The 144179-nt window shown below is 49.2% G+C and overlaps 1 protein-coding gene across 4 annotated transcripts; it reads right to left on the bottom strand.

The window, feature by feature from the left end:
* Positions 1–57673: 57673 nt before the first annotated feature.
* Positions 57674–124096, bottom strand: LOC140132343 (ubiquitin carboxyl-terminal hydrolase CYLD-like). 4 transcript variants are annotated; one of them, XM_072150996.1, is made up of 15 exons: positions 124004–124096; positions 114131–114630; positions 113070–113354; positions 108873–108945; positions 108502–108689; positions 108269–108431; positions 108045–108198; positions 107167–107277; positions 106734–106825; positions 65621–65687; positions 65180–65312; positions 61645–61753; positions 61220–61338; positions 60933–61140; positions 57674–60288 (listed from the first exon to the last, which is right to left on the bottom strand). In XM_072150996.1, exons 2-15 carry the CDS (start codon positions 114593–114595, stop codon positions 60104–60106), a joined length of 2352 nt encoding a protein of 783 aa, XP_072007097.1. In that variant the 5' UTR covers positions 114596–114630; positions 124004–124096; the 3' UTR covers positions 57674–60103. The 4 variants fall into 4 exon arrangements, with proteins under 4 accessions (XP_072007097.1, XP_072007098.1, XP_072007099.1 ...); XM_072150997.1 differs by having other exon boundaries at positions 108045–108180; XM_072150998.1 differs by having other exon boundaries at positions 113088–113354.
* Between the last annotated feature and the right edge of the window lie 20083 nt (positions 124097–144179).

Raw genomic sequence — 144179 nt, 5'->3', positions numbered from 1 at the left:
AGGTGTCAGGACACACAGGACATGGCAGCTCGCTGTGTATGGGGGGTGTAGTCACAGAGGGGTCAGAGCTCCCATGCTGACCCCTGACCACTGCTGGCTATGATAGAAAGGTGTCAGGACACAGGACATGGCAGCTCGCTGTGTATGGGGGATGTAGTCACAGAGGGGTCAGAGCGCCCATGCTGACCCCTGACCACTGCTGGCTATGATAGAAAGGTGTCAGGACACAGGACATGGCAGCTCGCTGTGTATGGGCGTTGTAGTCACAGAGGGGTCAGAGCGCCCATGCTGACCCCTGACCACTGCTGGCTATGATAGAAAGGTGTCAGGACACACAGGACATGGCAGCTCACTGTGTATGGGGGGTGTAGTCACAGAGGGGTCAGAGCGCCCATGCTGACCCCTGACCACTGCTGGCTATGATAGAAAGGTGTCAGGACACACAGGACATGGCAGCTCGCTGTGTATGGGGGGTGTAGTCACAGAGGGGTCAGAGCGCCCATGCTGACCCCTGACCACTGCTGGCTATGATAGAAAGGTGTCAGGACACACAGGACATGGCAGCTCGCTGTGTATGGGCGGTGTAGTCACAGAGGGGTCAGAGCACCCATGCTGACCCCTGACCACTGCTGGCTATGATAGAAAGGTGTCAGGACACACAGGACATGGCAGCTCGCTGTGTATGGGGGTTGTAGTCACAGAGGGGTCAGAGCACCCATGCTGACCCCTGACCACTGCTGGCTATGATAGAAAGGTGTCAGGACACAGGACATGGCAGCTCGCTGTGTATGGGCGTTGTAGTCACAGAGGGGTCAGAGCGCCCATGCTGACCCCTGACCACTGCTGGCTATGATAGAAAGGTGTCAGGACACACAGGACATGGCAGCTCGCTGTGTATGGGGGGTGTAGTCACTGAGGGGTCAGAGCGCCCATGCTGACCCCTGACCACTGCTGGCTATGATAGAAAGGAGTCAGGACACAGGACATGGCAGCTCGCTGTGTATGGGGGGTGTAGTCACAGAGAGGTCAGAGCGCCCATGCTGACCCCTGACCACTGCTGGCCATAATAGAAAGGTGTCAGGACACACAGAACATGGCAGCTCGCTGTGTATGGGGGGTGTAGTCACAGAGGGGTCAGAGCGCCCATGCTGACCACTGCTGGCTATGATAGAAAGGTGTCAGGACACACAGGACATGGCAGCTCACTGTGTATGGGGGTGTAGTCACAGAGAGGTCAGAGCTCCCATGCTGACCCCTGACCACTGCTGGCTATGATAGAAAGGTGTCAGGACACACAGGACATGGCAGCTCACTGTGTATGGGGGGTGTAGTCACAGAGAGGTCAGAGCTCCCATGCTGACCCCTGACCACTGCTGGCTATGATAGAAAGGTGTCAGGACACACAGGACATGGCAGCTCGCTGTGTATGGGGGTGTAGTCACAGAGGGGTCAGAGCGCCCATGCTGACCCCTGACCACTGCTGGCTATGATAGAAAGGTGTCAGGACACACAGGACATGGCAGCTCGCTGTGTATGGGGGGTGTAGTCACAGAGAGGTCAGAGCACCCATGCTGACCCCTGACCACTGCTGGCTATGATAGAAAGGTGTCAGGACACAGGACATGGCAGCTCGCTGTGTATAGTGGGTTTAGTCACAGAGGGGTCAGAGCGCCCATGCTGACCCCTGACCACTGCTGGCTATGATAGAAAGGTGTCAGGACACACAGGACATGGCAGCTCCCTGTGTATGGGGGTTGTAGTCACAGAGAGATCAGAGCGCCCATGCTGACCCCTGACCACTGCTGGCTATGATAGAAAGGTGTCAGGACACACAGGACATGGCAGCTCCCTGTGTATGGGGGGTGTAGTCACAGAGGGGTCAGAGCGCCCATGCTGACCCCTGACCACTGCTGGCTATGATAGAAAGGTGTCAGGACACACAGGACATGGCAGCTCGCTGTGTATGGGGGGTGTAGTCACAGAGGGGTCAGAGCGCCCATGCTGACCCCTGACGACTGCTTGCTATGATAGAAAGGTGTCAGGACACAAAGGACATGGCAGCTCTCTGTGTATGGGGGTGTAGTCACAGAGGGGTCAGAGCGCCCATGCTGACCCCTGACCACTGCTGGCTATGATAGAAAGGTGTCAGGACACACAGGACATGCCAGCTCGCTGTGTATGGGGGTGTAGTCATAGAGGGGTCAGAGCGCCCATGCTGACCCCTGACCACTGCTGGCTATGATAGAAAGGTGTCAGGACACACAGGACATGGCAGCTCTCTGTGTATGGGGGGTGTAGTCACAGAGGGGTCAGAGCACCCATGCTGACCCCTGACCACTGCTGGCTATGATAGAAAGGTGTCAGGACACACAGGACATGGCAGCCCGCTGTGTATGGGGGGTGTAGTCACAGAGGGGTCAGAGCACCCATGCTGACCCCTGACCACTGCTGGCTATGATAGATAGGTGTCAGGACACAGGACATAGCAGCTCGCTGTGTATGGGGGGTGTAGTCACAGAGGGGTCAGAGCGCCCATGCTGACCCCTGACCACTGCTGGCTATGATAGAAAGGTGTCAGGATACACAGGACATGGCAGCTCGCTGTGTATGGGGGTGTAGTCACAGAGAGGTCAGAGCACCCATGCTGACCCCTGACCACTGCTGGCTATGATAGAAAGGTGTCAGGACACACAGGACATGGCAGCTCGCTGTGTATGGGGGTGTAGTCACAGAGGGGTCAGAGCCCCCATGCTGACCCCTGACCACTGCTGGCTATGATAGAAAGGTGTCAGGACACACAGGACATGGCAGCTCGCTGTGTATGGGGGGTGTAGTCACAGAGGGGTCAGAGCGCCCATGCTGACCCCTGACCACTGCTGGCTATGATAGAAAGGTGTCAGGACACAGGACATGGCAGCTCGCTGTGTATGGGGGTGTAGTCACAGAGGGGTCAGAGCGCCCATGCTGACCACTGCTGGCTATGATAGAAAGGTGTCAGGACACTCAGGACATGGCAGCTCGCTGTGTATGGGGATGTAGTCACAGAGAGGTCAGAGCACCCATGCTGACCCCTGACCACTGCTGGCTATAATAGAAAGGTGTCAGGACACACAGGACATGGCAGCTCGCTGTGTATGGGGGGTGTAGTCACAGAGGGGTCAGAGCGCCCATGCTGACCCCTGACCACTGTTGGCTATGATAGAAAGGTGTCAGGACACACAGGACATGGCAGCTCGCTGTGTATGGGGGGTGTAGTCACAGAGGGGTCAGAGCGCCCATGCTGACCCCTGACGACTGCTTGCTATGATAGAAAGGTGTCAGGACACACAGGACATGGCAGCTCTCTGTGTATGGGGGGTGTAGTCACAGAGGGGTCAGAGCGCCCATGCTGACCCCTGACCACTGCTGGCTATGATAGAAAGGTGTCAGGACACAGGACATGGCAGCTCGCTGTGTATGGGGGGTGTAGTCACAGAGGGGTCAGAGCGCCCATGCTGACCCTTGACCACTGCTGGCTATGATAGAAAGGTGTCAGGACACACAGGACATGCCAGCTCGCTGTGTATGGAGGATGTAGTCATAGAGGGGTCAGAGCGCCCATGCTGACCCCTGACCACTGCTGGCTACGATAGATAGGTGTCAGGACACATAGGACATGGCAGCTCCCTGTGTATGGGGGGTGTAGTCACAGAGGGGTCAGAGCGCCCATGCTGACCCCTGACCACTGCTGGCTATGATAGAAAGGTGTCAGGACACACAGGACATGGCAGCCCGCTGTGTATGGGGGGTGTAGTCACAGAGGGGTCAGAGCACCCATGCTGACCCCTGACCACTGCTGGCTATGATAGATAGGTGTCAGGACACAGGACATAGCAGCTCGCTGTGTATGGGGGGTGTAGTCACAGAGGGGTCAGAGCGCCCATGCTGACCCCTGACCACTGCTGGCTATGATAGAAAGGTGTCAGGATACACAGGACATGGCAGCTCGCTGTGTATGGGGGTGTAGTCACAGAGAAGTCAGAGCACCCATGCTGATCCCTGACCACTGCTGGCTATGATAGAAAGGTGTCAGGACACACAGGACATGGCAGCTCGCTGTGTATGGGGGGTGTAGTCACAGAGGGTTCAGAGCGCCCATGCTGACCCCTGACCACTGCTGGCTATGATAGAAAGGTGTCAGGACACAGGACATGGCAGCACGCTGTGTATGGGGGGTGTAGTCACAGAGAGGTCAGAGCACCCATGCTGACCCCTGACCACTGCTGGCTATGATAGATAGGAGTCAGGACACACAGGACATGGCAGCTCACTGTGTATGGGGGGTGTAGTCACAGAGGGGTCAGAGCACCCATGCTGACCCCTGACCACTGCTGGCTATGATAGAAAGGTGTCAGGACACACAGGACATGGCAGCTCGCTGTGTATGGGGGGTGTAGTCACAGAGGGGTCAGAGCACCCATGCTGACCCCTGACCACTGCTGGCTATGATAGAAAGGTGTCAGGACACACAGGACATGGCAGCTCGCTGTGTATGGGGGGTGTAGTCATAGAGGGGTCAGAGCGCCCATGCTGACCCCTGACCACTGCTGGCTATGATAGAAAGGTGTCAGGACACACAGGACATGGCAGCTCTCTGTGTATGGGGGGTGTAGTCACAGAGGGGTCCGAGCGCCCATGCTGACCCCTGACCACTGCTGGCTATGATAGAAAGGTGTCAGGACACACAGGACATGGCAGCTCGCTGTGTATGGGGGTGTAGTCACAGAGAGGTCAGAGCACCCATGCTGACCCCTGACCACTGCTGGCTATAATAGATAGGAGTCAGGACACACAGGACATGGCAGCTCCCTGTGTATGGGGGGTGTAGTCACAGAGGGGTCAGAGCACCCATGCTGACCCCTGACCACTGCTGGCTATGATAGAAAGGTCGAAAAAGTTTTTTGTGTATGTGGGCACGCTCAAAAACGGTTTCGGAAGTGAATCACAATATTTAATACCACATTCAAAGTATAAATAGAATAGATAAAAACATTCACAATGGTCTTGATATAATAACAGATGGTTTAAATTTCTACATGTACTGGAATTTGATTATTACTCGATAGCTCTGACAAATATGAAGTGTGTATACACTTATGTGTTTACTGTAAACTTATGTGTTTACTGTGGACTAATGTGTTCACTGTAAACTTTTGTGTTCACTGTAAACTTTTATGTCCACTGTAAACTTCTGTGTCCACTGTAAACTTCTGTGTCCACTGTAAACTTATGTGTTTTACTGTAAACTTATATGTTTACTGTAAACTTGTGTGTCTACTGTAAACTTATGTGTTTACTGCAAACTTATGTGCCCACTGTAAACTTATGTGTTTACTGTAAACTTATGTGTTTACTGTAAATATCAGATAAAACAACGTTACACAAAAATCAATTGAACTTGCATGCATAAAAAAATATTAAAATGTCCAAAAAAATTTTTGTCAATCCTAGGAAAAACAGAAGGCAAAAGACAAAAAACAATAATCAATAAACAATAAATGTCCAAAGTTGTGAGTCCTAAAAAGTAAAAAGTAAAAAGTAAAAAGTAAAAGTCCAGAATCAAAAACGGAATTCAGCTTTGTATAGTAGATTGATATCCAGGAGGTTTTGCTATTTAAACAGGATGCAGGGCCCTACACCTGTAAAGACTCATATATATTTTCGCCTTTTTACGAGATTTAAAATAGAAGTATAGACACTCACGGTTAGACGTAGAATACAAATGCTAGAGGGATTGGAAACAATGATATTAGAGAAAAAGAGGCAAATAGAATCCTTTGAGGAAAATGAAGCATCTATAAATAGACAAAAATACATTTGTAACAAATTGGAAAGAGTAGAAAAGGAAATCATAGAGAAGAAAATCAAAAAATTCAAATGGAATCAAAATAAGATACAGAATTTTCCGAGATCAAGTTCTACCCAACATCAAGAAAAAACGATCAGACCAAGACGGCAGGAAGGGTACAATCCGAACACACAATCTATTGATTTACAAAATAGATACTTACCATTACAAAACTTGAGTTCCCCTTTTCAAAAACAAAGGGAGGAACTCTCCCCATGGAAACCCCATCACACCACGGATTACAGCAAGAAGAAATATCATACACACACACACCAACGATCATATTACAACCCCAACCACCAACAGTCGAACTACAGACAATCTCCAAATTACCAACAACCAAATCACGAACAATTGCACCAACACTCACAAAGGTATACACCCAAAACATGGACAGAGCACAACGAAATGAGGAACCACCGACAAACCAGGGATCACACACACAGCAGACCACAGACATATGCACAAGCAACACAAAGTTCACCCGTTTCAGCACAGAAAATACATCTAGGACATCACACAAGAAAAAGAGGATTAGAAGAGGACACGGAAATAGACACCACTCCGAAGACAAAAGTAGGGAAGTTATAACAAATGGTGAACTGGACACATTAGGAATTTTTAATTTAAGTAAAATATCACTCACCAAAAATCACGTCAGTCTGTTAAACAAAGGATTAAAATTTGCACCTAGTCACCCTTTGGATAAATTTGAAATATATGTAGGCATAGAGAAATATATGAGGAATTTATGCTTAAAGAAATATTTTTTAAAAAATCCATTAGAGAAGACCACTACAAGTTTAGGGCTACACCAATACACTAATCTAAAACCGAAATCAAAATTTTTCCCACGGCAAGAAATGAGCAAAGAAATGACATCCTTTAAAATATCCTGCAAGAAAGATGTCAACAAGCTGAAACAAACAAATAAATATTCAAACTTAACTAAATCAGAACAACATTCATTAAAAATGTTACAGAAAAATAATGATTTAACCATACGTCCAGCAGATAAAGGGGGGGGGATTGTGTTGCAAGACACCTCTGACTACAACATTGAATGTCTACGACAATTGAGAGACACGGACACATATCATAAACTTTTATGCGACCCCACTGACTCCTATACAGAACAATTAAACATTCTTGTCGACAAAGCTCTATCAGCACAAGTAATAACAGAAAAAGAACATAATTATATTTTACACAAACACTACAGAATACCCATTTTTTATTGTTTGCCTAAAATTCATAAAGACACGTCCAAACCCCCTGGAAGACCTATAGTTTCAGGCATAGGATCCCTAACAGCAAATCTCTCTCAATATATAGATCATTTCCTCCAAGCATATGTGAAAAAAACAAGAAGCTACCTGAAAGACACCACTCAAATCATAAGGATATTAGAAAATTTAGAGTGGAAACAAAATTGGACCATCGCAACATTAGATGTAAGTTCTTTATACACATGCATCAAACATGACTTAGGTGTTGAAGCGGTGGAACACCATTTGAGAAAAACAGTTTCCCTAAAAGACGAACAAATCAATTTTCTATTGGATTGTATCCGATTTATTTTAGAACATAATTATTTTTACTTTGAAGGGGATTTTTATTTACAGGTATCCGGTACGGCCATGGGCACCAGGTTCGCGCCAAGCTTTGCTAATCTGTTCATGGCTTATTGGGAGGAGCAAGTTATAGATTGCAGGCTTGGCGACGGCCTGGTGCTCTGGCATCGGTATATAGATGACATCATCCTGATTTGGGACAGAAGTGAGACAGAGTTATATGATTTCATTTCAACATTGAACACAAACACATATAATTTGAAATTTTCACCTAATATAAGCAAAACAAAGGTAGAGTTTCTAGATTTGCAAATTGATATAGTGGATAACAAGTTAGAATGCAGCACATACATAAAACCAACATCCAAAAACAGTTATATATCTAAACATAGTTGCCATCTTCCTAGATGGCTTGAAAATGTACCTTTTGGTCAATATCGACGCTTAAGGAGAAATTGTACGACCACTGAAAAATTTGAGGAAGAAGCTAACCAATTAACAGTACAGTTTCAAGAAAAGAATTACACCACTACAACACTATCCTCTGCTTTAACAAAAGCGAGACAATTAAAAAGAGAGGATTTGATCAAAGAAAAAATTCCACTTTCACAAGAAACTTCACTAGATACCGCACGAGAGAATCAAAGTAAAATTATTTTTCCATATAACACACAATACAAAAAACTACAGAAAATCATTACCCAACATTGGGACATTTTGAAGAATGATAGAACACTCCACACACTTTTACCGGAGAAACCACCCATTATTTACACTAAAGCTCCCAACTTAGGCTCTCAAATAGCTCCCTCTATCAAGACCAAATCAAAAACCTTAAATAAAACCTGGCTAAATTTAAAAGGCTTTTTTAGATGCGGAGATTGTGTTTGTTGTAAGAAAACCACTTTTACGAAACGCACTCAAAAGGTCACTTCATCTAGCAATGAATCAACACATAACATTAATGAACTCCTCACTTGCAACAGTAGTGGAGTAATTTACATGATAATGTGCCCCTGTCAAAAACAGTATATTGGAAGGACGATCAGACCCCTAAAAGAGAGAATCGCTGAACATTTAAGGAATATTAAGAAAGGTTTAGAAACCCATACTCTGTCAAAACACTTCAAAACAGCCCACAACATGGATACAACACAATTAAAATTCTGTGCGATACAATCAGTAAAAAAAGACTGGAGGGGTGGAGATTACATCGCTAAAATGTCCAGAATGGAATCAAGATTCATTTTCACCTTCGACACGATGGCACCAAAGGGTCTCAATGCAGAACTCGAAATATTTGGTTTTTTATAAATTGGATGGAGGCAGCCGTAACGCAGGCAACATTAGTCGGGCTGTATACCAGCACATGTGGCCCCTTCCAGCTTCCCCCACCCATTATGAAACCCATGAAAATCCCCCAACCGTTTTTCATATATATACATATATTGGTCATTATCTATAAGTATCTTTTGTACTGAACCATGTGCACAAAAAACATATATATACAAAAATACCCTACAGAGAATGGTGTCTTCCATATATTTTGAAACTATGGACACAAGATTATGTCGATTAGTCGACAAAATAGAAACTTGGGTAATATCGTTACAAAATCCTCTTCCCCAAAAAAACTCCCATTTTACACTATTACATTAGTGTCTGTATATTATTCTGTGTATATTTTTTGTTACATTTTCATTTAATATGTCTGTCCAACATGAATATTTACAATTTTAGTCTATGATTTATGGTTTTTTCAATTAATGTATTGAAACAATGCAGCATTATCCGAAAAAGAATTGAAACACATCAAAGTAGATTGATCCAGGTCAGGTCTTTGTAATTTAACCCAATCCGGAAAAATCCAAACCGGATAATTCTTGAGCCCGGAAGGGGTATTTAAGGAAGTGTTCCAACATGGAGGTTTTAAATATAGAGCTACTGAGGAAGAAGCATCACGCTTCGAAACGCGTCTAGCTACTGATTTTATGACTCATTTGCAATAACAATATCACCTACAAAAGAAAAGAAAAGACACTCACTTGAGAAAGTTTACAAACTAAAGTGCACCACTTGGAGCCTCAACTTGAAAGACTACATCCATTGACGAGCACGACCGCACCCAGTGAGTAGCACGGCACCATCTGCGACACATTACAGTCGCACTATTTGCGACACAGTTCAGTCGCTCGATCTGGATTAGGAGGAGGAGGATCCATTCAGTCTAGCGGATGCGTGTGGACTGACATCCCGCAACGCCTTGAGACCACGCTTCCAAACGGCGTCCACAGACTCCACTACATGTGGAAGGCCGCTAACCACAACATATGTGGATATCTGGATTGTTTTTTCTCCACCCCGGCACATCGAGAGCAGCAACATAATTCTAAGGACAATCAGAACCATTGTTGCCAACCAACCGTGAGTGTCTATACTTCTATTTTAAATCTCGTAAAAAGGCGAAAATATATATGAGTCTTTACAGGTGTAGGGCCCTGCATCCTGTTTAAATAGCAAAACCTCCTGGATATCAATCTACTATACAAAGCTGAATTCCGTTTTTGATTCTGGACTTTTACTTTTTACTTTTTACTTTTTACTTTTTAGGACTCACAACTTTGGACATTTATTGTTTATTGATTATTGTTTTTTGTCTTTTGCCTTCTGTTTTTCCTAGGATTGACAAAAATTTTTTTGGACATTTTAATATTTTTTTATGCATGCAAGTTCAATTGATTTTTGTGTAACGTTGTTTTATCTGATATTTACAGTAAACACATAAGTTTACAGTAAACACATAAGTTTACAGTGGGCACATAAGTTTGCAGTAAACACATAAGTTTACAGTAGACACACAAGTTTACAGTAAACATATAAGTTTACAGTGAACACATAAGTTTACAGTGGACACAGAAGTTTACAGTGGACATAAAAGTTTACAGTGGACATAAAAGTTTACAGTGAACACAAAAGTTTACAGTGAACACATTAGTCCACAGTAAACACATAAGTTTACAGTAAACACATAAGTGTATACACACTTCATATTTGTCAGAGCTATCGAGTAATAATCAAATTCCAGTACATGTAGAAATTTAAACCATCTGTTATTATATCAAGACCATTGTGAATGTTTTTATCTATTCTATTTATACTTTGAATGTGGTATTAAATATTGTGATTCACTTCCGAAACCGTTTTTGAGCGTGCCCACATACACAAAAAACTTTTTCGAATTTTCTTATTGGGGCTCTTTTTGGTGTTAAGACCCTTTGTGGTTGCACCCAAGTCGGTGTGACAGAGATCAATAAGTGCCACTAAACCCACTATGATAGAAAGGTGTCAGGACACACAGGACATGGCAGCTCGCTGTGTATGGGGGGTGTAGTCACAGAGGGGTCAGAGCGCCCATGCTGACCCCTGACCACTGCTGGCTATGATAGAACGGTGTCAGGACACACAGGACATGGCAGCTCGCTGTGTATGGGGGGTGTAGTCACAGAGGGGTCAGAGCACCCATGCTGACCCCTGACCACTGCTGGCTATGATAGAAAGGTGTCAGGACACACAGGACATGGCAGCTCGCTGTGTATGGGGGGTGTAGTCACAGAGGGGTCAGAGCGCCCATGCTGACCACTGCTGGCTATGATAGAAAGGTGTCAGGACACACAGGACATGGCAGCTCGCTGTGTATGGGGGGTGTAGTCACAGAGGGGTCAGAGCGTCCATGCTGACCCCTGACCACTGCTGGCTATGATAGAAAGGTGTCAGGACACAGGACATGGCAGCTCGCTGTGTATGGGGGGTGTAGTCACAGAGGGGTCAGAGCGTCCATGCTGACCCCTGACCACTGCTGGCTATGATAGAAAGGTGTCAGGACACACAGGACATGGCAGCTCACTGTGTATGGGGGTGTAGTCACAGAGAGGTCAGAGCACCCATGCTGACCCCTGACCACTGCTGGCTATGATAGAAAGGTGTCAGGACACACAGGACATGGCAGCTCGCTGTGTATGGGGGTGTAGTCACAGAGGGGTCAGAGCGTCCATGCTGACCCCTGACCACTGCTGGCTATGATAGAAAGGTGTCAGGACACACAGGACATGGCAGCTCACTGTGTATGGGGGTGTAGTCACAGAGAGGTCAGAGCACCCATGCTGACCCCTGACCACTGCTGGCTATGATAGAAAGGTGTCAGGACACACAGGACATGGCAGCTCGCTGTGTATGGGAGGTGTAGTCACAGAGGGGTCAGAGCGCGCATGCTGACCCCTGACCACTGCTGGCTATGATAGAAAGGTGTCAGGACACACAGGACATGGCAGCTCGCTGTGTATGGGGGGTGTAGTCACAGAGGGGTCAGAGCGCCCATGCTGACCCCTGACCACTGCTGGCTATGATAGAAAGGTGTCAGGACACAGGACATGGCAGCTCGCTGTGTATGGGGGGTGTAGTCACAGAGGGGTCAGAGCGCCCATGCTGACCCCTGACCACTGCTGGCTATGATAGGTGTCAGGACACACAGGACATGGCAGCTCGCTGTGTATGGGGGAGTGTAGTCACAGAGGGATCAGAGCACCCATGCTGACCCCTGACCACTGCTGGCTATGATAGAAAGGTGTCAGGACACACAGGACATGGCAGCTCGCTGTGTATGGGGGGTGTAGTCACAGAGGGGTCAGAGCGCCCATGCTGACCCCTGACCACTGCTGGCTATGATAGAAAGGTGTCAGGACACAGGACATGGCAGCTCGCTGTGTACAGGAGGGGGGGGGGGGGGTATAGTCACAGAGGGGTCAGAGCACCCATGCTGCGGTGGTGGGGGAAGGGCACCAGAGGCGCATTCTGTGACTGGTGTCTGGTGTTGTTGTTACACAGAAGCCATTATGGTCTTTGAAAGAGACTTAATCTCTCCTTCCTCCGGGACGCAGCGGCCGCTTGTTCCTTCAAACAATGTAATAGTCCCACAACGTATTTTCCTTTTTTTTCCGGATCATTCTGTGTGGGTCGCCGTCTCATTTTTCCGCTGACTCAGAACTTTCCCATCTGTGTTTTACAGACCAGGATGATTAATTTCTAAGGTAAGAGGTGGAAGCGGCCGCTTGTCCCGCGCTCGGTGTCAGCCTTGAGAAAGTGAAGCCGCTCTGCAAGGTCACAAATCATCTGCGGCTTCACATTAATACACTACAAGAGGGAAGCGACCGCAACTTCATCTCACGGCAAATCCGACCGTACGGACCGCCAATTTATGACCCTATAAACCCCCAATCCATGGGCCCATCCCGACAAGTACTTAATGGGGCGCCCCGGCCTCATGTCACCAATCAGCAAAGAAGGAAAAGTTCTGAAAGTTCCTAATAGACTTTGGGGCACATTTATTATAGCGCCTGCGCCAGTTTTCTGGTGACCTTGTGCTGATAGATCATTGGATCCTGTATTTATAATGTGTCTGGGCCAGTTTTGTGTAACGGCTGCTCCGTGTCAAAGCTTGTGCCACATTGATACTGTGGAATGTGCCACAATTCTGCAAAAATGGCTGAACGTGGGATTTACCAGCCAGAAAATATGTTCCATTGCCAGGGTCTGGCTCCTTATCAGGAATCTCTTCAGCTTAGTATTGGTGCTGGGATTTCCTGCTGGGAGAGAGGCAGAGAGAGCTGCAGCGGTAACATAACTGTAACATAGAATAAGCCCCTGTGTTCACTGGTAAATTACATTACAGAAAAAGTTTAGGTTTTGTTACTGATAGTTGGTCTCATCCCTGGCAACTAATCACCGACCTGGAGAGAACGGCATTCGAGTCCCTGTATAAAGGTGTAAAGAAAATGGGACGTCCGCTAAATACCAGAATACAGGTGAAAGCAGCGCAGCCCCTGTGTGGGTGACTGCAAGGTAATAAGGCGCAGCAATCCCCTGATACACAAGCTCCACGATGTTCCTACTGCAATGGTCTGTGTGAAGTAGCGGCAGATTGTTGCTTGAGATTTTGCTGGGATTTCCTGCTGGGAGAGAGTCAGATAGAGCCGCAGTGATGGAGAGAAGATGACGTAGTCAGTACAAGATGGAAAGACACTAAGATGAAGAGGCTGCTACTATCTCTCCTGTATGTTATATCACGGCACGCCTGGTTGGCCATGTGAAGTGGTGGTATATGGTTTCTTTAGATTTTGCTGGGATTTCTTGCTGGGAGAGAGGCATAAAGAGCTGTAATGTGTCATGTTTATCATGGTGCTCTGGATCCTCTGTGGCGCTGTGGGTACCAGTGCCCCCTATGGTTCTCCTGTGGTGAGAGCAGTGTATACTCGATCCATTGGGTGGAGGCTCAGGGGATTGGGCTGATCTACAGTTGCTCCTCCTGATCTTCTGGCCCCTCAGACGTCTCCCACTCCCTCCATCCTCCTCACGGCCGGAACATTAATGCTGGTTTTTAATTTCCTCTCTTTGCTGTGGATCATGGAGGTCAGCCCCAGGTTTACTCATCAATTGCGGAGTGGACTTACCGGCGGAGCACAAAGCAGTGTGAGCCCCCCAGGGAGCCCGCCGAGGGTTATGACCCCCAACACTTCTGCTTCCAGCTTCAAGTGTAATCAAAATCAATTATCTAATTAATTTCCAAATGTGGAAGGAATCTCCAGAGCATTATCGGCCGCTCGCCCGGGTCAGGATCGATACCTTCTGCATGCCGAGCCGTTTTTACGAGATTCATAGAGTTTATGATGAAATTTCCCAGCGCTATGGAATATCATTAACCCCTCATATCCTGCAGACTCCAGAGAGGTGCAGGCGGGCGCCAGGAGGACAGGGCTCCAGCACCCGAGTCCCACATCACATCCTGGTCCTAGCGAGGTCCATATCTTCTCCATCAAATAAAAAGAAATAAAAAGTCATCAAACTTGAACTCTGTTCACACTGTGCAGAAAGATCTCTGAAAATAATCACAGCAAACAAAACATCCCATCCAGACCGGGAGCTGGAGATCAGATATAGAGTTTCACATAATAGATGTATAGATGTGTTACATCATGTACTAGATCTGTGACATCATATAATAAATCTGTGACATCATGTAATAAATATGTGACATCATATAATAGAGCTGTGACATCATTTAATATACCTGAGACATCATGTAATAGAGCTGTGACATCCTATAATAGAGCTGTGACATCATGTAATACATCTGAGACATCATGTAATAGAGCTGTGACATCATGTAATAGAGCTGTGACATCATGTAATATACCTGTGACATTATGTAATATACCTGTGACATCATGTAATAGAGCTGTGACATCATGTAATAGATCTGTGACATCATGTAATAGAGCTGTGACACCATGTAATATACCTGTGACATTATGTAATATACCTGTGACATCATGTAATAGAGCTGTGACATCATGTAATATACATGTGACATCATGTAATAGAGCTGTGACATCATGTAATAGAGCTGTGACATCATGTAATAGATCTGTGACATCATGTAATAGAGCTGTGACACCATGTAATAGAGCTGTGACATCATATAGTAGATCTGTAACATCATATAATTGAGCTGTGACATCATATAATAGATCTGTGACATCATATAATAGAGCTGTGACATCATGTAATAGAGCTGTGACATCATGTAATACATCTGTGACATCACATAATAGAGCTGTGACATCATGTAATTGCTTTTATATATCGGGACCCTTGTGTCTCACTAGTGCTCGCAGTTATCAGGTCTCTGATGTTTCTCTTCCCCTTTAATGTGACTGGGGCCATATGTGTCCAGGTGCGGTGTCCTCACATAGACATCTGGTGTCTGTATATGGGACAATCAGCAGATACCAAGGAAAGCTCAAGGACGGGGGCAGCAAGGAGTCAGCAGATATTCTGTGTCCTGGACAATCCACACTTACCCACTGTAACGTAATGCCAGCAGTGAGCAGGCCGAGAGCTCAGGCTGCACAGCACAAGAGATTTTAATTTAAGGACAAATAAAAATCTGCTGTAGAAAAGGATCACATGACAGGGGCCCCTGGTAAGATAGGGCCCAACACTAAGCTCATCATCATCAACTACTGCAGCAACCATGAGGGGAGGTCACATGCTACGGGGGGAGGTCACATGCTACGGGGGGAGGTCACATGCTAGGAATTACCCTAGGGGTGACTATAATCTGTATGTAGTGAGCTCCCCCTATTGGTCATGTATAATCTGTATGTAGTGATCTCCTCCTAGTGGTGGTGTATAATGTGTATGTAGTGATCTCCCCCTAGTGGTGGTGTATAACCTGTATGTAGTGATCTCCCCCTAGTGGTGGTGTATAATGTGTATGTAGTGATCTCCCCCTAGTGGTGGTGTATAATCTGTATGTAGTGATCTCCCCCTAGTGGTGGTGTATAATGTGTATGTAGTGATCTCCCCCTAGTGATGGTGTATAATGTGTATGTAATGATCTCCCCCTAGTGGTGGTGTATAATGTGTATGTAGTGATCTCCTCCTAGTGGTGGTGTATAATCTGTATGTAGTGCTCTCCCCCTAGTGGTGGTGTATAATGTGTATGTAGTAATCTCCCCCTAGTGGTGGTGTATAATGTGTATGTAGTGATCTCCTCCTAGTGGTGATGTATAATCTGTATGTAGTGATCTCCCCCTAGTGGTGGTGTATAATCTGTATGTAGTGATCTCCTCCTAGTGGTGGTGTATAATGTGTATGTAGTGATCTCCTCCTAGTGGTGGTGTATAACCTGTATGTAGTGATCTCCCCCTAGTGGTGGTGTATAATGTGTATGTAGTGATCTCCCCCTAGTGGTGGTGTATAATCTGTATGTAGTGATCTCCCCCTAGTGGTGGTGTATAATGTGTATGTAGTGATCTCCCCCTAGTGATGGTGTATAATGTGTATGTAATGATCTCCCCCTAGTGGTGGTGTATAATGTGTATGTAGTGATCTCCTCCTAGTGGTGGTGTATAATCTGTATGTAGTGATCTCCCCCTAGTGGTGCTTTATAATCTGTATGTAGTGAGCTCCCCCTAGTGGTGGTGTATAATCTGTATGTAGTGATCTCCCCCTAGTGGTGCTTTATAATCTGTATGTAGTGATCTCCTCCTAGTGGTGGTGTATAATCTGTATGTAGTGATCTCCTCCTAGTGGTGGTGTATAATCTGTATGTAGTGATCTCCTCCTAGTGGTGGTGTATAATCTGTATGTAGTGCTCTCCCCCTAGTGGTGGTGTATAATGTGTATGTAGTAATCTCCCCCTAGTGGTGGTGTATAATGTGTATGTAGTGATCTCCCCCTAGTGGTGGTGTATAATGTGTATATAATGATCTCCCCCTAGTGGTGGTGTATAATGTGTATATAATGATCTCCTCCTAGTGGTGGTGTATAATGTGTATGTAGTGATCTCCTCCTAGTGGTGGTGTATAATCTGTATGTAGTGATCTCCCCCTAGTGGTGGTGTATAATCTATATGTAGTGCTCTCCCCCTAGTGGTGGTGTATAATGTGTATGTAGTGATCTCCTCCTAGTGGTGATGTATAATCTGTATGTAGTGATCTCCCCCTAGTGGTGGTGTATAATCTGTATGTAGTGCTCTCCCCCTAGTGGTGGTGTATAATGTGTATGTAGTGATCTCCTCCTAGTGGTGGTGTATAATCTGTATGTAGTGATCTCCTCCTAGTGGTGGTGTATAATGTGTATGTAGTGAGCTCCTCCTAGTGGTGGTGTATAATCTGTATGTAGTGATCTCCCCCTAGTGGTGGTGTATAATGTGTATGTAGTGATCTCCTCCTAGTGGTGGTGTATAATCTGTATGTAGTGAGCTCCTCCTAGTGGTGGTGTATAATCTGTATGTAGTGATCTCCCCCTAGTGGTGGTGTATAATGTGTATGTAGTGATCTCCTCCTAGTGGTGGTGTATAATCTGTATGTAGTGATCTCCTCCTAGTGGTGGTGTATAATGTGTATGTAGTGATCTCCCCCTAGTGATGGTGTATAATGTGTATGTAATGATCTCCCCCTAGTGGTGGTGTATAATGTGTATGTAGTAATCTCCTCCTAGTGGTGGTGTATAATCTGTATGTAGTGAGCTCCCCCTAGTGGTGGTGTATAATCTGTATGTAGTGATCTCCCCCTAGTGGTGGTGTATAATGTGTATGTAGTGATCTCCTCCTAGTGGTGGTGTATAATCTGTATGTAGTGATCTCCCCCTAGTGGTGGTGTATATTGTGTATGTAGTGATCTCCCCCTAGTGGTGGTGTATATTGTGTATGTAGTGATCTCCCCCTAGTGGTGGTGTATAATGTGTATGTAGTGATCTCCTCCTAGTGGTGGTGTATAATCTGTATGTAGTGATCTCCCCCTAGTGGTGGTGTATAATCTGTATGTAGTGATCTCCCCCTAGTGGTGGTGTATAATGTGTATGTAGTGATCTCCCCCTAGTGGTGGTGTATAATGTGTATGTAGTGATCTCCTCCTAGTGGTGGTGTATAATCTGTATGTAGTGAGCTCCCCCTAGTGGTGGTGTATAATCTGTATGTAGTGATCTCCCCCTATTGGTGGTGTATAATCTGTGTGTAGTGATCTCCTCCTAGTGGTGGTGTATAATGTGTATGTAGTAATCTCCCCCTAGTGGTGGTGTATAATGTGTATGTAGTGATCTCCTCCTAGTGGTGGTGTATAATCTGTATGTAGTGATCTCCCCCTAGTGGTGGTGTATAATGTGTATGTAGTGAGCTCCCCCTAGTGGTGGTGTATAATGTGTATGTAGTGATCTCCCCCTAGTGGTGGTGTATAATGTGTATGTAGTGATCTCCTCCTAGTGGTGGTGTATAATCTGTATGTAGTGATCTCCCCCTAGTGGTGGTGTATAATGTGTATGTAGTGATCTCCCCCTAGTGGTGGTGTATAATCTGTATGTAGTGATCTGCTCCTAGTGGTGGTGTATAATCTGTATGTAGTGATCTCCCCCTAGTGGTGGTGTATAATCTGTATGTAGTGATCTCCTCCTAGTGGTGGTGTATAATCTGTATGTAGTGAGCTCCCCCTAGTGGTGGTGTATAATCTGTATGTAGTGAGCTCCGCCTAGTGGTGGTGTATAATCTGTATGTAGTGAGCTCCTCCTAGTGGTGGTGTATAATCTGTATGTAGTGATCCCCCCCTAGTGGTGGTGTATAATGTGTATGTAGTGAGCTCCCCCTAGTGGTGATGTATAATGTGTATGTAGTGATCTCACCCTAGTGGTGGTGTATAATGTGTATGTAGTGATCTCCCCCTAGTGGTGGTGTATAATGTGTATGTAGTAATCTCCCCCTAGTGGTGGTGTATAATCTGTATGTAGTGATCTCCTTCTAGTGGTGGTGTATAATGTGTATGTAGTGATCTCCCCCTAGTGGTGGTGTATAATCTGTATGTAGTGATCTCCTCCTAGTGGTGGTGTATAATGTGTATGTAGTGATCTCCCCCTAGTGGTGGTGTATAATCTGTATGTAGTGAGCTCCCCTTAGTGGTGGTGTATAATCTGTATGTAGTGATCTCCTCCTAGTGGTGGTGTATAATCTGTATGTAGTGAGCTCCCCCTAGTGGTGGTGTATAATCTGTATGTAGTGATCTCCCCCTAGTGGTGGTGTATAATGTGTATGTAGTGATCTCCCCCTAGTGGTGGTATATAATCTGTATGTAGTGAGCTCCCCCTAGTGGTGGTGTATAATCTGTATGTAGTGAGCTCCCCCTAGTGGTGGTGTATAATCTGTATGTAGTGAGCTCCCCCTAGTGGTGGTGTATAATCTGTATGTAGTGAGCTCCCCCTAGTGGTGGTGTATAATCTGTATGTAGTGAGCTCCCCCTAGTGGTGGTGTATAATGTGTATGTAGTGAGCTCCCCCTAGTGGTGGTGTATAATCTGTATGTAGTGATCTCCCCCTAGTGGTGGTGTATAATGTGTATGTAGTGATCTCCTCCTAGTGGTGGTGTATAATGTGTATGTAGTGATCTCCTCCTAGTGGTGGTGTATAATGTGTATGTAGTGATCTCCTCCTAGTGGTGGTGTATAATGTGTATGTAGTGATCTCCTCCTAGTGGTGGTGTATAATGTGTATGTAGTGATCTCCCCCTAGTGGTGGTGTATAATGTGTATGTAGTGATCTCCCCCTAGTGGTGGTGTATAATGTGTATGTAGTGATCTCCCCCTAGTGGTGGTGTATAATCTGTATGTAGTGAGCTCCCCCTAGTGGTGGTGTATAATCTGTATGTAGTGATCTCCCCCTAGTGGTGGTGTATAATGTGTATGTAGTGATCTCCTCCTAGTGGTGGTGTATAATGTGTATGTAGTGGTCTCCTCCTAGTGGTGGTGTATAATGTGTATGTAGTGAGCTCCCCCTAGTGGTGGTGTATAATATGTATGTAGTGAGCTCCCCCTAGTGGTGGTGTATAATCTGTATGTAGTGATCTCCTCCTAGTGGTGGTGTATAATCTGTGTGTAGTGATCTCCTCCTAGTGGTGGTGTATAATCTGTATGTAGTGATCTCCCCCTAGTGGTGGTGTATAATCTGTATGTAGTGATCTCCTCCTAGTGGTGGTGTATAATCTGTATGTAGTGAGCTCCTCCTAGTGGTGGTGTATAATCTGTATGTAGTGATCTTCTCCTAGTGGTGGTGTGTAATCTGTATGTAGTGATCTCCTCCTAGTGGTGGTGTATAATGTGTATGTAGTGATCTCCTCCTAGTGGTGGTGTATAATGTGTATGTAGTGAGCTCCCCCTAGTGGTGGTGTATAATCTGTATGTAGTGATCTTCTCCTAGTGGTGGTGTATAATCTGTATGTAGTGATCTCCTCCTAGTGGTGGTGTATAATGTGTATGTAGTGATCTCCTCCTAGTGGTGGTGTATAATCTGTATGTAGTGATCTCCCCCTAGTGGTGGTGTATAATCTGTATGTAGTGATCTCCCCCTAGTGGTGGTGTATAATCTGTATATAGTGATCTCCTCCTAGTGGTGGTGTATAATGTGTATGTAGTGATCTCCCCCTAGTGGTGGTGTATAATCTGTATGTAGTGATCTCCTCCTAGTGGTGGTGTATAATCTGTATGTAGTGAGCTCCCCCTAGTGGTGGTGTATAATCTGTATGTAGTGATCTCCTCCTAGTGGTGGTGTATAATCTGTATGTAGTGATCTCCTCCTAGTGGTGGTGTATAATGTTTATGTAGTGATCTCCCCCTAGTGGTGGTGTATAATCTGTATGTAGTGATCTCCTCCTAGTGGTGGTGTATAATGTGTATGTAGTGATCTCCCCCTAGTGGTGGTGTATAATCTGTATGTAGTGATCTCCTCCTAGTAGATGTGTATAATGTGTATGTAGTGATCTCCTCCTAGTGGTGGTGTATAATCTGTATGTAGTGACCTTCTCCTAGTGGTGGTGTATAATCTGTATGTAGTGATCTCCCCCTAGTGGTGGTGTATAATGTGTATGTAGTGATCTCCCCCTAGTGGTGGTGTATAATGTGTATGTAGTGATCTCCTCCTAGTGGTGGTGTATAATCTGTATGTAGTGATCTCCCCCTAGTGGTGATGTATAATCTGTATGTAGTGATCTCCCCCTAGTGGTGGTGTATAATCTGTATGTAGTGATCTCCCCCTAGTGGTGGTGTATAATGTGTATGTAGTGATCTCTCCCTAGTGGTGGTGTATAATGTGTATGTAGTGATCTCCTCCTAGTGGTGGTGTATAATCTGTATGTAGTGATCTCCTCCTAGTGGTGGTGTACAATGTGTATGTAGTGAGCTCCCCCTAGTGGTGGTGTATAATGTGTATGTAGTGATCTCCTCCTAGTGGTGGTGTATAATCTGTATGTAGTGATCTCCTCCTAGTGGTGGTGTATAATCTGTATGTAGTGATCTCCCCCTAGTGGTGGTGTATAATCTGTATGTAGTGATCTCCTCCTAGTGGTGGTGTATAATCTGTATGTAGTGATCTCCTCCTAGTGGTGGTGTATAATCTGTATGTAGTGATCTCCTCCTAGTGGTGGTGTATAATCTGTATGTAGTGATCTCCTCCTAGTGGTGGTGTATAATCTGTATGTAGTGATCTCCTCCTAGTGGTGGTGTATAATCTGTATGTAGTGATCTCCTCCTAGTGGTGGTGTATAATCTGTATGTAGTGAGCTCCTCCTAGTGGTGGTGTATAATCTGTATGTAGTGATCTCCTCCTAGTGGTGGTGTATAATGTGTATGCAGTGATCTCCTCCTAGTGGTGGTGTATAATCTGTATGTAGTGATCTCCCCCTAGTGGTGGTGTATAATCTGTATGTAGTGATCTCCCCCTAGTGGTGGTGTATAATCTGTATGTAGTGATCTCCCCCTAGTGGTGGTGTATAATGTGTATGTAGTGATCTCCTCCTAGTGGTGGTGTATAATCTGTATGTAGTGATCTCCCCCTAGTGGTGGTGTACAATGTGTATGTAGTGATCTCCTCCTAGTGGTGGTGTATAATCAGTGCACTGCCTCTACATACTACACAGCCCTGTATTATCTGCTGTACAGTACACTGCTTCTATACACTCAGCGGCCACTTTATTAGGTCCACCATGCTAGTAACGGGTTGGACCCCCTTTTGCCTTCAGAACTGCCCCAATTCTTCGTGGCATAGATACAACAAGGTGCTGGAAGCTCCTCAGAGATTTTGCTCCATAGTGACATGATGGCATCACACAGTTGCCGCAGATTTGTCGGCTGCACATCCATGATGCGAATCTCCCATTCCACCACATCCCAAAGATGCTCTATTGGATTGAGATCTGGTGACTGTGGAGCCATTTGTGTCCAGTGACCTCATTGTCATGTTCAAGAAACCAGTCTGAGATGATTCCAGCTTTATGACCTGGCGCATTATCCTGCTGAAAGTAGCCATCAGATGTTACAGGGTACATTGTGCTCATAAAGGGATGGACATGGTCAGCAACAATACTCAGGTAGGCTGTGGCGTTGTACCAAGGGGCCCAAAGACACCATGACACCACCACCACCAGCCTGACCCGCTGATACAAGGCAGGAGGGATCCATGACACCACCACCACCAGCCTGAGCCGCTGATACAAGGCAGGATGGATCCATGACACCACCACCACCAGCCTGAGCCGCTGATACAAGGCAGGATGGATCCATGACACCACCACCACCAGCCTGACCCGCTGATACAAGGCAGGAGGGATCCATGACACCACCACCACCAGCCTGAGCCGCTGATACAAGGCAGGATGGATCCATGACACCACCACCACCAGCCTGAGCCGCTGATACAAGGCAGGATGGATCCATGACACCACCACCACCAGCCTGAGCCGCTGATACAAGGCAGGATGGATCCATGACACCACCACCACCAGCCTGAGCCGCTGATACAAGGCAGGATGGATCCATGACACCACCACCACCACCAGCCTGACCCGCTGATACAAGGCAGGATGGATCCATGACACCACCACCACCAGCCTGAGCCGCTGATACAAGGCAGGATGGATCCGTGACACCACCACCACCAGCCTGAGCCGCTGATACAAGGCAGGATGGATCCATGACACCACCACCACCAGCCTGACCCGCTGATACAAGGCAAGATGGATCCATGACACCAGCACCACCAGCCTGAGCCGCTGATACAAGGCAGGATGGATCCATGACACCAGCACCACCAGCCTGACCCGCTGATACAAGGCAGGATAGATCCATGACACCACCACCACCAGCCTGAGCCGCTGATACAAGGCAGGATGGATCCATGACACCAGCACCACCAGCCTGAGCCGCTGATACAAGGCAGGATGGATCCATGACACCAGCACCACCAGCCTGACCCGCTGATACAAGGCAGGATGGATCCATGACACCACCACCACCAGCCTGAGCCGCTGATACAAGGCAGGATGGATCCATGACACCAGCACCACCAGCCTGAGCCGCTGATACAAGGCAGGATGGATCCATGACACCAGCACCAGCAGCCTGAGCCGCTGATACAAGGCAGGATGGATCCATGACACCACCACCACCAGCCTGACCCGCTGATACAAGGCAGGATGGATCCATGACACCACCACCACCAGCCTGAGCCGCTGATACAAGGCAGGATGGATCCATGACACCACCACCACCAGCCTGAGCCGCTGATACAAGGCAGGATGGATCCATGACACCAGCACCACCAGCCTGAGCCGCTGATACAAGGCAGGATGGATCCATGACACCACCACCACCAGCCTGACCCGCTGATACAAGGCAGGATGGATCCATGACACCACCACCACCAGCCTGACCCCCTGATACAAGGCAGGATGGATCCATGACACCACCACCACCAGCCTGAGCCGCTGATACAAGGCAGGATGGATCCATGACACCACCACCACCAGCCTGAGCCGCTGATACAAGGCAGGATGGATCCATGACACCACCACCACCAGCCTGAGCCGCTGATACAAGGCAGGATGGATCCATGACACCACCACCACCAGCCTGACCCGCTGATACAAGGCAGGATGGATCCATGACACCAGCACCACAGGCCTGAGCCGCTGATACAAGGCAGGATGGATCCATGACACCAGCACCACAGGCCTGAGCCGCTGATACAAGGCAGGATGGATCCATGACACCAGCACCACCAGCCTGAGCCGCTGATACAAGGCAGGATGGATCCATGACACCAGCACCACCAGCCTGAGCCGCTGATACAAGGCAGGATGGATCCATGACACCACCAGCACCAGCCTGAGCCGCTGATACAAGGCAGGATGGATCCATGACACCACCAGCACCAGCCTGAGCCGCTGATACAAGGCAGGATGGATCCATGACACCAGCACCACCAGCCTGAGCCGCTGATACAAGGCAGGATGGATCCATGACACCAGCACCACCAGCCTGACCCGCTGATACAAGGCAGGATGGATCCATGACACCACCACCACCAGCCTGAGCCGCTGATACAAGGCAGGATGGATCCATGACACCAGCACCACCAGCCTGAGCCGCTGATACAAGGCAGGATGGATCCATGACACCAGCACCACCAGCCTGACCCCCTGATACAAGGCAGGATGGATCCATAACACCAGCACCACCAGCCTGAGCCGCTGATACAAGGCAGGATGGATCCATGACACCAGCACCACCAGCCTGAGCCGCTGATACAAGGCAGGATGGATCCATGACACCACCACCACCAGCCTGACCCGCTGATACAAGGCAGGATGGATCCATGACACCAGCACCACAGGCCTGAGCCGCTGATACAAGGCAGGATGGATCCATGACACCAGCACCACCAGCCTGAGCCGCTGATACAAGGCAGGATGGATCCATGACACCAGCACCACCAGCCTGAGCCGCTGATACAAGGCAGGATGGATCCATGACACCAGCACCACCAGCCTGAGCCGCTGATACAAGGCAGGATGGATCCATGACACCAGCACCACCAGCCTGAGCCGCTGATACAAGGCAGGATGGATCCATGACACCACCAGCACCAGCCTGACCCGCTGATACAAGGCAGGATGGATCCATGACACCACCACCACCAGCCTGAGCCGCTGATACAAGGCAGGATGGATCCATGACACCACCACCACCAGCCTGAGCCGCTGATACAAGGCAGGATGGATCCATGACACCACCAGCACCAGCCTGACCCGCTGATACAAGGCAGGATGGATCCATGACACCACCACCACCAGCCTGAGCCGCTGATACAAGGCAGGATGGATCCATGACACCAGCACCAGCCTGAGCCGCTGATACAAGGCAGGATGGATCCATGACACCAGCACCACCAGCCTGAGCCGCTGATACAAGGCAGGATGGATCCATGACACCAGCACCACCAGCCTGACCCGCTGATACAAGGCAGGATGGATCCATGACACCACCACCACCAGCCTGAGCCGCTGATACAAGGCAGGATGGATCCATGACACCACCACCACCAGCCTGAGCCGCTGATACAAGGTAGGATGGATCCATGACACCAGCACCACCAGCCTGAGCCGCTGATACAAGGCAGGATGGATCCATGACACCACCACCACCAGCCTGAGCCGCTGATACAAGGCAGGATGGATCCATGACACCACCACCACCAGCCTGAGCCGCTGATACCAGGCAGGATGGATCCATGACACCACCAGCACCAGCCTGAGCCGCTGATACAAGGCAGGATGGATCCATGACACCACCACCACCAGCCTGAGCCGCTGATACAAGGCAGGATGGATCCATGACACCAGCACCACCAGCCTGAGCCGCTGATACAAGGCAGGATGGATCCATGACACCAGCACCACCAGCCTGAGCCGCTGATACAAGGCAGGATGGATCCATGACACCGCCACCAGCCTGAGCCGCTGATACAAGGCAGGATGGATCCATGACACCACCACCACCAGCCTGAGCCGCTGATACAAGGCAGGATGGATCCATGACACCGCCACCAGCCTGAGCCGCTGATACAAGGCAGGATGGATCCATGACACCACCACCACCAGCCTGAGCCGCTGATACAAGGCAGGATGGATCCATGACACCACCACCACCAGCCTGAGCCGCTGATACAAGGCAGGATGGATCCATGACACCACCAGCACCAGCCTGACCCGCTGATACAAGGCAGGATGGATCCATGACACCAGCACCACCAGCCTGACCCGCTGATACAAGGCAGGATGGATCCATGACACCAGCACCACCAGCCTGAGCCGCTGATACAAGGCAGGATGGATCCATGACACCACCACCACCAGCCTGAGCTGCTGATACAAGGCAGGATGGATCCATGACACCACCAGCACCAGCCTGAGCCGCTGATACAAGGCAGGATGGATCCATGACACCACCACCACCAGCCTGAGCCGCTGATACAAGGCAGGATGGATCCATGACACCAGCACCAGCCTGAGCCGCTGATACAAGGCAGGATGGATCCATGACACCAGCACCACCAGCCTGAGCCGCTGATACAAGGCAGGATGGATCCATGACACCAGCACCACCAGCCTGAGCCGCTAATACAAGGCAGGATGGATCCATGACACCACCACCACCAGCCTGAGCCGCTGATACAAGGCAGGATGGATCCATGACACCACCACCACCAGCCTGAGCCGCTGATACAAGGCAGGATGGATCCATGACACCACCACCACCAGCCTGAGCCGCTGATACAAGGCAGGATGGATCCATGACACCAGCACCACCAGCCTGAGCCGCTGATACAAGGCAGGATGGATCCATGACACCAGCACCACCAGCCTGAGCCGCTAATACAAGGCAGGATGGATCCATGACACCACCACCACCAGCCTGAGCCGCTGATACAAGGCAGGATGGATCCATGACACCACCACCACCAGCCTGAGCCGCTGATACAAGGCAGGATGGATCCATGACACCACCACCACCAGCCTGAGCCGCTGATACAAGGCAGGATGGATCCATGACACCACCACCACCAGCCTGAGCCGCTGATACAAGGCAGGATGGATCCATGACACCACCACCACCAGCCTGAGCCGCTGATACAAGGCAGGACGGATCCATGACACCACCACCACCAGCCTGAGCCGCTGATACAAGGCAGGATGGATCCATGACCCCAGCACCACCAGCCTGAGCCGCTGATACAAGGCAGGATGGATCCATGACCCCAGCACCACCAGCCTGACCCGCTGATACAAGGCAGGATGGATCCATGACACCACCACCACCAGCCTGACCCGCTGATACAAGGCAGGATGGATCCATGACACCACCACCACCAGCCTGAGCCGCTGATACAAGGCAGGATGGATCCATGACACCACCACCACCAGCCTGAGCCGCTGATACAAGGCAGGATGGATCCATGACACCACCACCACCAGCCTGACCCGCTGATACAAGGCAGGATGGATCCATGACACCACCAGCACCAGCCTGACCCGCTGATACAAGGCAGGATGGATCCATGACACCACCACCACCAGCCTGAGCCGCTGATACAAGGCAGGATGAATCCATGACACCACCACCACCAGCCTGAGCCGCTGATACAAGGCAGGACGGATCCATGACACCACCAGCACCAGCCTGACCCGCTGATACAAGGCAGGACGGATCCATGACACCACCACCACCAGCCTGACCCGCTGATACAAGGCAGGATGGATCCATGACACCACCACCACCAGCCTGAGCCGCTGATACAAGGCAGGACGGATCCATGACACCACCACCACCAGCCTGAGCCGCTGATACAAGGCAGGATGGATCCATGACACCACCACCACCAGCCTGAGCCGCTGATACAAGGCAGGATGGATCCATGACACCACCACCACCAGCCTGAGCCGCTGATACAAGGCAGGATGGATCCATGACACCACCACCACCAGCCTGACCCGCTGATACAAGGCAGGATGGATCCATGACACCACCACCACCAGCCTGACCCGCTGATACAAGGCAGGATGGATCCATGACACCACCACCACCAGCCTGAGCCGCTGATACAAGGCAGGATGGATCCATGACACCACCACCACCAGCCTGAGCCGCTGATACAAGGCAGGATGGATCCATGACACCACCACCACCAGCCTGAGCCGCTGATACAAGGCAGGATGGATCCATGACACCACCACCACCAGCCTGAGCCGCTGATACAAGGCAGGATGGATCCATGACACCACCACCACCAGCCTGACCCGCTGATACAAGGCAGGATGGATCCATGACACCAGCACCACCAGCCTGACCCGCTGATACAAGGCAGGATGGATCCATGACACCAGCACCACCAGCCTGACCCGCTGATACAAGGCAGGATGGATCCATGACACCACCACCACCAGCCTGAGCCGCTGATACAAGGCAGGATGGATCCATGACACCACCACCACCAGCCTGAGCCGCTGATACAAGGCAGGATGGATCCATGACACCACCACCACCAGCCTGACCCGCTGATACAAGGCAGGATGGATCCATGACACCACCACCACCAGCCTGACCCGCTGATACAAGGCAGGATGGATCCATGACACCACCACCACCAGCCTGAGCCGCTGATACAAGGCAGGATGGATCCATGACACCACCACCACCAGCCTGAGCCGCTGATACAAGGCAGGATGGATCCATGACACCACCACCACCAGCCTGAGCCGCTGATACAAGGCAGGATGGATCCATGACACCACCACCACCAGCCTGAACCGTTGATACAAGGCAGGATGGATCCATGACACCACCACCACCAGCCTGAGCCGCTGATACAAGGCAGGATGGATCCATGACACCACCACCACCAGCCTGAGCCGCTGATACAAGGCAGGATGGATCCATGACACCACCACCACCAGCCTGAACCGTTGATACAAGGCAGGATGGATCCATGACACCACCACCACCAGCCTGAGCCGCTGATACAAGGCAGGATGGATCCATGACACCACCACCACCAGCCTGACCCGCTGATACAAGGCAGGATGGATCCATGCTTTCATGTTGTTGTACCAAATTCTGACCCTACCATCCGAATGTCGCAGCAGAAATCGAGACTCATCAGACCAGGCAACGTTTTTCCAATCTTCTACTGTCCAATTTCGATGAGCTTGTGCAAATTGTAGCCTCAGTTTCCTGTTCTTAGCTGAAAGGAGTGGCACCCGGTGTGGTCTTCTGCTGCTGTAGCCCATCTGCCTCACAGTTGGACGTACTGTGCGTTCAGAGATGCTCTTCTGCCTACCTTGGTTGTAACGGGTGGCGATTTGAGTCACTGTTGCCTTTCTATCAGCTCGAACCAGTCTGCCCATTCTCCTCTGACCTCTGGCAACAACAAGGCATTTCCGCCCACAGAACTGCCGCTCACTGGATGTTTTTTCTTTTTCGGACCATTCTCTGTAAACCCTAGAGATGGTTGTGCGTGAAAATCCCAGTAGATCAGCAGTTTCTGAAATACTCAGACCAGCCCTTCTGGCACCAACAGCCATGCCACGTTCACAGGCCACAAATCACCTTTCTTCCCCATACTGATGCTCGGGAGAACTGCAGGAGATTGGCTTGGCCATGTCTACATGCCGAAATGCACTGCCGCCATGTGATTGGCTGATTAGAAATTAAGTGTTAACGAGCAGTTGGACAGGTGGACCTAATAAAGTGGCCAGTGAGTGTATACTACACACCCTGTATTATCTGCTGTACAGTGCACTGCCTCTATATACTACACACCCTGTATTACCTGCTGTACAGTGCACTGCCTCTATATACTACACAGCCTGTATTATCTGCTGTACAGTACACTGCCTCTATATACTACACACCCTGTATTATCTGCTGTACAGTGCACTGCCTCTATATACTACACAGCCCTGTATTATCTGCTGTACAGTGCACTGCCTCTATATACTACACACCCTGTATTATCTGCTGTACAGTGCACTGCCTCTATATACTACACACCCTGTATTATCTGCTGTACAGTGCACTGCCTCTATATACTACACACCCTGTATTATCTGCTGTACAGTGCACTGCCTCTATATACTACACAGCCCTGTATTATCTGCTGTACAGTGCACTGCCTCTATATACTACACAGCCCTGTATTATCTGCTGTACAGCGCACTGCCTCTATATACTACACACCCTGTATTATCTGCTGTACAGTGCACTGCCTCTATATACTACACAGCCCTGTATTATCTGCTGTACAGTGCACTGCCTCTATATACTACACAGCCCTGTATTATCTGCTGTACAGTGCACTGCCTCTATATACTACACACCCTGTATTATCTGCTGTACAGTGCACTGCCTCTATATACTACACACCCTGTATTATCTGCTGTACAGTGCACTGCCTCTATATACTACACACCCTGTATTATCTGCTATACAGTGCACTGCCTCTATATACTACACACCCTGTATTATCTGCTGTACAGTGCACTGCCTCTATATATTACACAGCCTGTATTATCTGCTGTACAGTGCACTGCCTCTATATACTACACATCCCTGTATTATCTGCTGTACAGTGCACTGCCTCTATATACTACACACCCTGTATTATCTGCTGTACAGTGCACTGCCTCTATATACTACACACCCTGTATTATCTGCTATACAGTGCACTGCCTCTATATACTACACAGTCCTGTATTATCTGCTGTACAGTGCACTGCCTCTATATACTACACAGCCCTGTATTATCTGCTGTACAGCGCACTGCCTCTATATACTACACACCCTGTATTATCTGCTGTACAGTACACTGCCTCTATATACTACACACCCTGTATTATCTGCTGTACAGTGCACTGCCTCTATATACTACACACCCTGTATTATCTGCTGTACAGTGCACTGCCTCTATATACTACACAGCCCTGTATTATCTGCTGTACAGTGCACTGCCTCTATATACTACACAACCTGTATTATCTGCTGTACAGTGCACTGCCTCTATATACTACACAGCCCTGTATTATCTGCTGTACAGTGCACTGCCTCTATATACTACACAGCCCTGTATTATCTGCTATACAGTGCACTGCCTCTATATACTACACAGCCTGTATTATCTGCTGTACAGTGCACTGCCTCTATATACTACACAGCCCTGTATTATCTGCTGTACAGTGCACTGCCTCTATATACTACACACCCTGTATTATCTGCTGTACAGTGCACTGCCTCTATATATTACACAGCCTGTATTATCTGCTGTACAGTGCACTGCCTCTATATACTACACATCCCTGTATTATCTGCTGTACAGTGCACTGCCCCTATATACTACACAGCCCTGTATTATCTGCTGTACAGTGCACTGCCTCTATATACTACACAGCCCTGTATTATCTGCTGTACAGTGCACTGCCTCTATATACTACACAGCCCTGTATTATCTGCTGTACAGCGCACTGCCTCTATATACTACACAGCCCTGTATTATCTGCTGTACAGTGCACTGCCTCTATATACTACACACCCTGTATTATCTGCTGTACAGCGCACTGCCTCTATATACTACACACCCTGTATTATCTGCTGTACAGCGCACTGCCTCTATATACTACACACCCTGTATTATCTGCTGTACAGTGCACTGCCTCTATATACTACACACCCTGTATTATCTGCTGTACAGTGCACTGCCTCTATATACTACACACCCTGTATTATCTGCTGTACAGTGCACTGCCTCTATATACTACACACCCTGTATTATCTGCTGTACAGCGCACTGCCTCTATATACTACACATCCCTGTATTATCTGCTGTACAGCGCACTGCCTCTATATACTACACAGCCCTGTATTATCTGCTGTACAGTGCACTGCCTCTATATACTACACAGCCTGTATTATCTGCTGTACAGTGCACTGCCTCTATATACTACACACCCTGTATTATCTGCTGTACAGTGCACTGCCTCTATATACTACACACCCTGTATTATCTGCTGTACAGTGCACTGCCTCTATATACTACACACCCTGTATTATCTGCTGTACAGTGCGCTGCCTCTATATACTACACAGCCTGTATTATCTGCTGTACAGTGCACTGCCTCTATATACTACACACCCTGTATTATCTGCTGTACAGTGCACTGCCTCTATATACTACACACCCTGTATTATCTGCTGTACAGTGCACTGCCTCTATATACTACACACCCTGTATTATCTGCTGTACAGTGCACTGCCTCTATATACTACACACCCTGTATTATCTGCTGTACAGTGCACTGCCTCTGTATACTACACACCCTGTATTATCTGCTGTACAGTACACTGCCTCTATATACTACACACCCTGTATTATCTGCTGTACAGTACACTGCCTCTATATACTACACACCCTGTATTATCTGCTGTACAGTGCACTGCCTCTATATACTACACAGCCCTGTATTATCTGCTGTACAGTGCACTGCCTCTATATACTACACAGCCCTGTATTATCTGCTGTACAGCGCACTGCCTCTATATACTACACAGCCCTGTATTATCTGCTGTACAGTGCACTGCCTCTATATACTACACAGCCCTGTATTATCTGCTGTACAGTGCACTGCCTCTATATACTACACAGCCCTGTATTATCTGCTGTACAGCGCACTGCCTCTATATACTACACAGCCCTGTATTATCTGCTGTACAGTGCACTGCCTCTATATACTACACAGCCCTGTATTATCTGCTGTACAGTGCACTGCCTCTATATACTACACACCCTGTATTATCTGCTGTACAGTGCACTGCCTCTGTATACTACACAGAGTATTTGTGTTATGTTATAAAGGACCAGACAGACAAGGGATGCAGTGATGTATCTCAGCTCCTTCTTGGGCTTTGGCTCGGATCCTCTCATCCCTCTAATACATATGGCCGGAGCCTCCGCATAGAGAATACATTATGTAGATGGGTTTGGGCGCTCGGTGCCAGATTGTAGATTGTATTACACGGCGCTGAGTAGCTCCTCAGGCTCTGAGTTATTTAACCAGTGATCTGCTCGGGGCGCGACGACCACTTTAATCAGCCGCCCGCTGCCAAATATCTGCAAACAGCCGGACATTTTACCTGTCAGTGTCGGGATTAACACGCGGATGAATGGAGCATTAACGCCGGAGCCTAAATAATGCAGGAGGCTTAATGTGCTCCACACAGCGGATGGATCCTGCCGATTAGAGTGCAAGCCTCTAAGACAAGAGCAAAAGTGTGGTAATGACTAGATATGGCCACCGGGGGGAGAGGGAGACACGGGGGCACATTTACTTACCTGTCTGCGAGTAACTAAGATTCTGCCCCGATATCCTGCATGTGTTACTTCCCCGCTCAGGTCCCTGGAGTTCACCTTCTTCTTCCTGGTGCATGTAAGTGCATTGTCCGTGTATAATGTGCTGTGCGGGGAGTCACTAAGATCGTGTATCTGATATCCTGCATGTGTCACTTCCCCGCTCAGGTCCCTGGAGTTCACCTTCTTCTTCCTGGTGCATGTAAGTGCATTGTCCGTGTATAATGCGCTGTGCGGGGAGTCACTAAGATCCTGCGCCCGATATCCTGCATGTGTCGCTTCCCCCGCTCAGGTCCCCGGAGTTCACCTTCTTCTTCCTGGTGCATGTAAGTGCATTGTCCGTGTCTAATGCGCTGTGCGGGGAGTCACTAAGATCCTGCACCCAATATCCTGCATGTGTTGCTTCCCCGCTCAGGTCCCTGGAGTTCACCTTCTTCTTCCTGGTGCATGTAAGTGCATTGTCCATGTATAATGCGCTGTGTGGGGAGTCACTAAGACCCTGCACCTGATATCCTGCATGTGTCGCTTCCCCGCTCAGGTCCCCGGAGTTCACCTTCTTCTTCCTGGTGCATGTAAGTGCATTGTCTGTGTATAATGCGCTGTGCGGGGAGTCACTAAGTTCCTGCCCCGATATCCTGCATGTGTCGCTTCCCCGCTCAGGTCCCAGGAGTTCACCTTCTTCTTCATGGTGCATGTAAGTGCATTGTCAGTGTATATTGCGCTGTGCGGGGAGTCACTAAGATCCTGCACCCGATATCCTGCATGTGTCGCTTCCCCGCTCAGGTCCCAGGAGTTCACCTTCTTCTTCCTGGTGCATGTAAGTGCATTGTCCGTGTATAATGCGCTGTGCGGGGAGTCACTAAGATCCTGCACCCGATATCCTGCATGTGTCGCTTCCCCGCTCAGGTCCCCGGAGTTCACCTTCTTCTTCCTGGTGCATGTAAGTGCATTGTCCGTGTATAATGCGCTGTGCGGGGAGTCACTAAGATCCTGCACCCGATATCCTGCATGTGTCGCTTCCCCGCTCAGGTCCCCAGAGTTCACTTTCTTCTTCCTGGTCCATGTAAGTGCTAGAGCTTGCGACAAAATTTGAATATTAAATCCTGCGCTCAGTCCGAATCATTTGTGTCGCCTGGCGGACGCCCCCCGGTCTCTGTCGCATGGAAGCAGCGCAGCTGCGACATAATCTGCTCGGGTGCGACACAATCCCAGGGCAGACACTTCTTATACTTGTCCAAGCCGTGTAATTCCCGAAAACTGTGCAAAGTCTGGCGAAAGTGCAATCCGCGACCCTTAGTAAATGAGCCCCATGACATCTGGCGCTTCTGCCTTCCTGCACTTTCCTCCCTCATGTGTAGTTTGCGCCGGATATTTCCGCAGCATCTCGGGCTCTTAGTGAATCCGCTCTCTGGATGTGGCGCGGTTGCTCCGGTTTTTTCTTGGTACTTTACTTTGTGCTGTTATGACTTGTGGTGAATCGCAGCAATAAATATGCCGCAGACTATTAGCGCGCACCAAGCGCCACATAAATTCTTCTTTATCGTGTGATACATTGTTGATACTTCCTCCACCTGTGATGATTGGTCTCCTGCGGTTGGTTGGTGGACAGGGAGTTGGGGTATGGGATGACTGCGACCACCACTCGCCCCTTGGGGTCCTCTCTCCATGCACAGCGCTAAGGACATCTCCATCACCGGATCCTCCATGTAGAGGAGCCGAATCCTGAGACTCAGGAATAATCTGCAGATTATATTATATTCTATGGGCAAATGTTACCGGGCCGGGGGCCAACGCAGGAGACCCCCACCTGTCACCTGTCACTTATAACACTAACGTGGTAGGGGGTCAATACAGCAGCAATAACCGGACCCCTCAGAGACACAACATCTCAATGGCAAATAATACCGTCATATAGTGCAATAATACAATATCAATACAGTACAGAAGGTGACACCACCATAACCTACTGTATAATACCGCCATATAGTGCTGAAATAATACAGTATACACTGTCCATAGAAACACTATATATACCTACAGACTAGAGATGAGCGAGCACTAAAATGCTCGGGGGCTCGTTATTCGAGACGAACTTTTCCTGATGCTCGAGTGCTCGTCTCGAATAACGAGCCCCATTGAAGTCAATGGGAGACTCCAGCATTTTTCAAAGGGACCATAGTTCGGGAATAAAATGTGTTATTTAATTGAAAAAGAATGTCTTCTGATAAGTTATCAGATGTATGCAAACATCTGCGATCTATTCTTCACTGTTCCGCGCGTATATTATCTCCCGACAAGTTATCAGATGTGAAGAACAGTGAAGAATAGAATAAAAACAGTGACCACAGGATCATTTAAGTGAAAAACAGTGAAGAATAGATTACAGATGTTCGGCACATCCGCTTACTTGTCGGGAGATACGCTGTCCCGGGATCCGCTGCTCTTCTTCCACTGAAGTCTCCCCGATGTCTCTGCCCTTCCCGATGTCTCGGTGCCTGCCGCTGGCCGTTCAGCTCCCCGTGCCTGCCGCTGCCCGTGCCTGCCGCTGCCCGTGCCGCTCCCCGGTGTCTTTGTGCTGCTCCCCGGTGTCTCTGTGCTGCTCCCCGGTGTCTTTGTGCTGCTCCCCGGTGTCTCTGTGCTGCTCCCTGGTGTCTCTGTGCTGCTCCCCGGTGTCTTTGTGCTGCTCCCTGGTGTCTCTGTGCTGCTCCCCGGTGTCTTTGTGCTGCTCCCCGGTGTCTTTGTGCTGCTCCCTGGTGTCTCTGTGCTGCTCCCTGGTGTCTCTGTGCTGCTCCCCGGTGTCTTTGTGCTGCTCCCCGGTGTCTCTGTGCTGCTCCCCGGTGTCTTTGTGCTGCTCCCTGGTGTCTCTGTGCTGCTCCCCGGTGTCTTTGTGCTGCTCCCTGGTGTCTTTGTGCCGCTCCCCGGTGTCTCTGTGCTGCTCCCCGGTGTCTTTGTGCTGCTCCCTGGTGTCTTTGTGCCGCTCCCCGGTGTCTCTGTGCTGCTCCCCGGTGTCTTTGTGCTGCTCCCCGGTGTCTCTGTGCTGCTCCCCGGTGTCTTTGTGCTGCTCCCTGGTGTCTCTGTGCCGCTCCCCGGTGTCTCTGTGCTGCTCCCCGGTGTCTTTGTGCTGCTCCCCGGTGTCTCTGTGCTGCTCCCCGGTGTCTTTGTGCTGCTCCCTGGTGTCTCTGTGCTGCTCCCCGGTGTCTTTGTGCTGCTCCCCGGTGTCTCTGTGCTGCTCCCCGGTGTCTTTGTGCTGCTCCCTGGTGTCTTTGTGCTGCTCCCCGGTGTCTTTGTGCCGCTCCCCGGTGTCTCTGTGCTGCTCCCTGGTGTCTCTGTGCTGCTCCCCGGTGTCTCTGTGCTGCTCCCCGGTGTCTTTGTGCTGCTCCCTGGTGTCTCTGTGCTGCTCCCCGGTGTCTCTGTGCTGCTCCCCGGTGTCTTTGTGCTGCTCCCCGGTGTCTCTGTGCTGCTCCCCGGTGTCTCTGTCCTGCTCCCCGGTGTCTCTGTGCTGCTCCCCGGTGTCTCTGTGCTGCTCCCCGGTGTCTCTGTGCTGCTCCCCGGTGTCTTTGTGCTGCTCCCTGGTGTCTCTGTGCTGCTCCCCGGTGTCTTTGTGCTGCTCCCCGGTGTCTCTGTGCTGCTCCCCGGTGTCTCTGTGCTGCTCCCCGGTGTCTTTGTGCTGCTCCCCGGTGTCTCTGTGCTGCTCCCCGGTGTCTTTGTGCTGCTCCCCGGTGTCTCTGTGCTGCTCCCCGGTGTCTCTGTGCTGCTCCCAGGTGTCTCTGTGCTGCTCCCCGGTGTCTTTGTGCTGCTCCCCGGTGTCTCTGTGCTGCTCCCCGGTGTCTCTGTGCTGCTCCCCGGTGTCTTTGTGCTGCTCCCCGGTGTCTCTGTGCTGCTCCCCGGTGTCTCTGTGCTGCTCCCCGTGTTCTTCACACATATATATTGTTCTTCACATGCTATTTTGTTCGCACCGTTCCGCGCGTATCTCCCGACAAGTAAGCAGATGTGCCGAACATCTGCAATCTATTCTTCACTGAGTTCTTTACTGTGTTTTTCACTTAAATGATCCTGTGGTCACTGTTTTTATTCTATTCTTCACTGTTCTTCACTGTGTTTTTTTAATTAAATGCTCGATCTCGAGCACGGGAAATACTCGTCCGAGCAACGAGCCGTTTCGAGTACCTTAATACTCGAACGAGCATCAAGCTCGGACGAGTATACTCGCTCATCTCTACTACAGACCTAACATAAGGGACCACAGACTCCTCCGTCATCTCACAGAGAACATATCATGATATATCACCTCGTAGATGTTTATCCATGTAACACAGCACAGAGTATGAATCACACGGAAACTATGGCAATAAGAATATTATCTGGGGGGCAATGTAACATAATACACAATATATACAGCAATCTAATACCGCCATATAACCAGCACTGCCCTACAGCCTAGCCACGTGTAACAGGAAGAACATATGTGCTGATATATAACCGCACAGGATACTTAACCCCTGACCTTTACATCTACCTGCAATATACACAGGCAGTACATAGATATAATAACACTGCCCCCTATGTACAGAATTATAACTACCGGTACTATAATACTGCCCCCTATATACAGGAATATAACTACTATAATACTGCCCCCTATATACAGGAATATAACTACTATAATACTGCCCCCTATGTACAAGAATATAACTACTATAATACTGCCCCCTATGTACAGGAATATAACTACTATAATACTGCCCCTATGTACAGGAATATAACTACTATAATACTGCCCCCTATATACAGGAATATAACTACTATAATACTGCCCCCTATGTACAAGAATATAACTACTATAATACTGCCCCCTATGTACAGGAATATAACTACTATAATACTGCCCCCTATGTACAAGAATATAACTACTATAATACTGCCCCCTATGTACAAGAATATAACTACTATAATACTGCCCCCTATGTACAGGAATATAACTACTATAATACTGCCCCCTATGTACAGGAATATAACTACTATAATACTGCCCCCTATGTACAGGAATATAACTACTATAATACTGCTCCCTATGTACAGGAATATAACTACTATAATACTGCCCCCTATGTACAAGAATATAACTACTATAATACTGCCCCCTATGTACAGGAATATAACTACTATAATACTGCTCCCTATGTACAGGAATATAACTACTATAATACTGCCCCCTATGTACAAGAATATAACTACTATAATACTGCCCCCTATGTACAGGAATATAACTACTATAATACTGCCCACTATGTACAGGAATACTACTACTATAATACTGCCCCCTATGTACAGGAATAACACTACTATAATACTGCCCCCTATGTACAGGAATATAACTACTATAATACTGCCCCCTATGTACAGGAATATAACTACTATAATACTGCCCCCTATGTACAAGAATATAACTACTATAATACTGCCCCCTATGTACAAGAATATAACTACTATAATACTGCCCCCTATGTACAAGAATATAACTACTATAATACTGCCCCCTATGTACAGGAATATAACTACTATAATACTGCTCCCTATGTACAGGAATATAACTACTATAATACTGCCCCCTATGTACAAGAATATAACTACTATAATACTGCCCCCTATGTACAAGAATATAACTACTATAATACTGCCCCCTATGTACAAGAATATAACTACTATAATACTGCCCCCTATGTACAAGAATATAACTACTATAATACTGCCCCCTATGTACAGGAATATAACTACTATAATACTGCCCCCTATGTACAAGAATATAACTACTATAATACTGCCCCCTATGTACAAGAATATAACTACTATAATACTGCCCCCTATGTACAAGAATATAACTACTATAATACTGCCCCCTATGTACAAGAATATAACTACTATAATACTGCCCCCTATGTACAGGAATATAACTACTATAATACTGCCCTCTATGTACAAGAATATAACTACTATAATACTGCCCCCTATGTACAGGAATATAACTACTATAATACTGCCCTCTATGTACAAGAATATAACTACTATAATACTGCCCCCTATGTACAGGGATATAACTACTATAATACTGCCCCCTATGTACAGGAATATAACTACTATAATACTGCTCCCTATGTACAGGAATATAACTACTATAATACTGCCCCCTATGTACAGGAATATAACTACTATAATACTGCCCTCTATGTACAAGAATATAACTACTATAATACTGCCCCCTATGTACAGGGATATAACTACTATAATACTGCCCCCTATGTACAGGAATATAACTACTATAATACTGCTCCCTATGTACAAGAATATAACTACTATAATACTGCCCCCTATGTACAGGAATATAACTACTATAATACTGCCCCCTATGTACAGGAATATAACTACTATAATACTGCCCCCTATGTACAGGAATATAACTACTATAATACTGCTCCCTATGTACAGGAATATAACTACTATAATACTGCCCCCTATGTACAGGAATATAACTACTATAATACTGCCCCCTATGTACAAGAATATAACTACTATAATACTGCCCCCTATATACAGGAATATAACTACTATAATACTGCCCCCTATGTACAGGAATATAACTACTATAATACTGCCCCCTATGTACAGGAATATAACTACTATAATACTGCCCCCTATGTACAGGAATATAACTACTATAATACTGCCCCCTATGTACAGGAATATAACTACTATAATACTGCCCCTATGTACAAGAATATAACTACTATAATACTGCCCCCTATGTACAAGAATATAACTACTATAATACTGCCCCCTATGTACAGGAATATAGCTACTATAATACTGCCCCCTATGTACAAGAATATAACTACTATAATACTGCCCCCTATGTACAAGAATATAACTACTATAATACTGCCCCCTATGTACAGGAATATAACTACTATAATACTGCTCCCTATGTACAGGAATATAACTACTATAATACTGCCCCCTATGTACAAGAATATAACTACTATAATACTGCCTCCTATGTACAAGAATATAACTACTATAATACTGCCCCCTATGTACAAGAATATAACAACTATAATACTGCCCCCTATGTACAAGAATATAACTACTATAATACTGCCCCCTATGTACAAGAATATAACTACTATAATACTGCCTCCTATGTACAAGAATATAACTACTATAATACTGCCCCTATGTACAGGAATATAACTACTATAATACTGTCCCTATGTACAGGAATATAACTACTATAATACTGCTCCCCTATGTACAAGAATATAACTACTATAACACTGCCCCCTATGTACAGGAATATAACTACTATAATACTGCCCCCTATGTACAGGAATATAACTACTATAATACTGCCCCCTATGTACAGGAATATAACTACTATAATACTGCCCCCTATGTACAAGAATATAACTACTATAATACTGCCCCCTATGTACAGGAATATAACTACTATAATACTGCCGCCTATGTACAAGAATATAACTACTATAATACTGCCCCCTATGTACAGGAATATAACTACTATAATACTGCCCCTATGTACAGGAATATAACTACTATAATACTGCCTCCTATGTACAGGAATATAACTACTATCATACTGCCCCCTTGCTGAGAGGTTGTGTGCAGTGTGAGCTCCTGAGGTCTCCTCATGTCTGGAGCTAGCCCAGGGCGGGGCCACCCTGGGTGGGGAACTTCCCCATGCAAGGCCCAGGCTCCAAGGCCTTCTCTGGGAAATAACTCCCAGACACCCAAACCAATGGATGAAAATCCTATAGTCTCCGGTTCAGTAAGTCATGTCAGCGGCTCCAGTTCAGCCAGAAGCAGTGAAGTAAAGAATGAAGAGTTTGTGAAGAAAGAAGCAGCAGCAGTAAGTTCCAGTTTGGTGAAGTCACCTACCAGTGTGAATGTGCAGCAGAAGCCAGTGAGTGGGAACACAATGTCGGGTCATCCAGGACAGAGGAGCGAGCAGGTTGTGCAGGAGCAGAGGAAGCCTCCAGCCCCGGCCTCACCTGTGCCGTGTACACCTCCATCATCCAGGCAGAGGAATCCTCCAGCCCCGGCCTCACCTGTGCCGTGTACACCTCCATCATCCAGGCAGAGGAATCCTCCAGCCCCGGCCTCACCTGTGCCGTGTACACCTCCATCATCCAGGCAGAGGAGGCCTCCAACCCCGGCCTCACCTGTGCCGTGTACACCTCCATCATCCAGGCAGAGGAGGACATCTCTGGAGAAACAGACCTTGCTGGAGAACCTGCAGCAGCCTGTGCTCATCCGCTCTGAGCGCACAAGGTATGGAAGTGGAGGCAGCAAGGCTGAGACCAAACTAGCAGGGAGGCCTCAGGCTGCCACAAGTGCTGCTACTGGACAGTGTCATCCCCCAGCAGTAAGAGCTGCAGCGCGTCAGAACCCAACAGTGGCGCAGAGGCCCGGACCCAGCAGAGTGCCATCACCTACCACCTGTAAGAAACCTGCAGCACCTCCATGTACAGCGGCTGAGTGTGCACCTGCAGCAACTCCCTGTGCAGCGGCTGAGCGTGCACCTGCAGCAACTCCCTATGCAGCGGCTGAGTGTGCACCTGCAGCAACTCCCTATGCAGCGGCTGAGTGTGCACCTGCAGCAACTCCCTATGCAGCGGCTGAGTGTGCACCTGAGCTCCTCCTGGCTGATCAGATCCCAGCACTGGTAAAGAGACTGGGAAACCTGCAGGAACAAAAACTGCTGCTACAAAAAAACATAGACTGTGCCTACAAGCTGAAGGCAGCAAACCCGGAGAGACATGAGCTGTTAGACAAGAAGCTGACCACCCTGGCCAAGCAGCTCGCTGACAATGTCGCCCAGACTGAGGCTGTCCTGGAGCAGATGGGTCCCCTGGCAGAGACCTACAGGAACCAGGAGCGCTTCCAGGCCCAGAGACATCATGGAGGGGCATCTAATCCGGCAACTGAGACCAAGGGGAAACCTATACTCCAGCCTGCGACTTTCCCATACCAGCAAGGGGATCTCTACAAGAAAGATAAAGCCATGAAAAAGCAGCCACCCACAGCAGAGGCACCACAAGTCCCAGTAACCTGCAATCAGCAGAAGGATCACAGCCGTCCCTCTGATGTTACCAGAGCAGAGCAAACACCACATGTCCCAGCATTCAGCGTGCAACGTGGACATCTGCCTGATGGTAGCGGAGAACAAGCACCATAAGTCCCAGCATTCAGCGTGCAACGTGGACATCTGCCTGATGGTAGCGGTGGAGAACAAGCACCACAAGTCCCAGATGACGGCTCACTGCAGCAGGACTGTGCACCTGATCCTGAAGGTAACACTGTGGCATCTGAGCAGGATCATCAGGACTCTGCTGGGACTGATGGTACTGACATTGATGGGATTTCAGTGGGTGATACTGCTCATACATCAGTGCCTAATGCCTTTGCCCCTATTGTCTGTGATACTGCTGCCCCTATTGTCTGTGATGCTGCTGCCCCCAATGTTGGTGATAATGCTGATGCATCTGTATCTCCTCCTGATAATACCATTGTGTGTGATAATGTTCCAGCAGGGGAAGCGCAGTCTGTGTGGGATGTTGCCATAGAGCAGGCAGAGCAGTGTATGGAGGCTGGTGGTGGGGAGGGGGCAGTACAGTCTGATGCTCAGGACTTCCCCCCTCTAGTTGCTGAGGTAGCAGACCCTCAGAGTGCAGGAGCCCAGTAGCCCCCGCAGCGCCCCCAGACACAGCAGGGTACTGGCCCCCACCAGTCTTCTTCTGGCAACGCCTGGAGCCGGGGTGCACCATCTTTTTCATCCGGCTCTCATTACACCGGTCAGGCATTTAAGAGGAGGAATGTGGTGAGATTTAGGCACAAAGGGGCCAAGGAGGACCTACCTGACAGGCGGTTTGTGGTCCGGTCGCTATTGTGTGAACAAATGGGTTTCTCGCCAAGTGACATTTTGGCAGTAATTAACCTCCCCGATCGCCAGGGATATGATGTGAGCTTTAAGCTGATGGGCAACCTGGACCGGTTTTGGGCCATCTTCCCCAGGTTTAGAGATGCAGAGGGGTGGAATAATTTCAGCTTCATCCCCATCTCTAAACTTGGTACAGTCACTGTCACAGTCATCTTCTGGAATGAGTCTGTTCCCCAGCAGGATATTGTCATCTGGCTCAAGAGGCACTGTGACCTCATGTCAGAGCTCACCAAGACCCGGGATGAGGACGGGATCTGGACAGGAGGGTGGAAGGTCCTGGTGAAGTTAAGACAATATAACAACATAACCCAGCATCTGCCCAACTCCTTCTTCATTGGCCGGGAGAAGGGGGTATGTTTCTATCCAGGTCAGCCCCGTAGATGCTTCAAATGCGGTAGAGTCGGTCACATCGCCAGTAATTGCTCTGTGGTCAAGTGCAGCCTGTGTGGGGATATCGGCCATGTGAGTGCGGACTGCCAAAACATCAGGTGTAACCTGTGCGGTGAGATCGGGCATGCCCACAGGGATTGTCCCAATGCCTGGCACAACATATGTAAGACCTTCCCTGATGAAGACCTATTGGCAGGGGCAGATGACCTGGGGGAGGAGGAGGCTTTGTTATTAGGGTCAGATCAGGCTACGCCAGAACCTCAGCAGGTCCTAGAATCAAGTGATGCTGTACCAACACCAGACCAGCCTCAGACCCAAACCACAGAGGGAGATATGGAAGTTGTCCAGCAGGTTGCACCACCCTCAGTGCTCATTCCCTCTTCAGCCACAACATCTGCTAATAAGAGGAGGAAGAAAGATAGGTCCACCCGGAAGCCTGAGGGTGAGTGGACCACAGTTCACAAGTCATCTAAGATCAGAGTGGACAGTGGAACAGACATGACCATGACAGTCAATAGATTCAGTGTCCTCTCAGAGTCAGACGCAGAGGAGGAGCTAGAGAAGGAACTGCAGAGGATGGTGGCAGAGTATGATGAGGATCCCGATGGTGACCCCCCCTCAAAACGGAGACCCCATAGGGTGGGGCCAGAGTCTGAATCAGACATGGAGACGGGTGGTGAAGAGGAGGGATCTGATCCAGATTTATGATGAAGGGGACACTCTCTCTGCTTCTTGTTATGGCTCTAATGGCGAACTTTAATCTGAAAATAATATCTAGCAATGTCAACAGCATTAGGGCAAGAAGGACAAGACATGCGGTGTATGAACATCTACATTATCTCGATGCCGATGTCTTTTTCCTACAGGAGACTCATCTTAATAGTCTTAGTTTGTTAAAAGAAGCAGAGAGAGAATGGCGCTCCGGGCCGTCCATCTGGTCACTGTCTGTGGAGCCGTGTGCCGGTGTCTCCATACTGTTTAATACCCACGATGTCACCATTCACAGACTAACCGAGGTGTCGATGGGAAGATGTTTGGTGCTGGAGGTTACTATCCGAGGTAGAAGGCTCCGGCTTATCAATATCTATGGTCCACAGACAGTGACTGACAGAGTCAATCTATTTAATGACGTGAAGCCATATTTATTTACATCTCTCCCAGTCATCATGGCGGGTGATTTCAACGCCACTAGGACAGTGAGTGACAGACCCACTGGTAGGCCTCTTGCTAGGGACTCTAAGGTCTTAAATGATATTATAGCACAGTCAGGTTTGTCTGATGTCTTTGTGCAGGGTGGTAGGAAACCCAAATTTACCTACTCCTGTGCTGGGAGGCATAGCAGAATAGACCTAGCGCTGGTGACTCCCTCGGAGGTCATTGGGGATAGAAGTGAGAAGTCTGTCCCATACTCGGATCACCTGGCCCTTTACTTCTACTTGGGTAATACAGAACGGCCAGATATAGGAAGAGGCTTGTGGAGACTAAATTCTACCCTATTAGAAGATGTGTTTGTCCAGGAGCAAGTCCACTCTCTTATACAGGGTGAATCGGAGAGAGTGTATTTCTATAATCATGTATCTGACTGGTGGGAGGATGTCAAGGAGGAGATCCGGTCCCTCTTAAAGAGACTGTCAGTAAAGAAGGGTAAGAGTAAGTACAGCCAGTATCTCAAGCTGCGGAGAGAATTGGAGTCACTCTATTCGGCGGGAGGGGGGGACAAACAAAATATTGACCGACTGAAATCTGAAATAAAGCAGTATCAGTACAGCCGCTACACGTCCCTGGTTATCGAGCGGGACTGCGGAAAACTGGGCGTTCCTGATCCGTCTCACTGACTCCCAGGGAGTTTTGCAGGAATCTCGGGAGGGTATCCTGGGGGTGGTGAGATCCTACTATGCTGAATTATTTCAGAAGAAGGTTTTGGATAAAGACAAAATGGCTCAATTCTTGGAGGCAACTCCAGGCCCTGACACTAGAGATTTGGACTTTTCTCCTTTGACAGCAGAAATAACAGAGGAGGAGGTTAAAGAGGCCATTGATAAGTTACATCTGAAGAAGGCACCAGGTCCTGATGGTATTACAGCAGAATTCTATAAGAAGTTCAGAGACCTCTTAGCCCCGATCCTTGTGGATGTGTTTACCAATTGTCTAAAAAATCACCTGATGCCTCCATCCATGAGAGTGTCCTCCCTTATTCTGCTGTCTAAAGGTAAGGAGCCTAGTGACATCAAGAACTGGAGGCCGATCGCCCTCTTGAATGTTGATAGGAAAATTCTGGCAAAAATCCTCTTCTCTAGATTAGTCTGTTTGTCCCCGGCACTGTTGGCAGGCTCTCAGTACGGCACGGTAAGAGGGCGGAACATCTCTGGAGCAGTCATCTCGATTAGAGAGATGTTTGAGAGATGTAAAGCTCTGAGGTGTGGGAGATATGTTGTAGGTCTGGACCAGGCTAAAGCCTTTGACAGGGTTGATCACGATTATCTATGGGCCACTTTATCAAAGTACGGTATTCCGGGACAATTTATAGATTGGCTGAGAACTTTGTACAGAGAGGCGAAGAGCTTTCCTCTGATCAATGGTTGGCAGGGGGACACTTTCGGGGTAGAGGCTGGGGTGCGACAAGGTTGTCCTCTGAGTCCACTGCTGTATGTGTTTGCTATCGACCCGTTCCTGAGATCACTGCAGCGGTGCGATTTTCAGGGGGTGCCTGTCCCCCATTGCTTGCCTTTGAAGGTAGTCGCCTACGCGGATGATGTGACTGTGGTGATATCTGAACCTCGTGAGGTGGAGATGTTATCTGCAGCCATCAGAAGTTACTCAGAGGCCTCCGGGTCTCTGGTTAACCTTGAGAAGAGTCAGGCTTTCTGGACATTGGATACTGCTCCTGGCTTTGATCTGCCACAGTTCGCCAAGGCCTCCACCAATATTAAGATCCTTGGGGTTAAATTCGGGAGGGAAGACAATTCCACACTAAATTGGGAAGAGAAGTTGGAAACCGGAAATGTAAAGGTTCAGCGATGGAAGAACTGGAGGCTGACCTATAGAGAAAGGGTTACTCTGATGAAGACTTACCTGGTCCCTGTCTTCCTCTACGTCTCTGTCGTCTTTCCTTTGCCAGAATCTTTCTCCGCTAGGCTCTTTAGCCTGTTCTTCCAGCTTTTATGGGGGAACAGGTTGAACCCAGTAAAAAGAGGGATCACCTACCTGCAGAGGAGAGAGGGTGGGCTGGATATGTTAAATCCAAGGGTTTTCTTTGACTCCATGTTTCTGAAAGTTAATTTCGGTTGCCTGGACTCAAACAATGGTCTCCTGTGGGTAAGTAGTGTCAGGGACTGGATATTGCCTTTTGCAGAGTCTTGGGTGCGAGGCGGCAGTCTCAAGAGGGACCGATGGACTCCTGGCTTCCTCCCCCAGTATCTGGTATATGGTCTGAAGTGCGTCAGGATGTGGAAGCTGGAGAAGTCCTACATTGTCAGTAACACCAGGAGGGACCTCTATACTAGGATATGTCGGGCTTTCTACCACTCCCCACTCGCTCTCAGAGACTGTGTGACCACCACCTTACAGAAGAGTCTCAGGTTCCTCAATGGGAAGCGACTTCCCCCCAAGTTGTTTGATATCTCTTGGTTGTCACTACATGGGAAGTTATTTGTGAGAGGGAACCTAAAGTTTGTGAGTGTGGCAGATAGGAAGTGTCCCCTGGGGTGTCAGCAGGAGGAGACGATGGAGCATTTCATCTCTGAGTGCTGGGGAGGGAGGAAGATCTGGAAGGAAGTATCTGACCTGCTGAACATCCCGAGGCTGCAATTCCTCCAGTACCCGGACATCATCTATGGCGTCCCATCTCCAGATGGTATAATAGATCCAGGAACCATGTATCTCATAATAACAGTGATAAAGTATTACCAATGGCATGCTAGAACCCGGGTGTCCCTACACAGAGAGGACTATAACTACACGGCTGTGGTATCCCAGATATTGTCTGAGCTAAGGTGGATAAAATCACTGGAAATCAGGAAAGACCAGAGAAATAGGAAATTATGGAGGAATATATCTGGTGTTTAATTTCTATATTTATTGATTTAGTTTTCTTCTTTTTCCTTTCCAGCAGCAGCAGCAGCTATGGACTCTAAGTTACATTTACTCTGAGTTTATATTTGTTTGATTCCTAATTGTGTATACAGAAGAATGTATTTATGATTTTGTTTAATTGTATTTTGTTGGTTTTTACAATAAAAATTGCCCCCTATGTACAGGAATATAACTACTATAATACTGCCCCCTATGTACAAGAATATAACTACTATAATACTGCCCCCTATGTACAGGAATATAACTACTATAATACTGCCCCCTATGTACAAGAATATAACTACTATAATACTGCCCCCTATGTACAGGAATATAACTACTATAATACTGCCTCCTATGTACAGGAATATAACTACTATAATACTGCCTCCTATGTACAGGAATATAACTACTATAATACTGCCCCCTATGTACAGGAATATAACTACTATAATACTGCCCCCTATGTACAAGAATATAACTACTATAATACTGCCCCCTATGTACAGGAATATAACTACTATAATACTGCCTCCTATGTACAGGAATATAACTACTATAATACTGCCCCCTATGTACAAGAATATAACTACTATAATACTGCTCCCTATGTACAAGAATATAACTACTATAATACTGCCCCCTATGTACAAGAATATAACTACTATAATACTGCCCCCTATGTACAGGAATATAACTACTATAATACTGTCCCCTATGTACAAGAATATAACTACTATAATACTGCTCCCTATGTACAAGAATATAACTACTATAATACTGACCCCTATGTACAGGAATATAACTACTATAATACTGCCCCTATGTACAGGAATATAACTACTATAATACTGCCCCCTATGTACAAGAATATAACTACTATAATACTGCCCCCTATGTACAAGAATATAACTACTATAATACTGCCCCCTATGTACAAGAATATAACTACTATAATACTGCCTCCTATGTACAAGAATATAACTACTATAATACTGCCCCCTATGTACAAGGATATAACTACTATAATACTGCCCCCAATGTACAAGAATATAACTACTATAATACTGCCCCCTATGTACAAGAATATAACTACTATAATACTGCCCCCTATGTACAAGAATATAACTACTATAATACTGCCCCCAATGTACAAGAATATAACTACTATAATACTGCCCCCAATGTACAAGAATATAACTACTATAATACTGCCCCCAATGTACAAGAATATAACTACTATAATACTGCCCCCTATGTACAAGAATATAACTACTATAATACTGCCCCCTATGTACAAGAATATAACTACTATAATACTGCCCCCTATGTACAAGAATATAACTACTATAATACTGCCCCCTATGTACAAGAATATAACTACTATAATACTGCCCCCTATGTACAAGAATATAACTACTATAATACTGCCCCCTATGTACAAGAATATAACTACTATAATACTGCCCCCTATGTACAAGAATATAACTACTATAATACTGCCCCCTATGTACAAGAATATAACTACTATAATACTGCCCCCTATGTACAAGAATATAACTACTATAATACTGCCCCCTATGTACAGGAATATAACTACTATAATACTGCTAATGCTACTATGCTACTAATAAAAGCCGTTCCCCGAGCTCCGGGCGGTTTTCCTCGTTTTCCTGGCTTGTTGTCTCGTCTCTGGATGGAGCTGGAGGGGGTCTGAGCGCTGAGTGCACTTTATATTCCCTATAATTTTGGGATCATCGGTTATGAGTGGATTTGCTCGTTGTTGTCACGCACCAGGTTTGCGTTGTATCTGCGGTATTATTTATGCTGTCAGGTTGTTGTATCGGAGGGATCGGACGCCATTAATTACACAAGCAGATTGGAGCGGTAATTAATATCCTGGTTTTCCGGGTGTCGGGGTCTCGGGGGACGGCGGTTTTCCACTTGGGGTCTTCGGAGCGTGATGGATCAGGTGATCTGCGCTCGGACGTCCTCCGTTTATCTCTGCCTGGTGATTAGAGGAGCGCGGGGAGGAAGCGCTCTCCTTGGAGGGACAGTCCCTGACATCCTTGTCACTCCCAATTACTCCCTAATTACCCCCATGACGTGCACTTTATTAATCAAATTAATAAAAACCCATCGGCCTGACCTCGGCAATGTGCTGACACCAGGCCGATCCTGGCAGGCCGGAGCGTGGGGGAGGGGCCACATGTAATGGGGGGGGGGGGGGACGTGCTGCGTGTTTGTCTTTATTCTAATTAAAGTTGCGCTTGTTTGCTGGCGCCGCGGCTCTGGGGAGAGTCGGGGTTATTGCTCACATTATGTAAAACGTCTCTCCTCTTAACCCTTACAGTCCTGTGTCTATTTATTTATAGGGAACAAAGCGGGAAATATTTAGCTGTAACATCACATCCGACGCTCCAGTCACATCCAAAGCTGCAAATCTAAACTCTAAAAGAGATGCAGAAAGTGCGGAACATGGGGGACAGTGTGTGGCGGGGAAAATACGGAGAATCTCATCTTCAATGTCCTGGAATATTGTGGAGGAAGAAACAAAGTATCAAGCGGCAGTAAGTCCTAGTGTTACCCGGCGCCGCTCAGATCCCAGAATATAATAATAATAGTGATAATAATATGATATAATAGTAATGAGGGAGCAGATCCCTGATATTGGAGTACAGATAATACCGCCATGCAGTGCACACATCGCAGCGTACACCATACAGCGCCAGACTCACTATATAACAGGCTGGGGGCATCTCTGTGCGGCCCGGGTGACTCCTCCCCTCTATTCTTTGGGTCGGTACCATCACCGAGATGACAGCGCATTTATACGTTTTTAAAAAGTTAAAAAAAAATCCCCATATTCTAATATTTATAACAAAAAAGTTCTCCCCGGTGCGGGGGGGCAGTGGAGGGTGCGTTGCTTTTTGCAGGATGAGGTGACGATTTTTGGGGACTATTTGTCCTACGTAATAACCCGGATTTATTACAGCTCTGCGCCACATTGCTGTCGGACTTTGCATGTTCTTTCTAGTGATAACGGCTGGTACATGTAGTCACTAAGTGTCCGCACTGCAGGGGGCGCCCCGCTGCTCAGATGGATCGTGCGCCACATTTATCATATAAAGTCCTACAGAATTGTGTCACACGCCCCATGTTATAGGGGCTCCAAAAAGAGTGCAGGGGGCGCAAGATTCATAGAGAATGTGCAGCAGAAATTCTGAAACCAGCGCCCCCTGCACATAGTACACACCCCCCTGCACATAGTACACCCCCCTGCACATAGTACACACCCCCCTGCACATAGTACACCCCCTGCACATAGTACACACCCCCCTGCACATAGTACACCCCCCTGCACATAGTACACCCCCTGCACATAGTACACACCCCCCTGCACATAGTACACCCCCTGCACATAGTACACACCCCCCTGCACATAGTACACCCCCTGCACATAGTACACACCCCCCTGCACATAGTACACCCCCTGCACATAGTACACACCCCCCTGCACATAGTACACCCCCTGCACATAGTACACACCCCCCTGCACATAGTACACCCCCCTGCACATAGTACACACCCCCTGCACATAGTACACACCCCCCTGCACATAGTACACACCCTGCACATAGTACACACCCTGCACATAGTACACACCCCTGCCCATAGTACACACCCCTGCCCATAGTACACCGCCCTGCACACAGTACACACCCCTGCACACAGTACACACCCCCCTGCACACAGTACACACCCCCCTGCACATAGTACACACCCTGCACATAGAACACACCCTGCACATAGTACACACCCTGCTCATAGTACACACCCTGCACATAGTACACACCCTGCACATAGTACACCCCCTGCACATAGTACACACCCTGCACATAGAACACACCCCTGCCCATAGTACACACCCCTGCCCATAGTACACCGCCCTGCACATAGTACACACCCCTGCCCATAGTACACCGCCCTGCACATAGTACACCCCATGCACATAGTACACACCCCCCTGCACATAGTACACACCCCCCTGCACATAGTACACCCCCCCTGCACATAATACACCCCCCCCTGCACATAGTACACACCCCCCTGCACATAATACACCCCCCCTGCACATAGTACACACCCCCCTGCACATAGTACACACCCCCCTGCACATAGTACACACCCCCTGCACATAGTACACACCCCCTGCCCATAGTACACCGCCCTGCACATAGTACACCCCATGCACATAGTACACACCCCCTGCACATAGTACACACCCCCTGCACATAGTACACACCCCCTGCACATAGTACACACCCCCCTGCACATAGTACACACGCCCTGCACATAGTACACCGCCCTGCACATAGTACACACGCCCTGCACATAGTACACACGCCCTGCACATAGTACACCCCCTGCACATAGTACACACCCTGCACATAGTACACACACCCTGCACATAGTACACCCCCTGCACATAGTACACCCCCTGCACATAGTACACCCCCTGCACATAGTACACACCCCCTGCACATAGTACACACCCCCTGCACATAGTACACACCCCCTGCACATAGTACACCCCCCTGCACATAGTACACCCCCCTGCACATAGTACACCCCCCTGCACATAGTACACCCCCCTGCACATAGTACACCCCCCTGCACATAGTACACCACCCCCCTGCACATAGTACACACCCCCTGCACATAGTAGTCACATAATAGTCACAGCCCCGCCCCCTGCCTGTATATCCTGTGTGAGAGGTAGTCACAGCTCCGCCTCCTGCCTGTATATCCTGTGTGAGAGGTAGTCACAGCCCCGCCCCCTGCCTGTATATCCCGTGTGAGAGGTAGTCACAGCCCCGCCCCCTGCCTGTATATCCTGTGTGAGGTAATCACAGCCCCGCCCCCTGCCTGTATATCCTGTGTGAGGGGTAGTCACAGCCCCGCCCCCTGCCTGTATATCCTGTGTGAGAGGTCGTCACAGCCCCGCCCCCTGCCTGTATATCCTGTGTGAGAGGTCGTCACAGCCCCGCCCCCTGCCTGTATATCCTGTGTGAGAGGTCGTCACAGCCCCGCCCCCTGCCTGTATATCCTGTGTGAGAGGTCGTCACAGCCCCGCCCCCTGCCTGTATATCCTGTGTGAGAGGTAGTCACAGCCCCGCCCCCTGCCTGTATATCCTGTGTGAGAGGTGGTCACAGCCCCGCCCCCTGCCTGTATATCCTGTGTGAGAGCTGGTCACAGCCCCGCCCCCTGCCTGTATATCCTGTGTGAGAGGTAGTCACAGCCCCGCCCCCTGCCTGTATATCCTGTGTGAGGTAATCACAGCCCCGCCCCCTGCCTGTATATCCTGTGTGAGGGGTAGTCACAGCCCCGCCCCCTGCCTGTATATCCTGTGTGAGAGGTAGTCACAGCCCCGCCCCCTGCCTGTATATCCTGTGTGAGGTAATCACAGCCCCGCCCCCTGATGATATCACTGGTATAATGCCCCTGTGATCACGCAGACTCTTGTCCCATTTCTGGGGGATGTGATTATGAGGACGGAGCGGGGGAGTGGGGGATCGGGGCTCGGAGACTTTTCAGCGTCTGGTGTAAAACTGCTGAGCAAGCACAAGCTGCCGGTGACACAATGTAACAAACTATGGGGGGGGGCATGAGCCGCGTAACAACACTGCCATCTGCAGGAGCTCAGCGGAAGTGCAGGAGCTATAACCCCATTACCTGGATCCGCCTGGAGTCCGCGCTCCGCACTTCTGGGATTTATTATTATTATTATTTATTTATTGCAGATTTTTCAGAAGTTTTTTTTTCTATTTTTGTGTTTAAAATAAGCCAAGAAGCAACTTCAAAAAACGGCAGAAGAAAAAGAAAACTAGGAGGTTCCCAGGATCAGGGGCAGTAGGAGGGAGTACGGGACCCGAGGCAGGGGTGGATTATAATACAGGAGGTCTGGGCGGTGGCCCGGGGCCCAAAGCTTCTAGGGGGCCCCTGGTCACCCACTATATTATATACTGAGAAGGACCTTCCCCCCTGAATCCTTGTACATCTGTCCCTGCTCTCATATCAGGATTACTATAGGACCTGCAAAGGTCCTGGAACTGCAGCCTGAGGGGCACATTTACTGAGAGTGGTGCAAACTGCACTAAATGCCTCTGCCTGTGTATAATGCAGGGGGCGCCAGAGACACCCCTGACCTGCCCCCACAGAGGGCAACAACTGTTTTTGCTGCACCTTTACAGGAGAAATCTGGTGCACGGTCAGAATGAGCACAGGGCGCCCCCTTGTGTTGTATGAAGATCAGTGCAGCCGCGCCACAGGGTCACGTGCCACGTCTGCCCAGGGACCTGTGGCGTCCACAAGATGCACAATCCAGTCAGTGAGTGGTGATAGTCACAGGGGGAGGGGGGCGCAGGGGGTGCAGGTGTCCCCATGTAAGATGCAGGACTGTGAATGTGGGAGGAGTCTGGACGATCAGCAATGACATTCAGATAGAAAATCATCCACAACCGACACTCGTCTTACATGTAACAACACTGCCCCCTGCTGCTGCACAACAGAATGACACCCCAGACAGAAAGCTCCGCTACAGGATAGGAGCCCCAATAACCTCAATATACCTCAATGCGCCCCAGTACCTAATTGTGCCCCAATGTGTGAAATCCTACCTCTAGTGGCCGCAGTGAGCACAGCAGTGTTAGGACGCTACGCCACTGCACAAATCAATATTTCACAGTCCTGCTGCTACTAACAACTTATACAAATCAGTGTATTTCCTATCTCTCCAGGGACAATGCATAACACTGGCTGCAGAGAGCACAGAGCACAGCAGTGTGAGGTCTGATTATACATCTCTACAGGGACAGTACATAGCACTGGCTGCAGAGAGCACAGAGCACAGCAGTGTGAGGTCTGATTACACATCTCTCCAGGGACAATACATAACACTGGCTGCAGAGAGCACAGAGCACAGCAGTGTCAGGTCTCATTACACATCTCTCTAGGGACAGTACATAACACTGGCTACAGAGAGCACAGAGAACAGCAGTGTGAGGTCTGATTACACATCTCTCCAGGGACAATACATAACACTGGCTGCACAGAGCACAGCAGTGTGAGGTCTGATTACACATCTCTCCAGGGACAATACATAGCACTGGCTGCAGAGAGTACAGAGCACAGCAGTGTGAGGTCTGATTACACATCTCTCCAGGGACAATACATAGCACTGGCTGCAGAGAGCACAGAGCACAGCAGTGTGAGGTCTGATTACACATCTCTTAAAGGACAATACATAACACTGGATGCAGAGAGCACAGAGCACAGCAGTGTGAGGTCTGATTACACATCTCTCCAGGGACAATACATAACACTGGATGCAGAGAGCACAGAGCACAGCAGTGTGAGGTCTGATTACACATCTCTCCAGGGACAATACATAACACTGGCTGCAGAGAGCACAGAGCACAGCAGTGTGAGGTCTCATTACACATCTCTCCAGGGACAATACATAACACTGGCTGCAGAGAGCACAGAGCACAGCAGTGTGAGGTCTGATCACACATCTCTCCAGGGACAATACATAACACTGGCTGCAGAGAGCACAGCAGTGTGAGGTCTGATTACACATCTCTCCAGGGACAATACATAACACTGGCTGCACAGAGCACAGAGCACAGCAGTGAGAGGTCTCATTACACATCTCTCCAGGGACAATAAATAGCACTGGCTGCAGAGAGCACAGAAAACAGCAGTGTGAGGTCTGATTACACATCTCTCCAGGGACATAACATAACACTGGCTACAGAGAGCACAGAGCACAGCAGTGTGAGGGCTGATTACACATCTCTCCAGGGACAATACATAACACTGGCTGCAGAGAGCACAGAAAACAGCAGTGTGAGGTCTGATTACACATCTCTCCAGCGACAATACATAACACTGGCTGCAGGGAGCACAGAGCACAGCAGTGTGAGGTCTGATTACACATCTCTCCAGGGAATATACTTAACACTGGCTGCAGAGAGCACAGAGCACAGCAGTGTGAGGTCTGATTACACATCTCTCCAGGGACAATACATAACACTGGCTGCAGAGAGCACAGAGCACAGCAGTGTGAGGTCTGATTACACATCTCTCCAGGGAAAGTACATAACACTGGCTGCAGAGAGCACAGAGCACAGCAGTGTGAGGGATGATTACACATCTGTCCAGGGATAATACATAACACTGACTGCAGAGAGCACAGAGCACAGCAGTGTGAGGTCTGATTACACATCTCTCCAGGGACAATAACTAACACTGGCTGCAGAGAGCACAGATACCAGCAGTGTGAGGCCTGATTACACATCTCTCCAGGGACAATACATAACACTGGCTGCAGAGAGCACAGAGCACAGCAGTGTGAGGTCTGATTACACATCTCTCCAGGGATAATACATAACACTGGCTGCAGAGAGCACAGAGCACAGCAGTGTGAGGTCTGATTACACATCTCTCCAGGGATAATACATAACACTGGCTGCAGAGAGAACAGAGCACAGCAGTGTGAGGTCTGATTACACATCTCTCCAGGGATAATACATAACACTGGCTGCAGAGAGCACAGAACACAGCAGTGTGAGGTCTGATTACACATCTCTCCAGGGACAATACATAACACTGGCTGCAGAGAGCACAGAGCGCAGCAGTGTGAGGTCTGATTACACATCTCTCCAGGGACAATACATAACACTGGCTTCAGAGAGCACAGAGCACAGCAGTGTGAGGTCTGATTACACATCTGTCCAGGGATAATACATAACACTGACTGCAGAGCGCACAGAGCACAGCAGTGTGAGGTCTGATTACACATCTCTCCAGGGACAATACATAACACTGGCTGCAGAGAGCACAGATACCAGCAGTGTGAGGTCTGATTACACATCTCTCCAGGGACAGTACATAACACTGGCTGCACAGAGCACAGAGCACAGGAGTGTCAGGTCTGATTACACATCTCTCCAGGGACAATACATAACACTGGCTGCAGAGAGCACAGAGCACAGCAGTGTGAGGTCTGATTACACATCTCTCCAGGGACAATACATAACACTGGCTGCACAGAGCACAGAGCACAGCAGTGTGAGGTCTGATTACACATCTCTCCTGGGACAATACATAGCACTGGCTGCAGAGAGCACAGAGCACAGCAGTGTGAGGTCTGATTACACATCTCTCCAGGGATAATACATAACACTGACTGCAGAGAGCACAGAGCACAGCAGTGTGAGGTCTGATTACACATCTCTCCAGGGACAATACCAGCAGTGTGAGGTCTGATTACACATCTCTCCAGGGACAATACATAACACTGGCTGCAGAGAGCACAGAGCACAGCAGTGTGAGGTCTGATTACACATCTGTCCAGGGATAATACATAACACTGGCTGCAGAGAGCACAGAGCACAGCAGTGTGAGGTCTGATTACACATCTGTCCAGGGATAATACATAACACTGGCTGCAGAGAGCACAGAGCACAGCAGTGTGAGGTCTGATTACACATCTCTCCAGGGACAATACATAACACTGGCTGCAGAGAGCACAGAGCACAGCAGTGTGAGGTGTGATTACACATCTCTCCAGGGACAATACATAACACTGGCTGCAGAGAGCACAGAGCACAGCAGTGTGAGGTCTGATTACACATCTCTCCAGGGACAATAAATAGCACTAGCTGCAGACTGCACTGTCATTACTTCTGTTCTGATCCCCTTATATGTGAATGGACATGAGCTGCATTACCAGACATTACCTGCATATGTGAGGTGGCGCTGATAATCTTGTGTGATCCCTTTACCAATGGTCTGTTACCTGTGACCCCAGTGACACTACAAGTCCCAGCACGTTGTGAAGATGCAGATTGTCACACATTATAATTGTATTTGTCCAACAACTGGGAAGACAATAAAACTCCGAGACATTGACTGTAATAAGATTAAAGGAAACTTCAGACAATCTGGATCCACTTCTGCAGGAGCATCGGATCTTCAGAACTTCATGACCGGGTCATTATATACATTGAGAATATTGTCTGTGGAGGAAGAGGCGGCACTTCCCTGAGATTATCTTCTTCCATCATCAGACCCAGAACCTGCCGGATGAAGGGAGACCCCATAACCCTGTGACTACCAGGGGGTCTGACTATCATCCTATGAGATGGGGGGTGGGCGACGCCACTGGGCCAGGACCAGGGTGACCCTATAACCCTGTGACTACCAGGGGGTCTGACTATCATCCTATGAGATGGGGGGTGGGCGACGCCACTGGGCCAGGACCAGGGTGACCCCATAACCCTGTGACTACTAGGGGGTCTGACTATCATCCTATGAGATGGGGGGTGGGCGACGCCACTGGGCCAGGACCAGGGTGACCCTATAACCCTGTGACTACCAGGGGGTCTGACTATCATCCTATGAGATGGGGGAGGGCGAGGCCACTGGGCCAGGACCAGGGTGACCCCATAACCCTATGACTACCAGGGGGTCTGACTATCATCCTATGAGATGGGGGAGGGCGAGGCCACTGGGCCAGGACCAGGGTGACCCCATAACCCTGTGACTACTAGGGGGTCTGACTATCATCCTATGAGATGGGGGGAGGGCGAGGCCACTGGGCCAGGACCAGGGTGACCCTATAACCCTATGACTACTAGGGGGTCTGACTATCATCCTATGAGATGGGGGGAGGGCGAGGCCACTGGGCCAGGACCAGGGTGACCCTATAACCCTATGACTACTAGGGGGTCTGACTATCATCCTATGAGATGGGGGGAGGGCGAGGCCACTGGGCCAGGACCAGGGTGACCCTATAACCCTATGACTACTAGGGGGTCTGACTATCATCCTATGAGATGGGGGGAGGGCGAGGCCACTGGGCCAGGACCAGGGTGACCTATAACCCTATGACTACCAGGGGGTCTGACTATCATCCTATGAGATGGGGGGAGGGCGATGCCACTGGGCCAGGACTAGGGGGACCTATAACCCTATGACTACTAGGGGGTCTGACTATCATCCTATGAGATGGGGGGAGGGCGATGCCACTGGGCCAGGACTAGGGGGACCCCATAACCCTATGACTACTAGGGGGTCTGACTATCATCCTATGAGATGGGGGAGGGCGATGCCACTGGGCCAGGACTAGGGTGACCCCATAACCCTGTGACTACTAGGGGGTCTGACTATCATCCTATGAGATGGGGGGAGGGCGACGCCACTGGGCCAGGACCAGGGTGACCTATAACCCTATGACTACTAGGGGGTCTGACTATCATCCTATGAGATGGGGGGTGGGCGACGCCACTGGGCCAGGACTAAGGAGACCCTATAGCCCTATGACTACTAGGGGGTCTGACTATCATCCTATGAGATGGGGGGAGGGCGAGGCCACTGGGCCAGGACTAGGGTGACCCCATAACCCTGTGACTACTAGGGGGTCTGACTATCATCCTATGAGATGGGGGGAGGGCGACGCCACTGGGCCAGGACCAGGGTGACCTATAACCCTATGACTACTAGGGGGTCTGACTATCATCCTATGAGATGGGGGGAGGGCGAGGCCACTGGGCCAGGACTAGGGTGACCTATAACCCTATGACTACTAGGGGGTCTGACTATCATCCTATGAGATGGGGGAGGGCGATGCCACTGGGCCAGGACCAGGGTGACCTATAACCCTGTGACTACTAGGGGGTCTGACTATCATCCTATGAGATGGGGGGAGGGCGACGCCACTGGGCCAGGACCAGGGTGACCTATAACCCTATGACTACTAGGGGGTCTGACAATCATCCTATGAGATGGGGAGAGGGCGACGCCACTGGGCCAGGACCAGGAGGACCCCATAACCCTGTGACTACTAGGGGGTCTGACTATCATCCTATGAGATGGGGGGAGGGCGATGCCACTGGGCCAGGACCAGGGTGACCTATAACCCTATGACTACCAGGGGGTCTGACTATCATCCTACAGGTGAGGATTGTTACTGGACCCTTCTCTTTTGCTATTATGGGGGGGGGGGGCAGGACTTGGGTTTCGTGGATGGTGGGGATCTTCCTGAGAGCCTATAAATTCACAGCAATATCCAGAGATTGAGGGTCCCATAGATCCCCCCATAGAGCGGGGGGAGATGGCAGCACTGGAGGCTGACCGGAGCAGGTAGGTGCCTCAGGTAGGTGAACCTCCATCACCATTCTCATATATATATATCCCATATATGACTCCTTGTTCCTGGAGGGTCCACATCCCAGACCTGGGGCAGCATGTAGGGAGCGCGGACCCCCGATGTGTCCTCACTTGTAGAGCGCCATCCGCTTGCTCTGGTACATGTACATGTAGGCGTCGCAGAAGAGCCGCTTGGCCACGCCCTTCATGTCCCGCGGGTTGTGGTTGGTGAGGTCGCTGAGGGGGGCCGCCAGGTAGGTGGCCACTTCCGGACAGAGGGTCACTCGCGGGATGTTGTAGCCCTTTTCACTCCCTGTGGAAACAATGAGATAACTAAACACTTAAAGGGGGATTCCACCTACAACCAGGGAGGCAGTTCTCATAGTCCAGGATACAGGACGGGGCCGAGGACCTCTCCGCGCTGGAGCCAGACATAGGATGATGGAGCTCCCAGTGACTGGGGTGACAGAGCCCCCCATTATTACCTCCACACCCTGTAACAGCTGGGGGTCGCATCCTCCAGGACCATACTGTGAGCCGGAACCTTCTCCCCCCCACCACATCCGTTACTACTCCGCGCTCCGCTGATTCTGGCGCTGGTGGAACGTTTTCTGCATCCTGCGCCGATCCCGAGGGATCAGATAGTTTCACCGCTCAATACGCCATTAGCCTCTTTACTGTCAAGTGGGCGGTCCTTAGCTGGAGCACATCCCACCTGCCGGTAGAGGGACTTATTAGCATATTGGGCGCTAATTGCTCGGGAATTCCAACTGCGCCAGAATCTATGGAGCGAAACCTATTGACGGATGTGAAGAGCTGAAGCTCCGCCTACCTCCACTGCTCCAACCAATCATGTGTCCAGGATCCTGGGACCGCAGTGACGCTTCATGGCCTACGGTAGTGATGGACCCCATGACCTCCCCTTTACAGATTAGATCATGACCCTCAGTCACTCACCGAACCGGTCGGCCATGCTGTCGAAGAACATCCAGCTGCCCTTCTCGGCTCCGTACTTCACAAAGGACACGTAGTGACTCGTCTCAATGGAGAGAACGGCAAACAGCTCCAGGGTCTCCCGCGGGATCTTACCGGACGTCGCGTGGAAGCCCTCGGGGACCTTCAGGGGGGCGGGGCGGTGGTCCTTCCTCTTGTGATGTGAATGGACCTTGGGGGGACAGGAGACCGCTGTGATGTGTAACACCGGGCTGTGACATCACAGGGTAATTAAAGGGATTGTACGTTACCCGCTCATTGCAGGGTCGGCAGTACTGCTTCAGGCCGCTGTCCGAGAGGAGAACACCCAGGAAGCACTCGGCACATTCATGGGTGGCCAGGGTCCCGCACACCACACACTCCCGGGGACCTGGTAACACAGGAGGACCCCACATAGTCAGTCTGTAATAATCCATCCCCATCCCAGGGACACTCAGCCCAAATCCTTCCCCCGCCGGTGATCCCGGCACAACAGGTATCCAGCACATTGGAGCTGCTGGGATCGTTACAATGTATCAGCACAATACGGGATTTGTAACATTGTACCACCGCAGTGTGGGGTTTGTTACAATGTATCAGTGCAGATATTATCTCAGTGTGAACAGGGGAGTCATGTAAAGGTGCAAAAGTGAAGACAGCGAGAGGAAGGAGGAACCAGAGCATCCCCCAAACTCACTATCAGACAGAAGATCCGTGACGTCCAGCTCTAGAGACGGGACAATCTTACTGAACATCTTATATTCCTTCCCAAACCGCGGCATCTGGATGATAAAGCAGGAGGGGACCTAGAAGAGACATCAAGCATGGCTGATAACAGAGAGTAATAGATTGTATCCCCCCCTGTACAGTCTCCTCTCTCCGGGGTGTAATGGCTGATAACAGAGAGTAATAGATTGTATCCCCCCCTGTACAGTCTCCTCTCCCCGGGATGTAATGGCTGATAACAGAGAGTAATAGATTGTATCCCCCCCCCTGTACAGTCTCCTCTCCCTGGGGTGTAATGGCTGATAACAGAGAGTAATAGATTGTATCCCCCCTGTACAGTCTCCTCTCCCCGGGGTGTAATGGCTGATAACAGAGAGTAATAGATTGTATCCCCCCCTGTACAGTCTCCTCTCCCAGGGATGTAATGGCTGATAACAGAGAGTAATAGATTGTATCCCCCCCTGTACAGTCTCCTCTCCCCGGGGTGTAATGGCTGATAACAGAGAATAATAGATTGTATCCCCCTGTACAGTCTCCTCTCCCCAGGATGTAATTGCTGATAACAGAGAGTAATAGATTGTATCCTCCCCTGTACAGTCTCCTCTCCCCGGGATGTAATGGCTGATAACAGAGAGTAATAGATTGTATCCCCCTGTACAGTCTCCTCTCCCCGGGATGTAATGGCTGATAACAGAGAATAATAGATTGTATCCCCCTGTACAGTCTCCTCTCCCCGGGATGTAATGGCTGATAACAGAGAGTAATAGATTGTATCCCCCTGTACAGTCTCCTCTCCCCGGGATGTAATGGCTGATAACAGAGAGTAATAGATTGTATCCCCCCCTGTACAGTCTCCTCTCCCCTGGGTGTAATGGCTGATAACAGAGAGTAATAGATTGTATCCCCCTGTACAGTCTCCTCTCCCCGGGATGTAATGGCTGATAACAGAGAGTAATAGATTGTATCCCCCTGTACAGTCTCCTCTCCCCGGGGTGTAATGGCTGATAACAGAGAGTAATAGATTGTATCCCCCCCTGTACAGTCTCCTCTCCCCGGGGTGTAATGGCTGATAACAGAGAGTAATAGATTGTATCCCCCTGTACAGTCTCCTCTCCCTGGGGTGTAATGGCTGATAACAGAGAGTAATAGATTGTATCCCCCCTGTACAGTCTCCTCTCCCCGGGATGTAATGGCTGATAACAGAGAGTAATAGCTTGTATCCCCCCCTGTACAGTCTCCTCTCCCCGGGATGTAATGGCTGATAACAGAGAGTAATAGATTGTATCCCCCCTGTACAGTCTCCTCTCCCCGGGGTGTAATGGCTGATAACAGAGAGTAATAGATTGTATCCCCCCCCCCCCTGTACAGTCTCCTCTCCCCGGGATGTAATGGCTGATAACAGAGAGTAATAGATTGTATCCCCCCCTGTACAGTCTCCTCTCCCCGGGATGTAATGGCTGATAACAGAGAGTAATAGATTGTACCCCCCCCCTGTACAGTCTCCTCTCCCCAGGATGTAATGGCTGATAACAGAGAGTAATAGATTGTATCCCCCTGTACAGACTCCTCTCCCCGGGATGTAATGGCTGATAACAAAGAGTAATAGATTGTATCCCCCTGTACAGTCTCCTCTCCCCGGGGTGTAATGGCTGATAACAGAGAGTAATAGATTGTATCCCCCCTGTACAGTCTCCTCTCCCCAGGGTGTAATGGCTGATAACAGAGAGTAATAGATTGTATCCCCCTGTACAGTCTCCTCTCCCCGGGATGTAATGGCTGATAACAGAGAGTAATAGATTGTATCCCCCCTGTACAGTCTCCTCTCCCCAGGGTGTAATGGCTGATAACAGAGAGTAATAGATTGTATCCCCCCCAGTACAGTCCTCTCCCCGGGGTGTAATGGCTGATAACAGAGAGTAATAGATTGTATCCCCCCCTGTACAGTCTCCTCTCCCCGGAGTGTAATGGCTGATAACAGAGAGTAATAGATTGTATCCCCCCTGTACAGTCTCCTCTCCCCGGGGTGTAATGGCTGATAACAGAGAGTAATAGATTGTATCCCCCCCCTGTACAGTCTCCTCTCCCCGGGGTGTAATGGCTGATAACAGAGAGTAATAGATTGTATCCCCCCTGTACAGTGTCCTCTCCCCGGGGTGTAATGGCTGATAACAGAGAGTAATAGATTGTATCCCCCCCTGTACAGTCTCCTCTCCCCGGGATGTAATGGCTGATAACAGAGAGTAATAGATTGTATCCCCCCTGTACAGTCTCCTCTCCCCAGGATGTAATGGCTGATAACAGAGAGTAATAGATTGTATCCCCCCTGTACAGTCTCCCCTCCCCGGGGTGTAATGGCTGATAACAGAGAGTAATAGATTGTATCCCCCCTGTACAGTCTCCTCTCCCCGGGGTGTAATGGCTGATAACAGAGAGTAATAGATTGTATCCCCCCTGTACAGTCTCCTCTCCCCGGGGTGTAATGGCTGATAACAGAGAGTAATAGATTGTATCCCCCCCTGTACAGTCTCCTCTCCCCGGAGTGTAATGGCTGATAACAGAGAGTAATAGATTGTATCCCCCCTGTACAGTCTCCTCTCCCCGGGGTGTAATGGCTGATAACAGAGAGTAATAGATTGTATCCCCCCCTGTACAGTCTCCTCTCCCCGGGATGTAATGGCTGATAACAGAGAGTAATAGATTGTATCCCCCTGTACAGTCTCCTCTCCCCGGGGTGTAATGGCTGATAACAGAGAGTAATAGATTGTATCCCCCCTGTACAGTCTCCTCTCCCCGGGATGTAATGGCTGATAACAGAGAGTAATAGATTGTATCCCCCTGTACAGTCTCCTCTCCCCGGGGTGTAATGGCTGATAACAGAGAGTAATAGATTGTATCCCCCCTGTACAGTCTCCTCTCCCCGGGATGTAATGGTTGATAACAGAGAGTAATAGATTGTATCCCCCTGTACAGTCTCCTCTCCCCGGGGTGTAATGGCTGATAACAGAGAGTAATAGATTGTATCCCCCTGTACAGTCTCCTCTCCCCGGGATGTAATGGCTGATAACAGAGAGTAATAGATTGTATCCCCCCTGTACAGTCTCCTCTCCCTGGGGTGTAATGGCTGATAACAGAGAGTAATAGATTGTATCCCCCCTGTACAGTCTCCTCTCCCCGGGGTGTAATGGCTGATAACAGAGAGTAATAGATTGTATCCCCCCCTGTACAGTCTCCTCTCCCCGGAGTGTAATGGCTGATAACAGAGAGTAATAGATTGTATCCCCCCTGTACAGTCTCCTCTCCCCGGGATGTAATGGCTGATAACAGAGAGTAATAGATTGTATCCCCCCTGTACAGTCTCCTCTCCCCGGGGTGTAATGGCTGATAACAGAGAGTAATAGATTGTATCCCCCCCTGTATTGTCTCCTGTCCCTGGGATGTAATGGCTGATAACAGAGAGAAATAGATTGGGATGGCTGCTAGCAGGGAGCAGTAGCGGCGCTCCTCACCTCGGCCAGCTTGAGTCGGGAGTGATGGAACGATTGCTCGAGGAGCTGCTGCACGTTGGGCACGTTCATCCCCTGCTGTTTCTCTATGAAGATCTGGTAGCAGTAACTTTCCTGCACCCTCTGACCCTCAGATCTGCCGGGAGGAATCACCAGAGTCATCCTTAAAGGGATTGTCCATACAGCCACCAAATAAAGATTTCTGACATAATTCATGGACTGCATGTAACATCACAGAGATCAGAGACATTGTACAATCCATGTGAGGTCCTGTGTGTTACAATGTATCAGGTCATTCCAGGCTCTTCAGCTTACAGAGGGCTGTATATAATACATGCAACTGCTACAAACCCTCAGCTCTCAAACCCCCAATAGATTTCAATAATTGAATATATGGCAAACAGTGATAAAGCAAATCTCCAAGCTCCTCCCACAGTCACTTACTGAAGCTTTAAGAGAGGGTCCGCCCCCAGGATTCGGTGCATGATGAGGTTAAGGAACTCCTCCGGATCTAAGGAGAAAGCAAGGAATAAAACCTATTATCTGACTCCAGCAGCAGAATAGTGAGTGCAGCTCTGGAGCATAATACAGGATGTAACTCAGGATCAGTACAGGATAAGTAATGTCATGTATGTACACAGTGACTGCACCAGCAGCAGAATAGTGAGTGCAGCTCTGGAGCATAATACAGGATGTAACTCAGGATCAGTACAGGATAAGTAATGTCATGTATGTACACAGTGACTGCACCAGCAGCAGAATAGTGAGTGCAGCTCTGGAGCATAATACAGGATGTAACTCAGGATCAGTACAGGATAAGTAATGTCATGTATGTAAACAGTGACTGCACCAGCAGCAGAATAGTGAGTGCAGCTCTGGAATATAATACAGGATGTAACTCAGGTTCAGTACAGGATAAGTAATGTCATGTATGTACACAGTGACTGCACCAGCAGCAGAATAGTGAGTGCAGCTCTGGGGTATAATACAGGATGTAACTCAGGATCAGTACAGGATAAGTAATGTCATGTATGTACACAGTGACTGCACCAGCAGCAGAATAGTGAGTGCAGCTCTGGGGTATAATACAGGATGTAACTCAGGATCAGTACAGGATAAGTAATGTCATGTATGTACACAGTGACTGCACCAGCAGCAGAATAGTGAGTGCAGCTCTGGGGTATAATACAGGATGTAACTCAGGATCAGTACAGGATAAGTAATGTCATGTATGTACACAGTGACTGCACCAGCAGCAGAATAGTGAGTGCAGCTCTGGAGTATAATACAGGATATAACTCAGGATCAGTACAGGATAAGTAATGTCATGTATGTACACAGTGACTGCACCAGCAGCAGAATAGTGAGTGCAGCTCTGGGGTATAATACAGGATGTAACTCAGGATCAGTACAGGATAAGTAATGTCATGTATGTACACAGTGACTGCACCAGCAGCAGAATAGTGAGTGCAGCTCTGGGGTATAATACAGGATGTAACTCAGGATCAGTACAGGATAAGTAATGTCATGTATGTACACAGTGACTGCACCAGCAGCAGAATAGTGAGTGCAGCTCTGGAGTATAATACAGGATATAACTCAGGATCAGTACAGGATAAGTAATGTCATGTATGTACACAGTGACTGCACCAGCAGCAGAATAGTGAGTGCAGCTCTGGGGTATAATACAGGATGTAACTCAGGATCAGTACAGGATAAGTAATGTCATGTATGTACACAGTGACTGCACCAGCAGCAGAATAGTGAGTGCAGCTCTGGAGTATAATACAGGATGTAACTCAGGATCAGTACAGGATAAGTAATGTCATGTATGTACACAGTGACTGCACCAGCAGCAGAATAGTGAGTGCAGCTCTGGGGTATAATACAGGATGTAACTCAGGATCAGTACAGGATAAGTAATGTCATGTATGTACACAGTGACTGCACCAGCAGCAGAATAGTGAGTGCAGCTCTGGATTATAATACAGGATGTAACTCAGGATCAGTACAGGATAAGTAATGTCATGTATGTACACAGTGACTGCACCAGCAGCAGAATAGTGAGTGCAGCTCTGGAGTATAATACAGGATGTAACTCAGGATCAGTACAGGATAAGTAATGTCATGTATGTACACAGTGACTGCACCAGCAGCAGAATAGTGAGTGCAGCTCTGGGGTATAATACAGGATGTAACTCAGGATCAGTACAGGATAAGTAATGTCATGTATGTACACAGTGACTGCACCAGCAGAATAGTGAGTGCAGCACTGGGGTATAATACAGGATGTAACTCAGGATCAGTACAGGATAAGTAATGTCATGTATGTACACAGTGACTGCACCAGCAGCAGAATAGTGAGTGCAGCTCTGGGGTATAATACAGGATGTAACTCAGGATCAGTACAGGATAAGTAATGTCATGTATGTACACAGTGACTGCACCAGCAGCAGAATAGTGAGTGCAGCTCTGGGGTATAATACAGGATGTAACTCAGGATCAGTACAGGATAAGTAATGTCATGTATGTACACAGTGACTGCACCAGCAGCAGAATAGTGCGTGCAATCTCATTCTGCTGTGAGCTACTGAAGGGTGTGGTTGTGTGCTGCTGAGCTCCTGCACCACCTGGTGGAAGATCAATCCACCCAGGCCTGCTCTCTCCTCCCCAGGGAGGGAGTGGGTTTTCTGGGATGAGTGAACCAGGCAAATCCCGGGCTTCTGCCTCTCGGACCAGGCCGGCGGGGGGCAGGAAAAGCCAGATACCGGCCAACATGGAGGGGGTGAGAAGATCTGCCCGGAGCCAAGGACGCAGCGATGTGACCTCGGCTGCCACCCCCAAGACCCAGGGAAGCCGCAAGGTCTCCGGTTCACAGAAGATCAAGGCAAGTAACATCAGCCTGAGTGCTCCTCCTGGAAAGCTGAGTGACTGTGCGGGAAAGTTGGGTGGTTCAGCTGGAAAGCTGGGTGCTCACGGAGGTGTGCAAAAAGCATGGGGACACCTAAAGGCCCGGGAGTCTGCTACCATCTATGGCTCCCGGATTGCTGAGCACCTCCGTGAGTACGAGGAAGCTGGCAAGGCGATGAATAGGCTCCAGGAGGAGATACGCGAGACCTTGGCCCTAGCGGGGGTGGCTACACAGAAGAAAAAGTCTGATCATCTTAACACCATAGACAGACTTAAAGCCGAGGTCACCGCTCTGCAGGAAAAACGACGGTTGATCCGGGAGCACAGTGGTCCGTTCAGGGAAAAGTTGGACAATGACGCCAGATTTGAGGAGATGCGCCAGGAGAAGCTGAGAAAGCTGAAGGGGCTTCAGATCCAGGCGGATGAAGGCGATGGCGATGATGAGGAGGATGAGGAAGACCTGCTGTGTCCGTCTGGTGGCCTGCACCAACACCAGCAGGCCTCGCACGACAGGCTGCCTGCGGAGCAAGCGCCATTACCATCAGGCTGCGGCTCTGCCAACCTGGAGGAGGAAAGTGATGACAGCGGCCAGGGAGGGGCGCTAATGGCTCAGATCCGTCAGCTTGAGTCCCCAGTTCACCTCCAAAACTTCTCCTTCGGCGATGAGATCCCGGATGACGACCTAAAGAGAAAGAAGAGACCCAAGAAGACCAAGGCGTCTCAGGAGGTGAATCTGGTGTTTCGTCCCCTCCCTGTTTCCTCCGGGCGGGCAGCAGTGCCAGCCTGTCGTGTAGGCCCCGTTGCCCAGCCCAGCACGAATCCTGCAGTGGACTCGGTGCCAGGGTGCGGGGAGAGTGCAAAGCCACGTTCCATCATGGCGCAGAGCACCAGCCTTGTTTGTAGTAGCAAGGATGGTGCAGGGAAGGCATCGGCTGAATGGCCGGACAGTGAGGGCGATCCAGCAGGTCCTGGTACTGTGCGCTGCCCCCCAGTGGGAGGGGGGGGTGGCCCCTGTGCCAGGGGCAGTGGCGGTGGCTCCTGTGGCCCCTAGCGTTGTGGCTGTTGCTTGCTCCGGTAAGCAGCGGCAGTGTGATGGGGCTGCTGGGGCTTGTAGTGCGGCGCCTCCCAAGCGTCCTGTGCAGCCTGCAGGAAAGGGTGCAGGAAAAATATTATTTTGCATTGGATCATCTGACCCAGGAGATGGTAACAAGAGACTGTCCGGACTTCATAAAGAAAAGAGACCTCATGCATCTAGCGAGCAGCGGTGCTCAAACATTAAAACTGCTGGACAACAAGGGGTTAATGCCAATGAGGCAGAGGGCACAAGTAAGATCGGGGTTGGAGCTGCCTCTTCTCAGGCTGTATCAGCTATGGAGGTGGCTCTACCCCCAGTGTCCAGTGACGCCGAGGCAACCCCAGGTCCTCCTGGCCCAGCTGGTGTGAGTGATGCAAGGAAGCGAGGCAGTAATGTACATAGTGTGGTGAATGTTGGGGTGGTGAATGGTGCTGAGGGGGGTGATCCTGGTGTGCGTGCTGGACCATCTGCACCCCCAGTGGTGGCCGCTCCCATAAGGAGCTATGCGAGTGTCACCGCTGGGGCAAGTGGGGTTAACTCCTTGTCTCCTGGCTCTGGGAACAGCGTTTTGCAAAGGCGTCTTCTGGAGGCTCTCAGGAGAGGGGAAAAGTCAATCAATGTAGAGGGGAGAGAGGTTGATCTGTCCTTCTGGACAGACAGGCATGGCCTGGCAGCCTTCCAAGAGAAAAGGGGGGGAGAGACTGTATGGTCTTTACCCACAACCGGGCCCGGAGCTGCCCGTAGGAATGTGGTTCGTCTTCGCTGGAGGGGCAGTGACGCATGCCCACCCAGGTCAAGGGTGGTGGAGCTCCTCCTGAAGATGAACTTCAGGGCTAGTGACATCTTTGCCCTGATACATCCTTATGGTACTCCGGAGTTCGATGTCAGCTTTGTCCGGCCGGAGGGCTTAGAGCTCTTCTGGTCGAATTATGAGCTGGCAAAGAACGAGCCCGCATGGCGAGACTTTGCTGTGCAAGCAGTGTCTCGCCAAAACACAGTCAAGAAGGTGACCGTTTTGACCCGTAACGAGTCACTTTCTTGCATGGACATCATGACGTGGCTCAGCCGTTATGGTGAGGTTGTACAGGTACCTCAGAAAAACCGCGATGAATTTGGCATTTGGTCTGGGGCCTGGACCTTCATGATGAAGTTGAAGTGTTCAAGCGGCACGGTCGCCCACATTCCTTCTTCAGCCTTTCTTGGGCGGGACAGAATCCTGATTTTCTACCAGGGGCAGCCGAAGGTCTGTCACAGGTGCGGTGACCCCACCCACTTTAGCGCCAGCTGCCAAGTGCAGAAGTGCGCTTTGTGTGGTGGGCTAGGTCATCTCGCTGCATCCTGTAAGGACATTAGGTGTAACCTGTGTGGTGAGCTCGGTCACCCTTTCAGCCGTTGTCCTCGCTCCTTTGCCAATGCGGTTGTGACCCCAGTGGAGGAGAGCCATGAGGTTGCTTCTGCTGGGGAAGGTACCAGCAGAGGTGGAGGAGCTGAGGGGCCTGTGAAGAAAAGTAAGAATAAGTCACCTTCTCAGTTGAGGCGGCTTGAAGCCAGACAAAAAGGGAGAGAACTGGGGAAACCTCAGGTTGCTGGGGTGACCCTTGGTCCTTCCTCAGAGGCTGGTCATGCTACTGAGGCCCTGAGGGATGATGAGTTGGATGAGGAGGTCAGGAGGATGGAGCGCGAGAAAGGTGCCATGTCCTCCACGTCCTCCCATTATGAGAGTATGGATGAGGATAACAGGATTTGGCTAGAAAATAAGCGCAAGCAGAAAAAGAAAAAACGCGGTGTATCTAAGGTACCTAAGGAAGGGAAAATTTCCTCCCCTCTGGTTGAGCTTTCCAACCGGTTCCTCACCCTCGATGAGATCGCCTCCTCGGAAGGAGAGGCTGAGGGTGGGGTTCTGGAGGTGGCGGCGGAGCAGCCTGCAGGGGGCGCCGAGTCTCTATCCTCTGGGGATGCTGGGTCCTCAGAGTGGGAGACTGACTCAGAGTCAGGAGACAAGGACGAAGGAGAGGGTGGTCCGGGTGGGTCCTTGGGGGCCAGTAATAACATGGACACCTCAATTTCGTTAAAAAGAAGTTGCCTCAATTCTGAAGGGAAAAGGCAAAAGGGTTCATCTTCAGAGGACAGTAGAGGGAAGGGAGGTAGTAAGAAAAAAGCCGTCTAACTCAATCACTCATGATGGCGGCACCCACTCCGTTGACGCTGGCGTCCATTAATGTCGCCAGCATTAAGTCTGATGCGGCTAGATTTGCGGCCTTTGATTTTCTCGGCCGCGTTGAAGCCGACATTTTATTTTTGCAGGAGACCAGGCTGCCAGATTTAGCGGCCGTGTTTAAAGCTAAGAGGGAATGGAGACATGGGCCTTCCTATTGGTCTCTTGCGGCCGAGCCGTATAGCGGAGTGGCGGTCCTTTTTACCGCGCCGGTAGAATGCCGACGAGTTATTGAGTTAGAAATGGGGAGGTGCCTGATCCTGGATGTCCTCATGAAGGGACAAGAACTTCGCCAAATTAACATCTATGGTCCCCAGTCCAAGTGGGACAGGAAGTGTCTCTTTATGAGGATCAAGCCCTACCTTTTTACAAGTCGGCAGGTGGTCTTTGGAGGGGACTTCAATGCTGTCACGAGGTCCCAGGATAGGGGAGGTTCCAGAGACAAGCTGACTTATGATTGCGTCGCTCTTAATAGCATAGCTAGTGAGGCTCGCCTGGTGGATGTCCACATCCGGCACACCCCAGGCCACGCAGGGTTCACCTATTATAGGGGTAGCTGCAGGTCTAGAATAGACAGGTTTTATTTAAAGGAGGAAGCCATCTCTTCAGCAGTGTCCGTTGTTGAGGTGGAGTTCTCCGATCACTGTTTAATTTTGTTTTCTCTGAATGTTACAGAGACCCCCCGGATGGGAAGAGGCTACTGGAAGCTCAATTCGTCTCTCCTGGAAGAAGCGGAGATAAGACACTCTTTTGAGGACTTTCTTCAGAGCCAGGTACCATTGCTGGGCCTTTGTAGCAGTAAGTCAGAGTGGTGGGAGATGCTCAAGAAAAGGGTGGCGAGATTCTTCCGCCAGCTCTCGAGCCTCAGGAGCCTGGACAGGTACCGCCTGTATCAGGGCCTGAGGAGGAAACTAGAGCATCTCGTCTCGACTGGAGGTAGTCATGAGGACATCTCCAGAGTGAAATCCTTGCTGAGGAGGTGTCAGTACGATAGACACGCATCTTTGGTTTTTGAGAGGGATTACGGGAAATACCGCTCGCCCGACCCTTACAGAAACTGCAAGATGTCAGTGAATGGTAAAGTTGTCACGGGACTGGTTGACAGTACGGGATCCCTGAAAAGGTCCAGATCAGGGATTCTGGAGGTCGTCAGATCCTTCTACTCGCACCTCTTGGGCAGGAAGGATCTAGATCGGGATGTGATGTCGGCTTTCCTGGCAGAAACTGTCCCTGAGCCAGGAGTAGACCCTTCTCTTGATGTTTTGACAGAGATGATCAGGGAAGAGGAAGTCAGCCTGGCGATTGAAGGGCTCGCCCTCAAGAAATCGCCAGGTCCGGATGGCTTAACATCTGAGTTCTATAAGACCTTTAAGGACGCCTTGGTTCCCCTCTTGACTGAGGTATTCAATGAGTGTCTTTCCTCGGGCGCTCTGCCGAAGTCAATGAGGAGGTCAGCCCTGATCATTCTGTCAAAGGGTAAGGACCGATCTCGTATTGAGAACTGGCGTCCCATAGCGCTTCTCAATACGGACAGAAAGGTTTTGGCAAAGGTGCTGTTTAATCGGCTGGTGCAGTTTGCGCCCCGGCTCCTTTCGGGGACCCAGCACTGCTCTGTTCCAGGCCGCAGTACATTTAGTGCTGTGCTTTGTGTTCGGGAGGCAGTGGAGCAGGGCAGGGCTGGTAACTGGAAGGGGTACTTGCTGTCCTTGGATCAGGCAAAAGCGTTTGATCGGGTTGACCACGAGTACCTCTGGTCTGTCCTTCTGAGGTATGGCCTGCAGGGGGAGTTTGTCAATTGGCTGAAAGTTTTGTACGCAGGGGCAGAGAGTTTCCCGCTTGTGAACGGTTGGATTGGCCGCTCTTTTGAGGTCGGGTCTGGTGTTCGCCAGGGTTGTCCTCTGAGCCCACTTTTATACGTGTTCGCGATTGACCCATTCCTTAGGAGGGTTGATCGTGGGCCGTTGGTGGGAGTCGGGATGGACCAGGCGGCACCGGAAGCCACTCTAAGGGTGGTAGCGTACGCTGATGATGTCACCGTTTTTGTGTCCTCGAGAGGGGAGGCGCAATGGGTGATGTCAGAGGTTGACCGCTACTCAGAGGCTTCTGGGTCCAAGATCAACTGGGATAAGTGTGAGAGTCTCTGGCTGGGAGAGGGAGGTCCAGGCTTTGATCTCCCGGACACTCTTCCAGGGCCCCAAGACTCTGCCAAAGTTCTCGGCATCGAATTTGGCCAGGGGGATTACCCCATGCAAAACTGGGATGGCAGGCTTAAGATCGCCGCTCAGAAGGTGGACCAGTGGAAGGGTTGGTCTTTGACCCTCAGGGAAAGGGTGAACTTGATTAAAACTTACCTGCTCCCATTGCTGATATATCTGGGCAGTGTGTGCATGTTGCCAGAACCCCTCTGGACTCGGGTGTACAGTCTGTTCTTCCAGCTGTTATGGGGGAATAGGCTGAACCTTATCAAGAGGGAGGTTACTTACCGCACGAGGAGACAAGGAGGGTTGTGTATGGTCAACCCTGTGGTGTTCCTAGTGAATACCTTTCTTAAGATCAATGTAGCAAACCTCTGGAAAGAGAGGGCTCCTCCGTGGGTATACTCCTGCAGGGGATGGGCTCCTCCGTGGGTATACTCCTGCAGGGGATGGTTTCGGCCTTTCTTCCAGGAATGGGAGACAGGAGGGCGAGTGAAGGATCTCCGTACACCGCATGGGCATCTTCCGGCTTACGCTACCCCGGTTCTGAAGGTGATTCGCCGGTGGGGTCTGGGAATGTGGGAGATCAGGACCATGTCGAGGAAAGTCCTTGACAAGAGGGTTCTGTTGACCCATTTCCAGAAGCCTCTGGCCCTCAGGGATTGCCCAAGTCGGGATCTGAGGGTGGGTTTGAGTTTATTGAATTCCATCAGGATCCCCTTGAAGTTTTGGGACTTGACTTGGCGCTGCTTCCATGGAAAGCTGTGTGTGAGGGACAATCTGAAGTGTAGGAGCTCTGAGGAAAGGGGTTGTCCCCGGGAGGAGTGCGGTGGTCTGCTGGAGAGCATGGACCACTTCCTGCTTCAGTGCCCCTTTAACACAGAGGTGTACAACCGGGTGGGCGCTTCCATCCATTGGCCCGGGTTGGCCGGTCTCTCCTATGCGGAGTGGGCCTATGGAGCATTCAGAGGCCTGGGTGGCCGGGACCGCTGCACGTTATTCCTAGTTAGTCTAATGGTCAGGTACCACACGTGGAACGCACGGTGTTTAGTATCGACGCAGCGTAAAATCCTCCCGGTGGATGAGGTGGTTAGGAACATTCTGGGTGACCTGGTGAAGGTGCGCTCTCTGGAGTATGAGAGGCGGGGCACGGGGAGGGCCTCTCTCCTTTGGAGGGGGTTCTCCTTTAGTGTCCCTTAGTCTGTCATCTCCTCTCCTGGTGTTGGGCTGAAGCTGACACTGTAGATTTTTGTTTTGTATCTGAGGTTATAGTGATGTAGGGGCTTGCAGGTGCCGAACCTGGGCTTTATGTGGTTGGTTTGTTATGTTGATATGTTTAATGTGTTTGTATTTTGTGTACAGTGTGTATTTATGTAGTTATAGTTAATGTGTATATAGGTTGGTTGGTTTTGGGGTGTTGGTGTTAGGGTGTTAGGTTGGGAGGGGGGTGGACGGGACTTGGACTGTACGATCCTGGGCACTGGTCTGGACTATATAGCGCGAACTTTGGACGTTAGACCAGTGTCTGGGTGGGAGGGTGATGGGCGTGGGATTTAGTTTAGTTATATTTAATGTTTTTATTTCCTGTTTGTCTTTTTTTTTTGCTGTGTATTCTTTAGTTATTTATGGGAAAAAAAAAAAAAAATTGTATTAAAAAAAAAAAAAAATTAGGTGGTGGGATTGGGTGAAGGTTTTGTTTTATAATGCTGATTGTGTGGTGTGTGTGTGGCTGGGCCAGGAGATTTTCGTAAGTCTCTTTTAGTTTGTATTATTGTTTTGTTTTGCCAGAAGTTATGGCTTTATTTATGTTTATTGTTGTAATGTTTTTCATTTTTATATATAAAATAAAAGATTTACAGGATGTAACTCAGGATCAGTACAGGATAAGTAATGTCATGTATGTACACAGTGACTGCACCAGCAGCCGAATAGTGAGTGCAGCTCTGGAGTATAATACAGGATGTAACTCAGGATCAGTACAGGATAAGTAATGTCATGTATGTACACAGTGACTGCACCAGCAGCAGAATAGGGAGTGCAGCTCTGGAGTATAATACAGGATGTAACTCAGGATCAGTACAGGATAAGTAATGTCATGTATGTACACAGTGACTGCGCCAGCAGCAGAATAGTGAGTGCAGCTCTGGAGTATAATACAGGATGTAACTCAGGATCAGTACAGGATAAGTAATGTCATGTATGTACACAGTGACTGCACCAGCAGCAGAATAGTGAGTGCAGCTCTGGGGTATAATACAGGATGTAACTCGGGATCAGTACAGGATAAGTAATGTCATGTATGTACAGTGACTGCACCAGCAGCAGAATAGTGAGTGCAGCTCTGGGGTATAATACAGGATGTAACTCGGGATCAGTACAGGATAAGTAATGTCATGTATGTACACAGTGACTGCACCAGCAGCAGATAGTGAGTGCATCTCTGGAGTATAATACAGGATGTAACTCAGGATCAGTACAGGATAAGTAATGTCATGTATGTACACAGTGACTGCACCAGCAGCAGAATAGTGAGTGCAGCTCTGGGGTATAATACAGGATGTAACTCGGGATCAGTACAGGATAAGTAATGTCATGTATGTACAGTGACTGCACCAGCAGCAGAATAGTGAGTGCAGCTCTGGGGTATAATACAGGATGTAACTCGGGATCAGTACAGGATAAGTAATGTCATGTATGTACACAGTGACTGCACCAGCAGAAGAATAGTGAGTGCAGCTCTGGGGTATAATACAGGATGTAACTCAGGAGCAGTACAGGATAAGTAATGTCATGTATGTACACAGTGACTGCACCAGCAGCAGATAGTGGGTGCAACTCTGGTGTTGCTCGTTACCTCGTTAACTCTCTGTTGCTGTGAGAGGCTGTGTGCTGCTGCTGCTCCTGAGCTCCAGGGAAAACCACCTCCACCTGGGGCCTGCTCTCTCCTCTCCCAGGGAGGGAGTGGGTTTTCAGGCATGAGCCAGGGCAGCAAGTCCCAGGCTCCTGCTTCCCGGTCTAGGCCGGCGGGAGGCAGGGGTAGCCAGGAACCGGCCAGCGCTGCGGAAGCCTTGGGGGTGAGAAGATCTGCAAGGAACAGCAGCAATGCTGCTCCAAGTACCCCCAGGCCAGCTAAGGCTTCAAAAAGCAGCAAGACCTCAGAAAAGATGAATACCTCAGGAAAGCTGGATACCTCGGGAAAGCTGGATACCTCGGGAAAGCTGGATACCTCGGAAAAGCTGGATACCGCAGGAAAGCTGAGTGCTCAGAGAGGTGAGGCTGACCTCAGTGAAGAGGGCTGGGGAATGCTGAGGACCCGGGAGTCTATTTCCAGCTATGCCTCCCGGGCTCTGGGCCACCTCTCTGAGTACGAAGAAGCCAGCAAGACGGTGAGGAGACTGCGGGAGGAGCTCAGGTGCGCCCATGCCAGGGCAAGCTCTGCCCCAAAGAGGAAGAAGGAGCAGATTCTGGCAGAGATTTCCAGGCTCCAGACTAACATCCAGGCCTTGGAGGAGAGGAAAGCTTACCTGCTGGAGAGGAGCGGACCGTTTAAAGAAAAGATCCTTAATGATGAGAGATTCCGGGAGATGGAGGAGGAAAAGCAGAGGCGGCTGATGGGGCTTCAGCCAGAGAGTCAGATGGAGGAGGAAAGTTCGGTACCGTGCAGTGGGCCCCCTGCAGGACAAGCGGCTATGTCAACTGGCTGCGGTTCTGCCGGCCCGGGTGAGGATAGTGACAGCCACCAGGGAGAGGCGCTGATGGAGGAGATCCGACGGCTCGGGTCCCCTGTGCACCTCCAGGACTTTACTTTTGGAGACGATCTGCCGGAGGATGCACCGGGGGGCAGCAAACCACGAAAGAAGAAGACCAAATCCGTGGAAGTGGTGAGTCTAGTCTATAGCCCCCTCCCCGTAAAACCCGAGTCGGCCGCAGGGTCAGCTCACTGTGCGAGCCCCGTTACCCAGCCCAGCGCGGGTCCTGCAGTGGACTCAGTGCCAGGGAGCGGGGAGATTACAGGTGTGACATCTGATGTGGCGATGGGCTCCGTCTCTGTTTGTGGTAACAGTGGGGGAGCAGGGGAGGCATCGGCCGCGAGGCCGGACAGTAAGGGCAGCTCGGCAGTGGCGATACCATCCAAATCCAGTGCTGTGGTGCGTCCCCCAGTGGGAGGGGGGGATAGCCCGGCACTGGTGGCAGCTTCCGGTGCCTCGGCGCCTCTTCATGCTGTTGCCGCTAATCACTCGGTTATGGAGCGGCGGCAGTGTGGAGGGGTCGCTGAGGCTGAGGGCTCCGGACCTCCCAAACCTAAAGTCCTATTTTGTGTTGGTGTTGGAGACAGTCTGCAGAGGAGTGCTGAGGAAGGTGGGGATCAGCGGTGCCACATACCAGCCAAAGATCAGCGGCGACTCCTACCTTCCTCTAAGAAAAGTAAAATAACATCTGCTACCGATGATGCGGAGGGCACAAGTGTGACACAAGTTGGGGTTCCCTCTGGGCGATGCGCTGCGGGGGGACCCCCGTCCCTTGTGCCTGAAGATGCGGAGGTGGTCTTGTCTGCTAATGTTGTTGCTGGTCCAGCCAGTGTGAGTGGAGTCAGTAATGTTGTGGTGGATAATGTGAATGGTGTGAGTGGTGGAGAATCTTTTCCAGCTTTGGGGGTGGGTGATGGAGTGACTGGTGGTGTGAGTGGCGCGGCTGAGTGTAACATGCAGGTGGGTAGTGTTAATGTGGTGGGTGCAGGGGTTGGTCCGGTTGCTCCCCCAGTGGCGGCCCCTATTAAGAGCTATGCCAGTGTCGCTGCTGGGGGAAGTAGGGGTCCATCATCCTCGTCTCTGGGCTCTGGGGACGGCTTTTTGCAACGGCGCCTCCTGCAGGCCTTACAGAAGGGAGAAAGGACGATCAATGTAGCGGGGCAGGAGGTTGATATGTCGTTTTGGATAGAGAGGCACGGCCTGTCTGCCTTCCGAGAGCAAAGAGGCAGGGAGACATCATGGTCGCTCCCGACAACCGGGCCGGGTGCTAACCGTAGGAATGTGGTCCGTCTTCGGTGGCGTGGCAGTGATGTGTGTCCCCCTCGGGCACGGGTAGTTGAGCTGCTGCTGAAGATGGACTTCAAGGCGGCTGACATCTTTGCCTTGATCCATCCCTATGGTACATCTGAGTTTGATATCAGCTTTGTTCGGCCGGAGGGGCTTGAGCTCTTCTGGTCCAACTATGAGCTGAGATACAACGAGCCCGAGTGGCGGGACTTTGCTGTGCAAGCAGTGTCCCGCCAGAGCGAACTCAAGAAAGTGACCGTTCTTACCCGTAACGAATCACTATCTTGCTTTGACATCATGACCTGGATGAATCGTTATGGAGAGGTACTGGGAGTACCCGAGAAAAATCGTGATGAGTATGGTATCTGGTCAGGGGCCTGGACCTTCATGGTGTAGTTGAGGCGTTCAGGTAACTCAGTCGCCCACATCCCTTCATCAGCCTTCCTGGGGAGGGATCGGATCCTGATCTTCTACCGGGGGCAGCCTAAGCTGTGTCACAGGTGCGGTGACCCCACACATTTCAGCGCAAACTGCACCGTGCAGAAGTGTGCGTTGTGTGGGGGTGTCGGCCATCTCGCTGCATCCTGTACAGGGCAGATTAGGTGTAACCTGTGTGGTGATCTCGGTCACCCGTACAGTCGTTGTCCTCTTTCCTTCGCTAATGCGGGCTCAGCCTCAGCGGATGAAAGCCATGAGGCTGAATCTGCTGGGGAGGGGACTAGCAGAGGCAGAGGAATGGAGGGGCCAGGGAAGAAAGACAGGAAAAAGACGCCTGCCCAGCTAAGGCGTCTAGAGAAGCGTCAACAGGAGAGAGAGCGGGGGGAGTCTCGGGCTGCTGGGACAACCTCTGGCGCTCTCCTAGAGACCACACCTGTCGCTGAGGCCCCAGGGGAGGATGTACTGGATGAGGAGGTCAGGAGGATCGAGAGAGAGGAAGGTGCCACGTCCTCAGACTCCTCCCATTATGAGAGTATGGACGAGGATAATAGGGCGTGGCTAGAGGAAAAGCGTAAGCGTGGCGCCAAAAAGAAGAAAAAGGGTAAAATGAAGGGAGGTGTAAGATCTTCTCCCTCCCTGACTAAGGTACCCAAGGAAGGTGCAACCGACCCCCCGCTGGTCGAACTTTCAAATCGATTCCTGGCCCTGGATGGAGCGCCTCCTGCCGATGGAGGGGCTGAGGGTGAAGGGCCAGAGGTGGCGGAGCCTGCAGGAGGTGCCGAGTCTCCCCCTGGGGAGTCAGGGTCCTCAGGAGGGGAGACTGGCCCAGAGTCTGGAGACGAGGATGAGGGGGCAGGTCCTGGATCTGCCCCTGAAGCATCAGAGGTGCGGGAGATGGACACCACAATATGTCTAAAAAGGGGGTGTTCATTTCCCGAGGGTGGTGGTAAGATGGGTAAAAAGAAAGCCGTCTAACTCAATCACTCATGATGGCGGCACCCACTCCGTTGACGCTGGCGTCCATTAATGTCGCCAGCATTAAGTCTGATGCGGCTAGATTTGCGGCCTTTGATTTTCTCGGCCGTGTTGAAGCCGACATTTTATTTTTGCAGGAGACCAGGCTGCCAGATTTGGCGGCCGTGTTTAAAGCTAAGAGGGAATGGAGACACGGGCCTTCCTATTGGTCTCTTGCGGCCGAGCCGTATAGCGGAGTGGCGGTCCTTTTTACCGCACCGGTAGAATGCCGACGAGTTATTGAGTTAGAAATGGGGAGGTGCCTGATCCTGGATGTCCTCATGAAGGGACAAGAACTTCGTCTTATTAACATCTATGGTCCCCAGTCCAAGTGGGACAGGAAGTGTCTCTTTATGAGGATCTACCTTTTTACAAGTCGGCAGGTGGTCTTTGGAGGGGACTTCAATGCTGTCACGAGGTCCCAGGATAGGGGAGGTTCCAGAGACAAGCTGACTTATGATAGCGTCGCTCTTAATAGCATAGCTAGTGAGGCTCGCCTGGTGGATGTCCACATCCGGCACACCCCAGGCCACGCGGGGTTCACCTATTATAGGGGTAGCTGCAGGTCTAGAATAGACAGGTTTTATTTAAAGGAGGAAGCCATCTCTTCAGCAGTGTCCGTTGTTGAGGTGGAGTTCTCCGACCACTGTTTAATTTTGTTTTCTCTGAATGTTACAGAGACCCCCCGGATGGGAAGAGGCTACTGGAAGCTCAATTCGTCTCTCCTGGAGGAAGCGGAGATAAGACAATCCTTTGAGGACTTTCTTCAGAGCCAGGTACCATTGCTGGGCCTTTGTAGCAGTAAGTCAGAGTGGTGGGAGATGCTCAAGAAAAGGGTGGCGAGATTCTTCCTCCAGCTCTCGAGCCTCAGGAGCCTGGACAGGTACCGCCTGTATCAGGGCCTGAGGAGGAAACTAGAGCATCTCGTCTCGACTGGAGGTAGTCGTGAGGACATCTCCAGAGTGAAATCCTTGCTGAAGAGGTGTCAGTACGATAGACACGCATCTTTGGTTTTTGAGAGGGATTACGGGAAATACCGCTCGCCCGACCCTTACAGAAACTGCAAGATGTCAGTGAATGGTAAAGTTGTCACGGGACTGGTTGACAGTACGGGGTCCCTGAAAAGGTCCAGATCAGGGATTCTGGAGGTCGTCAGATCCTTCTACTCGCACCTCTTGGGCAGGAAGGATCTAGATCGGGATGTGATGTCGGGTTTCCTGGCTGAAACTGTCCCTGAGCCAGGAGTAGACCCCTCTCTTGATGTTTTGACAGAGATGATCAGGGAAGAGGAAGTCAGCCTGGCGATTGAAGGGCTCGCCCTCAAGAAATCGCCAGGCCCGGATGGCTTAACATCTGAGTTTTATAAGACCTTTAAGGACGCCTTGGTTCCCCTCTTGACTGAGGTATTCAATGAGTGTCTTTCCTCGGGCGCTCTGCCGAAGTCAATGAGGAGGTCTGCCCTGATCATCCTGTCAAAGGGTAAGGACCGATCTCGTATTGAGAACTGGCGTCCCATAGCGCTTCTCAATACGGACAGAAAGGTTTTGGCAAAGGTGCTGTTTAATCGGCTGGTGCAGTTTGCGCCCCGGCTCCTTTCGGGGACCCAGCACTGCTCTGTTCCAGGCCGCAGTACATTTAGTGCTGTGCTTTGTGTCCGGGAGGCAGTGGAGCAGGGCAGGGCTGGTAACTGGAAGGGGTACTTGCTGTCCTTGGATCAGGCAAAAGCGTTTGATCGGGTTAACCACGAGTACCTCTGGTCTGTCCTTCTGAGGTATGGCCTGCCGGGTGGGTTTGTCAATTGGCTAAAGGTTTTGTACGCAGGGGCAGAGAGTTTCCCGCTTGTGAACGGTTGGATTGGCCGCTCTTTTGAGGTCGGGTCTGGTGTTCGCCAGGGTTGTCCTCTGAGCCCACTTTTATACGTGTTCGCGATTGACCCATTCCTTAGGAGGGTTGATCGTGGGCCGTTGGTGGGAGTCGGGATGGATCGGGCAGCACCGGAAGCCACTCTAAGGGTGGTAGCGTATGCTGATGATGTCACCGTTTTCGTGTCCTCGGGAGGGGAGGCGCAATGGGTGATGTCAGAGGTTGACCGCTACTCAGAGGTTTCTGGGTCCAAGATCAACCGGGATAAGTGTGAGAGTCTCTGGCTGGGAGAGGGGGATCCAGGCTTTGATCTCCCGGACACTCTTCCAGGGCCCCAGGACTCCGCCAAAGTTCTCGGCATCGAATTCGGCCAGGGGGATTACCCCATGCAAAACTGGGATGGCAGGCTTAAGATCGCCGCTCAGAAGGTGGACCAGTGGAAGGGTTGGTCTTTGACCCTCAGAGAAAGGGTTAATCTGATCAAAACTTACCTGCTCCAGTTACTGATTTATCTGGGCAGTGTGTGCATGTTGCCAGAACCCCTCTGGACTCGGGTCTACAGTCTGTTCTTCCAGCTGTTATGGGGGAATAGGCTGAACCTTATCAAGAGGGAGGTTACTTACCGCACGAGGAGACAAGGAGGGTTGTGTATGGTCAACCCTGTGGTGTTCCTAGTGAATACCTTTCTTAAGATCAATGTAGCAAACCTCTGGAAAGAGAGGGCTCCTCCGTGGGTATACTCCTGCAGGGGATGGTTTCGGCCTTTCTTCCAGGAATGGGAGACAGGAGGGCAAGTGAAGGATCTTCGTACACCGCATGGGCATCTTCCGGCTTACGCTACCCCGGTTCTGAAGGTGATTCGCCGGTGGGGTCTGGGAATGTGGGAGATCAGGACCATGTCGAGGAAAATCCTTGACCAAAGGGTTCTGTTGACCCATTTCCAGAAGCCTCTGGCCCTCAGGGATTGCCCAAGTCGGGATCTGAGGGTGGGTTTGAGTTTATTGAATTCCATCAGGATCCCCTTGAAGTTTTGGGACGTGACTTGGCGCTGCTTCCATGGAAAGCTGTGTGTGAGGGACAATCTGAAGTGTAGGAGCTCTGAGGAAAGGGGTTGTCCCCGGGAGGAGTGCGGTGGCCTGCTGGAGAGCATGGACCACTTCCTGCTTCAGTGCCCCTTTAACACAGAGGTGTACAACCGGGTGGGCGCTTCCATCCATTGGCCCGGGTTGGCCGGTCTCTCCTATGCGGAGTGGGCCTATGGAGCATTCAGAGGCCTGGGTGGCCGGGACCGCTGCACGTTATTCTTAGTTAGTCTAGTGGTCAGGTACCACACGTGGAACGCACGGTGTTTAGTGTCGACGCAGCGTAAAATCCTCCCGGTGGATGAGGTGGTTAGGAACATTCTGGGTGACCTGGTGAAGGTGCGCTCTCTGGAGTATGAGAGGCTGGGCACGGGGAGGGCCTCTCTCCTTTGGAGGGGGTTCTCCTTTAGTGTCCCTTAGTCTGTCATCTCCTCTCCTGGTGTTGGGCTGAAGCTGACACTGTAGATTTTTGTTTTGTGTTCTGAGCATGTAGTGATGTTGGTCTTGCAGGCGCCGAACCTGGGCTTTATGTGGTTTTGATTGATGTTGTTTAGACTTTATTTGTATTCTGTTTTCTTTATGTTATGTTGTAATTACTGTATATATTGTATATATTGTATATAGTGGGGTTTGGGACATAGTGTTAGGTTGGGAGGGGGGTGATAGTGGTGGACTTATGAACTGACCCTGGACACTGGTCTGGACTACTTAACGCAAACTTTGGACGTTAGACCAGTGTCTGGGGGGAAGGGGAGGGTGCGGGCGAGGGATTTAGTTTAGTGTAGTGTTATGTGTATTCTGTATATTTAAAAAAAAAAAAAAAAAAAAAAAAATGGGTGTGGGATGTGATCTGTGTGGGGTGGTTTGTTATTAGAGGGTGTGGGGTGGGTTTATGTATATTTATGGTCATTTATGTTTATTTGTGGGTGTGGCTTGTGTTCGTTATTGGTTTGGTTTAGGATGTAATAATCGGTTGGGTGGGGGTTGTGGTAATTGGTGTTTATTCATTTTGGTGTATTGTAAGTTATTATTTTTGCTAGGTATGAATGGGGCTGGACCAGCAGGTAAGATATTGTATATATTGTATATTATGTTTTGTTTGTGTTATGTTTTTTACTTTTATATAAAATAAAAGATCTACAGGATGTAACTCAGGATCAGTACAGGATAAGTAATGTCATGTATGTACACAGTGACTGCACCAGCAGCAGAATAGTGAGTGCAGCACTGGGGGATAATACAGGATGTAACTCAGGATCAGTACAGGATAAGTAATGTCATGTATGTACACAGTGACTGCACCAGCAGCAGAATAGTGAGTGCAGCACTGGGGGATAATACAGGATGTAACTCAGGATCAGTACAGGATAAGTAATGTCATGTATGTACACAGTGACTGCACCAGCAGCAGTATAGTGAGTGCAGCTCTGGGGTATAATACAGGATGTAACTCAGGATCAGTACAGGATAAGTAATGTCATGTATGTACACAGTGACTGCACCAGCAGCAGAATAGTGAGTGCAGCTCTGGGGTATAATACAGGATGTAACTCAGGATCAGTACAGGATAAGTAATGCCATGTATGTACACAGTGACTGCACCAGCAGCAGAATAGTGAGTGCAGCTCTGGGGTATAATACAGGATGTAACTCAGGATCAGTACAGGATAAGTAATGTCATGTATATATACAGTGACTGCACCAGCAGCAGATAGTGAGTGCAGCTCTGGGGTATAATACAGGATGTAACTCAGGATCAGTACAGGATAAGTAATGTCATGTATGTATACAGTGACTGCACCAGCAGCAGAATAGTGAGTGCAGCTCTGGGGTATAATACAGGATGTAACTCAGGATCAGTACAGGATAAGTAATGTCATGTATGTACAGTGACTGCACCAGCAGCAGATAGTGAGTGCATCTCTGGTGTTGCTCGTTACCTCGTTAGCTGTCTGTTGCTGTGAGAGGCTGTGTGCTGCTGCTGCTCCTGAGCTCCAGGGAAAACCACCTCCACCTGGGGCCTGCTCTCTCCTCTCCCAGGGAGGGAGTGGGTTTCCAGGCATGAGCCAGGGCAGCAAGTCCCAGGCTCCTGCTTCCCGGTCTAGGCCGGCGGGGGGCAGGGGTAGCCAGGAACCGGCCAGCGCTGCGGAAGCCTTGGGGGTAAGAAGATCTGCAAGGAACAGCAGCAATGCTGCTCCAAGTACCCCCAGGCCAGCTAAGGCTTCAAAAAGCAGCAAGATCTCAGAAAAGCTGGATACCTCGGAAAAGCTGGATACCGCAGGAAAGCTGAGTGCTCAGAGAGGTGAGGCTGACCTCAGTGAAGAGGGCTGGGGAATGCTGAGGACCCGGGAGTCTATTTCCAGCTATGCCTCCCGGGCTCTGGGCCACCTCTCTGAGTACGAAGAAGTCAGCAAGACGGTGAGGAGACTGCGGGAGGAGCTCAGGTGTGCCCATGCCAGGGCAAGCTCTGCCCAGAAGAGGAGGAAGGAGCAGATTATGGCAGAGATTTCCAGGCTCCAGACTAACATCCAGGCCTTGGAGGAGAGGAAGGCTTACCTGCTGGAGAGGAGCGGACCATTCAAGGAAAAGATCCTCAATGATGAGAGATTCCGGGAGATGGAGGAGGAGAAGCAGAGGCGGCTGATGGGGCTTCAGCCTGAGAGTCAGACGGAGGAGGAAAGTCCGGTACCGTGCAGTGGGCCCCCTGCAGGACAAGCGGCTATGTCATCTGGCTGCGGTTCTGCCGGCCCGGGTGAGGATAGTGACAGCCACCAGGGAGGGGCGCTGATGGAGGAGATCCGACGGCTCGAGTCCCCTGTGCACCTCCCGGACTTTACTTTTGGAGACGATCTGCCGGAGGATGCGCCGGGGGGCAGCAAACCACGAAAGAAGAAGACCAAATCCGTGGAAGTGGTGAGTCTAGTCTACAGCCCCCTCCCCGTAAAACCCGAGTCGGCCGCAGGGTCAGCTCACTGTGCGAGCCCCGTTACCCAGCCCAGCGCGGGTCCTGCAGTGGACTCAGTGCCAGGGAGCGGGGAGATTACAGGTGTGACATCTGATGTGGCGATGGGCTCCGTCTCTGTTTGTGGTAACAGTGGGGGAGCAGGGGAGGCATCGGCCGCGAGGCCGGACAGTAAGGGCGGCTCGGCAGTGGCGATACCATCGAAATCCAGTGCTGTGGTGCGTCCCCCAGTGGGAGGGGGGGATAGCCCGGCACTGGTGGCAGCTTCCGGTGCCTCGGCGCCTCTTCATGCTGTTGCCGCTGATCACTTGGTTATGGGGCGGCGGCAGCGTGGAGGGGTCGCTGAGGCTGAGGGCTCCGGACCTCCCAAACCTAAAGTCCTATTTTGTGTTGGTGTTGGAGACAGTCTGCAGAGGAGTGCTGAGGAAGGTGGGGATCAGCGGTGCCGCATACCAGCCAAAGATCAGCGGCGACTCCTACCTTCCTCTAAGAAAAGTAAAATAACATCTGCTACCGATGATGCGGAGGGCACAAGTGTGACAAGAGTTGTGGTCCCCTCTGGGCGATGCTCTGCGGGGGCACCCCCGTCCCTTGTGCCTGAAGATGCGGAGGTGGTCATGTCCCCTAATGTTGTTGCTGGTCCAGCCAGTGTGAGTGGAGTCAGTAATGTTGTGGTGGATAATGTGAATGGTGTGAGTGGTGGAGAATCTTTTCCAGCTTTGGGGGTGGGTGATGGAGGGACTGGTGGTGTGAGTGGCGTGGCTGAGTGTAACATGCAGGTGGGTAGTGTTAATGTGGTGGGTGCAGGGGTTGGTCCGGTTGCTCCCCCAGTGGCGGCCCCTATTAAGAGCTATGCCAGTGTAGCTGCTGGGGGAAGTAGGGTTCCATCATCCTCGTCTCTGGGCTCTGGGGACGGCTTTTTGCAACGGCGCCTCCTGCAGGCCTTACAGAAGGGAGAAAGGACGATCAATGTAGCGGGGCAGGAGGTTGATTTGTCGTTTTGGATAGAGAGGCACGGCCTGTCTGCCTTCCGAGAGCAAGGGGCAGGGAGACATCATGGTCGCTCCCGACAACCGGGCCGGGTGCTAACCGTAGGAATGTGGTGCGTCTTCGGTGGCGTGGCAGTGATGTGTGTTCCCCGCGGGCACGGGTAGTTGAGCTGCTGCTGAAGATGGACTTCAAGGCGGCTGACATCTTTGCCTTGATCCATCCCTATGGTACATCTGAGTTTGATGTCAGCTTTGTTCGGCCGGAGGGGCTTGAGCTCTTCTGGTCCAACTATGAGCTGAGATACAACGAGCCCGAGTGGCGGGACTTTGCTGTGCAAGCAGTGTCCCGCCAGAGCGAGGTCAAGAAAGTGACCGTTCTTACCCGTAACGAATCACTATCTTGCTTTGACATCATGACCTGGATGAATCGTTATGGAGAGGTACTGGGAGTACCCGAGAAAAATCGTGACGAGTATGGTATCTGGTCAGGGGCCTGGACCTTCATGGTGAAGTTGAGGCGTTCAGGTAACTCAGTCGCCCACATCCCTTCATCAGCCTTCCTGGGGAGGGATCGGATCCTGATCTTCTACCGGGGGCAGCCTAAGCTGTGTCACAGGTGCGGTGACCCCACACATTGGGGGTGTCGGCCATCTCGCTGCATCCTGTACAGGGCAGATTAGGTGTAACCTGTGTGGTGATCTCGGTCACCCGTACAGTCGTTGCCCTCTTTCCTTCGCTAATGCGGGCTCAGCCTCAGCGGATGAAAGCCATGAGGCTGAATCTGCTGGGGAGGGGACTAGCAGAGGCGGAGGAATGGAGGGGCCAGGGAAGAAAGACAGGAAAAAGACGCCTGCCCAGCTAAGGCGTCTAGAGAAGCATCAACAGGAGAGAGAGCGGGGGGAGTCTCGGGCTGCTGGGACAACCTCTGGCGCTCTCCTAGAGACCACACCTGTCGCTGAGGCCCCAGGGGAGGATGTACTGGATGAGGAGGTCAGGAGGATCGAGAGAGAGGAAGGTGCCACGTCCTCAGACTCCTCCCATTATGAGAGTATGGACGAGGATAGTAGGGCGTGGCTAGAGGAAAAGCGTAAGCGTGGCGCCAAAAAGAAGAAAAAGGGTAAAAAGAAGGGAGGTGTAAGATCTTCTCCCACCCTGACTAAGGTACCCAAGGAAGGTGCAACCGACCCCCCGCTGGTCGAACTTTCAAATCGATTCCTGGCCCTGAATGGAGCCTCTCCTGCCGATGGAGGGGCTGAGGGTGAAGCGCCAGAGGTGGCGGAGCCTGCAGGAGGTGCCGAGTCTCCCCCTGGGGAGTCAGGGTCCTCAGGAGGGGAGACTGGCCCAGAGTCTGGAGACGAGGATGAGGGGGCAGGTCCTGGATCTGCCCCTGAAGCATCAGAGGTGCGGGAGATGGACACCACAATATGTCTAAAAAGGGGGTGTTCATTTCCCGAGGGTGGTGGTAAGATGGGTAAAAAGAAAGCCGTCTAACTCAATCACTCATGATGGCGGCACCCACTCCGTTGACGCTGGCGTCCATTAATGTCGCCAGCATTAAGTCTGATGCGGCTAGATTTGCGGCCTTTGATTTTCTCGGCCGTGTTGAAGCCGACATTTTATTTTTGCAGGAGACCAGGCTGCCAGATTTGGCGGCCGTGTTTAAAGCTAAGAGGGAATGGAGACACGGGCCTTCCTATTGGTCTCTTGCGGCCGAGCCGTATAGCGGAGTGGCGGTCCTTTTTACCGCACCGGTAGAATGCCGACGAGTTATTGAGTTAGAAATGGGGAGGTGCCTGATCCTGGATGTCCTCATGAAGGGACAAAAACTTCGCCTAATTAACATCTATGGTCCCCAGTCCAAGTGGGACAGGAAGTGTCTCTTTATGAGGATCAAGCCCTACCTTTTTACAAGTCGGCAGGTGGTCTTTGGAGGGGACTTCAATGCTGTCACGAGGTCCCAGGATAGGGGAGGTTCCAGAGACAAGCTGACTTATGATAGCGTCGCTCTTAATAGCATAGCCAGTGAGGCTCGCCTGGTGGATGTCCACATCCGGCACACCCCAGGCCACGCGGGGTTCACCTATTATAGGGGTAGCTGCAGGTCTAGAATAGACAGGTTTTATTTAAAGGAGGAAGCCATTTCTTCAGCAGTGTCCGTTGTTGAGGTGGAGTTCTCCGACCACTGTCTAATTTTGTTTTCTCTGAATGTTACAGAGACCCCCCGGATGGGAAGAGGCTACTGGAAGCTCAATTCATCTCTCCTGGAAGAAGCGGAGATCAGACAATCCTTTGAGGACTTTCTTCAGAGCCAGGTACCATTGCTGGGCCTTTGTAGCAGTAAGTCAGAGTGGTGGGAGATGCTCAAGAAAAGGGTGGCGAGATTCTTCCGCCAGCTCTCGAGCCTCAGGAGCCTGGACAGGTACCGCCTGTATCAGGGCCTGAGGAGGAAACTCGAGCATCTCGTCTCGATTGGAGGTAGTCGTGAGGACATCTCCAGAGTGAAATCCTTGCTGAAGAGGTGTCAGTACGATAGACACGCATCTTTGGTTTTTGAGAGGGATTACGGGAAATACCGCTCGCCCGACCCTTACAGAAACTGCAAGATGTCAGTGAATGGTAAAGTTGTCACAGGACTGGTTGACAGTACGGGATCCCTGAAAAGGTCCAGATCAGGGATTCTGGAGGTCGTCAGATCCTTCTACTCGCACCTCTTGGGCAGGAAGGATCTAGATCGGGATGTGATGTCGGCTTTCCTGGCTGAAACTGTCCCTGAGCCAGGAGTAGACCCCTCTCTTGATGTTTTGACCGAAGTGATCAGGGAAGAGGAAGTCAGCCTGGCGATTGAAGGGCTCGCCCTCAAGAAATCGCCGGGTCCGGATGGCTTAACATCTGAGTTTTATAAGACCTTTAAGGACGCCTTGGTTCCCCTCTTGACTGAGGTATTCAATGAGTGTCTTTCCTCGGGCGCTCTGCCGAAGTCAATGAGGAGGTCAGCCCTGATCATCCTGTCAAAGGGTAAGGACCGATCTCGTGTTGAGAACTGGCGTCCCATAGCGCTTCTCAATACGGACAGAAAGGTTTTGGCAAAGGTGCTGTTTAATCGGCTGGTGCAGTTTGCATCCCGGCTCCTTTCGGGGACCCAGCACTGCTCTGTTCCAGGCCGCAGTACATTTAGTGCTGTGCTTTGTGTCCGGGAGGCAGTGGAGCAGGGCAGGGCTGGTAACTGGAAGGGGTACTTGCTGTCCTTGGATCAAGCAAAAGCGTTTGATCGGGTTAACCACGAGTACCTCTGGTCTGTCCTTCTGAGGTATGGCCTGCCGGGGGAGTTTGTCAATTGGCTGAAAGTTTTGTACGCAGGGGCAGAGAGTTTCCCGCTTGTAAACGGTTGGATTGGCCGCTCTTTTGAGGTCGGGTCTGGTGTTCGCCAGGGTTGTCCTCTGAGCCCACTACTGTACGTGTTCGCGATTGACCCATTCCTTAGGAGGGTTGATCGTGGGCCGTTGGTGGGAGTCGGGATGGATCGGGCAGCACCGGAAGCCACTCTGAGGGTGGTAGCGTATGCTGATGATGTCACCGTTTTCGTGTCCTCGAGAGGGGAGGCGCAATGGGTGATGTCAGAGGTTGACCGCTACTCAGAGGCTTCTGGGTCTAAGATCAACCGGGATAAGTGTGAGAGTCTCTGGATGGGAGAGGGGGATCCAGGCTTTGATCTCCCGGACACTCTTCCAGGGCCCCAAGACTCTGCCAAAGTTCTCGGCATCGAATTTGGCCAGGGGGATTACCCCATGCAAAACTGGGACGGCAGGCTTAAGATCGCCGCTCAGAGGGTGGACCAGTGGAAGGGTTGGTCTTTGACCCTCAGAGAAAGGGTTAACCTGATTAAAACTTACCTGCTCCCATTGCTGATATATCTGGGCAGTGTGTGCATGTTGCCAGAACCCCTCTGGACTCGGGTCTACAGTCTGTTCTTCCAGCTGTTATGGGGGAATAGGCTGAACCTTATCAAGAGGGAGGTTACTTACCGCACGAGGAGACAAGGAGGGTTGTGTATGGTCAACCCTGTGGTGTTCCTAGTGAATACCTTTCTTAAGATCAATGTAGCAAACCTCTGGAAAGAGAGGGCTCCTCCGTGGGTATACTCCTGCAGGGGATGGGCTCCTCCGTGGGTATACTCCTGCAGGGGATGGTTTCGGCCTTTCTTCCAGGAATGGGAGACAGGAGGGCGAGTGAAGGATCTCCGTACACCACATGGGCATCTTCCGGCTTACGCTACCCCGGTTCTGAAGGTGATTCGCCGGTGGGGTCTGGGAATGTGGGAGATCAGGACCATGTCGAGGAAACTCCTTGACAAGAGGGTTCTGTTGACCAATTTCCAGAAGCCTCTGGGCCCTCAGGGATTGCCCAAGTCGGGATCTTGGGGTGGGTTTGAGTTTATTGAATTCCATCAGGATCCCCTTGAAGTTTTGGGACGTGACTTGGCGCTGCTTCCATGGAAAGCTGTGTGTGAGGGACAATCTGAAGTGTAGGAGCTCTGAGGAAAGGGGTTGTCCCCGGGAGGAGTGCGGTGGTCTGCTGGAGAGCATGGACCACTTCCTGCTTCAGTGCCCCTTTAACACAGAGGTGTACAACCGGGTGGGCGCTTCCATCCATTGGCCCGGGTTGGCCGGTCTCTCCTATGCGGAGTGGGCCTATGGAGCATTCAGAGGCCTGGGTGGCCGGGACCGCTGCACGTTATTCCTAGTTAGCCTAGTGGTCAGGTACCACACGTGGAACGCACGGTGTTTAGTATCGACGCAGCGTAAAATCCTCCCGGTGGATGAGGTGGTTAGGAACATTCTGGGTGACCTGGTGAAGGTGCGCTCTCTGGAGTATGAGAGGCTGGGCACGGGGAGGACCTCTCTCCTTAGTGTCCCTTAGTCTGTCCTCTCCCCCCTGGTGAAGGTGCGCTCTCTGGAGTATGAGAGGCTGGGCACGGGGAGGACCTCTCTCCTTAGTGCCCCTTAGTCTGTCCTCTCCTCCTGGTGAAGGTGCGCTCTCTGGAGTATGAGAGGCTGGGCACAGGGAGGGCCTCTCTCCTTAGTGCCCTTTAGTCTGTCCTCTCCTCCTGGTGAAGGTGCGCTCTCTGGAGTATGAGAGGCTGGGCACAGGGAGGGCCTCTCTCCTTAGTGCCCCTTAGTCTGTCCTCTCCCTCCTGGTGAAGGTGCGCTCTCTGGAGTATGAGAGGCTGGGCACAGGGAGGGCCTCTCTCCTTAGTGCCCCTTAGTCTGTCCTCTCCCCCCTGGTGAAGGTGCGCTCTCTGGAGTATGAGAGGCTGGGCACGGGGAGGGCCTCTCTCCTTAGTGTCCCTTAGTCTGTCCTCTCCCTCCTGGTGAAGGTGCGCTCTCTGGAGTATGAGAGGCTGGGCACGGGGAGGACCTCTCTCCTTAGTGTCCCTTAGTCTGTCCTCTCCCCCCTGGTGAAGGTGCGCTCTCTGGAGTATGAGAGGCTGGGCACGGGGAGGGCCTCTCTCCTTAGTGTCCCTTAGTCTGTCCTCTCCCTCCTGGTGAAGGTGCGCTCTCTGGAGTATGAGAGGCTGGGCACGGGGAGGGCCTCTCTCCTTAGTGTCCCTTAGTCTGTCCTCTCCCTCCTGGTGAAGGTGCGCTCTCTGGAGAATGAGAGGCTGGGCACGGGGAGGGCCTCTCTCCTTTAGTGTCCCTTAATCTGTCCTCTCCCTCCTGGTGAAGGTGCGCTCTCTGGAGTATAAGAGGCTGGGCACGGGGAGGACCTCTCTCCTTAGTGTCCCTTAGTCTGTCCTCTCTCCTCCTGGTGAAGGTGCGCTCTCTGGAGTATAAGAGGCTGGGCACGGGGAGGACCTCTCTCCTTAGTGTCCCTTAGTCTGTCCTCTCCCTCCTGGTGAAGGTGCGCTCTCTGGAGTATGAGAGGCTGGGCACGGGGAGGGCCTCTCTCCTTAGTGTCCCTTAGTCTGTCCTCTCCCTCCTGGTGAAGGTGCGCTCTCTGGAGTATGAGAGGCTGGGCACGGGGAGGGCCTCTCTCCTTAGTGTCCCTTAGTCTGTCCTCTCCCCTCCTGGTGAAGGTGCGCTCTCTGGAGTATGAGAGGCTGGGCACGGGGAGGGCCTCTCTCCTTTAGTGTCCCTTAGACTGACCTCTCCTCCTGGTGAAGGTGCGCTCTCTGGAGTATGAGAGGCTGGGCACGGGGAGGGCCTCTCTCCTTAGTGTCCCTTAGTCTGTCCTCTCCCTCCTGGTGAAGGTGCGCTCTCTGGAGTATGAGAGGCTGGGCACAGGGAGGGCCTCTCTCCTTAGTGCCCCTTAGTCTGTCCTCTCCCCCCTGGTGAAGGTGCACTCTCTGGAGTATGAGAGGCTGGGCACGGGGAGGGCCTCTCTCCTTAGTGCCCCTTAGTCTGTCCTCTCCCTCCTGGTGAAGGTGCGCTCTCTGGAGTATGAGAGGCTGGGCACAGGGAGGGCCTCTCTCCTTAGTGCCCCTTAGTCTGTCCTCTCCCCCCTGGTGAAGGTGCACTCTCTGGAGTATGAGAGGCTGGGCACGGGGAGGGCCTCTCTCCTTAGTGCCCCTTAGTCTGTCCTCTCCCCCCTGGTGAAGGTGCACTCTCTGGAGTATGAGAGGCTGGGCACGGGGAGGGCCTCTCTCCTTAGTGTCCCTTAGTCTGTCCTCTCCTCTCCTGGTGAAGGTGCGCTCTCTGGAGTATGAGAGGCTGGGCACGGGGAGGACCTCTCTCCTTAGTGTCCCTTAGTCTGTCCTCTCCCCCCCTGGTGAAGGTGCGCTTTCTGGAGTATGAGAGGCTGGGCACGGGAAGGGCCTCTCTCCTATGGAGGGGGTTCTCCTTTAGTGTCCCTTAGTCTGTCATCTCCTCTCCTGGTGTTGGGCTGATGCTGCACTGTAGATTTTTGTTTTGTGTTCTGAGCATGTAGTGATGTTGGGCTTGCAGGCGCCGAACCTGGGCTTTATGTGGTTTTGATTGATGATGTTGAGATTTTATTTGTATTCTGTTTTCTTTATGTTATGTTGTAATTACTGTATATATTGTATATAGTGGGGTTTGGCATTAGTGTTAGGTTGGGAGGGGGGTGATGGTGATGGGATTTACGAACTGACCTTGGACTCTATGACCCTGGACACTGGTCTGGACTACTTAACGCAAACTTTGGACGTTAGACCAGTGTCTGGGGGAAGGGGAGGGTGCGGGCGAGGGATTTAGTTTAGTGTAGTGTTGTGTGTATTTGTTATTATATATTTAACCCCTTATCACCCACACTAGTTTTCAGCTCAATGACCAGACTCGATTTTTCAAATCTGCCCTGTCTCACGATAATTGGTTATAACTTCGGAACGCTTTAACATATCCTGGTGATTTTGAGAATGTTTTCTCGTGACACATTGTACTTCATGTTAGTTATAAAATTTAAGTGATAAGTTTTGCGTTTCGTTCTGAAAAAAAGTGAAAATTTGGCAAAAGTTTGTAAAAATTCTTCATTTTCCAAGTTTGAAATGTTCTGGTTTCCAGACAGGAAGTAAAACCACCCAAAAAGTTTGATAATTAACATTTACAGAATATCTGCTTTATGTTGGGATGATATTTTATGCTTCCGGTCATTTTTCTAGGATGTTATGAGGTGCAGAACTTTAGGTGCGATTTTTCTTATTTTCATGAAAATTGCCATAACTCACATTTTGAGGGAAAACTCAGCTTCCAAGTGACTTTGTAAGGTCTAAATAATAGTAAAACCCTATCAATTACCCCACTGTAGAAACTTCACCCCTCAACGTATGTAAAACAACTTCTATTAAGTCCATTAACCCTTTAAGTGTTTCACATGGGTTAAAAAATATGGACCTGCGATTTAGAAACTATGGAATTTTTTTGGAAATACATTAATTTAGGCCAAAACTGACATTTTCAGAATAAATTAAATGATGAAACGCACTGCAACGCTTGATGCCCAATTCCTCCCGAGTACTGATCCCCCATATGTGGTGGTAAACTGCTGTACGGACGCACGGCCGGGGATAGAATGAATGGAGGCGCCATTCACAGCAGATTTGGATTGTCACATTGTACAACCTATAGATTTTTATTTTTTTTGGTAATGCGATCATATGAGGCTTATTTTTTATGGGATGAGATACAATGTATAAATAATTTATTTTGGGAGTCTAAAGCTTATTCATGAGATTTTATTAACTATTTCAAGGGGGACACAAACAAAATCATCAATTTTTATTTTGGATTGTGAGCATTCCCCCCCCCCCCGCTCACCGTAACGTAAAAATAATATTTTATCTTTATTCTCTGGTTCACTACGATTGCGGTGATACCTCATTTATATAGTTTTTCTTATTTTTGCTCAATTTTCCTGAGCAAAACCAATATTGGAGAAAATCGCATTGTTTTTACTATTGACAACTTTTTAGGGCCATAACTTCTGTATTTTTCTGTTGTCAGATCTGGTTGAGGGCTTATTTTTTGCGAAAACAGTTGTTCTTTTCAGTCGTATCATATTAGGTACCGTAACTTTTTTTGATCACTTTTTAGAACATTTTTTGTGATGGTGTTTGATGAAAAATTGTATATTATGGGAAGTTTTTCGAGTTTTTTTTTACGTAGTTCACCGAGCGGGTGCAATATTGATTTAGATTTATTGTACAGATTAATACGGACGCGGTGATACCAAATATGTGTTATATATTTGTGTTTTATATACTTTATTTGCATTTTATGTGTTACTGGGGAGATTATGGGACTTTTATTTTATTTATTTATTTAATTATATTATAAAAGATTTAATTTTTTTTTTTTTACTTTTTTACATTTTCTACTTCTTGGCTTGAATAAGCGATCATCCGATCGCTTATTCAAGCCTTTACACTACAATACACTTGTATTGCAGTGTATAGTGTAAGTAACTGAGCATGTGAGAAGAGGAGCCGACAGCCCCGGGTCACTCGTCGGAACCCGGGGCAGCGGCAGGAGGGATCGGATCCCCCGGTAAGCACACCGGGGGGGTCCGATCCACGGGGGACACACTTGCACGCCGCGGTCATGCTTGACCGCGGCGTGCAAGGGGTTAAACACCCGGGATCGGAGTTTTTCCGATCCCGGGTGTTAGTGCCGGGTCTGGGCTGTGATATCACAGCCCGACACCGGCACCAGCGAGACCCGGTGTCCCGAAAACTTCTTCTGATGCGCCGCCGTAGAATGGCGTCGCATCAGAAGAAGTACCCTTAATGACCGCCGTAAAAACCCGATAGGGCGGTCATTAAGGGGTTAAAAAAAAAAAAAAAAAAATGGGTGTGGGATGTGATCTGTGTGGGGTGGTTTGTTATTAGAGGGTGTGGGGTGGGTTTTTGTATATTTATAGTCATTTATGTTTTATTTGTGTGTGTTGCTTGTCTTATTGTTTATTGGTTTGGTTTAGGTTGTGATAATCGGTTGGGTGGGGGTTGTGGTATTTGGTGTTCATTCATTTCGGTGTATTTTAAGTTATTGTTTTTACTAGGTGTGAATGTGGCTGGACCAGCAGATAAGAGATTGTATATATTGTATGTTATGTTTTTTTACTTTTATATAAAATAAAAGATCTACAGGATGTAACTCAGGATCAGTACAGGATAAGTAATGTCATGTATGTACACAGTGACTGCACCAGCAGCAGAATAGTGAGTGCAGCTCTGGGGTATAATACAGGATGTAACTCAGGATCAGTACAGGATAAGTAATGGCATGTATGTACACAGTGACTGTACCAGCAGCAGAATAGTGAGTGCAGCTCTGGGGTATAATACAGGATGTAACTCAGGATCAGTACAGGATAAGTAATGTCATGTATGTACACAGTGACTGCACCAGCAGCAGAATAGTGAGTGCAGCTCTGGAATATAATACAGGATGTAACTCAGGATCAGTACAGGATAAGTAATGTCATGTATGTACACAGTGACTGCACCAGCAGCAGAATAGTGAGTGCAGCTCTGGGGTATAATACAGGATGTAACTCAGGATCAGTACAGGATAAGTAATGTCATGTATGTACACAGTGACTGCACCAGCAGCAGAATAGTGAGTGCAGCTCTGGGGTATAATACAGGATGTAACTCAGGATCAGTACAGGATAAGTAATGTCATGTATGTACACAGTGACTGCACCAGCAGCAGAATAGTGAGTGCAGCTCTGGAATATAATACAGGATGTAACTCAGGATCAGTACAGGATAAGTAATGTCATGTATGTACACAGTGACTGCACCAGCAGCAGAATAGTGAGTGCAGCTCTGGAGTATAATACAGGATGTAACTCAGGATCAGTACAGGATAAGTAATGTCATGTATGTACACACTGACTGCACCAGCAGCAGAATAGTGAGTGCAGCTCTGGGGTATAATACAGGATGTAACTCAGGATCAGTACAGGATAAGTAGTGTCATGTATGTACACAGTGACTGCACCAGCAGCAGAATAGTGAGTGCAGCTCTGGGGTATAATACAGGATGTAACTCAGGATCAGTACAGGATAAGTAATGTCATGTATGTACACAGTGACTGCACCAGCAGCAGAATAGTGAGTGCAGCTCTGGGGTATAATACAGGATGTAACTCAGGATCAGTACAGGATAAGTAATGTCATGTATGTACACAGTGACTGCACCAGCAGCAGAATAGTGAGTGCAGCTCTGGAGTATAATACAGGATGTAACTCAGGATCAGTACAGGATAAGTAATGTCATGTATGTACACAGTGACTGCACCAGCAGCAGAATAGTGAGTGCAGCTCTGGGGTATAATACAGGATCAGTACAGGATAAGTAATGCCATGTATGTACACAGTGACTGCACCAGCAGCAGATAGTGAGTGCATCTCTGGTGTGCCTCGTTACCTCGTTAGCTGTCTGTTGCTGTGAGAGGCTGTGTGCTGCTGCTGCTCCTGAGCTCCAGGGAAAACCACCTCCACCTGGGGCCTGCTCTCTCCTCTCCCAGGGAGGGAGTGGGTTTTCAGGCATGAGCCAGGGCAGCAAGTCCCAGGCTCCTGCTTCCCGGTCTAGGCCGGCGGGAGGCAGGGGTAGCCAGGAACCGGCCAGCGCTGCGGAAGCCTTGGGGGTAAGAAGATCTGCGAGGAACAGCAGCAATGCTGCTCCAAGTACCCCCAGGCCAGCTAAGGCTTCAAAAAGCACCAAAACCCCAGGAAAGCTGGATACCTCGGGAAAGCTGGGTGCCAAGGAAAAGCTGGATACTGCGGGAAAGCTGAGTGCTCAGGGAGGTGAGGCTGACCTCAGTGAAGAGGGCTGGGGAATGCTGAGGACCCGGGAGTCTATTTCCAGCTATGCCTCCCGGGCTCTGGGCCACCTCTCTGAGTACGAAGAAGCCAGCAAGACGGTGAGGAGACTGCGGGAGGAGCTCAGGTGCGCCCATGCCAGGGCAAGCTCTGCCCAGAAGAGGAGGAAGGAGCAGATTCTGGCAGAGATTTCCAGGCTCCAGACTGACATCCAGGCCTTGGAGGAGAGGAAGGCTTACCTGCTGGAGAGGAGTGGACTATTTAAAGAAAAGATCCTGAATGATGAGAGATTCCGGGAGATGGAGGAGGAGAAGCAGAGGCGGCTGATGGGGCTTCAGCCTGAGAGTCAGATGGAGGAGGAAAGCCCGGTGCCGTACAGTGGGCCCCCTGCAGGACAAGCGGCTATGTCATCTGGCTGCGGTTCTGCCGGCCCGGGTGAGGATAGTGACAGCCACCAGGGAGGGGCGCTGATGGAGGAGATCAGACGGCTCGAGTCCCCTGTGCACCTCCAGGACTTTACTTTTGGAGACGATCTGCCGGAGGATGCACCGGGGGGCAGCAAACCACGAAAGAAGAAGACCAAATCCGTGGAAGTGGTGAGTCTAGTTTACAGCCCCCTCCCCGTAAAACCCGAGTCGGCCGCAGGGTCAGCTCACTGTGCGAGCCCCGTTACCCAGCCCAGCGCGGGTCCTGCAGTGGACTCAGTGCCAGGGAGCGGGGAGATTACAGGTGTGACATCTGATGTGGCGATGGGCTCCGTCTCTGTTTGTGGTAACAGTGGGGGAGCAGGGGAAACATCGGCCGCAAGGCCGGACAGTAAGGGCGGCTCGGCAGTGGCGATACCATCGAAATCCAGTGCTGTGGTGCGTCCCCCAGTGGGAGGGGGGGATAGCCCGGCACTGGTGGCAGCTTCCGGTGCCTCGGCGCCTCTTCATGCTGTTGCCGCTGATCACTTGGTTATGGGGCGGCGGCAGCGTGGAGGGGTTGCTGAGGCTGAGGGCTCCGAACCTCCCAAACCTAAAGTCCTGTTTTGCGTAGGAGTTGGAGACAGTCTGCAGAGGAGTGCTGAGGAAGGTGGGGATCAGCGGCGCCTCACACCGGCCAAAGATCAGCGGCGACTCTTACCTTCCCCTAAGAAAAGTAAAATAACATCTGCTACCGATGATGCGGAGGGCACAAGTGTGACACAAGTTGGGGTCCCCTCTGGGCGATGCGCTGTGGGGGGACCCCCGTCCCTTGTGCCTGAAGATGCGGAGGTGGTCATGTCCCCTGATGTTGGTGCTGGTCCAGCCAGTGTGAGTGGAGTCAGTGATGTTGTGGTGGATAATGTGAATGGTGTGAGTGGTGCTGAATCTTTTCCAGCTTTGGGGGTGAGTGATGGAGTGACTGGTGGTGTGGGTGGCGCGGCTGAGGTGGGTAGTGTTAATGTGGTGGGTGCAGGGGTTGGTCCGGTTGCTCCCCCAGTGGCGGCCCCTATTAAGAGCTATGCCAGTGTCGCTGCTGGGGGACGTAGGGTTCCATCATCCTCGTCTCTGGGCTCTGGGGACGGCTTTTTGCAACGGCGCCTCCTGCAGGCCTTACAGAAGGGTGAAAGGACGATCAATGTAGCGGGGCAGGAGGTTGATTTGTCGTTTTGGATAGAGAGGCACGGCCTGTCTGCCTTCCGAGAGCAAAGAGGCAGGGAGACATCATGGTTGCTCCCGACAACCGGGCCGGGTGCTAACCGTAGGAATGTGGTCCGTCTTCGGTGGCGTGGCAGTGATGTGTGTCCCCCTCGGGCACGGGCTTCAAGGCGGCTGACATCTTTGCCTTGATCCATCCCTATGGTACATCTGAGTTTGATGTCAGCTTTGTTCGGCCGGAGGGGCTTGAGCTCTTCTGGTCCAACTATGAGCTGAGATACAACGAGCCCGAGTGGCGGGACTTTGCTGTGCAAGCAGTGTCCCGCCAGAGCGAACTCAAGAAAGTGACCGTTCTTACCCGTAATGAATCACTATCTTGCTTTGACATCATGACCTGGATGAATCGTTATGGAGAGGTACTGGGACTACCCGAGAAAAATCGTGATGAGTATGGTATCTGGTCAGGGGCCTGGACCTTCATGGTGAAGTTGAGGCGTTCAGGTAACTCAGTCGCCCACATCCCTTCATCAGCCTTCCTAGGGAGGGATCGGATCCTGATCTTCTACCGGGGGCAGCCTAAGCTGTGTCACAGGTGCGGTGACCCCACACATTTCAGCGCAAACTGCACCGTGCAGAAGTGTGCGTTGTGTGGGGGTGTCGGCCATCTCGCTGCATCCTGTACAGGGCAGATTAGGTGTAACCTGTGTGGTGACCTCGGTCACCCGTACAGTCGTTGTCCTCTTTCCTTCGCTAATGCGGGCTCAACCTCAGCGGATGAAAGCCATGAGGCTGAATCTGCTGGGGAGGGGACTAGCAGAGGCGGAGGAATGGAGGGGCCAGGGAAGAAAGACAGGAAAAAGACGCCTGCCCAGCTAAGGCGTCTAGAGAAGCGTCAACAGGAGAGAGAGCGGGGGGAGTCTCGGGCTGCTGGGACAACCTCTGGCGCTCTCCTGGAGACCTCACCTGTCGCTGAGGCCCCAGGGGATGATGTACTGGATGAGGAGGTCAGGAGGATCGAGAGAGAGGAAGGTGCCACGTCCTCAGACTCCTCCCATTATGAGAGTATGGACGAGGATAATAGGGCGTGGCTAGAGGAAAAGCGTAAGCGTGGCGCCAAAAAGAAGAAAAAGGGTAAAAAGAAGGGAGGTGTAAGATCTTCTCCCTCCCTGACTAAGGTACCCAAGGAAGGTGCAACCGACCCCCCGCTGGTCGAACTTTCAAATCGATTCCTGGCCCTGGATGGAGCCTCTCCTGCCGATGGAGGGGCTGAGGGTGAAGGGCCAGAGGTGGCGGAGGGGCCTGCAGGGGGTGCCGAGTCTCCCCCTGGGGAGTCAGGGTCCTCAGGAGGGGAGACTGGCCCAGAGTCTGGAGACGAGGATGAGGGGGCAGGTCCTGGATCTGCCCCTGAAGCATCAGAGGTGCGGGAGATGGACACCACAATATGTCTAAAAAGGGGGTGTTCATTTCCCGAGGGTGGTGGTAAGATGGGTAAAAAGAAAGCCGTCCAACTCAATCACTCATGATGGCGGCACCCACTCCGTTGACGCTGGCGTCCATTAATGTCGCCAGCATTAAGTCTGATGCGGCTAGATTTGCGGCCTTTGATTTTCTCGGCCGCGTTGAAGCCGACATTTTATTTTTGCAGGAGACCAGGCTGCCAGATTTGGCGGCCGTGTTTAAAGCTAAGAGGGAATGGAGACACGGGCCTTCCTATTGGTCTCTTGCGGCCGAGCCGTATAGCGGAGTGGCGGTCCTTTTTACCGCACCGGTAGAATGCCGACGAGTTATTGAGTTAGAAATGGGGAGGTGCCTGATCCTGGATGTCCTCATGAAGGGACAAGAACTTCGCCTAATTAATATCTATGGTCCCCAGTCCAAGTGGGACAGGAAGTGTCTCTTTATGAGGATCAAGCCCTACCTTTTTACAAGTCGGCAGGTGGTCTTTGGAGGGGACTTCAATGCTGTCACGAGGTCCCAGGATAGGGGAGGTTCCAGAGACAAGCTGACTTATGATAGCGTCGCTCTTAATAGCATAGCCAGTGAGGCTCGCCTGGTGGATGTCCACATCCGGCACACCCCAGGCCACGCGGGGTTCACCTATTATAGGGGTAGCTGCAGGTCTAGAATAGACAGGTTTTATTTAAAGGAGGAAGCCATTTCTTCAGCAGTGTCCGTTGTTGAGGTGGAGTTCTCCGATCACTGTTTAATTTTGTTTTCTCTGAATGTTACAGAGACCCCCCGGATGGGAAGAGGCTACTGGAAGCTCAATTCGTCTCTCCTGGAAGAAGCGGAGATCAGACAATCCTTTGAGGACTTTCTTCAGAGCCAGGTACCATTGCTGGGCCTTTGTAGCAGTAAGTCAGAGTGGTGGGAGATGCTCAAGAAAAGGGTGGCGAGATTCTTCCGCCAGCTCTCGAGCCTCAGGAGCCTGGACAGGTACCGCCTGTATCAGGGCCTGAGGAGGAAACTCGAGCATCTCGTCTCGACTGGAGGTAGTCGTGAGGACATCTCCAGAGTGAAATCCTTGCTGAAGAGGTGTCAGTACGATAGACACGCATCTTTGGTTTTTGAGAGGGATTACGGGAAATACCGCTCGCCCGACCCTTACAGAAACTGCAAGATGTCAGTGAATGGTAAAGTTGTCACGGGACTGGTTGACAGTACGGGATCCCTGAAAAGGTCCAGATCAGGGATTCTGGAGGTCGTCAGATCCTTCTACTCGCACCTCTTGGGCAGGAAGGATCTAGATCGGGATGTGATGTCGGCTTTCCTGGCTGAAACTGTCCCTGAGCCAGGAGTAGACCCCTCTCTTGATGTTTTGACAGAGATGATCAGGGAAGAGGAAGTCAGCCGGGCGATTGAAGGGCTCGCCCTCAAGAAATCGCCAGGCCCGGATGGCTTAACATCCGAGTTTTATAAGACCTTTAAGGACGCCTTGGTTCCCCTCTTGACTGAGGTATTCAATGAGTGTCTTTCCTCGGGCGCTCTGCCGAAGTCAATGAGGAGGTCAGCCCTGATCATCCTGTCAAAGGGTAAGGACCGATCTCGTATTGAGAACTGGCGTCCCATAGCGCTTCTCAATGCGGACAGAAAGGTTTTGGCAAAGGTGCTGTTTAATCGGCTGGTGCAGTTTGCGCCCCGGCTCCTTTCGGGGACCCAGCACTGCTCTGTTCCAGGCCGCAGTACATTTAGTGCTGTGCTTTGTGTCCGGGAGGCAGTGGAGCAGGGCAGGGCTGGTAACTGGAAGGGGTACTTGCTGTCCTTGGATCAGGCAAAAGCGTTTGATCGGGTTAACCACGAGTACCTCTGGTCTGTCCTTCTGAGGTATGGCCTGCCGGGTGGGTTTGTCAATTGGCTGAAAGTTTTGTACGCAGGGGCAGAGAGTTTCCCGCTTGTGAACGGTTGGATTGGCCGCTCTTTTGAGGTCGGGTCTGGTGTTCGCCAGGGTTGTCCTCTGAGCCCACTTTTATACGTGTTCGCGATTGACCCATTCCTTAGGAGGGTTGATCGTGGGCCGTTGGTGGGAGTCGGGATGGATCGGGCAGCACCGGAAGCCACTCTAAGGGTGGTAGCGTATGCTGATGATGTCACCGTTTTTGTGTCCTCGGGAGGGGAGGCGCAGTAGGTGATGTCAGAGGTTGACCGCTACTCAGAGGTTTCTGGGTCCAAGATCAACCGGGATAAGTGTGAGAGTCTCTGGCTGGGAGAGGGGGATCCAGGCTTTGATCTCCCGGACACTCTTCCAGGGCCCCAGGACTCCGCCAAAGTTCTCGGCATCGAATTTGGCCAGGGGGATTACCCCATGCAAAACTGGGATGGCAGGCTTAAGATCGCCGCTCAGAAGGTGGACCAGTGGAAGGGTTGGTCTTTGACCCTCAGAGAAAGGGTTAACCTGATTAAAACTTACCTGCTCCCATTACTGATATATCTGGGCAGTGTGTGCATGTTGCCAGAACCCCTCTGGACTCGGGTCTACAGTCTGTTCTTCCAGCTGTTATGGGGGAATAGGCTGAACCTTATCAAGAGGGAGGTTACTTACCGCACGAGGAGACAAGGAGGGTTGTGTATGGTCAACCCTGTGATGTTCCTAGTGAATACCTTTCTTAAGATCAATGTAGCAAACCTCTGGAAAGAGAGGGCTCCTCCGTGGGTATACTCCTGCAGGGGATGGGCTCCTCCGTGGGTATACTCCTGCAGGGGATGGTTTCGGCCTTTCTTCCAGGAATGGGAGACAGGAGGACAAGTGAAGGATCTCCGTACACCGCATGGGCATCTTCCGGCTTACGCTACCCCGGTTCTGAAGGTGATTCGCCGGTGGGGTCTGGGAATGTGGGAGATCAGGACCATGTCGAGGAAAGTCCTTGACAAGAGGGTTCTGTTGACCCATTTCCAGAAGCCTCTGGCCCTCAGGGATTGCCCAAGTCGGGATCTTGGGGTGGGTTTGAGTTTGCTGAATTCCATCAGGATCCCCTTGAAGTTTTGGGACGTGACTTGGCGCTGCTTCCATGGAAAGCTGTGTGTGAGGGACAATCTGAAGTGTAGGAGCTCTGAGGAAAGGGGTTGTCCCCGAGAGGAGTGCGGTGGCCTGCTGGAGAGCATGGACCACTTCCTGCTTCAGTGCCCCTTTAACACAGAGGTGTACAGCAGGGTGGGCGCTTCCATCCATTGGCCCGGGTTGGCCGGTCTCTCCTATGCGGAGTGGGCCTATGGAGCATTCAGAGGCCTGGGTGGCCGGGACCGATGCACGTTATTCCTAGTTAGTCTAGTGGTCAGGTACCACGTGTGGAACGCACGGTGTTTAGTATCGACGCAGCGTAAAATCCTCCCGGTGGATGAGGTGGTTAGGAACATTCTGGGTGACCTGGTGAAGGTGCGCTCTCTGGAGTATGAGAGGCTGGGCACGGGGAGGGCCTCTCTCCTTTGGAGGGGGTTCTCCTTTAGTGTCCCTTAGTTTGTCCTCTCCCCTCCTGGTGAAGGTGCGCTCTCTGGAGTATGAGAGGCTGGGCACGGGGAGGGCCTCTCTCCTTTGGAGGGGGTTCTCCTTTAGTGTCCCTTAGTCTGTCATCTCCTCTCCTGGTGTTGGGCTGATGCTGCACTGTAGATTTTTGTTTTGTATCTGGGCATGTAGTGATGTAGGGCTTGCAGGCGCCGAACCTGGGCTTTATGTGGTTTTGATTATTGTTGTTCAGGTTTAATTTGTATTCTGTTTTCTTTGTTATGTTGTAAATACTGTATATATTGTATATATTGTATATAGTGGGGTTTGGGACATAGTGTTAGGTTGGGAGGGGGGTGATGGTGGTGGGACTTATGAACTGATCCTGGGCACTGGTCTGGACTACTTAACGCAAACTTTGGACGTTAGACCAGTGTCTGGGGGGGGGGGGGAGTGGGTGCGGGCGAGGGATTTAGTTTAGTGTAGTGTTATGTGTATTTGTTATTATATATTTAAAAAAAAAAAAAAAAAAAATGGGTGTGGGGTGGGTTTATGTATATTTATAGTCATTTATGTTTATTTGTGGGTGTGGCTTGTCTTTGTTTATTGGTTTGGTTTAGGTTGTGATAATCGGTTGGGTGGGGGTTGTGGTATTTGGTGTTTAATCATTTCGGTGTATTGTAAATTACTGTTTTTGCTAGGTATGAATGGGGCTGGACCAGCAGGTAAGATATTGTATATATTTTGTATATTATGTTTTGTTTGTATTGTTATGTTTTTTACTTTTATATAAAATAAAAGATCTACAGGATGTAACTCAGGATCAGTACAGGATAAGTAATGTCATGTATGTACACAGTGACTGCACCAGCAGCAGAATAGTGAGTGCAGCTCTGGAGTATAATACAGGATGTAACTCAGGATCAGTACAGGATAAGTAATGTCATATATGTACACAGTGACTGCACCAGCAGCAGAATAGTGAGTGCAGCTCTGGGGTATAATACAGGATGTAACTCAGGATCAGTACAGGATAAGTAATGTCATGTATGTACACAGTGACTGCACCAGCAGCAGAATAGTGAGTGCAGCTCTGGGGTATAATACAGGATGTAACTCAGGATCAGTACAGGATAAGTAATGTCATGTATGTACACAGTGACTGCACCAGCAGCAGAATAGTGAGTGCAGCTCTGGGGTATAATACAGGATGTAACTCAGGATCAGTACAGGATAAGTAATGTCATGTATGTACACAGTGACTGCACCAGCAGCAGAATAGTGAGTGCAGCTCTGGGGTATAATACAGGATGTAACTCAGGATCAGTACAGGATAAGCAATGTCATGTATGTACACAGTGACTGCACCAGCAGCAGAATAGTGAGTGCAGCTCTGGAGTATAATACAGGATGTAACTCAGGATCAGTACAGGATAAGTAATGTCATATATGTACACAGTGACTGCACCAGCAGCAGAATAGTGAGTGCAGCTCTGGGGTATAATACAGGATGTAACTCAGGATCAGTACAGGATAAGTAATGTCATGTATGTACACAGTGACTGCACCAGCAGCAGAATAGTGAGTGCAGCTCCGGGGTATAATACAGGATGTAACTCAGGATCAGTACAGGATAAGTAATGTCATGTATGTACACAGTGACTGCACCAGCAGCAGAATAGTGAGTGCAGCTCTGAGGTATAATACAGGATGTAACTCAGGATCAGTACAGGATAAGTAATGTCATGTATGTACACAGTGACTGCACCAGCAGCAGAATAGTGAGTGCAGCTCTGGGGTATAATACAGGATGTAACTCAGGATCAGTACAGGATAAGTAATGTCATGTATGTACACAGTGACTGCAGCAGCAGCAGAATAGTGAGTGCAGCTCTGGGGTATAACACTGTGTTTGTGGGGGGGGGGGGGGGGCACTTACCTTTCTCGGAGGTGGTGAAGCTGGGGCACTGACTCTCCTCCATCAGTTGGCAGCGCAGGTTCATCACGCTGTCCGCTGACACAAAGCCGTTCCTGCAAATAAAAAAAATGGTTTATTATTTTACGAAATTGTCTCCTCAGTATTTTAGAGATTTATGTCCAAGAAATATGCCCCCCCCCCTCTGTCCCCCTGATGACCCTGCGCTGCACACACACAACTGCTGCAGCCAATCAGAGGTCTGGATGGTCACATGTTGTAGCTAGTAGTGCGTCATGTGACCACAGAGGCCACTGATTGGCTGAGGACAATCCAGTCTTATGAAATATTGCAACATTATAAAAAATAAACTTCTGCAATATTCTAAGACAATTGTTGCTTCTATTTCTTGTCATTCTCATTCATTTTACCACATTTGGATAGAGCCCTCACTCACTGGCGCAGGGGGTTGACTATTTCCTCTCTCAGGGTTTGCTGAATTTTTCCATCGGGAAGAGATGAAGGTTTGAAGAGGAGCGAATCCAGCACAGAGCTGCAGGAGAAGAGACTGAACAGAGGGATAAAAGGTGAGAATAAGCTGTAACTGAGAGCCCCGCCCCTGAGGAGCTCATGGACAACTCCTCCCCCTACCTCAAAGGTACAAGGATTAGGATTACCCAAAAGCTACAGATTATTACTTAGGAATATAATTCAGTAGATGCTTTTTTTGTCAAAGTTATCAGCATGCAGCATTTCCCCACCCCCGAGAAACAAGTATCCAATCACAGCACAAGCGGCAAAGTAATATTGCAGTATTTTGCAGCATTGTCCCACCCCTGAGGAGATCAGTGCTGTTCATAAACCGCCCACATGTTACCCAACCCCATCCACATAATGAAACTGCAATTGAATTTGCTTCAGCTAAAAGCATAGGGAGCTATTGCTCCGGAAATTCTCACACAGCTGTGATCCCTCCACCCCTGAGGAGCCAGCAGCTGCCATGAAGCCCCCCTGTCCTGCCGTAAATGATCCAAATAATAAGAAATGCAATAGACTTTACCAAACTATCAATTCAATCTACACAGGCAAAAAACTATTCTCCAGACATCCTCAGGATTCTCTGTCCTGCAGCATGGCCCCGCCCCTGAGGAGCACCTAGCCAATCATTAACCTCCCTGGAGTTTTCTAAATCTTCTCACTTAATAAAAACTGATAAGTTATGCACTTGAATTTATTAGCCAATCAAGAACCCCCTGTGATACGCTCAGAATGCTGTGTCCTAGAGCTTTGCCCCGCCCCCGAGGAACAAGTTAATCAAAGCGTCTTATGGATTACCTGAAGAGTGCAGCATCCATGTAACATGAATTGCAATGGCCTTGGATCCCCCTCATGTCTCCTTCTAAAATATCCACCGCAGCCGCCCCCTGCAGAGGAGGGACCTTCCCCCTCACCCTGGGACCGTCATCTTTACCTGAAACATAGAAAGTCCCTGTGAGCAGATATAGCGCCTCTGTCTGTCCAATGAGTGACTGGCGGGCACAGTGTGGGCGGGGACTCACTGGGTTTCTCGCTCTGCAGGCTACTTGGGGTGGAATCTCTATTGGACAGGAAGCGGGTGTCCGGCTGACAGGCTTTCAGCTTCACAAAAAGTCCTCGCTTGGGTGGACAGAAGAAATAGCGGTGACCACACCAGAGGCCGTCACTGAAGCCCTGGTCTTCTTCCTGAGGAGGCAAAAACAGGAGTGGGGCAGCCCCACAGCAGCACAGAGGATTTCAGTATGTTCCTACTTACCAGCTCCACTCCGACCATGACATCCTCATTCAGAGGTAAGTACCCCAACCAGCGGATGATCCCGAAGGCCAGCTCCCCTTCCTTATACTGGATCTGCACCAGGGAGTTCACTTCCAGGGGTCTCTCTTTGACTTTCCCGGGGTCCTCCGGATTCCCGCACTTCCCATCATGCACCGGGCTCTGATGATCTGCCAGTATAAGTGACATCACAGCTTCATCATTGTGCACTACAGCTGATGGAGTTCAGCATCTCTTCTTGTTGTCAGTGAATGGAGATATTACTCATCCATCACTGATACATTGTAACGAAGCCCTGGGGTTGTGACTTGGACATGACAATGGGGGGGGCTTACGTGGTCCTGATACTGTACCTGGGGCCGCAGTCTCCTCCTTCACTATAGAATCCAGAGGAATCTTCATCAACTCACAGGACGGAGCCTCCTCCTGCCGAAGAAGATGGAAGAGGTGAGAGTGAAGGGATCACCGGACCACCCAACCCCACCCACTGCCCCCCCAGTGTCTAATGAGGACCTGGACTGCACTGTTATTCACAGTCCTGCTGCTACTAACAACATACACTATTATGTACACATCTCTCCAGGGACAATACATAACACTGGCTGCAGAGAGCACAGAGCACAGCAGTGTGAGGTCTGATTACACATCTCTCCAGGGACAGTACATAACACTGGCTGCAGAGAGTACAGAGCACAGCAGTGTGAGGTGTGATTACACATCTCTCCAGGGACAATACATAACACTGGCTGCAGAGAGCACAGAGCACAGCAGTGTGAGGTCTGATTACACATCTCTCCAGGGACAATACATAACACTGGCTGCAGAGAGCACAGAGCACAGCAGTGTGAGGTCTGATTACACATCTCTCCAGGGACAATACATAAAACTGGCTGCAGAGAGCACAGAGCACAGCAGTGTGAGGTCTGATTACACATCTCTCCAGGGACAATACATAACACTGGCTGCAGAGAGCACAGAGCACAGCAGTGTGAGGTCTAATTACACATCTCTCCATGGACAATACATAACACTGGCTGCAGAGAGCACAGAGCACAGCAGGGTGAGGTCTGATTACACATCTCTCCAGGGACAATACATAACACTGGCTGCAGAGGGCACAGAGCACAGCAGTGTGAGGTCTGATTACACATCTCTCCAGGGACAATACATAGCACTGGCTGCAGAGAGCACAGAGCACAGCAGTGTGAGGACTGATTACACATCTCTCCAGGGACCATACATAACACTGGCTGCAGAGAGCACAGGGCACAGCAGTGTGAGGTCTGATTACACATCTCTCCAGGGACAGTATATAACACTGGCTGCAGAGAGCACAGAGCACAGCAGTGTGAGGTCTGATTACACGTCTCTCCAGGGACAATACATAACACTGGCTGCAGAGAGCACAGAGCACAGCAGTGTGAGGTCTGATTACACATCTCTCCAGGGACAGTACATAACACTGGCTGCAGAGAGCACAGAGCACAGCAGTGTGAGGTCTGATTACACATCTCTCCAGGGACAATACATAACACTGGCTGCAGAGAGCACAGAGCACAGCAGTGTGAGGTCTGATTACACATCTCTCCAGGGACAATACATAACACTGGCTGCAGAGAGCACAGAGCACAGCAGTGTGAGGTCTGATTACACATCTCTCCAGGGACAATACATAACACTGGCTGCAGAGAGCACAGAGCACAGCAGTGTGAGGTCTGATTACACATCTCTCCAGGGACAATACATTACACTGGCTGCAGAGAGCACAGAGCACAGCAGTGTGAGGTCTGATTACACATCTCTACAGGGACAATACATAACACTGGCTGCAGAGAGCACAGAGCACAGCAGTGTGAGGTCTGATTACACATCTCTCCAGGGACAGTACATAACACTGGCTGCAGAGAGCACAGAGCACAGCAGTGTGAGGTCTGATTACACATCTCTCCAGGAACAATATATAACACTGGCTGCAGAGAGCACAGAGCACAGCAGTCAGCGGTATGATTACACATCTCTCCAGGGACAATACATAACACTGGCTGCAGAGAGCACAGAGCACAGCAGTGTGAGGTCTGATTACACATCTCTCCAGGGACAATACATAACACTGGCTGCAGAGAGCACAGAGCACAGCAGTGTGAGGTCTGATTACACATCTCTCCAGGGACAATACATAACACTGGCTGCAGAGAGCACAGAGCACAGCAGTGTGAGGACTGATTACACATCTCTCCAGGGACAGTACATAACAATGGCTGCACAGAGCACAGAGCACAGCAGTGTGAGGTCTGATTACACATCTCTCCAGGGACAATACATAACACTGGCTGCAGAGAGCACAGAGCACAGCAGTGTGAGGACAAAACCCCAGGAGAAGTTACATTCTTGGAATATATAAAACACAAGGGTTGGAACGGCACCGTGCGGAAAATCGTAGGGTGCAGGTCTTCGTAGGGGTCCGACAACCCCTCTAGCAGTAGAACCAAATATAGAGATGAAGCAGCACTCCGAAAAAGTTAGGTGAAAAAAGTGATGTTTATTCCACCAATGATGCGACGTTTCGTCTTTTCCATAAAGACATTCTCAAGCATAGTGTGTCAGCGATCAGCTGACTTAAATAGGCGGTGATGCAATCACCAACATGTGTGATAATGGATACAAACAGTTTACATTCAAAGGACTACACATGTTCCGACCTTATGGTCATATAAGAATCTTTCTTCTTTAATGATTTTATGTCTGAGTGAATATTTAATATGTATTGTGCACTGCTATGTAGGACGATTTCTGTATTATATGTAGTCCTTTGAATGTAAACTGTTTGTATTCATTATCACACATGTTGGTGATTGCATCACCGCCTATTTAAGTCAGCTGATCGCTGCCACACTATGCTTGAGAATGTCTTTATGGAAAAGACGAAACGTCGCATCACTGGTGGAATAAACATCACTTTTTTCACCTAACTTTTTCGGAGTGCTGCTTCATCTCTATATTTGATTCTTGGAATATAAATATTGTGGAGATTTCAAAACAGCAGAATAAGAATCTGTAGAGCTGGAAAGGAGAGATCAATCTGCCTCCATACTAAACGTCACTGAGGTCACAGACCAGGAACGGAAGTTTTTTACTTCCGCTTTATGATTGAATTGGCTTTTTTTTATTAGCAGCAAGCCACGAGGGAGCAGAAGCCACGAGGGAGCAGAAGCCACGGGGGAGCAGAAGCCACGGGGGAGCAGAAGCCACGGGGGAGCAGAAGCCACGGGGGAGCAGAAGCCACGAGGGAGCAGAAGCCACGGGGGAGCAGAAGCCACGGGGGAGCAGAAGCCACGGGGGAGCAGAAGCCACGGGGGAGCAGAAGCCACACTTTCATTTACCTTCTAATTTTACTAGTATCTGACACATAGAAAGATAAGATGAGACAGAGCAGAGATGATGAGATCCATAAGACGCCCATTACACACAATGACACAGTCAACTCTGCTACATATGTGCTCTCACACTGAGATCTCTGGTGCCTTCTTCCCCCTTTCCCCAGATAACTTATCTGCCAGCAGCTTCTCTCTCCTCACGATGTGATGTGTTTGCTGGGAGGAAGTGTCTGTGAGGTCCGGCCTGGACTGCAGGGGGCGGGGCAGAAGTGCAGGGGGCGGGGCTAGAGTGCAGGGAACAGAGAGAGAGAAACTCAGCTCCAGGCTGTCACACAGAAATCCAAAATGGCAGCCACCTGCCCCTAAGTCAGAGGTTACAGGGTCGTGTCTAGGGGCAACTTGTGTCCAGCAGGACTGATAGGGACAGGTGGGATTATATCTGTGAAATGCTGGATTTTTGTTAATAACAGTGAATTAGAGAATGTGATATTTTGTTATCCTGAGGAAATTTAAGAAACTTGTCTTTGTGAGAATATCCCTTTAATGGACAACTAGTACCAGGATGAAGGATTGTAAACCAAAAAAAACCTTTTACAATTATGCAAATGAGCCTAAGGGGCTCCAGGCTCCATAAATGTTTAGGAAGCCTGGTGTCCCTCAGGCTCATTTGCATAATTTTTAAAGCATTTTTTTTCTTACAAAAACAAGGGCATAGAAAGCGTTAAGCAGATCCTGTACGCCATGTATGTCAGTGTGCTGGGTTTACAATCCTTCATCCCGGAGGTAGATGTCCATTAAGCCATAAGAGATAAGAATCCATGAGGGAGCAGAAGCCACAGAGGATCAGAAGCCACGAGGGAGCGGAAGCCACGAGGGAGCAGCAGCCACAAGGGAGCAGCAGCCACGAGGGAGCAGCAGCCACGAGGGAGCAGCAGCCACGAGGGAGCAGAAGCCACGAGGGAGCAGAAGCCACGAGGGAGCGGAAGCCACGAGGGAGCGGAAGCCACGAGGGAGCGGAAGCCACGAGGGAGCTGAGGCAACCAGAGAGCGGAAGCCACGAGGGAGCGGAGGCAACCAGAGAGCGGAAGCAAAAAGGGGCAGAAGCAACGGGGGAGCAGAAGTCAGGTCCGAGATGAGCCGGTCCCTGCAATGTCCACATGGATATTGGAGATGGACCTTAAGAGACATCCTCACCGGCAGGACCTCCACACAGCCCGTTGCTGCCAGATTGTTGGAGAAGACCACGATCCCGGACTTCAGAGAGTCATCCACAAAGAAGGACACCTTGTCCCCAGGATTCACAGATCCCGACTGAGGGACCGACCCCGCATCATCAGCCGGGGGGGCGCCGGAGAAGATAACCTTATTGAACGGCAGGAGGAGGCCACTGTTCTTCTTACATTTGAAGAACGTTGCCCCTTTATAAGAGCCGTCCATATTCCCGCGACCTTCACCTTCACCCTGTGAGAGAGAAAATATCACAAATCATCACAATCATCTACCACCAGGATGAAGGATTGTAAACCAAGCACGGACACTGGTGTGCGCCCCCTCTGGCAGGATCACAATCATCTCTGACCAGGCCGGACATCTACCACCAGGATGAAGGATTGTAAACCAAGCAGAGACATCCTCTGGCAGGATCACAATCATCTCTGACCAGGCCGGACATCTACCACCAGGATGAAGGATTGTAAACCAAGCACTGACATCCTCTGGCAGGATCTGCTCTTCTATTAGCTTCTCATGCCTTGGTTTTTAATGCAAATGAGCCTGAGGGGCTCCAGGCTCAAAAGCTGTTAATTAGACCCAGAGCCCCTCAGGCTGCACAAGGACATAAGAAGCTATAAGAAGAGCAGATCCTGCCAGAGGATGTCAGTGCTTGGTTTACAATCCTTCATCCTGGTGATACGGTCAGCTCTACTCCACAAGCTTATACCCAGTCCAGCTCAATTTAAAACCAATTCTGCATTAAAGCCAAGCCTAACCCTATGCCCCGCCCCATAACTAATAACCTAAACCCTCCCCCTCCCCCCATCCTAATTGTAGTTATTCCCCTCCCCCCATATTATAACAATCCAATCTCTTTCATCCCTCGCTCAGCCCCATCTCTAGGGACATGTGATGGTGACACTTCACCAGCCACGCGGGCGTCACCCAAACCTCCTGCCCCGGCCCTGACCTCCCATTGTTACTAAGTGACCCCAAATAACTTGTTATATAGAACGATGACCCACCTCCAGCTCCACCCCAAAGTAGACGGGGGGCAGCAGGGTGCTGCTGTCCAGGATGCTGCCCACATGGTGGATGAGGGCTGGGTACAGCTTCTGCTCGTGCTCCACCAGGACCCTCTGGCCCACCAGGGCTTGGGTGGCCTGCTCCAGCAGACCCCTCTCCAGGAAGCAGCTGAGCCTCTCGCTGGGGCTGCGGATGGCCAGGAGCAGGGCCGCTTTCCGGGGGCTCAGAGGGTGCAGGGAGTTGACGTCCACATCAATCATCACATTCATCTCGATGGCGGTGACACTGAGGGACTGGGCCGGGGACTGATCCGGGGACTGTGGTTCCGTTACCCTCTGGAGATACGACTCCTCACTCATACAGCAGAGCTGCCCGGGCTCCACCGCCAGAGCCCCTACCGGGACCCTCTCCATCAGGATGAAGTACATGAGGAAGTCGTCCACCTCCCGGGCGTCCTGGGCCATGATGTCCCACAGGTGGAGAAGACCCGAGCCGTCACCTGCAGAGGGAAGCGAGACGTCCTGTGTCACTAATCCCCATAATCCCAACAACGCGGCCATAATCCCAGAGCACAGAACCTAATCCCAGGCCCAACACAAGATAAGACCCAGAGAACTGCAGGTAACAACATGATCTGTACTGTGTCCTGCAGTCCCATGTAACAGCACAGATAACACAATGATATCTCTGAGTACAGATCATGTAGTAGATGTGTCCTGCAGTCCCATGTAACAGCACAGATAACACAGTGATATCTCTGAGTACAGATCATGTAGTAGATGTGCCCTGCAGTCCTATGTAACACCACAGATAACACAGTGATATCTCTGAGTACAGATCATGTAGTAGATGTGTCCTGCAGTCCCATGTAACAGCACAGATAACACAATGATATCTCTGAGTACAGATCATGTAGTAGATGTGTCCTGCAGTCCCATGTAACAGCACAGATAACACAGTGATATCTCTGAGTACAGATCATGTAGTAGATGTGCCCTGCAGTCCTATGTAACACCACAGATAACACAGTGATATCTCTGAGTACAGATCATGTAGTAGATGTGTCCTGCAGTCCTATGTAACAGCACAGATAACACAGTGATATCTCTGAGTACAGATCATGTAGTAGATGTGTCCTGCAGTCCTATGTAACACCACAGATAACACAGTGATATCTCTGAGTACAGATCATGTAGTAGATGTGTCCTGCAGTCCCATGTAACACCACAGATAACACAGTGATATCTCTGAGTACAGATCATGTAGTAGATGTGTCCTGCAGTCCTATGTAACACCACAGATAACACAGTGATGTCTCTGAGTACAGATCATGTAGTAGATGTGACCTGCAGTCCTATGTAACAGCACAGATAACACAGTGATATCTCTGAGTACAGATCATGTAGTAGATGTGACCTGCAGTCCTATGTAACACCACAGATAACACAGTGATATCTCTGAGTACAGATCATGTAGTAGATGTGTCCTGCAGTCCTATGTAACACCACAGATAACACAGTGATGTCTCTGAGTACAGATCATGTAGTAGATGTGTCCTGCAGTCCCATGTAACAGCACAGATAACACAATGATATCTCTGAGTACAGATCATGTAGTAGATGTGTCCTGCAGTCCCATGTAACAGCACAGATAACACAGTGATATCTCTGAGTACAGATCATGTAGTAGTTGTGTCCTGCAGTCCTATGTAACACCACAGATAACACAGTGATATCTCTGAGTACAGATCATGTAGTAGATGTGTCCTGCAGTCCCATGTAACACCACAGATAACACAGTGATATCTCTGAGTACAGATCATGTAGTAGATGTGTCCTGCAGTCCTATGTAACACCACAGATAACACAGTGATATCTCTGAGTACAGATCATGTAGTAGATGTGTCCTGCAGTCCCATGTAACACCACAGATAACACAGTGATATCTCTGAGTACAGATCATGTAGTAGATGTGTCCTGCAGTCCTATGTAACAGCACAGATAACACAGTGATATCTCTGAGTACAGATCATGTAGTAGATGTGTCCTGCAGTCCTATGTAACAGCACAGATAACACAGTGATATCTCTGAGTACAGGTCATGTAGTAGATGTGTCCTGCAGTCCTATGTAACACCACAGATAACACAGTGATATCTCTGATTACAGATCATGTAGTAGATGTGACCTGCAGTCCTATGTAACACCACAGATAACACAGTGATATCTCTGAGTACAGATCATGTAGTAGATGTGTCCTGCAGTCCTATGTAACACCACAGATAACACAGTGATATCTCAGTACAGATCATGTAGTAGATGTGTCCTGCAGTCCTATGTAACACCACAGATAACACAGTGATATCTCTGAGTACAGATCATGTAGTAGATGTGTCCTGCAGTCCCATGTAACAGCACAGATAACACAGTGATATCTCTGAGTACAGATCATGTAGTAGATGTGTCCTGCAGTCCTATGTAACACCACAGATAACACAGTGATATCTCTGAGTACAGATCATGTAGTAGATGTGTCCTGCAGTCCCATGTAACACCACAGATAACACAGTGATATCTCTGAGTACAGATCATGTAGTAGATGTGTCCTGCAGTCCTATGTAACAGCACAGATAACACAGTGATATCTCTGAGTACAGATCATGTAGTAGATGTGTCCTGCAGTCCTATGTAACACCACAGATAACACAGTGATATCTCTGAGTACAGATCATGTAGTAGATGTGTCCTGCAGTCCTATGTAACAGCACAGATAACACAGTGATATCTCTGAGTACAGATCATGTAGTAGATGTGTCCTGCAGTCCCATGTAACACCACAGATAACACAGTGATATCTCTGAGTACACATCATGTAGTAGATGTGTCCTGCAGTCCTATGTAACACCACAGATAACACAGTGATATAACTGAGTACAGATCATGTAGTAGATGTGTCCTGCAGTCCTATGTAACACTACAGATAACACAGTGATATCTCTGAGTACAGATCATGTAGTAGATGTGACCTGCAGTCCTATGTAACACCACAGATAACACAGTGATATCTCTGAGTACAGATCATGTAGTAGATGTGTCCTGCAGTCCTATGTAACACCACAGATAACACAGTGATATCTCTGAGTACAGATCATGTAGTAGATGTGTCCTGCAGTCCCATGTAACACCACAGATAACACAGTGATATCTCTGAGTACACATCATGTAGTAGATGTGTCCTGCAGTCCTATGTAACACCACAGATAACACAGTGATATAACTGAGTACAGATCATGTAGTAGATGTGTCCTGCAGTCCTATGTAACACTACAGATAACACAGTGATATCTCTGAGTACAGATCATGTAGTAGATGTGACCTGCAGTCCTATGTAACACCACAGATAACACAGTGATATCTCTGAGTACAGATCATGTAGTAGATGTGACCTGCAGTCCTATGTAACACCACAGATAACACAGTGATATCTCTGAGTACAGATCATGTAGTAGATGTGTCCTGCAGTCCCATGTAACAGCACAGATAACACAGTGATATCTCTGAGTACAGATCATGTAGTAGATGTGTCCTGCAGTCCTATGTAACACCACAGATAACACAGTGATATCTCTGAGTACAGATCATGTAGTAGATGTGTCCTGCAGTCCCATGTAACACCACAGATAACACAGTGACATCTCTGAGTACAGATCATGTAGTAGATGTGTCCTGCAGTCCCATGTAACACCACAGATAACACAGTGATATCTCTGAGTACAGATCATGTAGTAGATGTGTCCTGCAGTCCTATGTAACACCACAGATAACACAGTGATATCTCTGAGTACAGATCATGCAGTAGATGTGTCCTGCAGTCCTATGTAACACCACAGATAACACAGTGATATCTCTGAGTACAGATCATGTAGTAGATGTGTCCTGCAGTCCCATGTAACAGCACACATAACACAGTGATATCTCTGAGTACAGATCATGTAGTAGATGTGTCCTGCAGTCCTATGTAACACCACAGATAACACAGTGATATCTCTGAGTACAGATCATGTAGTAGATGTGTCCTGCAGTCCCATGTAACACCACAGATAACACAGTGATATCTCTGAGTACAGATCATGTAGTAGATGTGTCCTGCAGTCCTATGTAACACCACAGATAACACAGTGATATCTCTGAGTACAGATCATGTAGTAGATGTGTCCTGCAGTCCTATGTAACACCACAGATAACACAGTGATATCTCTGAGTACAGATCATGTAGTAGATGTGTCCTGCAGTCCTATGTAACACCACAGATAACACAGTGATATCTCTGAGTACAGATCATGTAGAAGATGTGTCCTGCAGTCCTATGTAACACCACAGATAACACAGTGATATCTGAGTACAGATCATGTAGTAGGTGTGTCCTGCAGTCCTATGTAACACCACAGATAACACAGTGATATCTCTGAGTACAGATCATGTAGTAGATGTGTCCTGCAGTCCTATGTAACACCACAGATAACACAGTGATATCTCTGAGTACAGATCATGTAGAAGATGTGTCCTGCAGTCCTATGTAACACCACAGATAACACAGTGATATCTCTGAGTACAGATCATGTAGTAGATGTGTCCTGCAGTCCCATGTAACACCACAGATAACACAGTGATATCTCTGAGTACAGATCATGTAGTAGATGTGTCCTGCAGTCCTATGTAACACCACAGATAACACAGTGATATCTCTGAGTACAGATCATGTAGAAGATGTGTCCTGCAGTCCTATGTAACACCACAGATAACACAGTGATATCTCTGAGTACAGATCATGTAGAAGATGTGTCCTGCAGTCCTATGTAACACCACAGATAACACAGTGATATCTGAGTACAGATCATGTAGTAGGTGTGTCCTGCAGTCCTATGTAACACCACAGATAACACAGTGATATCTCTGAGTACAGATCATGTAGAAGATGTGTCCTGCAGTCCTATGTAACACCACAGATAACACAGTGATATCTGAGTACAGATCATGTAGTAGGTGTGTCCTGCAGTCCTATGTAACACCACAGATAACACAGTGATATCTCTGAGTACAGATCATGTAGTAGATGTGTCCTGCAGTCCCATGTAACACCACAGATAACACAGTGATATCTCTGAGTACAGATCATGTAGTAGATGTGTCCTGCAGTCCCATGTAACACCACAGATAACACAGTGATATCTCTGAGTACAGATCATGTAGTAGATGTGTCCTGCAGTCCTATGTAACACCACAGATAACACAGTGGTATCTCTGAGTACAGATCATGTAGTAGATGTGTCCTGCAGTCCTATGTAACACCACAGATAACACAGTGATATCTCTGAGTACAGATCATGTAGTAGATGTGTCCTGCAGTCCTATGTAACACCACAGATAACACAGTGATATCTCTGAGTACAGATCATGTAGTAGATGTGTCCTGCAGTCCTATGTAACACCACAGATAACACAGTGATATCTCTGAGTACAGATCATGTAGTAGATGTGTCCTGCAGTCCTATGTAACACCACAGATAACACAGTGATATCTCTGAGTACAGATCATGTAGTAGATGTGTCCTGCAGTCCTATGTAACAGCACAGATAACACAGTGATATCTCTGAGTACAGATCATGTAGTAGATGTGTCCTGCAGTCCCATGTAACACCACAGATAACACAGTGATATCTCTCTGAGTACAGATCATGTAGTAGATGTGTCCTGCAGTCCCATGTAACACCACAGATAACACAGTGATATCTCTGAGTACAGATCATGTAGTAGATGTGTCCTGCAGTCCTATGTAACACCACAGATAACACAGTGATATCTCTGAGTACAGATCATGTAGTAGATGTGTCCTGCAGTCCTATGTAACACCACAGATAACACAGTGATATCTCTGAGTACAGATCATGTAGTAGATGTGACCTGCAGTCCCATGTAACACCACAGATAACACAGTGATATCTCTGAGTACAGATCATGTAGTAGACGTGTCCTGCAGTCCTATGTAACACCACAGATAACACAGTGATATCTCTGAGTACAGATCATGTAGTAGATGTGTCCTGCAGTCCCATGTAACACCACAGATAACACAGTTTTATCTCTGAGTACAGATCATGTAGTAGATGTGTCCTGCAGTCCTATGTAACACCACAGATAACACAGTGATATCTCTGAGTACAGATCATGTAGTAGATGTGTCCTGCAGTCCCATGTAACACCACAGATAACACAGTGATATCTCTGAGTACAGATCATGTAGTAGATGTGTCCTGCAGTCCTATGTAACACCACAGATAACACAGTGATATCTCTCTGAGTACAGATCATGTAATAGATGTATCCTGCAGTCCTATGTAACACCACAGATAACACAGTGATATCTCTGAGTACAGATCATGTAGTAGATGTGTCCTGCAGTCCTATGTAACACCACAGATAACACAGTGATATCATGTTACATAGGACTGCAGGACACATGTACTACATGATCTGTACTCAGAGATGTCACTGTGTTATCTGTGGTGTTACATAGGACTGCAGGACACATCTACTACATGATCTGTACTCAGAGATATCACTATGTTATCTGTGGTGTTACATAGGACTGCAGGACACATCTACTACATGATCTGTACTCAAAGATATCACTGTGTTATCTGTGGTGTTACATAGGACTGCAGGACACATCTACTACATGATCTGTACTCAGAGATATCACTGTGTTATCTGTGGTGTTACATAGGACTGCAGGACACATCTACTACATGATCTGTACTCAGAGATATCACTGTGTTATCTGTGGTGTTACATAGGACTGCAGATGACATCTACTACATGATCTGTACTCAGAGATATCACTGTGTTATCTGTGGTGTTACATAGGACTGCAGGACACATCAACTACATGATCTGTACTCAGAGATATCACTGTGTTATCACTGGTGTTACATAGGACTGCAGGACACATCACTACATGATCTGTACTCAGTTATATCACTGTGTTATCTGTGCTGTTACATAGGACTGCAGGACACATCTACTACATGATCTGTACTCAGAGATATCACTGTGCTATCTGTGGTGTTACATGGGACTGCAGGCACATCTACTACATGATCTGTACTCAGAGATATCACTGTGTTATCTGTGGTGTTACATAGGACTGCAGGACACATCTACTACATGATCTGTACTCAGAGATATCACTGTGTTATCTGTGGTGTTACATAGGACTGCAGGACACATCTACTACATGATCTGTACTCAGAGATATCACTGTGTTATCTGTGGTGTTACATAGGACTGCAGGACACATCTACTACATGATCTGTACTCAGAGATATCACTGTGTTACATGGGACTGCAGGACACATCTACTACATGATCTGTACTCAGAGATGTCACTGTGTTATGTGTGCTGTTACATGGGACTGCAGGACACATCTACTACATGATCTGTACTCAGAGATATCACTGTGTTATCTGTGGTGTTACATAGGACTGCAGGACACATCTACTACATGATCTGTACTCAGAGATATCACTGTGTTATCTGTGGTGTTACATAGGACTGCAGGACACATCTACTACATGATCTGTACTCAGAGATATCACTGTGTTATCTGTGGTGTTACATAGGACTGCAGGACACATCTACTACATGATCTGTACTCAGAGATATCACTGTGTTATCTGTGGTGTTACATAGGACTGCAGGACACATCTACTACATGATCTGTACTCAGAGATATCACTGTGTTATGTGTGCTGTTACATGGGACTGCAGGACACATCTACTACATGATCTGTACTCAGAGATATCACTGTGTTATCTGTGCTGTTACATAGGACTGCAGGACACATCTACTACATGATCTGTACTCAGAGATATCACTGTGTTATCTGTGGTGTTACATAGGACTGCAGGACACATCTACTACATGATCTGTACTCAGAGATATCACTGTGTTATCTGTGGTGTTACATGGGACTGCAGGACACATCTACTACATGATCTGTACTCAGAGATATCACTGTGTTATCTGTGCTGTTACATAGGACTGCAGGACACATCTACTACATGATCTGTACTCAGAGATATCACTGTGTTATCTGTGGTGTTACATAGGACTGCAGGACACATCTACTACATGATCTGTACTCAGAGATATCACTGTGTTATCACTGGTGTTACATAGGACTGCAGGACACATCACTACATGATCTGTACTCAGTTATATCACTGTGTTATCTGTGCTGTTACATAGGACTGCAGGACACATCTACTACATGATCTGTACTCAGAGATATCACTGTGCTATCTGTGGTGTTACATGGGACTGCAGGCACATCTACTACATGATCTGTACTCAGAGATATCACTGTGTTATCTGTGGTGTTACATAGGACTGCAGGACACATCTACTACATGATCTGTACTCAGAGATATCACTGTGTTATCTGTGGTGTTACATAGGACTGCAGGACACATCTACTACATGATCTGTACTCAGAGATATCACTGTGTTATCTGTGGTGTTACATAGGACTGCAGGACACATCTACTACATGATCTGTACTCAGAGATATCACTGTGTTACATGGGACTGCAGGACACATCTACTACATGATCTGTACTCAGAGATGTCACTGTGTTATGTGTGCTGTTACATGGGACTGCAGGACACATCTACTACATGATCTGTACTCAGAGATATCACTGTGTTATCTGTGGTGTTACATAGGACTGCAGGACACATCTACTACATGATCTGTACTCAGAGATATCACTGTGTTATCTGTGGTGTTACATAGGACTGCAGGACACATCTACTACATGATCTGTACTCAGAGATATCACTGTGTTATCTGTGGTGTTACATAGGACTGCAGGACACATCTACTACATGATCTGTACTCAGAGATATCACTGTGTTATCTGTGGTGTTACATAGGACTGCAGGACACATCTACTACATGATCTGTACTCAGAGATATCACTGTGTTATGTGTGCTGTTACATGGGACTGCAGGACACATCTACTACATGATCTGTACTCAGAGATATCACTGTGTTATCTGTGCTGTTACATAGGACTGCAGGACACATCTACTACATGATCTGTACTCAGAGATATCACTGTGTTATCTGTGGTGTTACATAGGACTGCAGGACACATCTACTACATGATCTGTACTCAGAGATATCACTGTGTTATCTGTGGTGTTACATAGGACTGCAGGACACATCTACTACATGATCTGTACTCAGAGATATCACTGTGTTATCTGTGGTGTTACATAGGACTGCAGGACACATCTACTACATGATCTGTACTCAGAGATATCACTGTGTTATCTGTGGTGTTACATAGGACTGCAGGACACATCTACTACATGATCTGTACTCAGAGATATCACTGTGTTATCTGTGGTGTTACATAGGACTGCAGGACACATCTACTACATGATCTGTACTCAGAGATATCCCTGTGTTATCTGTGCTGTTACATGGGACTGCAGGTGTAGTATCTGCGCTGGGCACTAGGCTGCAGTGTTGTGCTGTGTAGTAGTTGTGGATATTCTTAGTTGGGGATTTCCCGGCTCTTTGGTTTTCCTCTTTGATGTTTGTTGTTTCCGGTTTATAACTTTTGTATCTTTATACAAGTAAAATATAATAAACAATGTATCAGCAAAGAGGAAGTAAAGGAAGAACTACCACCCCCAGCAGATCCGGATGACAGCGCAGGTGTGCAGTGCAGTGACAGGCTGACACAATGTACCGGACACACAGCTGCAGTGTGTACAGTACGGAGGGGCCCGGGTACTCACTGTTGTCGCCCCCCGTGTGCTGCGCGGGCGGAGCTCCGTGTTCTGGGCCCTCAGTGTCTCCCCCAGGAGCCGTGCAGATAGGGGCGGGGCAGGCAGACACCAGACCAATCAGAGGCGAGAGGAACGTGCGGGGCGTGGTTTATTTTGAAAGGAGGCGTGGCCCCGAAAAACGAAACTACAACCTTCCCAGGACACAGCAGAGGAATCCCATCATCTCACACACTGACTGTATCTAACCCCATCACCTCACACACTGACTGTATCTAATCCCATCATCTCACATACTGACTGTATCTAATCCCATCATCTCACACACTGACTGTATCTAATCCCATCATCTCACACACTGACTGTATCTAATCCCATCATCTCATACACTGACTATATCTAATCCCATCATCTCATACACTGACTGTATCTAATCCCATCATCTCGTACACTGACTGTATCTAATCCCATCATCTCACACACTGACTGTATCTAACCCCATCATCTCACACACTGACTGTATCTAATCCCATCATCTCACACACTGACTGTATCTAATCCCATCATCTCATACACTGACTGTATCTAATCCCATCATCTCACACACTGACTGTATCTAATCCCATCATCTCACACACTGACTGTATCTAATCCCATCATCTCATACACTGACTGTATCTAATCCCATCATCTCATACACTGACTGTATCTAATCCCATCATCTCACACACTGACTGTATCTAATCCCATCATCGCACACACTGACTGTATCTAATCCCATCATCTCACACACTGACTGTATCTAACCCCATCATCTCATACACTGACTGTATCTAATTCCATTATCTCATACACTGACTGTATCTAACCCCATCATCTCACACACTGACTGTATCTAACCCCATCATCTCACACACTGACTGTATCTAATCCCATCATCTCACACACTGACTGTATCTAATCCCATCATCTCACACACTGACTGTATCTAATCCCATCATCTCACACACTGACTGTATCTAATCCCATCATCTCCCACACTGACTGTATCTAATCCCATCATCTCACACACTGACTGTATCTAACCCCATCATCTCCCACACTGACTGTATCTAATCCCATCATCTCACACACTGACTGTATCTAATCCCATCATCTCACACACTGACTGTATCTTATCCCATCATCTCACACACTGACTGTATGTAATCCCATCATCTCACACACTGACTGTATCTAATCCCATCATCTCATACACTGACTGTATCTAATCCCATCATCTCACACACTGACTGTATGTAATCCCATCATCTCACACTGACTGTATCTAATCCCATCATCTCACACACTGACTGTAACTAATCCCATCATCTCACACACTGACTGTATGTAATCCCATCATCTCACACACTGACTGTATCTAATCCCATCATCTCACACACTGACTGTATCTAATCCCATCATCTCACACACTGACTGTATCTAATCCCATCATCTCATACACTGACTGTATCTAATCCCATCATCTCACACACTGACTGTATCTAATCCCATCATCTCACACACTGACTGTATCTAATCCCATCATCTCATACACTGACTGTATCTAATCCCATCATCTCATACACTGACTGTATCTAACCCCATCATCTCACACACTGACTGTATCTAATCCCATCATCTCACACACTGACTGTATCTAATCCCATCATCTCACACACTGACTGTATCTAATCCCATCATCTCACACACTGACTGTATCTAATCCTATCATCTCACACACTGACTGTATCTAATCCTATCATCTCATACACTGACTGTATCTAACCCCATCATCTCCCACACTGACTGTATCTAATCCCATCATCTCACACACTGACTGTATCTAATCCCATCATCTCACACACTGACTGTATCTTATCCCATCATCTCACACACTGACTGTATGTAATCCCATCATCTCACACACTGACTGTATCTAATCCCATCATCTCATACACTGACTGTATCTAATCCCATCATCTCACACACTGACTGTATGTAATCCCATCATCTCACACTGACTGTATCTAATCCCATCATCTCACACACTGACTGTAACTAATCCCATCATCTCACACACTGACTGTATGTAATCCCATCATCTCACACACTGACTGTATCTAATCCCATCATCTCACACACTGACTGTATCTAATCCCATCATCTCACACACTGACTGTATCTAATCATCATCTCATACACTGACTGTATCTAATCCCATCATCTCACACACTGACTGTATCTAATCCCATCATCTCATACACTGACTGTATCTAATCCCATCATCTCACACACTGACTGTATCTAATCCCATCATCTCATACACTGACTGTATCTAATCCCATCATCTCATACACTGACTGTATCTAACCCCATCATCTCACACACTGACTGTATCTAATCCCATCATCTCACACACTGACTGTATCTAATCCCATCATCTCACACACTGACTGTATCTAATCCCATCATCTCACACACTGACTGTATCTAATCCTATCATCTCATACACTGACTGTATCTAACCCCATCATCTCACACACTGACTGTATCTAATCCTATCATCTCACACACTGACTGTATCTAATCCCATCATCTCACACACTGACTGTATCTAATCCCATCATCTCATGCACTGACTGTATCTAATCCCATCATCTCACACACTGACTGTATCTAATTCCATCATCGCACACACTGACTGTATCTAATCCCATCATCTCATGCACTGACTGTATCTAATCCCATCATCGCACACACTGACTGTATCTAATCCCATCATCTCATGCACTGACTGTATCTAATCCCATCATCTCATGCACTGACTGTATCTAATCCCATCATCTCACACACTGACTGTATCTAATCCCATCATCGCACACACTGACTGTATCTAATCCCATCATCGCACACACTGACTGTATCTAATCCCATCATCTCATGCACTGACTGTATCTAATCCCATCATCTCATGCACTGACTGTATCTAACCCCATCATCTCACACACTGACTGTATCTAATCCCATCATCTCACACACTGACTGTATGTAATCCCATCATCTCATACACTGACTGTATGTAATCCCATCATCTCACACACTGACTGTATCTAATCCCATCATCTCACACACTGACTGTAACTAATCCCATCATCTCACACACTGACTGTATCTAATCCCATCATCTCACACACTGACTGTATCTAATCCCATCATCTCACACACTGATTGTATCTAATCCCATCATTTCACACACTGACTGTATCTAACCCCATCATCTCACACACTGACTGTATCTAATCCCATCATTTCACACACTGACTGTATCTAACCCCATCATCTCACACACTGACTGTATCTAACCCCATCATCTCATACACTGACTGTATCTAATCCCATCATCTCACACACTGACTGTATCTAATCCCATCATCTCATACACTGACTCTATCTAATCCCATCATCTCATACACTGACTCTATCTAATCCCATCATCTCATACACTGACTGCATCTAATCCCATCATCTCATACACTGACTGTATCTAATCCCATCATCTCATACACTGACTGTATCTAATCCCATCATCTCATGCACTGACTGTATGTAATCCCATCATCTCACACACTGACTGTATCTAATCCCATCATCGCACACACTGACTGTATCTAATCCCAGCATCTCATACACTGACTGTATCTAACCCCATCATCTCACACACTGACTGTATCTAATCCCATCATCTCACACACTGACTGTATCTAATCCCATCATCTCACACACTGACTGTATCTAATCCCAGCATCTCATACACTGACTGTAACTAACCCCATCATCTCACACACTGACTGTATCTAATCCCATCATCTCATACACTGACTGTATCTAATCCCATCATCTCACACACTGACTGTATCTAATCCCATCATCTCACACACTGACTGTATCTAATCCTATCATCTCATACACTGACTGTATCTAACCCCATCATCTCCCACACTGACTGTATCTAATCCCATCATCTCACACACTGACTGTATCTAATCCCATCATCTCACACACTGACTGTATCTAATCCCATCATCTCACACACTGACTGTATCTAACCCCATCATCTCACACACTGACTGTATCTAATCCCATCATCTCATGCACTGACTGTATCTAATCCCATCATCTCATGCACTGACTGTATCTAACCCCATCATCTCACACACTGACTGTATCTAATCCCATCATCTCACACACTGACTGTATCTAATCCCATCATCTCACACACTGACTGTATCTAATCCCAGCATCTCATACACTGACTGTAACTAACCCCATCATCTCACACACTGACTGTATCTAATCCCATCATCTCATACACTGACTGTATCTAATCCCATCATCTCACACACTGACTGTATCTAATCCCATCATCTCACACACTGACTGTATCTAATCCTATCATCTCATACACTGACTGTATCTAACCCCATCATCTCCCACACTGACTGTATCTAATCCCATCATCTCACACACTGACTGTATCTAATCCCATCATCTCACACACTGACTGTATCTAATCCCATCATCTCACACACTGACTGTATCTAACCCCATCATCTCACACACTGACTGTATCTAATCCCATCATCTCATGCACTGACTGTATCTAATCCCATCATCTCATGCACTGACTGTATCTAATCCCATCATCTCACACACTGACTGTATCTAATCCCATCATCGCACACACTGACTGTATCTAATCCCATCATCTCATACACTGACTGTATCTAATCCCATCATCTCACACACTGACTGTATCTAATCCCATCATCTCATACACTGACGGTATCTAATCCCAGCATCTCACACACTGACTGTATCTAATCCCATCATCTCATACACTGACCAATCCAATAATCTATTTATATATAAGATCTAGAAGACCTCTCGGAGACACATTTGTCATCACTTTTATTGATTATGTTTAAAATAAAAGAAATGTAACTTCTGTTTATGTAATTTACGTGAAGAGAAGAAGAGATATTCCCACATACAATGAAGAGTCCTGTAATCTGTATGTGAGGAGCCTGACCACCAGCCTGTAGTGACTGCGACCAGGAGAATGGGACACTTTCTATTTCACCAGTAGATGTCGCTGTTGCACCTTTATGTTTGATACATTTTTGCAGCTTTGTATAAATCAATGGTAGTTCTATTATCTACAATAGAGCGCAGGTTGTATACCTGGCAATGTGCACACTATGCCGCATCCCATACAAGATTATCAGAGCATTAGAGACGCTGCAAAACAGAGTCTATAATGACCAAATACATGGCAGCATTAGCAAAACATTTTCTGATACTCATAAAGGTAACATCACAGGTTTGCAAATCACAGCAATTGAAAAAGTCACTGCCCCAAAAGAGGAGGAGACAGAAGACATAGGGGGTCATTTACTAAGGACCCGATTTGCGTTTTCCGATTTGCGCTGATTTTCCCTGTATTGCCCCGGGATTTTGGCGCACGCGACGAATTCGGAAAAAACGCTGCATTTAAAACAATAAAAGTGTCGCTTGGGACGCGCTTACCTTCACTTGGTCCAGTTCGGTGAATTCCCGTGCGTTCAGATGCTTTTCAGCGCAGCAGCACAGAGAACGCGCCGCTGGATCCCGAATGGACCGGGTAAGTAAATCTGCCCCATAAACTCCGCAACAGGGAGACATATGGGATTCTAAAACTTGATACACATTCACCAAAAGGTCTAAATAAAAAATCTGACATTATGGGGCAGATTTACTTACCCGGTCCGTTCGCGATCCAGCAGCGCGTTCTCTGCGGTGGATTCGGGTCCAGCCGGGATTCATCAAGGCAGTTCCTCCGCCGTCCACCAGGTGGCGCTGCTGCGCTGAAAAGCATCCGAACGCACTGGAATTCACCGAGCTGGACCAAGTGAAGGTAAGCGCGTCCCAAGCGACCAGGGCCGGATTAAGGTTGGTGGGGGCCCCTGGGCGCAAAATCTGGTGGAGGCCCCCACTGAGTGTAGCGTACATACACGTCCTCCTGCTTCCTTTCCACAATCCCAGCAGTAACACAGCTACATACAGCCGCCTCACCCCAGTAACACTGCTACATACAGCCACCTCACCCCAGTAACACTACTACATACAGCTGCCTCACCCCAGTAACACTGCTACATACAGCCGCCTCACCCCAGTAACACTGCTACATACAGCCGCCTCACCCCCAGTAACACAGCTACATACAGCCGCCTCGCCCCCAGTAACACAGCTACATACAGCCGCCTCGCCCCCAGTAACACAGCTACGTACAGCGGCCTCACCCCCCAGTAACACAGCTACATGCAGCCGCCTGGCCCCCAGTAACACAGCTACATACAGCCCCCTCGCCCCCAGTAACACAGCTACATACAGCCGCCTCTCCCCCAGTAACACAGCTACATACAGCCGCCTCACCTCCAGTAACACAGCTACATACAGCCGCCTCGCTCCCAGTAACACCGCTACATACAGCCGCCTCGCCCCCAGTAACACAGCTACATACAGCCGCCTCGCTCCCAGTAACACCGCTACATACAGCCGCCTCGCCCCCAGTAACACAGCTACATACAGCCGCCTCGCCCCCAGTAACACAGCTACATACAGCCGCCTCTCCCCCAGTAACACAGCTACATACAGCTGCCTCGCCCCCAGTAACACAGCTACATACAGCCGCCTCGCCCCCAGTAACACAGCTACATACAGCCGCCTCGCCCCCAGTAACACAGCTACATACAGCCGCCTCATCCCCAGTAACACAGCTACATACAGCCGCCTCTCCCCCAGTAACACAGCTACATACAGCCGCCTCTCCCCCAGTAACACAGCTACATACAGCCGCCTCTCCCCCAGTAACACAGCTACATACAGCTGCCTCGCCCCCAGTAACACAGCTACATACAGCTGCCTCACCCCCAGTAACACCGCTACATACACATGCCTCTCCAGTAACACAGCTACATACAGCCGCCTCATCCCCAGTAACACAGCTACATACAGCCGCCTCATCCCCAGTAACACAGCTACATACAGCCCCCCCCCCCCGTAACACTGCTACATACAGCCGCCTGGCCCCCAGTAACACAGCTACATACAGCCACCTCATCCCCAGTAACACAGCTACATACAGCCGCCTCACCCCCAGTAACACAGCTACATACAGCCGCCTCGCCCCCAGTAACACAGCTACATACAGCCGCCTCACCCCCAGTAACACAGCTACTTACAGCCGCCTCGCCCCCAGTAACACAGCTACATACAGCCGCCTCATCATCAGTAACACAGCTACATACAGCCGCCTCACCCCCAGTAACACAGCTACATACAGCCGCCTCGCCCCCAGTAACACAGCTACATACAGCCGCCTCGCCCCCAGTAACACAGCTACATACAGCCGCCTCGCCCCCAGTAACACAGCTACATACAGCCGCCTCTCCCCCAGTAACACAGCTACATACAGCCGCCTCTCCCCCAGTAACACAGCTACATACAGCCGCCTCGCCCCCAGTAACACAGCTACATACAGCCGCCTCATCCCCAGTAACACAGCTACATACAGCCGCCTCGCTCCCAGTAACACCGCTACATACAGCCGCCTCGCCCCCAGTAACACAGCTACATACAGCCGCCTCGCCCCCAGTAACACAGCTACATACAGCCGCCTCTCCCCCAGTAACACAGCTACATACAGCTGCCTCGCCCCCAGTAACACAGCTACATACAGCCGCCTCGCCCCCAGTAACACAGCTACATACAGCCGCCTCGCCCCCAGTAACACAGCTACATACAGCCGCCTCATCCCCAGTAACACAGCTACATACAGCCGCCTCTCCCCCAGTAACACAGCTACATACAGCCGCCTCTCCCCCAGTAACACAGCTACATACAGCCGCCTCTCCCCCAGTAACACAGCTACATACAGCTGCCTCGCCCCCAGTAACACAGCTACATACAGCTGCCTCACCCCCAGTAACACCGCTACATACACATGCCTCTCCAGTAACACAGCTACATACAGCCGCCTCATCCCCAGTAACACAGCTACATACAGCCGCCTCATCCCCAGTAACACAGCTACATACAGCCCCCCCCCCCCGTAACACTGCTACATACAGCCGCCTGGCCCCCAGTAACACAGCTACATACAGCCACCTCATCCCCAGTAACACAGCTACATACAGCCGCCTCACCCCCAGTAACACAGCTACATACAGCCGCCTCGCCCCCAGTAACACAGCTACATACAGCCGCCTCACCCCCAGTAACACAGCTACTTACAGCCGCCTCGCCCCCAGTAACACAGCTACATACAGCCGCCTCATCATCAGTAACACAGCTACATACAGCCGCCTCACCCCCAGTAACACAGCTACATACAGCCGCCTCGCCCCCAGTAACACAGCTACATACAGCCGCCTCGCCCCCAGTAACACAGCTACATACAGCCGCCTCGCCCCCAGTAACACAGCTACATACAGCCGCCTCTCCCCCAGTAACACAGCTACATACAGCCGCCTCTCCCCCAGTAACACAGCTACATACAGCCGCCTCGCCCCCAGTAACACAGCTACATACAGCCGCCTCATCCCCAGTAACACAGCTACATACAGCCGCCTCACCCCCAGTAACACAGCTACATACAGCCGCCTCATCCCCAGTAACACAGCTACATACAGCCTCCTCACCCCCAGTAACTCCGCTACATACAGCCGCCTCACCCCCAGTAACACAGCTACATACAGCCGCCTCACCCCAGTAACACAGCTACATACAGCCGCCTCATCCCCAGTAACACAGCTACATACAGCCGCCTCATCCCCAGTAACACAGCTGCATACAGCCGCCTCTCCCCCAGTAACACAGCTACATACAGCCGCCTCTCCCCCAGTAACACAGCTACATTCAGCCGCCTCTCCCCCAGTAACACAGCTACATACAGCCGCCTCGCCCCCAGTAACACAGCTACATACAGCTGCCTCACCCCCAGTAACACAGCTACATACAGCCGCCTCATCCCCAGTAACACAGCTACATACAGCCGCCTCACCCCCAGTAACACAGCTACATACAGCCGCCTCGCCCCCAGTAACACAGCTACATACAGCCGCCTCGCCCCCAGTAACACAGCTACATACAGCCGCCTCGCCCCCAGTAACACAGCTACATACAGCCGCCTCTCCCCCAGTAACACAGCTACATACAGCCGCCTCTCCCCCAGTAACACAGCTACATACAGCCGCCTCGCCCCCAGTAACACAGCTACATACAGCCGCCTCATCCCCAGTAACACAGCTACATACAGCCGCCTCACCCCCAGTAACACAGCTACATACAGCCGCCTCACCCCCAGTAACACAGCTACATACAGCCGCCTCACCCCCAGTAACACAGCTACATACAGCCGCCTCACCCCGAGTAACACAGCTACATACAGCCGCCTCACCCCCAGTAACACATCTACATACAGCCGCCTCACCCCCAGTTACACAGCTACATACAGCCGCCTCACCCCCAGTAACACAGCTACATACAGCCGCCTCACCCCCAGTAACACATCTACATACAGCCGCCTCACCCCCAGTTACACAGCTACATACAGCCGCCTCACCCCCAGTAACACAGCTACATACAGCCCCCTCGCCCCCAGTAACACATCTTTGTATCTACCTTCACCCCTACCAGATATGCAGTCCCATTTAACATACACCTCAGCCCGCACCAGACATGCAGTCCCACAGTTTATACAATTACACACATTTATACACTGATATATTCACACCTTTATATACACACATAAAGTTCTACACTCATATGCTTGCACCCATATATATACAAGTATACACACACATTTATGTACCCATATACATTTATACACTAATACACAGAGTATACACAAACTCATAAAGTATATACACACATACAGTATATATACATCACACATACGGCATACACATTATGTATGTATATATATATATACACACATTCAGTGTACACTGACCATATATACATATACATGCAGTATAAAAACACCATATACAAACATGCTGCATATACATACAGAATATACACACATACAGCAAATACAGACACATTCAGTATATACAGCATGTTCACACACATACGGGAAATACACACACTTTCAGTATACAGAGCATATACATACATACTATATACACAGCATATAAACATAAACATCATTTATACATACATATATATATGCATATATTTAAATGTGCACATATATATGCTTATACAAATAAATGCGTGTATAAATACAGTATATTCATCTATACACAGTATTTACATATATACACAGTAGATGCATATATACACATATATACACAGTATATTCAAATACACACTTTATATACACAGTAGAATCATATATACACAATATATAAATATATAGACAATAGATGTATATACACATATACACAGTATATACACATATACAGAGATACACAGTATATACATATACTGGGATGCGGAGGATGACTGCTTGATACCTGGGGGGGAGGGGGGTGCGGGATGGGAGGTATTGGACGGCTGAATGTTCCGGCGGGGGGGGGGTAGGAGGGTACGGGGAGCGGAGGACGGTTGAATGTTCAGGCGCGGGAGGGATCGCGTGGGGGGAGCGAAGGACGGCTGAATGTTCCGGGGGGGAGTGCGGGGAGCGAAGGACGGCTGAATTTTCCGGCGGGGAGGAGTGCGGGATGCGGAGGATGTAGGGTAAGGCTGCTTGTTCGGGGGGTCGGGGGGAGTACAAGCGGGATTCCGAGCGGGCGGGGATGCCTGGCAATACAGCGGGATGGGCGGGCAGGGGGCGGACAGCTCGGCCATGCAGCTGAAGGGAGGCGGTAACTTGTGCCGGGGGGCGGACAGGTGGGCGGGCAGGCCATGCAAGGGGATATACGTGGAGGTGGTGACGTGTGGCGAGGGCGGCCGCGGACGACTAAGGGAGGCGGCGGCTGAGGAGTCAGGGACCGGGGGACGCGATCTGGTGGGGGCCCCCTGGGGGGGCAAGATGGTGGGGGCCCCGGGGCTCGAGCCCCGGGAGCCCCGCCTGTAATCCGGCCCTGCAAGCGACATTTTTTTTGTTTTAAATGCGGCGGTTTTTCCAAATCCGTCGGGTTTTTGCTTGGCCACGCCCCCTGATTTCCGTCGCGTGCATGCCAGCTCCGATGCGCCACAATCCGATCATGTGCGCCAAAATCCCGTGGCAATACAGGGAAAATCGGCGCAAATCGGAAATATTCAGGTAACACGTCGTGAAAACGCAAATCGGGCCCTTAGTAAATGACCCCCTATGTATTTTTACTAAATAGACACTTCTGATAGATTGTAATCATATTATACTATATCTTATGCATAGTGCGTTTCCTGTGTGTAAACCCAGTTTTTCGCGACGACATCCCCCTAGTCTTTTAAATGTTTCTAACAATGGTAGCAGGCGGTAACTAAGGACCCTAAAATATTGGGTCTGCTGCCGCTATTATACCAAGTGCATGTCTGCTCTATGTTTTCCCATCGCTTTGTACCTACCTTGATTTTTTTTTATATGGAATGAAATAAAGTTTCTACAAATATTTTTATATTATATTATATCGCTCTTTTTTCATCTACCCTGGACGTTACCAGGAATTCACACTGGAAGGGAATCCCAGCTATCTGCACAAGCATCACGTGGGGAGCAGAGATTCCTTGTAATAACCTTATTACAGAGCTGTTTTTGCTATTTATACTATAACTACCATTGATTTATACAAAGCTGCAAAAATGTATCAAACATAAAGGTGCAACAGCGACATCTACTGGTGAAATAGAAAGTGTCCCATTCTCCTGGTCGCAGTGACTACAGGCTGGTGGTCAGGCTCCTCACATACAGATTACAGGACTCTTCAGTGTATGTGGGAATATCTCTTCTTCTCTTCACATTTGTTTTCTTTTAATAAAATGATGTTTTAGTTCAATTCTGACCAATGGGTCTCAGCGAGGTCTTCTAGAGCTTTTTTATGAATACATTTTCGAGGATATGGACCCAGTCAATAATTGTCCACAATAATAATCTCACACACTGAATGTATCTAATCCCATCATTTTATACACCTACTGGATTGACTATTTGCTGCAAGGACTGTGACAATTGGCTTCTGGGGACAGGTGATGTGACTATTGGCTCCTTTGGTCATGTGCTGTGACTATGGGCTAATGGAGGCAGACCATGTGACCATTACCTGCTGAGGAAGGCACTGTAAATATTGGCTACAGGTATTGTGACCTTTGACTACTGGGGCATGATTCATGAACAGTCATTATTGGCAACTATAGTGTAGGTGCTGTGACTATGGGCTACTTCGGGTCAGCAGCTGTGACTATTGGCTACTGTGGGACTTGCCCTGTAAGTATTGGCTACAGTGGGGCTGGGCTGTGACTATATCAGCTGCTGTGTGAGGGAACTGTGACTACATTGGCTACTCTATGGGGGCACATAGTTTGAAATAAGTGGGAGGGGTTATGATGCTGAAGTGAGGAATCTACAATTTTTGTGGATGGAAGAGACAAGTTGTGGATGGAAGAAGCTGACATGGTGGCCGGTAGAAGAAAAGGAAGGATGTGAGTTACAGTGAGTGCTGGTATTACACAGTCCTGCACTCAGTACTCAACATTTACAATATACACTGGACTTGGCTCCAATTATATGTACTAGGCTGAGTTCTGGTGCTGTTTATCTATGGACCCTAGTTCTGGTGCTGTATTTCTGTAGGGAGCTCACAGGGCAGCCATTATATTATAATGTGAGGGAACACTGCACATATTCTATCACATTGTATATACTCATTTGGGGGTATTAGAGAGGTTAGAGTTAATTTTGTTATTTATTATTCACTTTGAGGGTGAATTTCCCTGGATAGTTATGAGATGGATAATCTGTGTGTTACAGGGTATAATTAGTGGGTCACATGACCTCTCTGTATGTGGGTGGCCCCGGAGCCTCCGCCCTTTTCGTGAAGTTTCCTTCAGAATCTCTTCATCCAGATGACACGAGGTGAGAAGTAACTGTCCTGGAAGATTCCACCTCCCGAAATGTTCCACCTGCGCCAATAGAAAATAGAAGGTTCCGGCTGAATAACGCAGTAATGACAGGGTGCGCCCGGGAATAGCCCTAACCCTTCCCCTCTATACTGCATGACAGGGTGCTGCACCCCTGACCTCTCCCCCGGGGGTGCCAAATAGTGACACTGAGGGTCCGCATCTCCCCCTCCAGGACCTTCATATCCTCCTCCTAAATCATGGACCTCACCTTTATCTCACCTGCTGCACTATAGGCTCAAAGAAATAAGTTTAATGAACCTGCAAAGGCTAAAGGACCTTCACAGTGCAGGTCCTCAAGTCCAGGAGTGTGGATGGAAAGCTGCAGAGAGGAGGGGAAGGGTCTGGGGTCTGTTTTTGCTGTATTTAGGGTCTGTATTTATTTTGGGGGTCCGGTCTGTATGACGAGCTCCACAGATATTTGGGGGGTTGTATTCTGGGATCGGACATGAATATGTGTAAGATCATGTGTGATTCTTATTTGTGGTCTGTCTCTGTAGTTTGGGGTTCATGGCAGGATTATTTTGGGGGTCTGAAGGAAAGTTGGGGTGGTGATTTCCTTGGCATTTGCTGGTTATTCACGGTGACAATAATTATTTGGGTTTGTGGTCCTCGGGAGTAGGATCCCTTTGGGTTCTTTAATTTTGGTTAATTCTGGCTTTTGGTCTGTATTCTCTTCAAGTAAATGACAGGTGACTTACTGTGTGACCCCTATAATGGAGGTGACTTACTGTGTGACCCCTATAATGGAGGTGACTTACTGTGTGACCCCTATAATGGAGGTGACTTACTGTATGACCCCTATAATGGAGGTGACTTACTGTGTGACCCCTATAATGGAGGTGACTTACTGTGTGACCCCTATAATGGAGGTGACTTACTGTGTGACCCCCTATAATGGAGGTGACTTACTGTGTGACCCCTATAATGGAGGTGACTTACTGTGTGACCCCTATAATGGAGGTGACTTACTGTGTGACCCCTATAATGGAGGTGACTTACTGTATGACCCCTATAATGGAGGTGACTTACTGTATGACCCCTATAATGGAGGTGACTTACTGTGTGACCCCTATAATGGAGGTGACTTACTGTATGACCCCCTATAATGGGGATGACTTACTGTGTGACCCCTATAATGGAGGTGACTTACTGTGTGACCCCTATAATGGAGGTGACTTACTGTGTGACCCCTATAATGGAGGTGACTTACTGTGTGACCCCTATAATGGAGGTGACTTACTGTATGACCCCTATAATGGAGGTGACTTACTGTGTGACCCCTATAATGGAGGTGACTTACTGTGTGACCCCTATAATGGAGGTGACTTACTGTGTGACCCCTATAATGGAGGTGACTTACTGTATGACCCCTATAATGGAGGTGACTTACTGTGTGACCCCTATAATGGAGGTGACTTACTGTGTGACCCCTATAATGGAGGTGACTTACTGTATGACCCCTATAATGGAGGTGACTTACTGTATGACCCCTATAATGGAGGTGACTTACTGTGTGACCCCTATAATGGAGGTGACTTACTGTGTGACCCCTATAATGGAGGTGACTTACTGTGTGACCCCTATAATGGAGGTGATTTACTGTGTGACCCCTATAATGGAGGTAATATACTGTGTGACCCTTATAATGGAGGTGACTTACTGTGTGACCCCTATAATGGAGGTGACTTACTGTGTGACCCCTATAATGGAGGTGACTTACTTTGTGACCCCTATAATGGAGGTGACTTACTGTGTGACCCCTATAATGGAGGTGACTTACTGTGTGACCCCTATAATGGAGGTGACTTACTGTGTGACCCCTATAATGGAGGTGACTTACTGTGTGACCCCTATAATGGAGGTGACTTACTGTGTGACCCCTATAATGGAGGTGACTTACTGTGTGACCCCTATAATGGAGGTGACTTACTGTGTGACCCCTATAATGGAGGTGACTTACTGTATGACCCCTATAATGGAGGTGACTTACTGTGTGACCCCTATAATGGAGGGACTTACTGTGTGACCCCTATAATGGAGGTGACTTACTGTGTGACCCCTATAATGGAGGTGACTTACTGTATGACCCCTATAATGGAGATGACTTACTGTGTGACCCCCTATAATGGAGGTGACTTACTGTGTGACCCCTATAATGGAGGTGACTTACTGTGTGACCCCTATAATGGAGGTGACTTACTGTGTGACCCCCTATAATGGAGGTGACTTACTGTGTGACCCCTATAATGGAGGTGACTTACTGTGTGACCCCTATAATGGAGGTGACTTACTGTATGACCCCTATAATGGAGGTGACTTACTGTGTGACACCTCTATAATGGAGGTGACTTACTGTATGACCCCTATAATGGAGGTGACTTACTGTGTGACCCCTATAATGGAGGTGACTTACTGTGTGACCCCTATAATGGAGGTGACTTACTGTATGACCCCTATAATGGTGGTGACTTACTTTGTGACCCCTATAATGGAGGTGACTTACTGTGTGACCCCTATAATGGAGGTGACTTACTGTATGACCCCTATAATAGTGGTGACTTACTGTGTGACTCCTATAATGGAGGTGACTTACTGTGTGACCCCTATAATGGAGGTGACTTACTGTGTGACCCCTATAATGGAGGTGACTTACTGTGTGACCCCTATAATGGAGGTGACTTACTGTGTGACCCCTATAATGGAGGTGACTTACTGTGTGACCCCTATAATGGAGGTGACTTACTGTGTGACCCCTATAATGGAGGTGACTTACTGTGTGACCCCTATAATGGAGGTGACTTACTGTATGACCCCTATAATGGAGGTGACTTACTGTGTGACCCCTATAATGGAGGGACTTACTGTGTGACCCCTATAATGGAGGTGACTTACTGTGTGACCCCTATAATGGAGGTGACTTACTGTATGACCCCTATAATGGAGATGACTTACTGTGTGACCCCCTATAATGGAGGTGACTTACTGTGTGACCCCTATAATGGAGGTGACTTACTGTGTGACCCCTATAATGGAGGTGACTTACTGTGTGACCCCCTATAATGGAGGTGACTTACTGTGTGACCCCTATAATGGAGGTGACTTACTGTGTGACCCCTATAATGGAGGTGACTTACTGTATGACCCCTATAATGGAGGTGACTTACTGTGTGACACCTCTATAATGGAGGTGACTTACTGTATGACCCCTATAATGGAGGTGACTTACTGTGTGACCCCTATAATGGAGGTGACTTACTGTGTGACCCCTATAATGGAGGTGACTTACTGTATGACCCCTATAATGGTGGTGACTTACTTTGTGACCCCTATAATGGAGGTGACTTACTGTGTGACCCCTATAATGGAGGTGACTTACTGTATGACCCCTATAATAGTGGTGACTTACTTTGTGACCCCTATAATGGAGGTGACTTACTTTGTGACCCCTATAATGGAGGTGACTTACTGTGTGACCCCTATAATGGAGGTGACTTACTGTGTGACCCCCTATAATGGAGGTGACTTACTGTATGACCCCCTATAATGGAGGTGACTTACTGTGTGACCCCCTATAATGGTGGTGACTTACTTTGTGACCCCTATAATGGAGGTGACTTACTGTGTGACCCCTATAATGGAGGTGACTTACTGTATGACCCCCTACAATGGAGGTGACTTACTGTGTGACCCCCTATAATGGAGCTGACTTACTGTATGACCCCCTATAATGGAGGTGACTTACTTTGTGACCCCTATAATGGAGGTGACTTACTGTGTGACCCCTATAATGGAGGTGACTTACTGTGTGACCCCTATAATGGAGGTGACTTACTGTGTGACCCTATAATGGAGGGGACTTACTGTGTGACCCCTATAATGGAGGTGACTTACTATGTGACCCCCTATAATGGAGATGACTTACTGTGTGACCACTATAATGGAGGTAATATACTGTGTGACCCCCTATAATGGAGGTGACTTACTGTGTGACCCCCTATAATGGAGGTGACTTACTGTATGACCCCTATAATGGAGGTGACTTACTGTGTGACCCCCTATAATGGAGGTGTCTTACTGTGTGACCCCCTATAATGGAGGTGACTTACTGTATGACCCCCTATAATGGAGGTGACTTACTGTGTGACCCCTATAATGGAGGTGACTTACTGTGTGACCCCTATAATGGAGGTGACTTACTGTGTGACTCCTATAATGGAGGTGACTTACTGTGTGACCCCTATAATGGAGGTGACTTACTGTATGACCCCCTATAATGGAGGTGACTTACTGTGTGACCCCCTATAATGGAGGTGACTTACTGTATGACCCCTATAATGGAGGTGACTTACTGTGTGACCCCCTATAATGGAGGTGACTTACTGTGTGACCCCTATAATGGAGATGACTTACTGTGTGACCCCCTATAATGGAGGGGACTTACTGTGTGACCCCCTATAATGGAGGTGACTTACTGTGTGACCCCCTATTATGGAGGTGACTTACTGTGTGACTCCTATAATGGAGATGACTTACTGTGTGACCCCTATAATGGAGGTGACTTACTGTGTGACCCCTATAATGGAGGTGACTTACTGTGTGACCCCTATAATGGAGGTGACTTACTGTATGACCCCCTATAATGGAGGTGACTTACTGTGTGACCCCCTATAATGGAGGTGACTTACTGTGTGACCCCTATAATGGAGGTGACTTACTGTGTGACCCCTATAATGGAGATGACTTACTGTGTGACCCCTATAATGGAGGTGACTTACTGTGTGACCCCTATAATGGAGGTGACTTACTGTGTGACCCCTATAATGGAGGTGACTTACTGTATGACCCCCTATAATGGAGGGACTTACTGTGTGACCCCTATAATGGAGGTGACTTACTGTGTGACCCCTATAATGGAGGTGACTTACTGTGTGACCCCTATAATGGAGGTGACTTACTGTATGACCCCCTATAATGGAGGCGACTTACTGTGTGACCCCTATAATGGAGGTGACTTACTGTGTGACCCCTATAATGGAGGTGACTTACTGTGTGACCCCTATAATGGAGGTCACTTACTGTGTGACTCCTATAATGGAGGTGACTTACCGTGTGACTCCTATAATGGAGGTGACTTACCGTGTGACCCCTATAATGGAGGTGACTTACTGTATGACCCCCTATAATGGAGGTGACTTACTGTGTGACCCCTATAATGGAGGTGACTTACTGTGTGACCCCTATAATGGGGATGACTTACTGTGTGACCCCTATAATGGAGGTGACTTACTGTGTGACCCCTATAATGGGGATGACTTACTGTGTGACCCTATAATGGAGGTGACTTACTGTGTGACCCCTATAATGGAGGTGACTTACTGTGTGACCCCTATAATGGAGGTGACTTACTGTATGACCCCCTATAATGGAGGTGACTTACTGTGTGACCCCTATAATGGAGGTGACTTACTGTGTGACCCCTATAATGGAGGTGACTTACTGTATGACCCCCTATAATGGAGGTGACTTACTGTGTGACCCCTATAATGGAGGTGACTTACTGTGTGACCCCTATAATGGAGGTGACTTACTGTGTGACCCCCTATAATGGAGGTGACTTACTGTGTGACCCCTATAATGGGGATGACTTACTGTGTGACCCCTATAATGGAGGTGACTTACTGTGTGACCCCTATAATGGGGATGACTTACTGTGTGACCCTATAATGGAGGTGACTTACTGTGTGACCCCTATAATGGAGGTGACTTACTGTGTGACCCCTATAATGGAGGTGACTTACTGTGTGACCCCTATAATGGAGGTGACTTACTGTGTGACCCATATAATGGAGGTGACTTACTGTGTGACCCCTATAATGGAGGTGACTTACTGTATGACCCCTATAATGGAGGTGACTTACTGTGTGACCCCCTATAATGGAGGTGACTTACTGTGTGACCCCTATAATGGAGGTGACTTACTGTGTGACCCCCTATAATGGAGATGACTTACTGTATGACCCCCTATAATGGAGGTGACTTACTGTGTGACCCCCTATAATGGAGGTGACTTACTGTGTGACCCCTATAATGGAGGTGACTTACTGTGTGACCCCTATAATGGAGATGACTTACTGTGTGACCCCTATATTGGAGATGACTTACTGTGTGACCCCTATAATGGAGGTGACTTACTGTGTGACCCCTATAATGGAGGTGACTTACTGTGTGACCCCTATAATGGAGGTGACTTACTGTGTGACCCCTATAATGGAGGTGACTTACTGTGTGACCCCCCTATAATGGAGGTGACTTACTGTGTGACCCCTATAATGGAGGTGACTTACTGTGTGACCCCTATAATGGAGGTGACTTACTGTGTGACCCCCTATAATGGAGGTGACTTACTGTGTGACCCCTATAATGGAGGTGACTTACTGTGTGACCCCTATAATGGAGGTGACTTACTGTGTGACCCCCTATAATGGAGGTGACTTACTGTGTGACCCCTATAATGGAGTTGACTTACTGTGTGACCCCTATAATGGAGGTGACTTACTATCTGACCCCTATAATGGAGGTGACTTACTGTGTGACCCCTATAATGGAGGTGACTTACTGTGTGACCCCCTATAATGGAGGTGACTTACTGTGTGACCCCTATAATGGAGTTGACTTACTGTGTGACCCCTATAATGGAGGTGACTTACTGTGTGACCCCTATAATGGAGGTGACTTACTGTGTGACCCCCCTATAATGGAGGTGACTTACTGTGTGACCCCTATAATGGAGGTGACTTACTGTGTGACCCCTATAATGGAGGTGACTTACTGTGTGACCCCTATAATGGAGGTGACTTACTGTGTGACCCCTATAATGGAGGTGACTTACTGTATGACCCCTATAATGGAGGGGGCTTACTGTGTGACCCCTATAATGGAGGTGACTTACTGTGTGACCCCTATAATGGAGTTGACTTACTGTGTGACCCCTATAATGGAG

This window comes from Engystomops pustulosus, chromosome 5, assembly GCF_040894005.1.
Source record: "Engystomops pustulosus chromosome 5, aEngPut4.maternal, whole genome shotgun sequence".
Lineage (NCBI taxonomy): Eukaryota > Metazoa > Chordata > Amphibia > Anura > Leptodactylidae > Engystomops > Engystomops pustulosus.
This window is presented reverse-complemented; position numbering and strand designations above follow the sequence as displayed.

Excerpts from the sequence above, each read along its gene's own strand:
- LOC140132343 (XM_072150996.1), bottom strand. The coding sequence starts at position 114,595 with ATGGCCCAGGACGCCCGGGAGGTGGACGACTTCCTCATGTACTTCATC. Across the intron at positions 61,754-65,179 it reads CCCGACTCAAGCTGGCCGAG|GTCCCCTCCTGCTTTATCAT; the intron begins GTGAGGAGCGCC and ends TGTCTCTTCTAG. Across the intron at positions 60,289-60,932 it reads CAGCATGGCCGACCGGTTCG|GGAGTGAAAAGGGCTACAAC; the intron begins GTGAGTGACTGA and ends TTGTTTCCACAG.